The 117,811-nt window shown below is 38.4% G+C and overlaps 2 protein-coding genes and 1 pseudogene across 14 annotated transcripts; 1 reads left to right on the top strand and 2 right to left on the bottom strand.

The window, feature by feature from the left end:
• The first annotated feature begins 7,721 nt into the window (after window positions 1-7,721).
• LOC135697020 (thioester-containing protein 1 allele S3-like) lies at window positions 7,722-79,301 on the top strand. Of its 13 annotated transcripts, none has more exons than XM_065216571.1 (13): window positions 7,722-8,080; window positions 18,559-18,745; window positions 18,822-19,181; window positions 19,248-19,975; window positions 20,041-20,302; window positions 20,371-20,622; window positions 30,316-30,358; window positions 75,814-76,066; window positions 76,594-76,901; window positions 76,964-77,263; window positions 77,325-78,634; window positions 78,697-78,850; window positions 78,912-79,301. In XM_065216571.1, exons 1-13 carry the CDS (start codon window positions 7,995-7,997, stop codon window positions 79,133-79,135), a joined length of 4,467 nt encoding a protein of 1,488 aa, XP_065072643.1. In that variant the 5' UTR covers window positions 7,722-7,994; the 3' UTR covers window positions 79,136-79,301. The 13 variants fall into 13 exon arrangements, with proteins under 13 accessions (XP_065072643.1, XP_065072649.1, XP_065072651.1 ...); XM_065216577.1 differs by lacking the exon at window positions 75,814-76,066 and adding an exon at window positions 62,458-62,644; XM_065216579.1 differs by lacking the exon at window positions 75,814-76,066 and adding an exon at window positions 57,406-57,583.
• On the bottom strand, window positions 31,743-36,538 carry LOC135696964 (uncharacterized; annotated as a pseudogene).
• An 11,764-nt stretch (window positions 79,302-91,065) lies between the features above and the next one.
• On the bottom strand, window positions 91,066-102,928 carry LOC135696965 (acyl-lipid (8-3)-desaturase B-like). The gene is made up of 2 exons (XM_065216507.1): window positions 102,479-102,928; window positions 91,066-91,719 (listed from the first exon to the last, which is right to left on the bottom strand). The coding sequence occupies exons 1-2, from the start codon at window positions 102,779-102,781 to the stop codon at window positions 91,534-91,536; spliced, it is 489 nt and encodes a 162-aa protein (XP_065072579.1). The 5' UTR covers window positions 102,782-102,928; the 3' UTR covers window positions 91,066-91,533.
• Between the last annotated feature and the right edge of the window lie 14,883 nt (window positions 102,929-117,811).

The raw sequence follows: 117,811 nt of genomic DNA, 5'->3' as shown, positions 1-117,811 counted from the left end.
AACCTCAAAATTCAAATAACACAAAAAAAAAAAACGTATATTTGATTGTTTTTATATTTTTTTTATAAAAACTTGAATAGAAAGCAAAAGTTTTGAAAACAACTCTAGGATGGACAAGCTTTCAATAAAAAAGTTTTTCTGAGAGCAACTTTTGAGGCATTTTTGAAAATTTCATTATTTACGGCAAAATGTTCAGTTTGATGTCAGTATATGATTATAAAAAGCATTTCAAACGATAGTGTTCATATCAATAAACTTCCTAAATATAACCGTTTTCGAGATATTTCAAATTTACTTTCATAAAAATCATTTTTTTTGTAGAAAATATGCCATTTTCATAAGTTAATCGTGATTCTCCATCAGCCTTGATAAGTTTAGCAAGATACACATATATTTACCTTCAATTTGTCTTTTGACGATTGAACAATCAGACAACCCGTTTAGAATTTACAGGGGAAATGAAAACACTATTATTTTAAATATAGAAACCAACACAAGTTAAGTTGCACTTATTTTCATTATCAGGCGTAGTTTCATCCTATTTAAGTTGTTAATATTGATGCACCTATCCATCTCATTATTTTAGGGACATTATAATGTCTTCCATGGTATTTTTCATGAAAAAAAAGAGCTTCTCTGTTAGAGTAGCTTCAATACCAAAACAATATTTATACCTTAATATCCAAATGGTACCTACGTTTGTATTTAAGCATGACCATCCTTTTGAAAACAGACATCACTAAAAAATCTTTTTGAGTGAACAAGTATAATTTGAATATGGAATTCAAGAAGGTCGAGTGTTGCAAGCCGTTTTCTTATAAACGGTGTTCGTAAATTATCCGAAAATTTGATTGAAAAACATAAGTTCCTAGAGTGGAAATTTAATTTGGATTCATCTCTATCAATCTGTGATACGTGTCGCTTGAATTTAAATAGAATCGAACCATGTGCTTAAAATCTGCAACTAGAAGTGCAACCGTCAGTCATGGACATCGCGGAGCCACAGCCATCTACATCTCGACATGGCCTCGAAGAAATACCATCAACTACGTCAATAACAACAGCATCATCTCAGGATAGTGGAGAGCAACAATTTTCCAGGACGCATAATATTGAGCTATTCAACAAGGGCATAGCTGGTATCAACGTATCGCCAATATCGACAAAAAATTCCAGAATGTTAACTATCCCGGAGAAAGTATATGGACATTACCAATGGCATTAAGAAACGCATCTTCGGTTTTCAAGCGGAAGAAGATGACCTGGAGCAACTAAAATTGAAAGCTGCGGAACACAATGAGATGATCGGACAACTGAAGGAGAGATTTGCTGATCCAGGTTCATCGAGAGACGATCAAATAAGGATTCTGACGATTTTGCCGAAATCTTGGTCAACGCAAACGGTAATGGACGAGTTTGAAACAAATAAATACATTGTATTGCAAGCTCGATGCTTGGCAAACGGGAAAGGAGTATTGGCCACCCCCGACGAAAGGTTAGGACACGGGTTGGATCCCGAAATTAAAAACGAGGTATTGCAGTTCTTCGAAAGCGACCAGATAAGCAGAGCCACGCCAGGACTAAACGATTACGTTTCAGTGAAGAAGGAAGGTAAGAAGATTCATATTCAAAAGCGACTTTTAGTTTGTACATTGCGAGAAACTTTTATTAAATTTCAAGAAGCTAGTAAAAAATAGCATTGGATTTAGTTCATTTGCAGCACTAAGACCAAAGCATTGCCAATTACTTGGTAGTTCAGGTTCTCACAATATTTGTGTTTGTACCATCCATGAAAATATTAATTTAATGCTTCATTGTCTTAGAAAATATTCATTCGAAAAAGATTTCAACCATTATTTTGAATGGAACAGAACTAAACATTGTTATCTCCGCGAATGCGAACGTTGTCCAGGTCTCTCAGATTTTGAAAGAAGTTTTTCAGAAAAATTCGAGGAACAGGGTATGTCTGAAATATGTTTTGAACAATGGGTTTCAACTGATCGATGTAGTTTAGAGAAACTTGTAAAACCAGTAGATGGATTTGTTCCTTATTTTTGCGAAAAGTTGGAAAAACTGGTAACCCATGATTATATTAAAACTCAGCAGTCTAGTTTCTTGAGAAATACAAAAAATACTCTTAAAAATGGAGAAGTTGTCATAATTTGTGATTTTTCCTAAAATTATTCATTTGTTCTTCAAGATGCTGCCCAAAGTAGTTACTGGAATAATCAACAAGCTACCATTCATCCTTTTTGCATTTATTATTCAGAATCAGGTATAATTAAAAATTTAAGTTTGATCGTTATCTCTGAAGTTTTAAAACACGATATAATTGCGGTGCAAGTATTTATTTCAAAATTACTGACCTTTTTGCAAACAAAAATACAAGTAAAAAAAAGAGATCTTTATGTCTGATGGAGCTGCATCCCAAAATTGCTAAAATTTTACAAGTCTTTGTAAATTTAAAACGAAGTACAATATTGATGTTGAATGGCACTTTGCATGGCAAGGGACCATGTGACGCGATTAAAACGAATGGCAAGGAACGCAAGTGTGGCTGTAGAACACGAACATCCAATCACAAGTGCAGCAGAGTTATATGCATGGGCTAACCAGAAGAGTAATGATTATTTAACAAAAATGTCATTTTGTTTTGTGTCACAAAAGGAATACGAACAAGGGGCTGCAGAATGGAAAAGCATTTTTGAAAAAGCCAAAACGATCCCAGGTACAAGAAAATATCACTGTATTGTTCCGATTTCCGAAAATAAAATATCAGCGAAACTATTTTCGAATGACGAAGAACGCAACATTCATAACATATAAAAACATGCCAATCAAAAGTTCATCAAATAAAAATAAATCCAACGAAAAGGTTTATCTACAAATTATTATTATTAAAGACGATCGAAAGTAATAAATGTAAGATGCAAATAAAAACGCATGGGTATTTCATTTATTTATCTTATTTATCTTATAAGCTTAAAACCAATTTTCCAATAGTCTATTGGTGCAAGGGTAAGTTGAAGGTAAGTACATGCATATCTTGCAAAACTTATCATATTTGATGGACAATCACGTATAACTTACCAAAAGGGCATGTTTTCAACAAAAAAATTGATTATGATGAAAGTAAATTTGAAATATCTCGAAAACGGCTACATTTAGGAAGTTTATCAATATGAGCACTATCGTTTGAAATGATTTTTATAATCATATACTGACATCAAACTGAACATTTTGCCGTAAATAATGAAAGTTTCAAAAATGCCTCAAAAGTTACTCTTAGAAAAACTTTTTTTTTAAAGTTTGTCCCTCCTGAAGTTGTTTTCACAACTTCTGCTTTCTATTCATGTTTTTATTAAAAAAAAATTAAAAAAAAAAATCAAAAATACGTTTTTTTTTGTTATTTGAATTTTGAGGTTTATTTTTAATTTTTTATGTATTAAAACGAAAAAAAAATTTCGTGTATATTTTTTTATAAAGCCTTATTAGTTTCCTACAACTCCTTCTTAGTAAATTTTTTTCTACAACCAACTGTTTTCGAATTACATTTTTTTAAGTTTGTGTGCAAAAACACATAGGCTATTTTCAAAAATTACCTTTGAGTCAAAAGGGTCTCCTCTCCTGCGGAAAATGCTTGGTCTATCATACAGAAAATATGGGCCAAGTATCATCCAGATCGAAGATAGTCAAGTTTGGTGACTGACCGATTTGGCGTGGAATTGGTCAGCTGCTGTTATCAAAAATTGAATTTTTAACCATATATTTTTTCCCTTGATTTGTTTTCTGCCGATCTTGTTTTCCGTACTACCGACGCCAGGGTGGCAACTCCCACACATGGATCGTACCTATTGACCCATCATCTCATGGACCGGGTACCAACGCCTTTACTTCCCTTTCGAAAGAAGGCGTGATCAGAGATTGTATACCTCAGAAAATCCCGACGGCGCCGACTGGGATTGAACCCAGGCTCTTTGGAATGACAGGCTGTCACGCTTACCGCTATATGAGAAGCTGGATCCACCGGTTTTATGCCATTCTAATCAAGTATGTAATGATAAATATTAAGTTAATGATTCTCAACATGCGTCTTGAAAAAGAACTTCGACGCTGTGGGTCAGTCACAAACATGGCTTAAGTGTGATGGAAGCGGTATTTCAACCGATTCAGTCGCCTTGCACCAATCAGCTATGAAAATGTCTATGTGTCCGGTTCGGATCTTCCGAAGATTGTCTTTATTATTTAGTTCCCTTGGCGTGATCAGAAATTGTATGCCTCAGAAAAACCCGACGGCGCCGACTGGGATTGAGCTCAAGCCCTTTGGGGTGAGAGGAAATCACGCTTACCTCTCACATGCATGTGCATGCGTGTTCGTGGTTTCAAGAAACGATTTCCAAATATATATAGACCAAATATAATGGATGTATTTAATGGACGATGCAAATTATGGAAAAATTTACTTTGGACAATTTCCGGTGAAAAATGTTACCTGTTGCCAAAGTGAGGGGAGGGGGGGGGATAAAGTTCAAATTTGCCTTTTTAGATAAATTCTTTCGCAAGTTGATGATTTGGCAAGGCATCTGAAGTTGTGGAGAGAAAACAAAGGTTTTAATCACTGGAGCGGCTATAAATGGACAACTTTAATGTGGAATTTACTGAAAAAAGTATAAACCCACTAAATTGCTCAAATTTTCTATCTATGGAACAATTTTTTGATTATCATGCGTAAATTGAAGAAATGTGGCAAAACAATCAAAACGCCATCTGATTTGGAGAAGTGACGGGAAAAGATGGCAAATAAGGTTGACAGTACTACTATAGAGATAACTCTAAGACCAGAAGGTCCCGAAGAAACGTGCTCAACTTTTTAGCTCAGCTCAGGTACTATCTTCGGTCCCAAGCCAATCGATGCACCCCTCGAAACATAGGAAAATCCACGAACCACGAACATAGAGTAGTACTAGAATTTCAACTAGAATGGGGTACGCTTATAGGCGTACTTGGGACCAATAGGCTAGTCAAGTAGTGAGCCAATTTTAAATCGTTAGTTTCCACCGGTTGGTACTACCAACAATCAATACGAAACTAACGATTTTAAATTGGCTCACCACTTTAGTAGCCTATTGGTCCCAAGAAAACGATTAACGTACCCTATTCTAGTTGAAATTCTATTACTACACTATGTTTGTTTTGATTCGCTATGAAAGTTTGACAGATAACATCAGGGGTGTGTGGATTTATGCAGAACATGCAGGGGTGAGTGAAATAGCTTGGGACTGCTTGGGACCGTTGTTCTGGTACTGAGTGAGCCAAAAATAATAATGATTTTCTTCGGGACCCAGTGGTCTTAGAGTTACCTCTATGGTACTACTGTGCAAATCATGTCTTAGTATTGGGAGGTATTCAGCGAAAAATTCTAAAAGAAAAAAAATATTCTTGTATTTTCCATTAGAGATTAATAAAAAATCTACAAAATAATACTCTTGCCGTTTTTGTATGTATTTCCCTCTTGAAGAAATGACCCATTTTGGGCAACCAAATTCTAAATGGAAAAGACTTTAGAAAAAGTTGCTGATTACTGTTGTATCATCGCCAACGTATCGATTGTTAACCCATGAGTGCTCTCGCTCACTCTATTACTACAATACCCCAGGTCCCTGGTCTACAGCCACGGATACCAGACGGGGTGTGCTGTCCACCAGCCTCTTTTGCGGCGACTTGCTCGAGCTTGAGAGAAGCAGCTCTCAAAGTCGGCTCCGGACAAATAGGGGACACTGATCCGCAAGTTCAAACACGGTCACCTACTCTTTCACCAGTTAACTTTTATTTACCAAAACCTACTTACAATTTCTGGGTGTTTGTGTGTGTAAGGGCTGGCCAGCACGGGGATCTCTGCTGAGGGAAATCACGGTACCTGGTTCCCTACCAAGGCTGAACTTCAACTCATTGGCACGATCGAGCACTACCTGGCCCGGTGCGATCTCGGGCTGATTTACACATGGCTTCGAGGTAAAACTTAATGGGTCCTGCGGGCACGTGGGACATCGGAAAAGGGTCTATGGAAGGTTGTGCTACCGGAGTACGTTTTATATTTTCCTACCTGAATCTACGGTTCATACGCCCTTGTAAATTCCGTAAAAAACTTTTTTGTTTGCCCCAACCAGAGATATTAATATTTGAAAAGGGCATATTTTTAGTAGAAAAACTTCAATAACTCTTAATCGGCGAAAGATATCGACAAGTTTTATGCAGCAAAAAATTGCGGCTTAAAAAGATCTAAAAGTTATTTCAAGACATCTTTGCTGAGAAATTTGAAATAAGAAAACTGTTTTTTTTTAAAGGCACCCTAACTCAATATAAGAAAATACCACTAAATCGGTCAATTTAAGTGATATAAAAAAGTTGCTTGAAATTAGGTCAGCTATAACTTTGCCGAAGAATGTATAGCTTAATTTCTTCAAACAAAAAAGTTAGATTTTTTGTTCCAATGATAATAAGAACCACCCTAGAATTAATTGTCTTAAAAATGAGGGCCTAACTATAAGGAACAACTTTGTAGAAGCGACTTTTAGTCTAAAGTTTCAATTTCCGGCTCAAAACATATCCTTCCAGCTAAATTTGCATTCTGGACCACTATGCATTGTAGTAATAGATTCTATTGTTTTTGTATGGTAAATTATTATTCGGGCAGTGATTGTTTTGTTTGCGTATTTTTCCTTCAGTACTGGGAGACATTCTTCCGAGAATTGTTGCCTTTATCTTCTTGGGGTTTCCTAGCAAGGTTTGACTTAATTAACCATTCGGGGATTTTTTTTCTTCGGGGTAACCACTCATACAACCGGTGGCCTAGGGTTAGAGCACTAATTTAGTTCCTACCACTTAAATCCATTGGGATAGTACGAAATTATGCGGTCGATTCGGTATTTTTATGGGAAGAAAATCAAACAGACTTTGCTTCAATCTAGTGTTTTAGCCATGGGATCTATCGTGGGTACATGTTGAGAATTGGTGTTACTTTCATATTGGACATCAATCATCTGTTCGTGTTGGAATTGGTGTTTGACGTAGTATTTTATTACTTTTGCAGTGAGTTGAGCAGGCAGCGATCGATTACAAAGACTGTCTATGTTGTAAGAAAATCAACAAAGCATATAATTGGATGGCTTTTGATTGAATGATTTTCGCATTGATTGATAGATTATGCATCCAACTGTTCACTACAGAACAGTACCCTAGGATCATTTCTAAGAAAGATGTTCTTTAACCGACCGGTTATCATCACCGGCAAGCTCTTCTTCTTAAATGAAGATTGTTTATGATTCAAACATCGTTTGTTTTCGGTTCCTCCCATAATCGGAAAAGCCGGTTCTTTGCGGGTGTTTGTCAGATATGCTTCGTGTATGGAATAGTGTTGCTCAAGAAACATTTTGAACGTTAGAAATACAAGCTCACGTTGGGAACAGTCAAAATTAGGTGTGGTGAACAGTTGAATGTATCGTGTTTGGGTTATTATTCCTTTTTTCAGTGAAGGGATTCAAGAAAATATGAATGATTAGAACAAGTTTATAAAAAACTCATTCATCAAGTCCGGGACTGGTTCAAGCTTATCTCGTCGGCTGTACCAATACCAACAACGTGTCGATCGGATTTCGAACCGAAGCTGGAGCCTCACTACAGCCTGGATAGAGGTGTAATAAAACAACACGATCGGTTCGGGCAGTGATCAGTTCGTATTGTACAGCCGCGACCGGCGGATTAGTTGAGCTTTAGGAGTAGGATCGCGCGTGATTGGTTGTCCGTGTACAGCTCAAGTGAATTTGTGATCTGAATAGCAAGTGGTGTGCTAATAACAATAATAAACGGCCATAGGTGACCGGTTGGAAGTGGCAGCGGGTCGTCCAAGTTATTATTATTGGTGGGATTTCCAAGTCTCTGAGAAAAAATAAACAGTGAAATTGTGACGATAGGTGGTTCAAGTGAACAAGATTAGAATGGGGCACATCCAGATGTCCCATCTGTGGGCATTATCACTAACGGTGATACTTTCGGTGCTAGTGCTAGGCTGCAGTAGTGAAGGGTTAGTATTTTAGCCAAAAAAAAAATTGATCATCTAAAATTAAAAACCCATTTCGCTCTCGAGCGTAACGTAACGAGTTAATAGTGGAATAATCACGTATGAAGTGTCCGGGTGGTAGTAAACATTGATCATTCGGACAGTTGGGAAAATCGGTGACCTGTTGTGGATGTCCACTGCCGCTGCGCACGTACTGTGCGAGCGATGACGAAACCTCGGCGTTGCGTTCATACTTGACAAAGTTGATCTGCCAGTTATGGGCATAGCGTGTTTCCTTATGAGACCCACATCCACCGCGCGCTGTCTAAAGGAAATACAAACAAAACAGTGCAGAGAGTCACACACGGCCAATGATCGGGCATTGATGGATTCCTACGACGACGACGACGACGACGACGAATCAGACTTTTGTGAATATGAGATCACTTGGAACACAGAGGTGCGAGAAAGATGCGTCGGCGGAGCTGAAAATACCTAAGCGATTACCGAGGTTGTAGTAGCACTGGACGCAGAGGTGTTTGATCGCAACGGAGTATTAAAATTACCTTCCTCGGTTCACCCACCCACATGGGAAACGCAGTGCTCGAGTAGAGCTTTAGTCATTCGCCTGTAACACGACGATGACGATGACGGCTAGTTGTAGAACAATCACATAAAAATCCGAGAAGTACATTCTTCCGTTTGACGAGGCGCACCTTTTATGGCGCTACTGATGCTGGTTGACCTTGGCGAAGAAATTGAAGATCGTGAGGCTGCTGTTATGCGCTAGTGCATACTATACCTTGGCATTGGGAAGGCTTCGCATGCGACTGTACGGTTGATGTTTGTTGGGATTGCGTTATGCAACGATCCTGTTATTTTTTATTTGGAGAAATGGATACTTAAGAGTGAGAGAGGATAGAAATTGATCGCGTTACGTTCACCTTCTGCTGTCTGATGCAGTTTTAAGTAGCAGTATGCTCAGCTGGATTAAATGATAAATTATGCAAATTGGTGCGGCGTAAGGAGCGCGAAATGAGATCATTGCAAAACTTGATTCTGTTTACCCGGATGACAATGCCGCAAATTGAAAAATAGTCTTTCGTTTGTGGAGGATTGCATTCTTATATGCAATAATCAAACTGATGGGTGTTTGTTGTGCTGCTTAACTCAACTGGCGTTTAGATCGTTAATAATATCTGTTCTTCAAATTTGATTAAATGGCGGCTCAAGTTTCGGTAATTAAAGTTTATTCAAATAAAAAAATATCAATTAATGGCTTCAGATTGACCATTAGACTGAGGCAAAATATTAAATTTTCGCTCTAATATGCTGAAATGGTTCCAAGTTGGGTCCTGATTAGTAGACTGATGCAAAATTTGAAATTTTCTCTCCACAGTGTTCAAACGGTATCAAATCGGGTTCTGATTAGCCTCCGAAAGTTTGATAAGAAACTGACTTGGCACAAACCATTTGAAGTTTATATGGAGATTACTATGGAAAAACAAAACTTTTTGTTCATTGTCGTTTAGCATTTTACATATTGTACTGTTAACAACTTCTATTGCTATTCTTATGGGAATTTTTATCAGCTTCAACTTTGCAGAAAATCGGTTTTCAGCCAAACGTCAAATTAAATAGTTATTAATTGTTTAAGAGATTGATAATTTTATGGTAAGATTAAGCGACTGTATTGTGGGCAACACTGCATTCTGCAGTGTGACATAGTATTTGAAGTGTTTATAGGAAATAACTTTAACAAAATCAAATGTTGTCAATCTAAAAATTCACCATATCACACTGCTTTAAAAATGATAGCTATGTAGAATGTCACTTCTTGATCAAATGTATGGAACAAAAGTTATTAATAATCCAAGTCACTGATGGCAACTGTTCAGCAGGCAACACTGGTGTTAGAATAGAGTACAAAAATCATGGCTACTACACGGTAACCTCAAAATACCCAAAAATGACTACAAAGTAAGCATTTTCGAGGAAAACTGGGACTAGGGTTAAATACCCCATTTCCGGCCTATTAAGCATAACACGCACTTAGTCTTTCTTAATCTAGATCAGTTTTGCACCAAACGGAATGTTATTATTACTGATGGCTTCCAAATTTATTAACCTTTCCGTACGTACCGTAAGATTTGATAAAGAGAAACTAATCGTTGAGATATTGTCAAAAGTCTAACACTGCTTCTTGACGCAAACTCGGCCTACGAATTCTAAACTCGGCCTTACGCATTGCAACGCCATTGAAACGCCAATGAATTCACTTCGGCCTATCGTATGAAGATAAAAATTGATTCGGTCGGAGCGCTTCTTTTGTTTTTGGGAATAATGGGTGCAAACTTTCATACCACGCGTTCTCATTGACTTCGTTCGGTAGCTTATTAACTAAAGTATCGTACCAAACGCATAATTGACTTGTTAACTCTGAAATCATGGATTTATTTGAAGATTTCTGCTCGATAGGCCCAAAATGGGCGATTAGGCCGAAGTAGTGCTCTACCCTACCTATTAAATGAGTAAAATTTTACTATTACAAAAATATTAAGAAAGTATTCATGTGTTGGTAACAAACAATCATAAATGGGTAACTTTTTAACTGGGTACTGCGGACTCACTCAATGTGCTTGTCACTTGGGAGCCAGTCAGAACTGTCAAACGAGAGCCAAACATTCAGAAGCAACAAATGAAGTTATGTTCTTACCTATCGTCAAGCATTGCAATCTCATAAAAATATTTCATACTTTTTCATAACACATTCTTAATTGTAAGCTCAAAGACAAAAACCAGCAGGCCCAGTGAAGATAGTATAAAAACCAGCATAGCTTTTACGACTCAGCTGAGTTTTCAATTGCAGTAAAACATACTTTGGCGAAACATGTATGTAAACAAACTTTGATAGGGTTATGGGAGCTCGAGCACTCCTGGCTCAGAGCTTTGGCGGGAATCAACTGAGAATGAACAAAACAATTTTAAAACAAATTTTCAAGCAGTTTTCCATTGGCTTGCATAATAAAATCGATTGACTTGTAGTCAATATCGAGTCTGTTATAGTCATTATTGGGTATTTTGCGGTAGCTGTGTATGTCACAGTGCAGAATACAGTGTTGCCATTAAAACAGCGGCTTGATCATGCCATAAGATTATCAATCTATTAAAAATTAATAGCTATTTAATTTGACGTTTGGTGGATCTGGTTGAACGATCTTCCACAAATTTGTAGCTGAGAAAATTTCCCAATATGTAAAATGCTAGAATACAATGAACAAAAGGGGTGGTTTCCCACAATAATTTCCACATAAACTCCAAATAGCTTGTGCTTATTTAGTTTCTTATCAAATGAGTTTAAATTTTTGGAGCCTAATCGGGACCCGATTTGGAACCGTTTGAGCACGGTGGAGCGAAAAATTTAAATGTTACACGGTGGAGCGTAAATGATCCATATTGTGGTCACTTTAACACATTTGTGTCATTCGTGACTTGTCCGTTGATGAGATTTGAAGTAGTGACTTTGGCGTGAGAGGTTTGGATGTTAACCACTATGCCGGAGGCGTCACCGGTCAATCATTTAGATCATGCTAGAAATGGTTGAGGATTCTTATCGGGCCAGTTTACAAACTCCGTTCGAATTTCAGAATTTCCATGCACAAATTGCAAAGCTTGGCACACCAGACTCACCTTAAGCCCAAAGAATCGACCTTCCTATTTGCTTTTGCTTCATGTCAAGCGGATGATAATTCTTTACCTCTAAATTCATGTTTACCAATAATCTGTTTTTCTACCATTTCATTCGATGGTAATGGAAGTCGTCAGTAAACAAGTGGGATGTTGATGATAGTACCTGTGTTCCCGGGAAACGAATACGATTCCAGTTTAATCCACTAATGAACCAAGGTCGTAAAGTGTGTGAGTGCTTGCCTGACAAGTATTTTTTCCCCCGTTGGATTTGTATTGTTAGAAGATGGCTATCTGTCTACAGCTTGTTGACTGCAACTCGCTGCCTGCTGCTTGTGCAGTGAGTTGAAAACCTGCGGGAATCTCAATCTCAAGTGCAAACACAGCATAAGAAAAACAAAGAAGGTAGAACCGGCTTTTTGAAGTTGAAAACCAATCCAGTCGAGAGAATGATGAGAATGCAAAAGATGGATTGAGTAGTTTTTTTTTTACGGTTTTGGTTTTTGTTTTCGGGTTGACTGGAACATTAACGGTGGGAATGATTGATCGGAATTCATCTTAACGTTATCCCAGGGGATTTTTTGGGATTAGAAAGAGGCAACTCAGGTGAACAAAAAAACAAAAAAATCGTCATTATCTTGGTTGCCACAATATTTCAGAACCTGTTTGGAGATCGGACTATGTTGATTTTCAGATTGATCAATTTACGCAACAGTCGTCGCACGGGTTGTCTTTCTTGCAGTTTATAATTTTTGGGCTACGACCAATTCGTTATGTCAATCAATATAAAATAAAATCCGAAATTTTGGATTAGTAAATTTTGGCTTGGCAATTGACATTATGAATGTAAATGTTACGGTCATTGACATGTCCACTAGACTTATGCAAATTTTGTAAGTGGATCCAAATTGCGCTTTGATTTTCTCCCAAAATTTGAGCTGGTTTAGTTACTTTACACAAATTATTTGAAGATTAAATGGAAGTTAATACAGATGAATCCATCTTCTTGCTTACGTCCATCTATTTTTGCCCGGCAATGAACATTTTCACAAAAAAATATGTTCTTACTTGAAACTATAGGATGAAAATTTAAAGGTAGTATTTTTATCCATTTTTGAGTTATGATTGAAAAACTAACGGGTGGCCACACGCCACTCTGAGAAAACTACACAAAACATTCATGCAAATTTAGGTACTCTGAGACTTGCATAAGAGTGTTTTAAGGCCAAATGACAAAAACATAAAAATTTGATTTCACGCTCGACCTTCTCGGAATTGCATGATTGTTTTTTATGGTCAATTATTCACATTTGAGCAAAAATTCGGCCTTTTTGTATTTTGCAAAAAAAACAACAAATCATAACTCTAAAACATCACTTCTTATTGAAATAATGTCTGAGACAAAGTTATAGGGAAAACATTCCTTTTCATGACAAAAAATAAAAAAAATTGAAAAAATTTTGGAAGTAAAAAAAAAAAATTTTTGAAAACATATATAACAAAACTACCCTAGATCATATTTTTTAATATTGCTTTTTAAGCTCACACAATATGCTATCTTCTGTTAAATTTTAAAGTTCTTCTTCTTCTTCGCATTTCATGCTAATTGCTTATCGCATATTAGCTTATTGCGTGCTCTCCATTTAATGTTCTAGATGCACTTCCCCGGTTATTAATTGAGAGCTTTCGATGCCTGCACCATTTCTGCATAAGTATAATCATAGAGGTAACTCTAAGACTAGAAGGTCCCGAAATAACGTGCTCAACTTTTTGGCTCAGCTCTGGTACTCTCTTTGGTCCCAAGCTAATCGATTCACCCCTCGAAACAGAGGAAAAACCAATAACCTCTCATTTTATCTGTCAAACTTTCATAGCGAATCAAAACAAACATTGCGTAGTACTAGAATTTCGACTAGAATGGGGTACGTTAATTGTTTGCTTGGGACCAATAGGCTAGTCAAGTAGTGAGCCAATTAAAAATCGTTAGTTTCGTATTGATTGTTGGTATAATTGTGTGGTAAGTACAATCATACGCTATGCCCAGGGAATTCGAGAAATTTTCCAACCCGAATAATTCGTCGACCGGCCAGGAATTGAACACAGCCACCTCCCGCATGGTCTTGCTTTGTAGCTGCGCCTTTACCGACTGAGCTAAAGGAGGTCAAAATTATCAAGTTGAACTCTTTAAATTGACGAAAATTTTAAACAATGATTCGTCGTTGGCGTGGAACTGCTAATTTAACTTAAAAAATTGAGTCATACCGTACTTTTCGTCGAGAATCGATCTTTTTAGTCTCGGAGCACTTAATTTTACATTAAATGTTTGCTTTTTTTTCGTGATCTATGTTGAAGACAGATTCCGGTATGTGTAAAATTGGATATTTCTAAGTGTGATGCTGTTCAATTTTTCAATATCGGCAGCTCCATGCACCGAAAACATCCGCAATATTTCGAATGATTATTGCATTGCTCGAGCCCTTTAACAATATGCTTTCGAATTTCGGATAATTGTCTTTTGGTTGAATCCGCCATCAGATGATGAGTATCCATATGACTGTCATCGAAATAAAGCATGAATTTCATTTGAAAATTGGCTGTAAAACATACAGCGGTCAGAGGACAACAATGCAATACTAGTATGACTTGCAAAAACTTTAAGCTAGATATATAATTCAATCGTTTACATTTCCATGCTGAATAGCCATGATCAGCCATTCCATTATGGATTCAAAAATTCATCGTTGGTAAAGGAAACTTTCTCCACCACGAAATAGACAAACTTTGGTTTCCACCCCTTTACCCGTAGTTCGTAGTCATGGATACAAAATGCTAAGTGGAATTAAGTTTAGAGCTGGAAAAATTATCGCATAAGAAGTGAAGAAGAATACTAAAAGTCTCAGCACACAAATAGCATTCTTATTTTCAAAATTGTTGTTGTGAAAAGCTCATTTAATAAAGAATATTCACTATGGCAAGTATTGAAAATAGAAGCTTCGATGATACGGGCATCGATTCTTCTAGCGGGATAAACAATAAAACGCGCAATTTTCTCCCCCCCAACGCTGTAAGGCTATCAAATTTATTAAGCTCTAGGTCAAATCATTATGATTTAAATCAACTCATAGCTTCGGTGATTATTGATAGCGAATAAGTAACGCAATTATTTAGTTACTTATTCACTACGCCCGTACTTTTGCTTCTAATTCTCATATCACTTCTCTTGTTTCAGTATCTTTAGGTTGTAATCAAAGCACGCTATCTCCCTAACTATAAACAAAGTGCTCTCACTATAGTGCACTCAAACTCATGTTCTTGGTGAGCCGATGCGTTTTCAGCAACAGCGAAGCTTCTACTCACTTGCTATAAAAAAAATGATTTTCAGAATTATGAAATCATGAGTGATAATTAGTACTTGTAAGTTACAAGATGAGGACGTGAAGTATGTGTTTGACACATAAAATCTGTCAATATTGCTTTCAGCGCGTCACAATCAGCGATTTTACGACTCGTGAGTGCTCACTCTGAGTGAACGCTCATGAATCATAAGATCGCTTATTGTGACGCTCTGAAAGCGAAATTGACAGGTTTTATGAGTCAAACACATACTTTACACCCTCTTCTCGTTACTTACAAGTACAGCATATCATTATATCATCTAATGATTGCATAATTCCGAAAAATATGTTTTTATAGCAAGTGAGTGGAAGCAACCCTGCTATCAATTGTTAAAAAATAAGGGCCAGAATTCAACATTTCATGGAAAAGTATAAAATTAAAAATTCTCCAAGCAATCAGCATTATCGCACCGCTAGATCAACATTAATAAATTATCAAAATCAGCTATAGGGTCATTTTAAATGTAATTTTAATCTTTTATTAAATACAGTGCAAACTAAAACCAATGATTTTTTATGGCTTGGACAGCGCTTTAGTTCTTCTTTCAGATGTAATTAGTGTGCGTTGTCCAATTCTGTCCGACTTAAAGATGTAGGTCTTGGGAAAAGTGCTATTTTTGGGTCAAAACAATTAATAACTTATAAAATATAAAAGGATAGAAACTTACGTCCAAGACAAAATGGCTCTTAAAGATTACAAACAAGTTTGTACGACAGACGAAGGGTAATGGATTCAAGAAAAGTTATTGACAAAACAACTACATACTAAAACGTTACATATCTCAAAAATTGTAAGAGTTAGAGATTGGTGTGTCTACAAAAAAAGCTTGATTTAATAGAATCTAAAACTTTGCCGGTGACACCATTCTGCTATCTCGACTTAAAACAAAATTCCACCTCTTTGCAAGGTAGATTAATCATGCTAAAGTTAAGTTAAAAATAATGAGCTAATCAAGTAAACAAACTTCTCCAAACGGATTATTTTTTCGTGTAAATCATATATCGCACGTTTTAGCGCTTTTAAACCACTGTGCTTAGGAAGAAATTCTTTCATGCTAGGGGCTGAAATTGCGGTTGAGAAAATATAACATGTTACTTTAAGTTATTGATATTTTTTCACCAAATTTATGACGGTATATTGGATTCAGCACAAAATAATTCCCTTCTATGATTACGAGAAAAAGATAGACCGGGGCAAGTTGAAACGGATAGCGTATCTATAAGCGGAAGTGAATATTCACTGTGATTATTTGCGAGTGGCATTGTGCACCAGCAGATTAAAACTAATAACAGGGATTATTCATTTCCGCTAAGAGGAACACCTGCCGTTTCAACTTCCCCGCATGTTTAAACTTGCGGTACCTTATATTATGTTGCTTCATCAGCAACCTAAATGCTCTAAATATCTCACGCAAAAGGGTGAAAAGAGTGCATGGAACAAAAAAGATTGAAAACCACTGATAGGGATGATTTTCATTTCATTATTCAGCTGTCAAACCTTGATAACTGGGCATCAGAACTTGTTATAAATGTGGTAAAAACCCATACTAGGGGTTGTCTATCAACAATTTTGCTACTGTAGTCTAATTATTTAAAATCAAATATAGTTTAAAATGTGTGGACGTTGAAGATAATGTATGTCAATTTGATCTCTTTGGTTACGAATTCGGGAGCTCACGAATATCATTACCGGTAAATTCGATAATTGGGTCGATAATGGAGTCCGGGAGCTCCCGAATTCGAAGCATTTAAACAGCAATGCATTTCGTGAATCTACAGGGGTGGAAAGATGCGTGGACATACCGTACCAAACGCTCCGAGTTATGTAAGAGTTTTATTTAACAATCATATGTAGTGTAATTAATGCTTCATATAATTGTTTATATAGTATAATTAGCGAAGCCTCAAATGTTCCCAAAATTCCTGATTTATAGATAAAAATGGAATGATGTCACCAAAACTGGTCTGCTTGAATGTGATCATCAAATTTTCCGGATTTCTCTATTCCACGATTTTCTTCAGTATCCGTTTAGCTGCTGTCTGTTGGTCTCCGCCAGACGCATCGTCTTCATCGCAACAAACGCCGTACACGGATCTTAGTTCTCTTATGTTTTCTTCTTACCGCGTTTGCCAATCAGAACTAACTGTAGTTCAACCACCTCTACTCATTTGAATAAAAAAAAAATCACTTCGCGGCTTGCAAAACGAGTCGAAGGATAAAGTTATTTGTCATCGTAACGGCCAATCACTTTTCACACTGGCCAAAAGGAAAATGTTCGTTTGAAGTTAATGCAAAAGATTGACAGCGCAAGAAATCTGAACCGTCCACTAGCAGAGCCTACTTCGATCTCTCTTATACCAACTACATAACACTGCCGCAAAACAATCGTTGAACATTTTTTTTCAGATTGCGCATGCTTGAATGACTTGAAATCTCCCATAGTGACCGAAAATTATCAAATAGCTATATTTCCAAATGGGGCAAGTTGGGCAGGCTTGTTAGAATACACTCAAAACTTGATCCAGAGCTTAACCTGAGAATGTGCGAGAATCAAAAGTTTGTTAACAACAGTGTCAAAATTTTGTGTTTTGTGGAACATTGATTAGCTTTTTTTGTTAAGGATAGGCAGTGTGTTGCCATTCCATTGTCGAAGGTTGGAGGAAGGGGAGGGGGTGATGGAAGATTTTGTAGTAACAGCTTTCCATGGCATCCAACGCATGAGTTTAAACCACAATGGCCACAATGTATATGATGTCTCAATGTCCAGAGAATATTTTCGTTCCGAAAGGTATTCTAAACCGGGACCGGGAATCGAACCCGCTATCTTTGACTTGATAATACCATGCCTTGACTGACTAGCCTATCTGTGCCCCCAACATTGGAAAAACATGCATCCGTATTTCTTTATTACCTTAACAATGGATCAAATTACCGTGAGATTATAAAGCGCAACTATTAAAACATTTCACACTGTAAAAGTGGAGCGTAATGATCGTTAAGTACTCCATACCCTCTACATGCGTAACGGTATGTTTCGTAGATTACAGGACAACGACGAAGCTTCTCGCATCCGGGAGCGTGGAGAACTCAACAACCTTGCATTATTACATTTTTAACCAAATAAATGACTTTGAAAGAATTCAGCTAAATTGAGATGATGAAAATGATTATGATTACATATTATACAGTGGCATTCACCGACATATATTTGCATGTACATTTCACATTATCGACACCACAGATCTTTTACACGTTCAATCGGAATAACCAGCCGGCTAATTATACGGAACAGGAAATTTTCTGAGCACAATTTATAATTCATTAATGATTGTGTTCACTCGAATCCGTTGACATGGCTGTTATTATTGACTGGAAATACAATAACTATTTGAGTAATAGCAATAAATTGTCTCTTCCAGGTATTACTCCGTTATCGGCTCTAAATTGCTGCGACCAAACTCAGAATATCACGTGTCCGTCAGTAATCTGGACGTTCGTGAGCCGGTGCGGTTCAGAATCACGTTGAACAACACCCAAACGGGGGTACCACTCGCCAGCGAAGATGTTTCTCTGGGTCAAGGGGAATCCCGGTTGATTCCGTTTAGCGTAAGTCACTCGTAGCTTCTCGCCAGATGGAGAATAGAATTATGTATTCTTTTGGTTTCGCTTACTTTCCACACAGATTGGCGACATATCAGACAGTGAGTACAGCCTGATCGCCGAGGGGTTATCGGGGTTCACTTTCAAGAACGAATCCACCTTGACGTTCCAATCGAAAAGCTTCTCGGTGTTTGTGCAGACAGATAAAGCAATTTACAAGCCGGGCGATACCGTTCGATTCCGGGTATTGGTACTGGATCCCAACACGAAGCCCCTGCAAAAGGTGGACACTGTGAAGGTGCACATCACGGACGGCAAGAACAATCGCATCAAGCAGTGGAACGATGCCAAGCTGGTCAAGGGTGTCTTCGAGTCGGAGCTTGCTCTATCCAGTGCACCAGTGCTGGGCAACTGGATGATCCATATTGACGCCTTGGGAACGGTAAGGACTGATGAAGTCTTTTTTGTCTAAATTTAGCGATGCTAATTTTCAATCACTTATTTCCAGAAACAAACACAAGCATTTGAAGTGGACGAGTATGTGCTGCCCAAGTTTGAAGTGAGTGTTGAGTCACCTGGTATAACTACGCTGAAGGACGGAAAGGTCAAGGCGATCGTACGGGCGAAATACACCTACGGAAAGCCGGTGAAGGGCGAAGCTACCGTTTCGGCATACCCGGACTTCCGTTTCCATTATGTGCAACCGTTCGAGCGTGATGTGATCACGAGAAAGACTGTCCCCATCGATGGCAAAGGATCGGTGGAATTTGATCTTCGCGACGAGATCAAACTACAAGGAGACTACACTAGAAGCATTGTGATCGAAGCGGTTGTGGAGGAAGAGTTAACCGGCCGTAAGCAGAATGCATCCTCGAAGGTTAAGATTTACGATAGAGCATACAATATGGAGTTGGTTAAGAGTTCGGAGAAGTTCAAACCTGGACTGCCGTACACGGCATGGCTCAAGGCTACCTACCAGGATGGGGCGCCTGTTCAAGATGATACTAACCAGGTGAAGGTGGTCCAGGAATTCGGTTGGCCAAATCGTAACACCTCGGAACACACTTACAAGTTAGATAAGAATGGCATGGCCAAGCTGATTATCGACACTGAAACTTCGTCGGACTCTATCAGTTTTCGTGCTGAATATCTAGGAGCTACATTTTACCTGGGTTCGATCTCGCAGGGCTGGGTCAAGTACAAGGCTTACGTTCGGGCTAAGGTTTTAACAGAGATGTAAGTATCGCTGGATAGAGTAACAGAACTGGTATTTAGACAATTTTTCTTTGATACTTTCGCAGTCCAACCATCAACAAGGACGTTACGGTTGACGTCTCCTCTACGGTTCCAATGAAGTATATCAATTATCAGGTTCTTGGTCGCGGGGATGTCATTGTTGGCGGAACTATTCCGGTTCCTGATCGTATGAGTCATACGTTCCGTTTCCCAGCCAGTTTCGCAATGGTACCGAGAGCTCGCTTGATTATCTATTTCATCCACACCGATGGGCAGATGATTAGTGATTACGTTGAAATCGAATTTGCCAGCGAGTTGCAAAACTTCGTGAGTGCTGCTTCACTGATCTGGATGTAGTTTGGAGATTTGCCTAACAATCGATTGTTTATCCACAGCTGAAAGTGTCGCTGTCAAAGACGGAATCCAAACCCGGGCAGGATGTGGATATTACAATCAGCACAAATCCGGACTCGTATGTTGGTTTGCTTGGCGTAGATCAGAGCGTGCTGTTGCTGAAGAGTGGAAACGACCTTACAACCGGTAAGGTGTTTGATGATCTGAAAACATACGAGGAGGCCAGCTACGGGGCATACCGCAAGAAGCGCTTTGCCCCATGGAGGCGTCAAAGCTACTACGACGATTTCAATGTGAGTATTGCGGGGTGACTTCAATTAAAAAAAAAAAAAAACCGTTCGAATTCGCAGTTGTTCAGTAGATTGCAACGTGACTTCGCTATTGCTAAGTTAAACAAAATATGTACTGCGAAAAATTGCGTAAAACTCGCATTACTATTTTGAGGAACTTCGTTATTTATACACACTTTAAAGTTTTGCCAACGGTTCGTACAACCAAGAATTGCGGAAAATCAGTATATTTCTGGAATCCTGTTAAAAAAAACTACCAACATTCAGCTAACAATGTCTTCATATTTTAAGCTTCTTCCTGAATATGTCGAATATGAATAATGTAACCAAAATCGGATATTTCAGAATAAAACTTGATCCTCTTGAATATTCACAGGACTTCACTGAAATCTTTGATTAGCTGGAGATCTTTTGAATACTTCCTGATCAACGTGCAGTTTTGGTAGAATATCTGAATATCTTCACAGTAATACTTGATCAACCTGAAGCTTTGAAAAATATCCAGAAGACTTTAATGAAATTTTCGATCAGCTGGAGATTTTTTAAGTACTTCCTGACCGAGAGAGCCAATTGAATGTTTAAAATCTTCGGATTTCTTGATCAACATGAATCCACTTATATCTGATCAACAAGTAAGCTTGAGAGACTATCTGGAGAAGTCATTTGAATTTTATTATCAGTTGAATATCTTAAGAATAAAAATTGATCAACCTAAAGGCTTGCAAAACATCCAGAGGTCTTTGAATCTCCAACCACCTGTATATCCTTTAAATATTCTCTAATAAAACATCCGTCTTCGAAGGATGTCTGAAAAAAGGCATTTGAATGTTTGAACAGTTGCAGATCTTCAGAACATTACATGATTAACTTGAAAAGTCTTGAATAATATCCAAAGAACTTTATTGATATTTCATCGAAAAACCATGAATATCAACAAAGCTATCTAACATTTCACGACGCTACCTGATTTTATACGAAGATTCCTGTACTTTCAAGAAGTTTCTTGAGCTTTAACTCAGTTCCATGTATCCAAAGTCTTTATGAAGTTCCCTGAATAAGTGAAATGCTTGCGAGCTCGTGGGATTTTCCGTCAACTTCTACGAAGTTCTCAGTACTTCAAAGATTTTTCCATAGTTTAAAACTTTTAAAGGGTGATACGGTCAAAATTTGGTCAAGGGAAAACGCGTGTAAATCGGTGAAATCGTTTATTTAAAAAATCAAATTAAATTTATTTTTCAAGTTCAATTAGTATAAAATTCAGGAAAAATATTCAGTTAGGCCTCCGCTTTTCCAAATCCGAATTGCCGGGCCTTACGCTTGACCCCTGCCATCAGATTTTGTACAGCCACCTTGTCCACCTTCTTCGCCGCAGAAAGCCAGTTTGCCTTGAACTGCTGCTCGCCCTTAGCAGTTTTTTGGTCTTCTTTAGGTTCCGCTTGACAATAGCCCAGTATTTCTCAATTGGGCGGAGCTCTGGCGTGTTGGGAGGGTTCTTGTCCTTGGGAACCACCTGCACGTTGTTGGCGGCGTACCACTCCATGGCCTTTTTACCGTAATGGCAAGATGCCAAATCCGGCCAAAACAGTACGGAACAACCGTGTTTCTTCAGGAAAGGCAGCAGACGTTTATTCAAACACTCTTTCACGTAAATTTCTTGGTTGACAGTCCCGGAAGCTATGAAAATGCTGCTTTTCAAGCCACAGGTACAGATGGCTTGCCAAACCAGATATTTCTTTGCGAACTTTGACAGTTTAATGTGCTTGAAAACATCTGCTACCTTTCCCCTTCCTTTTGCCGTATAAAACTCCTGTCCCGGAAGCTGCTTGTAGTCGGCTTTGACGTAGGTTTCGTCGTCCATTACCACGCAGTCAAACTTCGTCAGCATCGTCGTTACAGCTTCCGGGATCGCGCTTTGGCCGTCGTATTTTGTTTATCATCGCGATTTGGAGTCACTACCTTCTTGTAAGTCGATAGTCCGGCTCGTTTTTTGGCTCGATGCACGGTTGTAGACGATACACCCAGCTTATTTGCGGCATCTCGGAGAGAGAGGTTAGGGTTTCGCTTGAAACTACGGGCAACTCTCTTTGTCGTCTCAGCGGCTTCCGGTTTTCGATTTCTCCCCGATCCAGACTTCCTGGCTGTCGACAAACGTTCCCCAAACACTTTAATTACATTTGTAACGGTTGATTTGGCAACTTTTAGCGATTTTGCCAACTTTGCGTGCGAGTAGCTCGGATTTTCGCGATGCGCGAGCAAAACTTTGATACGCTGCTCTTCTTGCTTGGACGGCATTTTGACAACTGAAGAGTGAATTCCAAAATCAAAATAGGAGGAACATTCTACACACACACACCTTCAAAATGAGGGGTGTTCAGGTTTTTTAAATGCAAAATTGAAAGAAATACGTCAAGTTGATATTGACCAAATTTTGACCGTATCACCCTTTAATTACTGCTGAACTTGTACGAATTTCAAATAATTCATTCAATGTTCTGTAATCATCTACGAAGTTCCCTTTACTTGTAATAATATTTCTGAGCTTCTACAAAGTTCTCTGAACTTATTAAAATTCATAATTTTTTTTTTTTCGATCTCATAACATCCAACAACTTCTCCCGACTTCCGAAAAGAACCTTAACATTTTCTAGGAATTTTCCAACACGAAACAAAGCTCCCAAAGTTTAACAGGTTCCTAAATTGATACAAAATTTCCTGAGCTTCTACGAAATTTTTTAAACATCTACAAATTTTATCAAACTTTCACAAATTTTGCTGAATTTCTAGAAAGTTTGCCGAAATTTTTGAAGTTTCCTGATTTTTACAAAAAAAAATCCCTGTAATAAACTTCTACAAAATTCCCTGCATGTAAAATTTCTTCAACTTTAGGGTTTTCGATGATTTTATGCGAAGTTTCGTGAAGTTCTGCAAAGTTTTCTGAACTTCTACGGCATTTCATAAACTAACAAACACCATTAACGAAGTGCCCTGATGTTAAGAGTAGGTTCAGGAACACTTTTATGAAGTTTATTAAAATAAAACAAGGTTCTCCAAACTTCAACAAAGTTCCCAAAACAGTAGTTCCCACTTCTATGAAGTTTTTTTTCCGAAATTTTAGCAAAGCTCTCTAAATTTATACGAAATTCTTTGAAGCTTTGTGAATTTCTCCAATTTTATCTTAAATTTCCTGAATTGCTACGCTGTCCCCTATACATCGACAAAGTTGCTGAAATTTTACGAAGTTCGATGAAATTAAAGTTAACTGAACTCCTAAAGTTAACTGAACTCCTATTTGCTGCACTTCTAAAAAAATTCCGTAATTTCAACGTAGTTCCCTAAACTTCCATGCAAGGTTACTGATTATCATACTGAAGCGATGGTCGGACTATTTTCCCATCGCGGTAGAAGAACAGCAGCAATGCATGTGCAGTTCATTCTTCGAGTGCGATCGCTTATATTGACGAAGCAATTCATGTTATTTTGTTTCTCCCAACTTCCCTTCATTCGCTGAGTGAACACATGCACCCATTGCTGAGCGAGTAACAGAGGTGACACAGTCGGAAGAAGTGTTAGTTTGTTTACTAAAATGAACCATGCCGATTTTGTTATGGCATATTTGCTATAAGAAATGCTCCTCGTGATTATTAGCGAAATTCACATCAAAGATTGATTAATTGCGTAGGAAATCAGTTTGGCACGGCATTTGTGACCAGCATACACCTTCCGGTCGTATGAAACAGGTCAAAAACTGTCCAAATCCGTAGATAAAAATTTTTGTTTTGAATTTCTGTATGGCAAAATAGTGAACTTTTCGTGAACATTAACGGCAAAGAACTCACCCACACTGGGAGACCGTGAGTTCCTGCCCACCTGTCATTTACCATCTCGCATCTCGGAGAGTCGTTTTCAGCTAGATGTTTTTATGACATATGGGCGGGAACTCACGGTCTCGCAGTGTTGGTGAGTTCTTTGCCGTTAATGTTCACGAAAAGTTCACTATTTTGCCATACAGAAATTCAAAACAAAATTTTTTTTGGTGAATTTGGACGGTTTTTAACCTGTTTTATATGACCGGAAGGTGTACGCTGGTCACAAATGCCGTTCCAAACTGATTTCCTACGCAATTAAACAACATTTGATGTGAATTTCGCTAATAAACACGAGGAGCATTTCTTATAGCAAAACTTGCCATAACATAATGGGCATAGTTCATTTTAGTAAACAAACTAACACTTCTTCCTACTGTGTCACCTTTGTATTAGGCGCCTAGCGTTATCAGCGCCAATATGCTTCGTGCGATATCATTAGAGCATATTAAATATGACGGAACGGATAGCATTCAAAAACTATGTAACTATGCAACTGTCCGCACCGAGGTCCTCGCGGTTTTATTTTAAACGAATTTCTATGCGTGCATTTTTCAACTATCACGATTTGTTTTTACGCGTTTAATTTTCCTGGCTGTTGCACAACTTTTATGAGATTACTTTCCGTACACTTCCCAGTAATAGTCTGAAAATTTATCCTGCATATACTTCGTGAGGATCAAAGCATGAGCATCGCGTTGATGCGAAAAACCATTCGCATCGTCATGTAGACTAAAGCATACGAAGAACGCTCTCCACCGCTCGCGATGCGGACGACGAAGAGAAGAAGAGCACGCAGCACGAATATTTGAGTGGTGCATCGGTACTCACACTCCTCTCTCACCGAGCATTCTCTACGATTTGCTTTTATGTGGGCATCCACATCATTCAAGCGTTTTGCTGAGATACCGATGCCTCGGGTACCGTCGCACACGATAAACGAATATGAGAGAAATGATGCGAATATCGGTAACCTTGCTTCCATGAAGTTGTCAAAAATTCTACGAAGTATCCTGAAGGTCTATAACAGTCCCTGGACTTTTACGAAGTTTCACGAATTTCCATGAAGTTCTCTGAAATCTAATGAATGGCTCTTGACTTCTAAGAAGTTCCCTGATGTGACGTGATGTTATGTTTGTCAGCCAAATTTCGCAATAGTCCATACGGATCAAGATGATTGTGGTGGATGGTTTCTGATGTGTTTGTAAAAGCCGTGCTTTAGGATTACATAGATTACATACTAACGGGTAAAGGTAATGCATACCTGTGAACGCAAGAAATTGTTAGAAAATAACAGCAAGGAGAGCTATGGATGCCAAGATAGAAGTCGGCGACATATAGAAGTTCCTCTGGATGGAGTAAGCATTTCACAAGATTCCGCTAGCTAATCTAAGGAAGGACTCTAAAAACTGCAAATACTGAGTCTTTTCATCAGTTGAGACTAGTTTCATAACGTACTTCCAACCGTCTTAACAATGCATTTAAATGGTTCGTGAATGATGGCCATCTCACAACGCACGACCTGATTTTCGTATATGTACCATCTAGATAAGCGAATATAAAATGCTAGATTTTTTTTTTCACGAATGCTACTTGTACAACGATCATATAAAAAAAGTATAAGGGTCTGTGTCCAGGGTCACGTACGGAAGCTTGACGTAGGACCGCTAGTGGACGTAACAAATGCGAAGAGCATTTAGCTCTTTTAATTGATCGATCCTATCTTCCGTTTTTGAATTGTAGGCGTACCAATTTAGTAGTATTTTTTTTTTCAAAGAGAAAGTTGATGAAGAGCATCGATCAAAATCACTTGCACCCCTGCCTCTAAGTTTGGTTACAAGATTACAACTATGGAGAGCATTTTTTGTGGTCGTTGGGGGCGTGTGGTTCTGAATATGGACAAACAAAAAAGGATAAATTCTATTACAACTCTTTACTGTAATAAGCTTGTTGACACTGAAAGGGCCGTTTTGCTGCCAAAGTTGGTGATGATCTCCGAAACCGTACAGAGTGCGTTTCTGTCGCTTCAAAGCGTAGATGACATCCATGGCCGCTTATGCTTGGCGTGTTCAGTGTAGGTGACAGCATCACAGATCTCATTTCCCAGGAACATCTTCAGCATACCTCGTAGATCAGACCGGAGATACGGTTGACACCGCCACGGAAAACCGGACGGTGAACCTTGGGATGTCGCTTGGCGCCTTCTTTACCAAGACCTTTCCCTCCTTTGCCATGGTTGCTTGTTAGGTTGAAGAGTGGACTACCGAACCTGCCACCACCTTCCTACTGCTGCTATTGCTGCTTATGCTGCCTGCTCAAAACCATCTGAAGCTCTTTTATATCTTTTCAGGTTAAAGCAGAATGCTGTGAAACCAAGTGGTACTCGATCACTAGCGTGCACAGGAATCTTGTGAAGGAGGGGCAATTGTTTTTTCTATGGTGCATTGAATCTGGGAATAGGGAGTACCGCAAAGTGCGTGGTGGATGATGCTGTTCACTCACCACTGTTTCCTTACTGTTCAATTTAGCTAATTTTATTTATTTTTTACTCCGGTGGAGGTTCATCTTCTTCAATGGAAACTGCTTTCAGACAGCCAATGGAATTGGCAATTTAATCCCATCGACAATGTCGATGATGATCAGTTCGTCAAATGGTTGCAATAGTAGGGCTTTAACCGAAATGATACATTTGCTGCAATGTGCCTTGGTGGTTATTTTTAACTATTTCAAGGTATTGTAAGCCCTTATACCCCGAACAGACTATGGTTTATATCATGTAATATAGGCTGTCTTGCAATGAGCACTCATACATATAGTTTTCACTGGAAATCTTATGTATGAGTGCTCATTGGAAGACAGTCTATATTACATGATGTAAGCCATAGTCTGTACGGGGTATTATATGCTGTTGTAGTTACACTTTACTATTACCGTTGCGAGTACGTTCAACTTGGTCATTTTCAGTTCTAATTTTTTTTCAAATTTTGACCAAACTGTCAAGGCTAATAGGTTCAACAAGTTTAAAAATATGTAACGATTGGAACAAAAGCGCACAAAACTATTTTGACAACTCAGTACAGGATTGTTAACGGAATGACGAATTGTGCGAAGGATTGAACTATTATCTTGGAACTATCTGCAGGATGCACTAGAAATTATCCGTAGAATTTTCTTTGAATTCTCTTCAGAAATATTATGGAACTGTCCTATGAATTCAATATCCTTGAGGTTCTGCTCTGAATATTTTAGTTTTTTTTTTCTAAGAACACCTTGGTACTGAAATTCCCCTAAACTTTTAGAAGAATTTCCTCTGTATTCTCCAGAAATTCTTCCCAGAATGAGCTTAAAAAAAATCCCTTGTAATTTTCCTCAACACCCCTTTGGAATTTCATTAAAAATTTGATTCTCGATTCTCTCGGTATTCTTTTCGAAATTATGTTGGAACTATCTGCAGGATTCGCTAGAAATTATTCGCAGAATTTTCATGAAATCATCCCCAGAAATCTTTTCTTTTGGAACTGTCCTTAATTGTCCGTTAATTCACCAAAACGTCGTAGTTTTTCTACCAGAAATGTTCAATAAAGCTTTCCCCTCCATTCACCAGAACTGTGCAATTTTTATATCAGTAATTTTCAATTCAGCTTGCTCCTCCATGCAGAAGAATGTTGCAAATCTTACACCAGAAATTTTCGATACAAACTTACCACCAGAAAATTTTACACCAGAAAATTTCAATTGACCAGAACGATGCAAATTTTCCACCGTTAATGTTCAATAAAAATTGCTTCTCCAATCTTCTGATTGGTGCAGATTTCCTTTTTCCACTTTCCACAAAACATTTTCAATATTGGCTTCTCCTATCATCAGAATGTTGCAGGTTTTCCACCAAATAAAGTTTGCCCCTATTTTCGGATTTTTTTATCTTAAATTTTCAGTAAAGCAGCTTCCCTCCAATTACCAGAATGGTGCATATTTTACACCAGAAATCGATATTAAATTTGTTTCTCTATTCAGCAGAAGGATGCGATGGATGCAAATTTTCAATTTAGCTTAATTTTAAATAAAGCTTGTGCCTTCATTTACCAGACTAGTGCAAGTTTTCCACCAGAAATTTTCTGTTCATTTCATTAACCAAAGCGATGCAAATTTTGCACCAGAAATTTTCAATAGAGCATACTCCTCCAGTCACCAGAACGGTGCACCAAATATTGTCAGTGAAGTTTGTTTCACCATGCACCTTCATACCCCGTACAGACTATGGCTTATATCATGTAATATAGGCTGTCTTGCAATGAGCACTCATACATCTAGTTTTCACTGGAAATCCTATGTATGAGTGCTCATTGCAAGCCAGCCTATATTACATGATATAAGCCATAGTCTGTCCGGGGTATCAGGCTTTGCCTCTTCATGCACCAGAATGGTGCAAATTTTCCACCATACCTTTTCAATGAAGCTTGCATTCATCAGAACGATGCAAATTATGCACCAGAAAAATTAATAAATCTTGCTTTTACTGCTTTACTGTGGTGAATCAGTGTTCCGAACTTTCCACCAGAAATTTTCAGTTAAATATGCACCTCCAAATTTTTAGCGTAATTCAATTTTAGAACCAGAATTATTCATTTTGATTAGTCCCTCCATGCACCACCTTGATGATATTTTTACACTAGAAACATTCAATAAAAAGCTTTTTCTTCGATTTACCATCACGAAGGTGAATTTTTTTAACCTTAAATTTACCCTTTTCTTTTAACCCTCCATGAACAACCTTGAAAAAAAAAATTACACCAGAAATGTGGTGCAATTTTTTGACCAAAAACTTTCATTGAAGTTTATCACTTCATGCAGCTTTGTGGTGCAATTTTCAGGCACCATCTCAATGGAATTGACGCAATAAAACGCAATTTTATCTTCAAATCAAGTTATGAAGAAATCAACATATGTTATATCATAACTTTGTAAATATGGAAATAAAAATTTTATTTATAAAAGGTGGGGCAATTGCCCCACCTTGCCCCACCCTGTGCACGCCAATGTAACTCGATTATGACGACTGGGTTTGGGAAGAACAATTATTTCATGAAAACAGTGATAAAATTATCACTTTTTATTTGTACATTGGACAATGCTTGACATTACCACTTTTTCAATAGTTTCTTGTTGAAAATCATCAGTCGCATTGCCATTGATGCGTAAACCACAGACGTAGTCCTACGTCAAAATGATGTTTGTGTGCAATGCTTTCGAATCAAAGTAAATGGCAAGCGATGGGAACAGATACATTTCATAAGATGTGAAAGTTCCGGATTCAAATCCTGCTGCAGATATTCGAAAAAAAAAAACAAATTAGAGGAGTAAAAGAGTCTCAAATTAAAAATTCTGGAGTTCCGAGAAATGTCAAAATCCCGGTACATCCCAGGATGGAAGTATGAGAATCTTGGAAAAGTAAACACGTGTTTTCCGCTTTGCCTAGAGCTATTGGTTTCCTACAATGCATTCTGTCTTTCTGATGCTTCTGCTGCAAAGTTTGTCACAGAATCTGTGAATTCATCGAGATAAACACCGCACTCGAGACTTCTTGATAAATTTAGTATTAGGCTTATCGGTATCCTTTATATCCATTCAATCCGAAGGCAGCAGATCAATATCGCTTTTTCTTATTCAAATGCTAAGCGACAGACACTAACCGGTCAAAGGCAAAAAAAGGCGCAACTATATTTGTGCATTGGATGCTGTAGGTGTTCTTGATATGCTGTCTTCAACGAGATAGCTAAGCCTTGTGATGAGCTCGATCATATTTCAAAGTATTGTATTTTTTTGTATTTTTCAGGACGCTGGAGCAATTATCATGACCAATGCCAATGAACAGCCACGTAAGTAAAGAAAACACTGCACATCCTTTTTCTATTTAATCTTATATGTTCAGTAGAATCCTCCCTTGCTCTCGTGTGAGTAAGTACAAATATCAACGTTCGTCCATAAAAGTGGTTCCCCATGAGAAAGGAAGATCGTCCATCAAGGTGTTTCCTTGTAGAGTCCATTCTCTTATCATAATTCGCAAATTCAAAGTCAAATCTCAAGATTTACGACGTTTATAAATCAGTAAATTTTGCTAATACTACAAGAACGTAGTAGTTTCAGCCAAGTGCATTCACAAAAACCCTAATATTTTGACTTGCAAAATTGCGAAGTGTAATGCGATGAAAGACGTTGCAAGGAATCACCTCAATGAGTGCACAATGATCACGTTCTATGTTTGCATTGCACATCTATGAAACATCTTCCAGAATTTGAGTATCAAATTGCTTACCTTGAGCAGGGAATCGTGTCAACTCCACTGATCACAAGTACGACCCCTGCCATTTACACTTCGACGAATGTGATGAGACCATCTGCTAGTAAAACCACTACTCCCCCCGTTAGGAAACAGTTTCCCGAATCATGGATATGGCAAAACTTTTCGGAGTATGTTCAAAACCTCAATCTCCCTTCCCACTCTGATGTGTCAATTAACCCACATTTCCGCCTTTGCGACATGTAGTGCTAACCAATCAACTGGTTTCTTCGGTTCTCGGTAGGTTAGAAAAGCCTACCCTTTCTTGTCTACTTCTAGCTCTAACCGCCTTTCTTCTAGCTGGAATGATTTTCCGCATGGCTACCAAGGCTACTGTGAGTTCGAACGTGTTTATGCTTCCATTAACATTAAGTAAAACATTGACAATGGAAGGTCATGAGTCTCCAATGGATGCAGCTACTTTTTCAAAATCGATCGTTCAGCCAATCGCAATTAGGAAAACTTTCCCCGACGCTTGGCTGTGGGAAGGGTTAAACGAGGAAAGGTGAGATTGCCTTACGGTTTCTGTTGAATGAAAAGTCAGAGCACACGGTCCACTTGGTTGGTGGTTTTTGACTAATTTACCTGTTTTGAAACGTTGCCCTCCTGGGAAAGGATCACTGTTAGGTATACAGCACAATGGTGAATTTGTAGAATGATTTCCAACCACATGTAGTTGAATGTTTTCTTACCTTAGCTCTAATGTATTTTATTCCACAAGAATACGGATATTTTTTGGCGGATTTGGGTGCTCCGATGTATGCGATGGCAATGCCTCAAGCGGTTCCAGTTGCAGCAATGGCTTCTCTATCCGGATCGATTGATCGGATATCCGGTGCAGCTGCTCCTGTGAATGAGGTTGTCGTTAGGAAAACTTTCCCCGAATCGTGGATTTGGGATGATTATTCAAACGACAGGTTAGTGTTAGGAAAGGCTGCTGCTGTTCTACTTCCCTTATTGTACGTCGTCTGGTGAGATGTTTAGCCGGTTGAGTTTTGTTTGTTCGCTGTCGATTTTCCTACTATTTTCTCGTGAATGCATAGGGTGGTGGTGGAAACGTTAAAATTTACGAGTCGAGTTTTACGACAGAACTAAATGAGAACCGTGTGGTGGCTTTGCAGGAACTCCGTTTGTTATTCATATTTATTGTACATAGATCAATGAATGATGTATTTCTTAAACTTAATGCATACTGATCTAGTTTAATATAATTTTCAACTTAGTTCTGTCAAGAAAACGTCAAGGTTGAATGTTTTATTCTAAAACTAATAATTGTATTACAGTATGTGTTCATCATTCAGTGTAAAATTGGTACGTAATTTAGGATGACTTCAATCTATTGGTGTAGTCAAGTACAACCTTAGATATTTTTAAAATCAAGTCGATCATTGCATGACAACCAAATAATGGTACAGAAACGTAACATGTAAGGACTGTTCAGTTTACACGCATGACACTAACTGTTCCTCTTTTGATTCAATACTTTTCAATGGTGTGGCAACAGGGCTACTTCCACTAGCTTGCTATAAAAAAAAGGTTTTTTAGAATTATGAAATCATGAGATGGTATAGTGATAATTAGTACTTGTAAACAGGCATGGAAAATCATTTGCATTCATTTCGTGCAGTCATTTGAATTCATCTGCCCCTAACTTTTTTCATCAACAGAATTCCGCAAAATGATGTATGAAACTTTTGTAGGTTTTGTTATTAACTACAAATCCGTATCTCTTATGTATGACGAACCAGAGCGAACAGAATCCGCTACTGTTTTTCAGTGAATGTAATTTACATTCACTGAAAAACAGCAACAAGTTCTGCCTGTTCTAATTCGTGATGCATAAGAGATACAGATTTGAGTTATGGGCAGAAGTTGTAGCTAATAACAAAACCTAATAAAGCTCTATACACCATTTTGCGGATTGCTGTTGATGAAAAAAGTTAGAGGCAAATGAATGTAAATGATTGCATGAAATGAATGTAAATGATTTTCCAAGCCTGCTTGTAAGTTACAATATGAAGACGTGAAGTATGTGTTTGACATACAAATTCTATCAATATTGCTTTCAGTGCGTCACAATCAGCAATGTTACGACTAGTGAGTGCTCACTCTGAGTGAACGCTCACGAATCATAAGATCGCTTATTGTGACGCTCTGAAAGCAAAATTGACAGGTTTTATGAGTCAAACACATACTTTAAACCTTCTTCTTGTTACTTACAAGTACAACATATCATTATATCATCTAATGATTGCATAATCCCGAAAAATATGTTTTTATAGCAAGTGAGTGGAAGCAACCCTGGTAGAAAGTAAGAAGTATACCATCGTACATTTTGTCGAGTTCAAGTGCTGAAAACTGTTTCGAAAAGAAAATGGACGCCAGCAACATTTATTTTCCTGTTAATTTATATTGGTACCGTAATACGGGGGCTAATTGATCACTCCACAACACTAAGGCAGAATGGTACTGGAATTGAGTGGAATTCTCATTTAAGACAGCAAAATCAAATGGATGAAGAACTCGAAAATATTGAATTCGGTTTAAAGATGCATTTTTAATGAAGAATATGGTTGAAAATTTAGAAACCCATTATTATACCATGATATGGGCTTAGCAACAACATATTCTTGTTTCTAATTTCCATAGCTTAATTTACCCGACTTTTCTGCACCAACTGGTTCGACACTCCTTAGTTTAATGTTTGCATTTGTCAACAAGCTGAGACAGAAATTGGTTGCATATTTTATTTTAATATTACAGTAATGACCCGATTTTGTCAGCCCCTCAGACATTCATCTCTCAATTATTTCACATATTCGAAATTTCAAATCTCTCTCATTCACATTCAAGATGGATGTTTAAGGTATACTTTGGTGCAATAAAATCACTGAAAAATCCCATGCGTAGAATATTAGAACAGATTTTCAAAAAGAGAGGCTGACAAAATCGGGTCCTTGCTGTATTTTATTTCTAAACATCTTCATTTAACCAGGAATGGAAAAGATAAAATTATGAGTGCGAAGAATTCAAATTATTGCACCACTAGTAACGCAGCTGACGTTTTTTTATTTGGTCGACCGTTTTATCTTCCATCTTCTGCAAATTCACGTGTTCAGTTTATCTCAACAATGCCTCTTGACGTGTTCGTTCCTTGATAGCTGCTTTCAACTTTTCAGCTTCAAATTTAGCCTTCGCCCGTCGTTGGGCTTTTGATTTCTTCTCAAGAAAAGCATTTTGCTTTTCAGAGTCAATTCGTTGAAGTTCATCCAGTCATCCAGATAAAACTGACGTTTGAAATTTCTATGTGTCTTTGCTCGTTTCGGAGTAGTAGGCCATTTAAAAAAAAACTACAAGGGACAGCCCTGGTTGTACGCAATTGTGACGTAGAACTACGTGGTCTTATATAATAAATCTTATTTGTTAACTGCAGCAGGAGCTTGAGTTTGGTGTTGAAATAGGAATTTGAGCGGGGCTCTCTCTGTTTATGCTCTTTAGTATGACGTGCTTGACATAGATGGCCCACAGCGACTTACGAAGTGCTACTGATTCAGATCAATAGCAATGTGGCTTCTTCCTTCTTCTATGGATGCTCATGTGGGCTGCAGTTCGCTGCTTCCGGGGAGCCTTTCGTTGTGTACTGAAGAACACCACCACTCACCACGCGGTGATTGAATAAACACCGTTTGGTGAGACCGGATCGAATTCAACTTTGAAATCTGTGCTAGGGAAATCGTTTTTAATTTTAATTATCATAGCAACAGTTGCACATTCGTGCAATTTGCAATAGTGACATTTTGAAAAATGAAAAAAAGTTAATTTTAACACATTCGTACAAACAATCCCTATCGATTGGCGTATTAAGAATTAAAATCCATCATCTCTGGATCAAGCCGCGACCGACTTTGGTTTATGAAATTGCACCCCCAATGATGCCTTTAAGTACATGGTATGTTAGATTTAAACATATCTAGATAGAGCTGAAATTAGGCGTAATAGCTTTTGTAAACAATGACTTCTCTCGATGATTTTTAGGAATTTAAGACACGCCCACGCAAACAGGGAAGTCTTACCCTACCTGATGGTGATGTTGATTTGCGTGGGAGAGCCTTGACTATCAAGACATTATCGAAAGAAGTAATTGTTTACAAAAACTGTTACGCCTTAATTCCAGCTCTATCTTGAAATGGGAACTGACATCTGATTGATGATCTTGACAAATGTCCAAAAAATACTCTTTTACAGATTTATGGTGGTTCTGAAAAAAAAACCCGTTTTGTCGTGATGGTTGAGTAATGCTGAGCTATTAGGGGGTTCAACACAGATGAGGCTGGTGAGCTGTATGTTGTTTGGAATGAGGGTGACGCGCATGGCATAGATGGCCCACAGCGACTCACGAAAAGCTACTGATTCCGATCAATAGCGGTGTGGCTTCTTCCTCCTTCTATGGATGCTCATGTGGGCTACAGCTCGCTTCTTGGAGGCAGCGTTTCGTTGTGTACTGGAGAACAATGTTTAACGTCGCGCCGAAAGCACTGCTGTTGCTACTGATGCCGACGACCGGACACCACCACACACGGTGATTGGACTGGAATCCAATCAGCGTTTTAGGGCAGCCTTGATAGCTAGATGCTGGTGGGGAGCCTTTCATTGTGCACTGAAGAACACTACCACTCACTACGCGGTGATTGAATAAACACCGTTTGGTGAGGCCGGATGGAATTCAACTTTGAAATCTGTGTTAGGGAAATCGCTTTTCGCAGGCAATTGGTGATAATTTTAATTATTGTTGCTATGATATATATGAGCTGATCATTTTCAATAGTGACATTTCGAAAAATGATTAAGTCTGATAAATTTAGCAGATGCGTAGAAATATTTGTGATCGATTGGTAATAAAATTATTGAAATTAGTTTAGGGGATACTGAGTTATTAATGTTCAAAATCTTTCATAATTTTGTTACATGTTCCATTTCTGGTTTTCACAAAGTGTACCCCCATATAGAATTCACAGACGTAGTTCATCGTCAAAAAGATGATACACTCGTATTTCTCTTTGGTATCAATCTTTGGTCTTCAGCCTGATCAAGAGAAAGATGAATAGGCTGGGCCTGCTCAACCAGTGAGTTGTCGATTGTCTCATTCAACTTAGGGTGAGGGTTGTAGAAGTATTACCATACATATCAGGTGAATCAGGTAAAATTGTCAATCCCACAGGTATATCTTGGGCCATCGGTGGTGCATCTGAAAAATTATTATCATCATGGAAATAAGCTCGTATATTTCTAAATATATAAGGTACCTACTCAACTCAATACGCTCAGTTCCTCTTTGTTGGTCACTGTCAGGGCTAGGGATTTCTACCGTGTGAGGAATCTGGTAATGAAATTGCTTGAGGAGATCCATCGTTGACATTATTCGATGAATACGGGCAGTTCCTATACACTTAAAACCTTCGTTAATGGTCGTCCATGGAATCAAGACTGATCCTTTCACATAGAGAGGTGAAAGCAGCATGACTGGAGCATCTTCAATGATCTCAATCGAATTATTCGGTGGTAGGAATATGGTGTCTTGAACTGGAGACGATTTTATCGGAACAGCTTCAATCTGTGTAGCTATGTAGCTTACTGATGGCACCAATGAGGCCGTCTTGGCTATGCATTTTCTAAAATCCACAGTTCTGTTTACTTCAAGGCATTTTGGGAAGTTTCGAAAACATCAGGAATAATTTGAGAACTTAAGGAGCGTTCAGTTAACATCAGAAAAAAAAATCAGGAACTTTAGAAATTTGTCAAGAACAAAGCCAAGAAAACTTGAACTAAGTTGGAAGTTCGATAAACGTCAGGAAAAATGCAAAAATTCGAATGAATTTCCGAGATCTTCTGAAAACCATAACATCAGAAGAAATGCGGGAATCTTAAATAATGAGCATTTATTGGAATTCCTAAGAATTTAAAGGAAGTTTCGAAAACTTGAGGGGGTCTTCCGAAAAATTCAAGAACGTCGAACTACGGGCAAGTTTTCTGACATATAAGTTATGGAAATTTAGTGAAGGTCAAAGTGCTTCAGGGCAGTCTCATTAACTTTAGGAAAATTTCAGAATCGGAACAGATCTTGTCAAAACTTGAGTTGAGTTTAAAGATCTTAAGGGAAGCTAAGTACCTTCAAGGAGTTTTGAGAACTTAGGTCATGATTTTCAGGAAAATTGCAGGAATTTTCGGGTAATTCCCAAAAAAAATATAAGAGAACTTTACAACAGTTACATTTGTAACCGTTCACGAATTTTCGTTGAGGTTTTCGTAAAACTCAGTGGCTTAAGCGCCACTCTCGGTTAGGAGAGACCACTGGTCGTGTTTGAAATTTGCCCGATTTATGAGACCTTATCTCAGAGAACCTCTTGAACGGTTTCCGATTACTAATGGCACAACTAGCTTTATCAAAGGTAAAACGCCAAGTCCTGTAGAACCGCAGATATTATCGGAACGAAAGAATTACTCTGACTTACCCAGAACATGGACGAAACGGAAAGAGAAAGAAGGAATTCTTACTCAACTGAGCGGTAATCGAAGGAAAAACTGAACTTAAGATAGCGAGTGTCTTTTATTCCAGGGAAAAACATTTTAAAACGTAAAAACTAATCTTCGATCTTCATTCGAAACTATTATTGAGTTCATTTATTCGGGTTGGACTTCTGGATGAGTGTACGGAAAAAAGAGCAAATCATGGCCATGAATAAAAACATGCTCTAACATACCTGCGCAGGTTTTTCGATGCGAAGAACGACGGCTCGATGATGGCTGACGGTGGGGACTCGACGACTCGATGATGGCGACGGAAGAAGATCTTCCAGTTAGCGTGGCGATGGCGGCGAGGCGTGATGGCGCAGCACCTGAGCTGCAGTATGGCGAGCAGCGATGAAGGTGACCCGTGCGCAGTATGGCCGAACTAGAGTTGCGGAGAGAGTGGCGGCTGGACGGAAGGCTTCCGATTTAATACGTCGAGAGCTGAGCATCGACCGTAGTCGTGCTTTCCCGGGAGATTCGCCCCTCAGAGAAAAGAGGGCCAACTTACCACCGCACGGCTTCGCGTACTAAGCTTCCGCTATGACCGCCCGGGATGAAATGAAACCCACCCTTCTCCTTGGATTGAATCCGGACCGTGGTACGCTCTTGGCTACGCACTCAAACGGTCCGTGCTCTCGGAAAGAATGGTCCACAAGAGGTTGTAGCGGAAAAGGGACCTCGTCGACGGTTGATTGGCGACCGTCGGAAAAATTTCACTCCGAGGAATAGCAAACTTCACTCTTCTCCGTTTAGCTACCTTTGAACAGGCGGGCCTTCGCTTGGCGCACGAGTCTGATGGTCCGTTTCACACGGACGACGGAATAGATGCCACTTAGCAGAACCCCTTGTCCGGCCTTGCGATAGCCGAACCGAAGATTAAAATCCAGCCCGTACAAAAAAAGCGCAAAGCGCTGGAAATCCAACGCGAACTCACATTAATTAAATAATTACAATATAAAACTAAATTCAATTATTACTTTTTTTGTACAAAATTCACTAAACAAAACGAACAGACTACGCGGTATTCAAAAAAAACTACCTTAGCTACACTGTACAAAGAAAGAAAACGTCTTAATAAAACTTCTGAAAATAAAACTCACTCACTAAGTTTAACTACCTTTTAAGGCAAGGCTAAAGGCACAAACAATTTTTAACGAGAACTTTATTCGCGCACTTCTGTTCACCAGCCGATTCGAAAGCGAAATGGACGAGTCAGAGTACCTTTCGCGGGGAAGAAAGTTCCTAATGACATTCTTCTTTAGAAATTAAGGTTGTCTTTTAAAAGCGATTCTTTTATTCAAAAATTGCGAAAAACTAATCGAATGGCGAAGTATTCCATGACGCCTTCCGCAAGCCTGTGCAATAAAAGCTACTATCTATGAAGATGAGCTTTTTATAGCAAAAGTTTTATCCAGGACACCTAACCATAAATAACGCGTAACTTCGATATATAACTTTATGAAACGCACGAAATATTTCACTACTGAATGAAATCCAAATTGAAATTTAAATAATGAAATGAATTTTATTTTAAATTTAGTTGAACTTAATCGATAAAATATTTACAGAAAAAAAAAACCGCACAGCGTTACACATTGAACTTGGAAATTGAGAAACTAGAAGTTTCAATGGTTTCAGAGAACATCAGGAAAGTTTAGAGAATTTAAGGCAAATTTCGGAATCTTCACTAAAGATTCAGAAAACTTCGGGCTGTTTAGAGATCTTTAAGTCGTTCGCAATGCTGAGCTTCAAAATTGTTTCAAACTTCTCGATAGTTCTAAAATTTTAAATGATCAAAAATGAAACTGCAACACGATTAGCGCAACTCGCCGCTTAAAACGGTGTTTGGTATTCATCCCTACATATGTGTCCGTGTGCACATTTTGTTTGCTTCGTTGATTCGTAATCCAGCATCAGGTAACGAGTTCGAGCCGCAAGAAGAGGTCCCGGACGATTCTGCTGACGAAACATGTAAATGAGGTATGATTATTTATGGAGATCACTGATCACCTGATGGTCCTTGGCACAATTTCTGAGCAACCTGGTATCGTGGGTGAATATATGAGAGACGTAATTTAAATTTTTGTGCAGTTTAAGGTCTTCAGAATTATACTTAATCAACCTGAAGACATGAGAACATCCTGAGAAGTTTTTGGAGATCTCTGTTCAGCTGAAGCTCTTTAGAATATTTTCTGAATCATCTGGTATTATGAGAGAATATCTGGGAGATGTGATTCGAATTGTTGTATTGTTTTAAATCTTCATCAGTACTATTCTGTTCAACTTGATGTATTGAAAAAGTATCCTAAAATACATGGAATACTTTCTGAGCCAGGCAGTATCATATGAGAGAATATCTGAGAGATGTGATTTAGATTGTTACAATCAGCTGTCAAAACAAAACTAAAGAAAGTATCGCACTGAAATTTGGCATGTCTGCCTAAATATCAACGAACTACAAGCGCATTTTGGCGGTGATACCTGTTCAACCTGAAGTCTTGAAAAAATATCTAAAGGACTTAATGGAGATGTGAGAACACCTGAAGATCATTGGAATTATTTCTGAGCAGCCTGGTATCATATGAGAGAATATCTTCTTAATGTAAAAGACGCAAGCGCTTTCATGAACTTCTGTGAAGATCCATGGATTTCCATGAAGTTCAATAATATACTATGAAATTTCCAGAACTACTATGGTGTTCCCTTATCTTTTATGAAATACCTATCACTTCTTTGAAATTATCTGAACTTCAATGATCAAGTACAAATTCCTCACAGTGTACTGTCCTCTATGAAGTTCTCCGATTCTTTTGTGAAGCTCTTCGTTATTTAAATGAAATTCTCCTCAATATCCTCAAACATATCAGATGTTCCCAAAAACTCCTGTAAAATTCCCAAATTTCTATTGCATCCCCTCAACTATTATGAAGTTCTCTGAAAATTTACGAGAAACATCAATAAATTCATCCAAAAACATTTTGAAACAGACTTCCATTCGTGTTTTAAAACCGCTCAGAAATAAAACCGAATAGTCGAGCAGCTGCAAATCTGGTGCAAAATAGTGCTCGAATAATGAAACTGCAACTCAGCATTGTGAGGGTTGAGTTTCTGTTCTAGTTTAAAATTGAAACAGACCATATAAATTACAATCGCATTGCGAACGGCCTAAGGGCAGTTTTACTAACTTCAGAGCAATTTCAGGAACATCATCAGAAGAGCAGCAAGAACTTCAGGAAATATTAGAGATTTTCAAAGGGTTCGCCAAAATCGTAGGAAGAAGCAGGGCGTCACAATATCAGCTTCAATCGACCAAATCGATGCGACGAAGAGACTGCTGGCTTTCTTTTTCTGTTAAAGGCGAACAGCTTCGCAGCATTCTAGAACCTCAATCGGCGTGCACAAACAAATGTTCAATCGCTTGTCTCTCTTTCTCCCGTCGCTCCATTGGTCTTCCTTTCAAGCTCCGTGGAAACGGATGAGCGAAAGAGCGCTCGACTTTGATAGTTTTCTCTTTCATGAAACCCATCAACAGAGGTTTCATGACGTATATGACGGAAAATGAAATTACATATTTAAAGCATTTCTCACGTGAAAACACTTGAAGATTACACGTAATATGTTTAATTTATCTTCCATCCACATATTTATCTAAAAAAATATTAACGAAAACGCGACATAACCCATTTTAAACAAATTGAAAGAGCGGTGATAGAGTGTTCGTGAAAGGGGATTGAAATCCATAATGAGGTTTCGTTTAACTAGAAAATCAACGTTACTTACATTGAAAGCGATGAGCAAAGCAACGACGAGAAGATCCACAGCCAGCGTTTCCTTCTAAGCGTGCTTCTTTTTCATTATCATTTCTTGCTGATAGTCTAGCAAGCCGTTATAGAAATGAAGCATTGAACACGTTTGTATGAGAGAAACAAAACTCGAGTTCAGTTTAGAGCTTCGAAAATGCAGAGGCCTGGGAAGAAGTTCCGATGTGCGGGATACTTCTGTGAAATGTTGGACATGTCAGCTTCAACTTCAAGGCGGATCCATCAGCTTCAAGGAAACTGCAGTAGCTTTTTAGGAGTTCTTGTTCTATGACTTCAGAGATGTCCAGAAAAATTCAGAGATGTCATCTGAGTAGTCTGCAGAACTTTATTCGAATTGTGGAAACTTTTAAAAAAACTAGATATCCAGGGAAACTCAGAGATCTTAAGGGCAGTCTCAAAAAATTCAGGAAGGAAAATCTCCTAAATAAATACAACCAACCAACCAACTTCAGGAAAGAACAGACTTTTGGGGAAGTTTAAAGATCTGTAGTTTTTGGGAGAGGATACTGCATTTTACTAAGATCTGTAAATATTAAATTTAGTACAGTACCATGAGCTACTGGAATTTTTTGAAAAACTATAGGAAGTTCCGGAAATGTCAGTGATGTCCAGGGAACTGCAGTTTAATTTTTCAATGATTTTTCGAGTATGTCGAGGATTTTTTGGATATTCCGAGAATTTCAGAAAAGATCCAAACATTTCTGGAAAACTATGACATTTCATGCGATTATTTCAGAAGAGACTCTGTCACTAACATTTGTTGAAAACCCGGTTACAGAGATTTTCCATTAAGAACTCACTGATTAATTCCTCATTCTTGTTGTTCTTCGGGATTCGAGGTGATAATCCTGAAGCTATAATCACTCTGGTTAACATCCACTCCTTGCAAGACAATAATTCAAGTAGACTGGCAACTCTCTCGATTTCGCATACGAACGTTATGACACAGGCACAATTGTGTCATCTGCCGCTCAAAGGTAAAAACTCCGAACCAATTATCAAAAAGCAAAGCTTAAAACCTCTGAAGAAAGGTTTGTGAATTTGTGCACTTTTCTATGCATTGATTCTTCCTTTGCTCAGGCGCAGCGCCACTGTATCTGTCACTTGTATTCTCGCAATGTTGCCAGTTTTCACGCCAAAGTCAAGAGTTCAAATCGCATCCCCGGAGAAGTCACGAATGATCCGAATAAAAATAACCACTTTAGCGATTACATACTTTTGCTGGTTGAATCTGCTGGAAATTCTCCTGTCAAATTATGAATTGAAAATCTAAAAAGTAAGCTAGTGATATTCAAACCCGCAGATTTCAAGGGTTTCAAAACATTATCCATCCCGTTTTCAAAGGCTCACGGTACGTATTTCACATGGCTTTTGCTATGGACGATTCGATGGACATGGTTATGGAAAATTCCGCATTGCAACTATTGTCAATGCATTCAGCAAACCATCAGGCAGGAGGCTTTTACATCGGACAAGAAGTAACGACGCGGAAGACTTTCCCCGAGGCTTGGATTTGGCATGACTACTCTAATGAAAGGTTTGTTCAGTTAGTTGCGTTATGTTCGTATCTTGTTGCGTGGCGTTCACTTGTGTGTTGTGGATGCATGATGGTTTTCGCAAGTTTTCATTGACGGGATGCTATTTTGACAAATTCAGTCGTACATGTCAAATATCTACGCGATCTCGTAAATCAAATCATGATGCCATCTTATGCAAGCGTTATACATCACATTTATGAATCAGTTGAAAGTAACGACACATTCAATTCAGTTTCGGAACACTTAATTTTACAAGACATGTTTCCATACGTTCCGTTATTTACGTCAAAAATGATTTGCGTCACGTGTGATAATAGTTATTTATAAGTGAGTGAAAAGCGAACGATACTCTTTGCCCAAGGAAGTTGAGAAATTGTTCAACTAGAATAAAAATCTAGACCGGACTGCAAATCAAACTCCAACCCGAAATACTATACCATGCCTTAACTGACTAGGCAATCTGAAGACCCTTAATATTTGATATACCTTCACGGCCAATGAGATCAACCTAAATTCGAGTTCAGTTTAGTCATAAGAGCTAAAAGTGCAGGAACTCAGCGATGAGTAAATTTGCCTCATGCTTTCCTGTGGAAAACCTCAAAAATCAAGCGGAATGTTTTCTCAGTATAGGAGTACTACCAGTAGAATACCAAATATTCTGGAATTTTTTTGCTTCAAAACCCGGAAAACCTGGAAAAACATGAGGGAAATTTACTCATCGCTGAGTTTCTGCACTTTTTGCCATAAATCGCAACTGAACTTAAATTTAAGTCGATCTCATTGGGCGTATAAGAATATTGAAATTAACCATGCTTATCATAATGCATCGTTGAATATGGGAGCTTTGGTTTCTATTGTGAACTTCATCAACTCACCTCAGATGAACCAGATCAAGAGAAAATATATATATTTTTTTTAAATGCACTAGCTATATCTTAGAGAATTTATTTAACATCACTTCTAATGAATTGATAGTCCTACACGTAAGTTGGTAAAGTGAGGCCACGGTTCGACGGATCTCAAAACAATTATCCCTCCCCTCCCGTTTTCAAAGGCCCGGGATACGATTACCACATGGCTTTTGATGTGGACCCAGATATGGACATAGTCTTGGAGGACACACTGATTGAACAATTGCCAGCAATGTCATATGCACCGGTCAGCCTCCCTGCAGCTGGCTTTTCCATCGGGCAAGAAGTAGCGATCCGGAAAACTTTCCCCGAGGCTTGGATTTGGCATGACTACTCTAACGAAAGGTTGGTTCAGTGAGATGCGTTATACTCTTATCTTGTTTTGTGGTGTTAACTTGTGTGTCGTGGGGTGGTATGCATGAGGGTTCGCACAAGTTTTCATTGATGGGATGAATTTCTGACAAATCCGGTCGTCCATACCAACTATCTGTCGCGATTCTCTGCATTTTTTTATGACTGTTATATGAAGAAATAAATCTTATCTACTTAATAAGGTTCCCCCGTGTATGACAATTACGCTTCTCCGGGCATAATGAGTGGCATTCAATCTTATCAACCACCTGTCGAAAACGTTATGGTGAAGACCGGTCCCAAAGGAGTTGAGACAATTCGTAAAACCTTCCCCGAGGCTTGGATATGGCATGACTATTCCAAAGAAAGGTTCGTCTTTATTTACTCGAAAAATGTCAGACTCTCTTTGCATGGTAAAAGCATTCCAATGCATGGATTTTGAAGGATCACTTTTCTGCAGCTAGCGATTGTTGAATTAAGCATGTTTGTTATGCCACTATTATGTTTTTGGATGCCTCCACTTTCAAAAGGACTCCTATATGAGGGGTTCTTTTATAACTGCGATTATAACACTTATCTAAATGGATCTTTGTAAAGAGTGAGTTGCAATATGAACTGAATTTAAGTTCACTAGATTATTTTAAAGTGTTATCAATGCAATATCAAGGTAGTTTTGACACAATTTTTCAACGAATAGCTGCTTTTAAATTGGATTGATACCCAACTACCCGAGCAAAGTCGGTTAACAAAATGAAAGCAAATCTATATTAAAGTTAGCAGTTCCCATCATAAGGAAAACTCATTTTGATTTCAATTGTCACGACATTAGTCTGATACAATATTGTGCTTTGATTATGCAGTCAAGACTTTATAAATGAAAGCAACTTAACTTGAAGTTCTGCTGTTAACGTCTTGTTTAAACTTCTGTCGTTGAACTAAAGCTTTTAGTTCTAACACATTTTAAACCATTCGTTATTTGCCCGGGGTGAGATTTGAGCTCAAGTCTTTTAGCGATTTACCCCAGGCCCATATTCAGTTAAATATTATGAATGCAAAATCAGAAATCAAATTGATTTCATTGAAAGCACGATTAGTTTTCCGTTTGATTCAACAGTGTAAAAGTATGCTCTCATTTTTGCTGTGTTAACCGTTAAGTCAACCAAAATTAGATCAACCGAAGAATTCAAAATAAGTTACATCATAACAGCAAATTTTGATCCAGCTTTGCTCGGGTATAAAGCACCTCAAAGAGTAAAAGATATATATGTTTGTACTGTGTTGATCGTGCCTGACGCAATCTTGATGTGACTTCAGACTGGGCCTGGCTATACGAGGATCGGATCTTTGGTGGTTCAGATTTAGACATCCGGATGGAAGATAATGGAGCATTTTTTCTCGCCGCTGCTGTGGCTGCGAATCCTATAAATGATGTAATCATAAGGAAAACCTTCCCCGAATCTTGGATTTGGCAAGCATATTCGAATGAAAGGTTGGTTCCTTTATGGTTAAGATCACGCTCAGTGTTAGGTTCAATGTCGTGACTAACCTACCGAAATGTGACTTGTTTTATGTTTTATCGTCGTTCGTGATTCTTAGCATTGGTGATCCTATTGATCATAGCAGTAAGGTGAACATTCACATGTTATGAGCGATTAACCCTTGGTCTCTATTGTATGTTTGGTATTGATTGTTTCGATCATTTCGTTATATTTTTGAAGCATCTCCGGCGTTGGAATATGACAGCATTTTAGGCATCAGGATATCTGAAGATGAAGGTAATGTTCCAGTGCTTGTACCTGCAGTGGTGGTTCCCAAAGTTGGTGTGACCGCAGATGTAATAATCAGGAAATTATTTCCCGAGACTTGGCTCTGGAAGGCATATTTGGCTGAAAGGTGGGTTTGCTGATTGGTTATCAATAATGTATCTTTCTTCTTCTGATGCGGTAGACACTGCCTTATCGTTGCGATTCAAAGAGCTTTGCGAGAATGGGTATTTAGAAGCTTGGAATGTTTTCGCCAATGGTGGTATAAGTTGTTAACACTACATTTACTTCCCTTTGTTTCATAGGAGAAATAATCTTTAAACATTTCAGCCGAAATAATTGCGTATTAGCAGTATTCTAATAAAATTAAATTTTTGGAAAATTAGAGGAAGCAGTGTGGAAAATCACTAATGGTTGTTGATTTGGTTTCTTAGAAAAAATATGGTTCTATTTGAATTGTTAATAGTTTGATGATTTTGGATCAACGGTATTAACCAATTTAATATTGATTGTTCACGAAATCCTTCCCATCAACAAATCCGGAATAAATGGTTTTAAACCATTCCTTGATCAATGCTCGCACCGTCGTATACTGAATCTCGATTGTCTCCTTCTCCTTACTGACAAATGATCCACCAGGGTTGGCAAAATCAGAAATCAATTGATATTTTGCCGCTCTCATGCGCTCGTAATATCACGCGTGACATTAGAACAAAATATCATGCTTGATATTAATTTTACAAGCTCCTTTGATATTGCGAGACTATTCACAATGTGCAAAAATCAAGCTGAGAGTTGACTCAACGCAAAAATGATTCCATTGCACATCGTTTTTTTTAGAAAAAGAAAGTATAGTTTGCTATCTCTTTTTAATCTTCATCGATGGCAGACGCAAAGGGACTGCTGCAAGCCGTTATGGAAGTTTCGATTGCATTCGGGTGTAAAGCAAAAATCATTAAACTCAATCTCACCACAGTTTGGTGAGATTTACAGTTGCTGAGTTTTGTTAGCTTGATATTCTGAGCTGCGATATCACAGCTTGCAAAATTAACCGCAGTAGTTTGCTTGTTGATTTTTGTCTACGAAAATCAAGCGTGATCTTGGGCGATGGTGAGATTTGATTTTTTGATATTTTCCCAACACTGTGATCCATTATCAAGTAATCAAAAATATCTCCAAATGACAAAATGAGAAGCGATCAACGAATCGAATGATAACGCTATGTCAGAAGTGGAAAGCAATAATGATATAATCTTCTTCCTTTTTTTCATGACAAGCAGCCCGTGCGACACAGCTCACTCGGGGCGGTAGAAGGAAACGAGCAAATTGTTGGAAAGCTGCTTCACGAAGTTAAGCCGAAGATGATACACGTGTGTTAATGGGATTTTTTTTGTTATGTCTTTTCTCGATCCAGATCAAGCTATGTCCTCATCCGTGTATATTGCAACAAAGCAGGCAAGCAATATATCATTATCCTTCTACAACTTCGATCACACTATGTTACAGAGTGAGCTTGTCATGGTAGTCGTAGTAACCGTTTTGTCTGTATCGTTGGTTGCTTTATGTGTTTGGATTCGCTGTCCACTACTCATGTTTGTCAATCTCACTGTGACTTTGACTTATTAAGCATCTTTGCCTACTTGTTTTGCGGTATAAAAATAAGGACAACTTTTTGAAAAGCAAGGAACGCCTTTGAAATTGAGTTATTAACGAAAGAGATAGTAGATAAAGAGAATCGATCAAAGCAGATAGGACCTTTTGAAATGTTCATCGAGATTTGTTTACATTTTATGTGTGATGAAGAATTGACGTTTTCTAGTGAAGTCAAATGTTTTCCATCACAATTCGAAGGTTGTATTGGAAGGATGTTTTGCAGGTTTGGTGAAGATTATGTTTAATGTTCATTTTCATAAATTTCCTATGCAACCTGTCAACATTATCATCATCATGCAGTGGTGACATCTATGATGAATTTCTCACCCATGAAAATTGACTGTTGTCGCGTCACTTTTCAAATAGACCAATGTAACATATCCACCATTTTGAGAAAATCGAACTTGAAGTTCGACAGATTATTATTTTAACTGTTTAGAAACAATACATTTTGTAATACTATTTTTTAATGTAGTCAGTGAATAATAACGTTGAAAATTCAGTAGAAACTGTAAAATCACAATTTTGATTTGAATTTCATGCTACAATATAGCAAAAACCACATAGGACGTTTTGACAAGTCGAGTTGTGCATCGGACATGTTACATTGGACGATTTTTCTCAATGACATAATCAATGAGTGTTACATTGGACGTTTTGTCTACATGATACTAGATTCCCTTTCACCGATTTCAGAGTATAGTACCTAACTTTAGATTGGCCCCGCCTTTGGAAAATGGGCACCTATCATATAAGGCAGTCCGAATGACCGAAGTAACAATCATATACCCATCTTTTCAAACTGTACATTGGACTATTTTTGATCAATGATTGTTTTAAATAAATGAAAGTAAATTTGGATGGATGTTTTTGTATCACATACAATGATAGAAGAGCAATAGTTTGTATCGCTTAGCTCGATTTGTTTATATTTGTTACATTGGTCTATTTGAAAAGTGACGCGAGTGGTCTCCGGGCTTGTTTTGGTTCGTTTCTCTTCCGCTGCGCCATAGATAGAAACTAAAGGCCCAAGCGAAATGACAGTGGAAGCGGAACGGCAGCAGCAGTGGAAAAGCCCGATCTGGATAAGCCTACTTATCGGATTGAAAACTAGTTAGAACCAAATCGACATCGGTTAGGCTTCTTGATGTCATTTGTGACAACTGCCAAACTTTCCGTTTCCGTTCCGCTTCCGTCCACATTGCGTTTGGGCCTTAAAGTCCTTTAAGTATAAGTATGAACGTCTGTCAAAAGTAGTTCCAATCGATCCGTCAAAATGCACTGGTTTGCTCCAGAGACGATGTTTAATAAGAGACGTGCGAAGACTGACACCAAAAGTTCCAATCGAACCGTCAAACGCGGTTTCAATCGAGCAATGTAAATATATAAACACGAGCGCTTCACGAGAAAAGCGTGAGGAGTATTGAGATGGCGGTTGAAATTTTATTTTTATGATTTAAATAATTATAATTAAGTTTGCGTATGAAAAGTGCTATATTGGATACTATTGGACTTTTGGAATACAAATAAAACACAATTAAAATCTTTTGAGATTCATTGTTTATATACACATCAATGACAAAAAGCAAATATTTTTAAAAAATATACAAAGCCGCTGATCGACTGTTAAGTTTTTTAATAACTGGAATGAAAACAAAGTCAAAACATGTTGAACCTATCATCTAGTTTTAAGTGAACATCGTGACAGTCTTCAAAAATAGTGATTTGCAACAGCATCATCAAGGTAGCTAACTGGGCTGGAATATTATTGTTATTCACCCGCTTTATTATCGGTATCTAGATGAACATTTCAAAAGCTCCAATCTGCATTGATCGATTCTCTTCATCGGCTTTCTCTTGCTTTAATAACTCTGGGCGCTAGATAAGAACCACCTTTATCAAACTATGTGGTGAAAATAGCGCGAAATCTATTTTCATAGCCGTGGTCATCAAAAGAAAAAAGTCGATAAAGAGAATCGATCGATAGAACCTTTTGAAATGTTCATCTAGTTATGTTCTCACGAAATCACGCATAGCATCAGGTCCTAAGTAACATTGATCGATTCTCTTCGTTGACATTCTGTTTCGTTAATAATTTGAGAACAAAACCGTTTCTTGTTGTGTTTGTCATATTAGATGCTAGATAAAAGCCGAGGGGGCGACTCTATCTAAGATGCAGGAAATTTATTGATTTGCTACTGTGAGATGCACTCGCGTTTAATAGATAGAAACACGATTGATTGTGATTTTAAAGATTTCCTGCAATGATGTGTAGAGCGATGCGAGTAGATGGATTTAGATGCGAAAGATGAAAAAAGATTTTTCGTAGATTGATTCGCTAGTGTGCGATTTTTCGACCATTTAAAATCGAGATTTAGATGTGTCGCACCCCTCGATAAAAGCTTTTTTTATCGATATGTGTGCTGAAAATACCTGGGATTATCTTTACATGGCCGTGGAGATAAAAAGAGAAAGTAGACGAAGAGATTCTGTCAATGTTACTTAGGGCCAGGTATGAAAAATCATTTGCATTCATTTCATACATTAATTTCCATTCATTTGCCTCTAACTTTTTCCATCAACAGCATTCCGCAAAATGATTACAGAGCTTTAGTAGGTTTCATTATTAGCTACAAGTTTTGCTCGTGACTCAAATCTGTATCTCTTATGCATCACGAACTAGAGCGGGCAGAAATTGTTACTGTTTTTCAGTGAATGTTTTACATTCACTGAAAAACAGTAGTGGTTGCTGTTCGCTCTGCTTCGTCATGCATAAGAGATACGGATTTGAATAAAAGTTGTAGCTAATAACAAAATCTATAATAGCTCGATAGATCATTTTGCGAAATAATGTTGAAGGAAAAAGTTAGAGGCAAATGAATGTAAATGAATGCACGAAATGAATGCAAATGATTTTCAATGCCTGCTTAGGGCCTAATGCAATATTCAGCTTGAAATGTGTGCTCCAGTTGCAACGAAAAACATATGCACAGGCCTTGTAACGTTGAACAAGGCGCTTCCGATGTAATCTTTCAAGATAGTGAATCTGGTGAAAGACTTCAAAAAAGGGATTTCTCGATTTTTTTTAAATGAACGTATCTGTTGTTGTAAACAATGCATTTGATTGTCGGTATGGCGTAACTGGTAGCTCACCCACACATACTAACACCACTATCAGGTTGTGATGGTAGCGTTTGCATGTGTAGGTGAGCCACCAGTTAATCCAAATTGACAAGCAAATGCATTATTTACAAAAGCAGATACGTCGTTCGAAAAAGTAATCGAGATTTCATTCATACAGCATGAATCGCAGATTGCATAATTTTGCGCAACGCTCTGCACGGCGAATGTGAACGACTCAAATTTAAGTTTAGTTCACTCATAATCGCCAAAAGTGCAGGAACTCAGCGATGAGTTAATTTGTCTCATGTTTTCCCAGGTTTTTCCAGGATTTTTCAGGGAAAAATTCCCGAATTTGAGAATAGTAAAGATTGGATTCACTCAGTTTATTGGTACTACTCCGAGACTGAATAAAATTTTCAATTTCAATTTCCTCATTTTCCGGCAGATTTTTTAGGTTTTCCACAGGAAACCATGAGACAAATTTTACTCATCGCTGAGTTCCTGCACTTTTGGCGATTATGAGTGAACTAAATTCAAATTTGAGTCGTTCTCATTCGCCGTGTTTAAAATATCCCCTCCGATGTCGTATAGACGAGTGCACGGATGGATTTGAGTTCACTCACTCGACCAAAAGTGACACAACAGCGAGGCCCTGTTTACTAAAAATGAACACATGAATAATACTCACGTAACATTTGAAACCGGCCTATCAACTTTCGTACACAAAACTTGTTAAGCCTTTTTCGCGCGATCCGAATACGCCCAGGCAAACTAACAACACCATCGGGTAGGGGAAATTATCCCCTTCCCGATAGTGCTCTTGGTTTGCGTGGGCGTACTTCGGTTCTCGTGGAAAGGACCTAGCAAATTATTTACAAAAGTTGATAGGCCCTTTTCAAATGTTACGCGAGCATTATTCATGTGTTCATTTTTAGTAAACAGAGCCCCGCTGTTGTGTCAATTTTTTTCAGTAGATGAACAAAAGTTCACCCGTGCACTCGTCTATATTTGGTTTCACTCAGTGTTGTCGAAAATTGATTATTCAAATACTTCGTTTGAATACTACCGAAACGATCAAAAAAGTATTCGCTCAAATTAAAAGTCACTTGAAGTATACACAAAATGGCGGGTTGCCAAACCATGCAGACAAAATAGCTAAGTAGGCCGTGCAACCAGATTTACTTCTATTCTCTCCGCGCGTCTCTTATCAAACATCGTCTCTGGTTTTCTCGATTGGAACAACTTTTTTTCAGTTTTGTGGTGACAGTCGACCATACTTTTACTAGAGCGCTCTAATAGAGACGAGTAAGTCTGGCAGCCACCATATCTGAGAATGAATTGTTTGTTATTTAATATACAATTTTGAACATCGCGACTAACATTTGAAAATGGTCTGAAATGTTGAAAATTTATGTATTTTTTTTTAATTCGGATTAACTAGAGAATGGCAGATGTTAAGAAAAAAAAATATGTGTGCACATTAATCAAAAATTATGCGTGAATTCTAAATTTGATATTTTACCAAACACTATTGTGGTTTTCACGAATATTTAGACTACATCGACGAAATTGTGAAGGCTCGTACATGATACAAATGTCAAAAACAAACACCTTTCCTCGAGGGGGAAGACGGCTTTCATTTGAGTACCTCTTTTACTAAGAGTTGCTCACAGCTACTCTGGTTTGCTCTGGGATCCGATCTAATTTGCGATGAAACAGAATTAGTAGGGCATATAGTGTTGGAATTTGACCATGCAAATGTCAGTTCGATAATGAAACGAAAACAAGGAATGAAGAAAATAAATGGATGCAATATTTAAATAAGGAAATAATCTCGTTTTCTACAGGTTCATTGAAGTTTTGGCTATTTTCTTAAAACAGTCTGATGATGGCTTTCTGCAGGACACTTTTCTCTTTGCAATGGTAATGAAATTGACTAGGATCTTGCTACCGTAGTACTGGGCATCCAGATGCTTAGAGCAAGCGAATGGATATTCCCTACCGACTACCAGCATGTACTTGAGGATGAATCCTGTGAGGATCTCGGTTGCTAGAACAGGAAAATACAAACGTACAAACTATTCCACCAAACTCCCACAGACGCCCCCTAGCCTCATTTATTAGATAGCAGGTTCTCCGATGAATTAAGTGTATTTTACGGCATAGATCACCGGCTAAAAAAACTAACGTTCCTCTACACCTAAAGCATTGATTGCTTGGGCTGTGCTGTCAAAATAATCGAGATAATAAAATCGTTCATCAGAGAGCAAAAGAGTTCCTCAGAGCTACTCTAGATTGCTATTAATTTTTCACTGTTTTCCCCCTCGCCTTTCCTTATTTCCGTTATGTATTTTGAGCTACAATATTTCGTTCATATAAATAAGAAACGTCATTTTACATCGATCATGAACTATTTTTGAATTTTCAAAAGCATAAAAAACACTTGCAAAATTACTATTGCGTAAAATGGCATTTATTATTTCTGTTGTGAAAGATCAGAGAGCGTCAGTGAATACCATAAATCATGTTCAATATGGATATTACTTCCTTGGATGGTCCAAACCTGTATTTCCAAAATCCTACACTTTACTAACATGAATCTAAAAAGTGGTTCCAGCGGGAGTTTAAGACGACAATCTCTATTTCATCCATTTGGCGCACCATACACAACCTGGGAATGTTTGGAACGACGATGTGATGTAATCCATTTTTTCAACGAACTTCCGTGCATTCAGTGGGACTACCACAACCTCGCCTTTTTAGACGAGGTTAGTTTTGACAACATATCCATGTTACGCTCCAGAGTATACGGAGTTCAAGGCCACCGCTTAGCGTTTCGAGGAGAATTTGTGCGGAAGCCTAGGGAATCATTGCTCTGTTTCATTGGACAAAACGAAATGATTGAAGCCTTTTCAACCAACGGCCTAAACTTTTTTGGATCCTGTCAGCGATTTGCTGTAGCGTTTTTTTATAATGCGTTTATTTTTCCAGTCTTATTTGCTATAGCATTGCGGAGCCGATATTCATTGTTTATATCATAAAATTACTTAAAACTAACGTTAGTAAAGCGGGGGCCGATTACTCGCGGCTTATGGTTAACAAATTGTAACAAGTGGATGTCAGGGTAGGGATTGAGAACACACGGTTTGGAGAGCAATGTGCTCTCGATCTCGAACTAAGTGACATACTGATGAAAAAGACAAACATGGGGGTACACCGATAGGCAGCTAACAACCAAGGTTGCAAAGACTCATTACAGCTAAAATAATGTTTTTCGGAATAATAAAACCAAAAGATGGTATGATGGCATGTTTTACTTGTAACTTACAAGAAGAGATTACAAAGTATGCGTTGGAAACATCAAACCTGTAAATTTTGCTTTCTATGAGTCGCAATCAGTGATTTGCTGATCGCTGAGTGAGTGAGTGAGTGTGTGAAAAATCGCTGATTGTGACTCTCATGAAGTGAAATAAACAGGTTTAATATGTCAAACACATTCTTTGCAACCTCTTCTTGTATCCTACCAATTCAAAATTTGATCATGGCATCTAATTATTTCATAATTTAGAAAAACATTGTTTTAGCTGAAATGAGTCTTTGCAACCTTGCTAACAACTTGGAAGAACACAAGATGACACTAACTACTAAATCCTCAGATCTATCAGATCTCGGCTCGCCAAGACAAAATTTAATAATGGTTAGAAGGTAGTTAGGCATTCCGCAAGATCAATTTGTTGAATACGCCCTTTTCAAAGGTTACTTGTTAGGAAAAACCAATATTTAAATGAAAATTGTAACCAATGGTAGCAGCGAACATGTGAGCAATGTATCATTCAAATCGGAAGGGATCGAGACAACACTGATTTTTTTTAGCGTTTTAGGCTGGAATGCTCTACAATCGCAATACTGTCCAAGATTAACTCCCTAGAATCTGATTTGTGGACGCTGGATCGTATCATCTTAAAAAGAAAATTTTCTTACTTGGTGTTGTGTGTTGTCCGTTGTCAAGTGTTAAATGGTTGTGTTCATCAAATTTTAATCGTTAAGATTTATCCATCAAGAGGACCGAGTAATATAAAGGAAATTAATCATATTGCCAAGCGGTTTTGGAATGACCTTCTAACAGCGATTAAACAAATTCCAAAAAATAATTCCAAATTTTTGTAGGATAACATAAGTAACAACTTATTTTATAGTGATTTTGGATGAAAATAAGATTGGAATTTTGTTCGATGGCAAATTTAGAGTGGTAGGAAACTAGATTTTAAACTGATCTAATAATGTGGTCCGATGTTTTTTTTTCAAATTAATCTTCAAAAGTAACCGCAGGATTTAGCAGTATTGTTAAGGTTCTGATATAGTCGGCAATGGGAATTTTAAATGTTGCACATAAAAATATGTACATATGTTGTTCATCTATCGGGACTTAAAGAGGTGCATGCATCTAGAAAGTAAACGTTCGTTCGTATCGATAAGGGGAAGTATTTGTAGATCCATAGAATCCCGATCATGGGGTGGTAAAGTCGGTTAATAATTAAATAAATTTTCAAAATTCATTCGTTTTTGAATGACTTAGAAACCTACACCATTTGTGTGTGTAATAGTATGTCTAATTTATTACAAGTAAATATGTCCTAACATAAATATTTTTATATTTCCAAGGATTACAGTTGATATAAATATAATAAAAAAAAAAGTATTGAGCTATTATGTTTTTTAAGGAAGTCATGATTTTAATTAATGGAAACCATTGTTTCTTAAGTTATTAAGTTAAGATTTGTTCTTACTGCAAACTTTAACTCTTTGAGCACCACACTGAAAATTAAGTCGACGCTTTTTTCAAACAGATGTATGTCGGATTTCTTCCATCCATTTTCTGATGTTTTTCTATCTTTAGAAAGGTTACTTCCACTTATTTCTATTAATCTTCTTTTTTTCTTAATTCACGCTACCATTTTTTCCCAGAGTCCAGTAGGATGGAACATTTTATTCGATATTTTATAAGCTTTCTGGTAAAAAAACAGTTGCTATAACTTGCTAAAACAGCTTGTATATCGATTCAACAAAAAATGAAAACCCAAAATGGATACATCACTCGAGGAACTAAGAAACAATATAAAAGGGGAACTAACATCCTTTTCAACAAGGTTATTAGATATTACATAAACTGTGAAAAATGTTTGTTCGAATAATTAAAAGTAGATTTGTGTTCTAGAGAATTTAAACTGTAAGTCAGCCATCATGATGTGCCATTTGTGGGTTCTATCCAGTTCATGTCATCAAAGGTTTATGATAAGTCGTCGTTTCTTTTCAGAGCTAGAAGTAGATTACGAATATGGGTTGCCCTTTCCCGAAGATGAACGTGTACCGGAGATGCTGCAGGAATCTGAATCGGAAACGGAGGTGGCTGTAGCGCCGGATAAAGTTGATTTGCCCGTTCTACTACGACGTGAATTTCCGGAGTCTTGGATTTGGTTGGCCTTTTCGGATGCGCAGTGGTGTGTTTTAAGAAAAAAAAAAAAGGATCTTGGAATTGGTTCTTCCCAGGGCTCTCATACGACTCGAGTAGTTAGCTCCTAATTTACACTTTCTCAAAATAGGGTGTTTGTTGGTCTCCGTCTTTGTCATTTTCCATTTCTTTGTCTTCTTTGTTAGTACTAGATTCTCGCAAATTTTCCATCCTTATCTGTTAGCTTTCTTCATTAATGTAATGAAAACATTGAATATGATAAGAATCAGCAAGTTTATCAACACAAATGCAGATGACTTCGAGCACATTATCCAAGCATATTTATGACGCTTAATCCCATCACTAGGCTCCCATCCCGGCTTTTATGCCGTGGCAGATTACCCGCAAGTTGGGCCAGAAGGAATAGCTATACGTAGTTTTTCGATCAGACTCCCAGGAGCACCGTTTTCAAAATTGGCCATGTCTTCTGCACCACCGGTCGTGGTAAGGAAAACCTTCCCGGAGGCGTGGCTTTGGAATGAGATCGATGCTAGGTTTGTTCGCACAGATATTCTTATGGGTCTAAAATGAAGCATTGCATGGCCTGCTATGTATGCCTGTATGTCAATAATCGAATAGGGAGTTGTACCAACAGTTGTACTGTCGAGATTATTCGAGATCTTGAAATACGTCTTATCTGTTCGAGACTTATCGAATTAATTTGGGAGCAACAAGTCGTGTCATGTTTCAGGCGCTTATGCATACTAATTCTATTTTTTAAATCTTTACTTTAAAAACTACTAAACCATAGATAATTTTCAGTATAGCGTACCTATGTTTTGTTCGATTCAGCAAATTGGTATTAAATTGAGATTGATCCTTATTTTAGCGGACCACTAGTTTTCAGGTTTAAAGCAACCATGAGGCACATTTTGAGACCTTCCTGTTGATGCAATTTTGAAGCAACCTGTTATTTTTTTTTCCATTGAATAAGAATATGCCTTTTGGTAGGTACGTCAAATCCCATATGTACCAGAACGTAAAAACCGAAGAAAAGTTGAATTCAAACTGAACGTAGGAAATTTGACAGCCGTACAATTCCCCTGCTCTGAACAAAAAATGGCACTAGAAAACTTGGTTCTTTTATATTTCGAAGAAATACCACACATTGCGGTACTAGAGCTAATTACAGTAATATTTAACGGTGATTCCTTTCAACCTCATAGTATGGTGATTGAAGTTCTGTTTAAAATCAGCGTTGGTCGCACAACTAATTCAGTCATGTTACTGAGCTTTGAAGTGCGTTTTGCTTGAACTTCTCCCCGGAACAGTTACTGTTCATTGTGTTTGCTCTAAATCATGCAAATCGCACTTTATACTAACGAATCATTTCAATCTTCATCAATAAAGATCGTGAAATATTGTACAAAAAGCACAGCAGGCCAATTCCGATAGCTTCACCTACAGCCGATATCGATGTCGTAGATAGTCCTCTCGTTTATGCTAGCAAAGTCACAACATCCTCGGCGCCGCCAACCATTCGTAAATCGTTTCCCGAGACTTGGATTTGGGATCATACCGACGATGGGTTCGTGTAGTTTCTTTGTGTTTTCTGTAGTTTAACAATAATTAACCGTTTGAATAAGGCTCTTTCCGTTTATGTAGGGGAAATGGATGTAATGTCGGCCTAAATGCCCCCAATTTGGGCCCATACAAAAATTCAGCAATCGACTAAATTTTCAATAGCGACGAAAAATATTCATTAGTACCGTCCCAATGACGTGTTCATCTAGATAAAATTGATAAATAGGCCAACATTAGAGCCATTTCCCCTTTATGCTTGTGTACCGTTGACTAACATTGTTGGAAATATGTAAGAATGTAACTGGGCAGTTGTGTCAATGATTCGGGTGATTCAATAATACATACATTGAGGTAGATCAAGATGCCTAACTTCGAATAGAGTTCTCTACCACCGTTAGCATTAGTGAGCAGCTTCACTAATACATGCGTTTTACTGGTTGAAAAAAAAAACCGCTGTCAAGCCGAACACTTTGACAGCTGATTTCGGGGTTGAAAATAATAATTCAATTGTAGTACCATAGAGGTAACTCTAAGACTAGTAGATCCCAAAGAAACGTACTCAACTTTTTGGCTCAGCTCAGGTACTATCTTCGGTCCCAAGCTAATCGATGCACCCCTCGAAACATAGGAAAATCCACGAACTCCTCATTTTATCTGTCAAACTTTCATAGCGAATCAAAACAAATATAGTGTAGTACTAGAATTTTGACTAGAATGGGGTACGTTAATCGCTTTGCTTGGTACCAATAGGCTAGTCAAGTAGTGAGCCAATTTAAAATCGTTAGTTTCCACCGGTTGGTAGTACTGAATTTTGAAGAAGGTTCTGATGCAGCTGTAGTGGTTGTAGTTAGCTGCACATTGTCAATAAATCTCTGAATAATCATAGCAGAAAACTTCTACAGAACTAACTACAGAATCGATCATTTTCATCGATATTCCATTAACATTCAAGGTGGTACAGCTTATGTTTAACCTTTATTTGTTTTTTTTTCGATAAGAGTAAGAGATTGTATCCAAGACATGACCGTAATTTTGATGTAGAATTACGTGCTCGGTATCAACATTCGGCGACTGTGTTAGGGAAACCAATTTTTCCCATCATGGAAACGCTTCGTTTTCTGACGACAAAACTTAGCATTTTTGTGAACAAAACGCACGGAATTTTTGGTTTATTCAATTGATAATACAGAAAGCGAAAATTGATTGGAGGAATTTCTTGCTAAAATTTTCCAATTGCGAGATATTCGCGATCAATCATAAAAAATCGTGTTTTTTTTTATTATTGCTAGCGTCCTGGAGAAAACCTTAACTTAATTCGAAGTCTTTCTGGTAAAGTAACAAGGTCATGTTGTATTCGGTCATTGCTAGAATTTTTATGTACCACTTCGATACTGACGCATTTGACCACAAACGTTTGGTTGCTGGGTAGGTACATTTTTGAATATCTTTGGGGGTGATGTAGCTGGCTGCAAGGCGAGTGAACGTTAAATTTTTTTTTTTTTTTTTTTTTATTAATTTATTTGGTAAGGCTCAACCGAATTAACTTTACAGAGCCGAGGATTCTTGGTCACTATACAATACATCTTAAAAATATAGTCAAAAGGTACAACACAATAAACACTTTATCTTCCGCTATCCAAAAAGCCTCCTCCATCAGAACTGGAGCCGCTTCCAGTAGTTTCATTGTATGGCAAACTGTTGTACGCCAACGAGGGTCAGAGCGCGTCCATTGCAGCAATGGACGCAAAACGTGGTCAGCACTCACACACTCATCACGAAACGGTTGCTTTCCAAAGTCGACGACGCATCGACCGAAAGAACTGCTGATGAAGAACAATGAGGAGGACCACACAATGGTTGCTGCCGAGAAAACAGACGATCGCGTAGCACACATCGAGAGTGGTCTGCTTTTGTCGACAGCCGAGTGAACACTCGAGTGAACGTTAAATGAAAACAACAATAATTTAGAGTGGTCGTGAAAAGAACCGTTTTGTCGTAATGCTGAGCTATTATGGTGTTCAACACGGATGAGGCTGGCGAGCTGTAAGTTGTTTGGAACAAGGGTGACACGCTAGGTGTCACGACGAGCTACTGAATCCGATCAGTAGCGGTGCGGCTTCTTCCTCCTTCTTCGGTAAATCGAGGGCTCTTGAGGGCAGCCTTGATAGCTAGCTGCTTGCTCCCCCTTTCGTTGTGTACTGGAGAAAAATGTACAACGCCACGTGCCGCAAGCCCTGCTGCTGCTGATGATGCTGATGACCGGACACCACCACTCACCACACGCGGTGATTGGATAAACACCGTTCGGCGAGACCGTATGGAATTCGATTTTGAAATCTGTGTTAGGGAAAGCGCTTTTTGTAGGCAATCGGTGATAATTTTGATACCATTGCAACAGTTGGACATTTGTTTAATTCTCAATGGTGACCGATATAAAATTAATAAATCGTTCATTTTAACAGATTCTTAGAAACATTTCCAATCGATTGGCTTGTTTAGAATTAAAATCTATCAACTATTGACAGAGTTATATGTGGTCAAAACCTGACCACTTTTCGATGTGGTTAATTTTGGTTTTTTGAAATTTCACTCCCAATATGTTGCTGAAAGACGTAATCCTACGTAAAAAAGACTTCGTATGGACGTTTTTGCAAATTTTCTCCATAGATGTTTACCATAACTCTTCTGGGATAGTTTTTATATATTTTACTTAAAACTACTTCTAAAATTGTTTCTCGGGAAATTAAAACAAATGCTCGGGAATCGGAAATCTGGGGATGTCCCGGGTAAAAAATACTACTCGGGAACATCAGGATTCTTTCCTGGAACGTCTCGAGTTTAAATGTATGTAATTCAAGTCAGGAAGGTTTCGATTCTTCGCCTGGAATGTCTGCAATCCCCGTTTAAAATGTTTGGAATTTTCATAAAATCCACACCATTTTGGGAACATCTGGATAGTCTTGTGGAACGAATCGAATCTCAATTGGGCACGTCTGTAATGCAAGTCAGAAAGATCTGGAACCATTTTCGGTACGGTCTGGAAGATCCGTCTAGAACGTCTCGAATCTAATTCGGGAACGTTTAGAAGACAAGTCGGGAACGTCTGCAATCTCTGGCGGGTGCGTTGGGAATTCCGGTCGAAAACGATTGGAATCTCCGTCTCTAACGTCTGGAATCATCGTCGGGAACGTCTGTAATCTCCGTCTCGAACGTCTCGAATCTACAGTAGTTCGGGCACGTCTGGAATCCAAGTAGGCAAAATTTCGAATCTCCATGGAAAACGTCTGGAATCTCCGCCTGGAACGTCTCGCAACTGTGGTGGGCACATCTGGGAATCCATGTCGGGAAGATTTCAATCATCCATGATGGTTTCTTTCCATTTCAAATCGTGTTTCCAGAATTTATTTGAGTTATTTTTTTAATTCTTTTAAAGGGATTTTATGTATCCTGGATTGATCCCTGAATTTCTGAATAGTTTTGGGAGAACCTCCTAAATTTCAACCGTTAGAAAATGGTTTGTTTTTCAACAAGAAATAAAGCAGTTTTACATACAATATTTAATATATTGCATGCAAATACCCATCTGGCATATAATTGTTAAGCAAGGTTCGTTACAAGGGCTTAGTTTAGAAACCTACAAGCCCAGTTTTTTGCATCAGTTAGTTTCTTATTTCTTGTCGTAAAAGCTCGATGATAAGCTCCATCTTAAAAAAAATCTTTCTTAGTAGGTTTCTATCCATACTTATCCTCATCCTACACTACCGGGATTCGACGTATGGGTATGCTTGCTGATAGGAGTTCTATTGTGGCTGTGAATGCCATGCCAGGACAACTGCGGTTCAAAGGGGCTTTTGTGTCTCTGTCTGCACCAGTAGTGGCAGTGAGGAAAACCTTTCCGGAAACGTGGCTTTGGGAGATGGATGGCAGGTTTGTTGAAGGTCTACCCCGCATGGGTTGGGTATGTTCAGTAACTTAACCTCCCGTTGCATGACTTGCCACAGAGCAAGAGGTAAATGTTTGTTAGTTGTTGAATGTGGGAAACATTGTTTTGATCGCGTCAGGATATTTCGTTTTCTCTCTCCACTTTACCTGACTGTCGCGGGACTGGAGTTATTATCAGTGTCACTTGAGTCGCTTTTCTGCCACGGTGGCCACAAGGAAGTGACGGTCATAATAGACCCGTGAACACTCCTTTTGTGTTTTGATCGTGTACGTGTAAGGATATTTCAGAAGTGCTTTCTATTTTACTACACTCTGCAAATGTTTGGATTTTCATCTTTCAGCACAGTTCGCTACTATAGTTCGTAGTTAATTTAATTTTAAAGTGATTGCAATGAATTAGCAGTCTGCTCAAAGTATGACTGCTTTCTAGATTTACAGATTCTTGCTTGCATATTGCTTTCTCTCCACTATTAGTTTTCATCGAAAGAGAATAAGCATGCTCTATCTCTCACGGTCACGTCAGGCAACAGCGGTGAAAGCAGAAAAGACAGCAGAATTGCAAATAAATCGGGTGTTTGCGGTCAACATTTAATCAATTTTAACTTTAATTGAAAACTCATAGCGTGAATGACATCAACAATGTATCAATTTCAAACATGACGAACTATTTTTGACTATTGGTATAATTCAATGAAATGAAATTCAACGTGTCTAAATCGTTTAGTTTAGCTGGTAATGAATTGTTCTTACTGAGTGACTGTTGTGTCTCCAATAGAGTCAGTGGCAGAATGTTCGTTTCTTTGTACACATTTGCATTCTTCCTGCCCAGTGAAGTATTCTACAAGTCTACATGGTCTACAGAATCCTTATAAAACCAAAATCGTTACTTGGTTTCAAAGCTATTGATCAATTTTTAATAAAATCTTTTATCACTAGGTTTTTATCCATCATACATATCCTATCGTAGCGGGTTTGAACCTATTGCTCCTCGAAGATCTTTTGAAAAAAAGCCCAGTATCAAAACACCACTTCGTATGAAAGAGGCTTTGGTTGCTCGACCTTCACCAGTAGTGGTAGTGAGGAAAACCTTTCCGGAAACGTGGCTTTGGGAGATGGATGGCAGGTTTGTTGAAGGTCTACCACCGTAGGCTTACCAAGTTAAAATAGTCCTATATTGAACAAACACTAAACCTCTCGTTGCATGACTTGCTGCAGAGTACCGCCTAAAGACAGTCGTTGAGTGTGTGAAATATTGTGTTTTGTTCGTGTCTTTGTGTCTTCCGGTAGTCTCTGCTATATGATTTTCATTGTTATTAGTTTGTGACACATCAAATCTGAATAGTATCCACCTTTTGCCAATTAATTGTGGTTTGAGAACTATACTTTCCGCTTTGTTCAAGAGGATGGCCTAAAATTGACCTTCTCAAATCTGGACAGAGAAGAAGCAGTATGTACCAATTTGGTTTTATCAAATAGAAAATCCCCAAAGATTTTGTTTTTGCTGACTGAATTTGCAGATCTCGTTTTCATTCGTTTTCCGAGATTTAGATGTGGAATCATTTTGATGGATTTGTGAGATTTATTGATGCTTGTTTGTCATTCATATGTAAACTACTGTGGCTCGATTAATACAGTTGTTATGCACCACAAGTTGAAGTTGTATTTATTTTATTTAAGTTGATGATTTCAATTTTAACAAACTAAGTTGGTTTTTACACAGCCACAGAATTCTACTCAAATTGAGTTTCGTTCATCCAAATTTGCTGAAGCCACAGTTGTTCATAGACTCATGTTCGAGGAAATTGCTACATGGAACTCAAATAACAGATGAATACTGTGGCCGTGTACTGTCCAGAATATGGAAAAATTACGTTCATTCACTGCCAGTTTTATGACAAAAAACTATCCTTCGGTTCTGATAATATTCTCACGAATATTGATATTTATCAATGCTTGAATTGCTCAGAATTGTCATTTTTTTGGTATTGCACATTAATTGCACAGTTTCGTAACCAAAGACTTAGGGTTAAGGATGTCTTTAGCGAACGTCCTTTCTTATTGCGATGGCGACACTAAAGTTCAATTTTCTTTTGGAGCTTCCAGAGATTTCTGCTATTAGTCACAGCGCTCGAGAAGATCATATGCTCCTGAAGGAACTAAGTGTCATCATGTCAACGCCAACGGTCAATGATGCGCAAAGGAAATCACAGGAATTTGTAGAATTTGGTTTTTCTGCTTCTGAAAATGTTGAACCCATCAGAGTGCGAAGGAACTTTCCTCGCTGCTGGATCTTTATTCTTCCGAATCACCTAGGCTGGGGTGAGTTTGATCAAAGAGGGATCACAATAGTTGTTTCATTGTATGATCATTGGCGTAGCTAATGGGGGTGCCAGGCCCGTCTCCAGAATGATCTAGGTCCCCTCCAGAATTATCTAGGCCCCCTCCAGATAAATTGTCTAGCTACGCCAATGTGTATGATGTGAATCTGTAGGCTCGGTGAATCGGTTCATTTGCGTTGATTTTACCGTTGCACTGTTTAAGCGAGTGGAATTGATCTTGAAAAGCACTTTTAGTTTGTTTTGAGTTGTTTTTTTTTTTGCTTAAAAGTGAAACGATTATAGTTTGTTTTTTAACTGTCTCCGTAAAATTCAGTACTGTGTTTTTTTTTCGGTGGTAAGCTATAGTATATTTGTTCGTGTGAAAAACAAAGCGTGTCAATGGGCAGATGTACATGAAAGAGTGCTTTGAATCCAATCGACTTTGTTCATTTGTCAACTTGTCACTTGTACCCATTTTGGGGTAGGTTCAGTTTTGACCGATCTGGATGGATTCTATCCAAATTTGGGTAGTTTTGAAATAGCGTGTGGGATGGACTTGCTATGAGTGGCAGTACCAGTTCTCCGGAATTGGCTTGAAGTTTTTGTTTACGTATGTCTCGTCATCGATGACGACGGTGTATATTGCACCCGACAGTATCTGGCACGATTCACAACATCTTTCCGATGACACGATGTGAAAGAACAGATTTGTGTAACTTCTCTAAATGATCACAATACATCACACGCTGCAACAATTTTACCCAAATTTTAAAAGATTTGAACTCAAATAATAAACGTATAGAGCTATCTCCGGGAGGTGATGCACTTTTATCGTGGACGCCCTTTAATCGAAGACATCATATCAAGAAGACTGGCAACTTTGCTAGAATCCAAGCGAAAGATACAGTAGCGCTGCGCTTGAGTGAAGGTAGAAGCAACTCACAGAAAAATGAGCAAATACACAAATTAAAATCAACGTGTCCAAAGATCAATAAGTTTGGCCGGTAGTGAACTTTTCGCAAACTGTGAAAACAAGCGGTCGCTCCTTGGGCAATTGAATGGCTTTGTTCGCACTCTACAGAGTAACCAACAAGCCTGCTTATCACCCTCATTACAATGTAAAGCTGATTTAAGGCTGATAAAAAGTTTGAAAGTCTTATGTTAACCTTATATCACAAAAAGGGTGATTAGCGTGCTACTAGCGGGCGTGGTGGTTACTTGAGCCTTTTGCCTTGTAATTTAATATGGAATTGGGTAATATTTTGGCTCGTTCTCTGGTGTTGAGTACTATCAGAAGCAGCATGAACACCTAATTGGAACGTTTGTATAGAGAAACGAATAGGACGGTGCGGTGTGGTTGCATACAGCCTGAACTTCCAGAAAGAAAAAAATCAGTCGCAAATAACGTGTAGAGCTTTGTGAGTTTAGTATAGCTCCCAGAGACAGAATCTTAGAGAGTCTTGAATCCTGATGAATGTGGGCGTCTAAGTGGAATACCTGTATAATGAGAGAGAGAAGGATCCTTCTCTCTCTCATTATACTTAGAGAGTCTTGTTTGCTACCATACATACATGTCTTGCCTGGATATCAACAAACATCGTTTCAAACTGTGCGCTGTCCTAAATGTCGTTCCGCAAATCCCATTCATGGATCATTGCAATCAGGGATACTGAATGTCCTGTTTCTGAACACCTACTGTCATTTCAAGAACATTAAAATTAAATTTTTCCACGTGACATTCATTGCTCCCATTTTTGATCAGCTCAGTGTAACTCTCAATCATCCACCCATACATTTTCACACAGGACGTGAAGTGCCACAATCAATGATGGCTTCGGTAAATGCAGGAGCTAATGTACGTTGGAAACATAATCCTCATCAAACTAGTAATCATCATAAGAATTCACAACTGCCAAATCAGGAACCGCTGATCCGAAAACATTTTACACACGTGTGGTTCTATTATGCTGACGATCGGTAAAAGTATATATTTTGATTCTTTTGGTATCACCACTGGCACTGAATTTCCTTTTTGCTGCTCATTGCACCACCGGAAACGGTTGATTTGGATTTCACTTCATTTTAATGTGAGGCTGGGTCAGTTTTTCCTTGTGACTTTCTTTTAAACGCTGAACCCTATGTATCCAACGGAAAGATGCATCCGTGCAGACGTCTTCTTAAAATTAACCAACAATGACAGTTCCAGAGTATGCGATGGCTTTCGGAGCTGCAGGTGGCGGTGGATTTTTTGAAGGTGTTCAGCTGCGCACGGCTTTTCCCGAGACGTGGATCTGGGCGAGTTTCAGTGGGAATGATGGGTTTGTACTTTGATTTTAAGTTCACCGTAGGATAGTCTGAATATCGATGAAAACTACGATGGAATTCAATGTGGTGTGGTGATGGTGATGGTGTTGGTGGTTGTTTTATTTTTGTTTATGGGTCTTTTCATTAACTACGTAGACAGTTTACGGGGTTGGCAATCATCCACGGCCCAAACAAATTTTATAAAAAAAAAAAAATGTGTGTGGACAATTGTCTACACAGAGGAAGGGGGGGGGGGTGCAAGAATCCCAAAAAATGATCTACGTAGTTAAATAATAGCCCTTTCTACCTGATTAAGTTGTATTGCATGCTTGTTTCAAATTCTAAAACACCGGCTGATTATTGTTTGTTAAATCTTCGTATTGTAAAAAAGTCTGTTTTCAGAAAGTTTTCAAACCCATGAAGTACTTAGTTTGAACACTTTAAACTGATCACTGGTAATTTTATTGTTAGGCAGGACGATATCGTTGGGGAAAATCTCTTGAGATGAGTTCAACGATGCATTCTAAACAAAGCGAGGGAATAGTTGCAATTGTTCGCAAACTATTTTTGGAAACGTGGCCTTGGCTTCAATTTGAGAGGTTTGTGAAGGTTTAACCATAATAAATGTGCTTTTGAATATTTGCTATTCTAATGATACATCAAATTAAATATAATGCGCTTTTGGTCGATTAAAGTTTAGATCCACACAGTGCAATGGGTTTTAAATTAGATCACCTTTTCGAAAATGGAGGGCTGACCTAGGAGGTAGAAGTTCATATGGAAATTGGGTTCCTTGATTTTGAAAAAAAAAATGTGAATGTTATGCCTTATCTAGGGGTTGAAACGGTTGATTTTTTTTTGTATTTGTACTCTCATGCTCTACCGTCGTCTCTCTTACACAACACAAACGGTAGAACAACATTCGAGCAAAACAGAAAATTATCATGATACTTATGTGACATTTGTGATTTCATTCTAATTCCTCAATTTGGTGTAAATTCATCCATTTCTGATCAGAAAAGTTATAACTAGGACATCGTTGCTTTCTATTTTCAGAATTCATACAAGCACAACATCAGCAGCTCTTATTATGAGAAAAACTAAAATACATACTTTCGCGACAGTGTCGTATGACAGAGCCTGTCATATGACATTTTAGTTTGGTACTGTAAATTGATAGCTTGTTTTGCAAGTATTGGAAGCAAAGGCATTAGATTAACACAGAAAATGTGTCGACTACGGTGACCGCTTAGACTGGCCCTATCTTACGATTCCAAACGTTACAATGTTGGGAAAATAAATAAAAAATCTAATCTCACCAATGCCCAAGATAAAAAATCTAATCTCACCAATGCCCAAGATCACGCTTGATTGTCGTAGACAAACATCAACAAGCAAGCAACTGCGGATGATATTAAGGGCCCGTTGAAATATAATGTAACGCACTGTTCTTATACCTAATGCATGGTGGTTAACACATTTCTAGACTACCCCCACCCCCTCTTGCGTTACATAATATTTGAATGGACCCTTACAAGCTGTGATATCGTAGTTGCGGATATCATGCTGACGAAACTCACCAGCTACAATTCTAGCCAAACTGTGGTGAATTTGGAGTTTCATGAGTTTTGCTTTACATCGGAATGCGAACCGAAACTTCCATCACTGCTGGCAGCAATCGATGATTTTGCCAACACTGCTACCAAATGATCATGCTCACTTTCCCTAGATTTTTTATGTACTTTTCGTTCGATGGTGGTTCACAACAGCAAGGTTGGGAAACGACGCCTTAATCTGAAAGGGGCTCATTTTTCAGATCACAATGATATTTTATTCACACTCATAGACCCCCAAATAGATTTCGGTTGTTTCAATCCATCGCTGTTATATTATTTCACAGAAGCTAAATACGAATCCTTGATTTGCAGCTCAGAAATATGAGAAAAACAACACCGGTAGACACAGATTTTACTGCCAATAGATCGAAAAAACCGAACCCCTTGCAAATACTCATTTCAGCTAAAATAATGTTTTTCGGAATAATAAAACCAAAAGATGGGATGATGGCATGTTTTACTTGTAACTTAAAAGAAGAGGTTACAAAGTATGCGTTTGAAACATCAAACCTGTAAATTTTGCTTTCTATGAGTCGCAATCAGTGATTTGCTGATCGCTGAGTGAGTGAGTGGGTGAGTGTGTGAAAAATCGCTGATTGTGACTCTCATGAAGTGAAATAAACAGGTTTAATATGTCAAACACATTCTTTGCCACCTCTTCTTGTATCCTACCAATTCAAAATATGATCATGGCCTCTTATTATTTCATAATTAAAAAAAAAAAAAAACATTGTTTTAGCTGAAATGAGTATTTGCAACCTTGCCCGTATCTGCTCAATACTTGCGAACTCGTGTGACGGACTGAACTCGGGCGTAAATACAAACTGCGTGTCATATTTGCTAATTCTCAACGTGGAGTATAATACAAGCTGTATAAACTGTTCACAGATAAACAGACATAACTCACGCAAGTTGTTCATCGAACAAGCATTTAACGGCCAATTTAAAAGTATCGTAGTTGGTAGTACCACCACCTGTGGCGCGCATAGTCAATTCCCTTGCGTTTGACGTTTACCCACTACCGCCATCAGTTCAGCGTACTACCCACCACAGTGTACTCAACAGATGGCGGTAATGTTTTAGCGACGATGTTTTACAGTGAGAAATATTAAATGAGATATGTCTGCTTGTCTGTGAACTGTTCTTCACTATCACACTTCCGAAATGGATCTCACATCGGCAGTTAAATGTCAAATCTTAGAGGCTGTTCGTTTTTCCCAAAGATCATCCCTTCATCGGTCTCATAATCCTCCAATCGATAAGAAAGCGTCCCTCTTGAGCTAGAGCTTGGAGCTCTGAATCGGGACTACTCCCTGACTGCAGATGAAGCGTAATTTAAGGCATAATTCCATCGATGTTTTTTTGTAATACTTAATCCTGTGGTAAATTCCAAAAAAATTAAAAGAATACATAGAAGAATTTTGAAGTAGTTATTCTATAATTATTTGAAGTTTTAAGTGACTTGCTAGAATATTTTGTAGAAATTGTGTGAGTATTCCCATAGAAAGTAGGAGTCCTATGATTAATTTCTTGGATTTTTTTTTTCTTTATTTAACGTCGGTCTCTGTTCCGCAATCTAGTGCCAATCACCGATGGACATCGATTGCCATCCATTGACGGCAACCGAATGTGCAGGAAGGCAGCTTCCACACCTGCGTAGGATATCGCACCCATTCACAACATACATGGGTCGGGACCAACGGCTTTACTTCCCTTCCGAAGGAAGACGTGACCAAAGATTTTTATGCCTCAGAAAAATCCTACCGACCTCGGCTGGGATTGAACCCAGACCCATTGGGGTGTTATAAAGCAGTCACGCTTACCACTTCACCACTGGCGCCGGCTAATTTCTTGGATTTGTTTAACGAAATTCTTAGACAAATCATAAATAAATCCTGTGAAAGGTTATGAGATGAACTGGCTAAAAATCTCTTTAATAAAGTTAAATAAAACCAATGAAAGGTTTCAAGATAAATCCAACTTGGAAAAAAATTAGATTCTGGGACTGCAGATAAGTAAGGGAAATTGATGTAATGTCGGCCTAAATGCCCCTAATATGGGCCCATACATAAATTCAGCTAAATTTTCAATATCGACCAAAAATATCCATGAGTACCGTCCCAATGATGAGTTCATCTAGTTGAAATTGATAAATAGCAGATTTTTAGCGATAAGCCCAATCTTAGATCCATAGACCAACATTAGAGCCAGTCCTCATATATAGTTAAATTATTTGAGATCTTATATGAATATTTGAAAGATGTATGATTGACTGAAATATTCAAAATGCTGGACTTTTTAACATCGCTAAATTAAAATAAATCAAATGTCTAAGACTTCTTAGCATTTTAGGGTTCTTGCATTTGTAAAATTTTGAAGACGCTGAACTGTCTGTCTGTCTGAGTGTCTGAGACTATGAAAGGTTTTTTCGTTGCAGATTTCTCTTCCTTTTGAAATATGATCACTTCATTCAAAATTTTTCGCCCTCTGCTTTGAAACCTGGTTCCTTGCTCATAATAACCATTTTTAGGAGGTGATTAAAATCGAGATTAAAATATGGAGCCAAAAGCTACTTAAACCTCCAAGTGTCTTCATATCAGAGGCGTCGCGTGCCTCATTTGTTTACCTGTGCACCTAGCTTTGTTCGCTATAGTTTAACACCACCATGAATTCGAGGGTGATATTCTCAATTACTATATTAATCACTACCTAACGTAACATGTGAAGGGCCTATCATATTGTGTAAACAAAACTTGTATGGCCCTTTTCGCTCTAACCGAAGCAGGAGGAATTAGAAAACCTAACTAATTCTCGTTTTTATCACAAGGCTAACTCTTTCGACTGAAGTGTAATGAAGAATATCCGTCAAACACTTCCGAAAACATTGTTTGATACAAAACAATGTCAAAATCTAGAGAAAATTGATGCAGTTCCCTGGGTAGCAAACTTGAATTAACCAACTCTTTAGTCATCAAAACAACACTATCAGAATGAGCCAGGGGAAGCTCATAAGTTTTGACAGGCGCACCGGCGCAACCATCGGTAATTGAGAGATTTACAACTGTAAATAGAGTGAAAGCGAGCTTTTGCGCTCTCTCCATTACTCTCTTTGCCTGCAATCAGATATCCAAGTGCACTGCGAGAATTGCACACTTTAGGCACCCATAAATCATAAATGTTCTTCTAATTTAAAGTCACACATTCAAACCGGTCTATACTTGCATGATACACGTCCAAAGCGTACCAGACTACTGTTTCCGTGTTGCTCCCGTTTGACGCGTGACTGCTGAAAATGTCAATTACAACTAGTGGTGCAAACCGCCATGTATCCTGGAAAATTTGTGGTATGTTTCAAGAGGTGATAGAAGGTCTGCTTGGCTTACATCAGGCGTTTGACCACTCACAAACTTGCCACCCGCCACCCAAAAAAGATCGCTTTTAGGTGCACTTTTGGACGAGTTTTGTCATGGTAGTAATATCGACATGCTTAGAAATCAGTGCATTAGGGATTAGGCAGACCATCCGAACTGAATTTAATCATTTTTGAAGCAATCCATGGTCGAAAATTTAATTGAACCCCACTATAAAATAGTGTATTCATGGTCACATGTGGTCTGGAGTAAAGAAGTACATACAGCTATAATGTGACCATCAAATCTATAAAAATCTGAACACATTTTTTAAAATTAATTACACCTGTGTCGTGCACATGTTGCACATGTGGACGCGACGTCACTGCTTCATATGTCTTCAAAAATCTTCACAAAACATGAAATGTCTTCAAAATGTCTGCGAAAAATAAGAGTCGTCACGGGATATAAAATGTCTTCAAAATGAAAACATGGCATCTCTGGCCTCAAATGTCAAAAATCAAAACAAAAGTATCCTTTGAAAGAACTCCCGTTTACTTTTTAAACGGGACGTATCTGCTTTTGTAAACTATTAGCACTCCTTCACAAACAATCAACACCATATTGTTGAGGAAACGTTACTCTTTCTGATGGTGTTTTTAGTTTGCGTGACTGTTAATAGCTTCGAAAAATTGACGTTTGAATCTTTGTTTACAAAGTAAAATATTTCCCTTTGAAACAGTTATCGGGAACTGCTTATTTTTTAAAGGAATCAAAAACTTCGGCCTAATGACCCAATCAGCTTAACGCACTTTACCCTAATGACCCAGTTGGTTTTAGCAGTTCCACGCCAAATGGTGAATCGCTCTGATCCGACCTTCTCCGAATGGCACGATGCCTTGCAGAATTATTTGTTATGGTCAATGTTGCATATGAGCGAAAATTCGCAAATAAGTTCAAAATGGCGTATTCGATCCCAAGTAGCATTTTTGGTTTTATGAGGGTTCTGTAGACCACGATTTAGACTTGTAGATTGCTTTAAAACCTCGATAAAGCTTGCTTGGGATATTTGTTAACAAAGCATCCCATCGAAATGACGTTTGAAACAAAGTTTTAGGAAAAGATTAATCCTTTTCAATAATTTTAAGTAAACAATTGAAAGAAGTTTTTTAAACGAAAATAGCAAAAAAAAAATACCATCTTCAATATTGTTTGAGTATTATTATTACTATGTATCATTAAAAAAAAACTTATGAAAATACTATCTTTTGTGAAACTTCAATGTTGGATACTTAAAATTAACAAGAATCATAGAACACATTTTTTTAGACAAATTTAAGATCATCTAGTGTAGGAATTTTGCATAGAAAAACACTTTTACGACTTGAAAAATCGTTTTCTGTGCAAAAATTTGCAATATAATTTATAATCAATATGTTAAAAAGTTTCACTAAAAGTTTTTGTTTCAAAATTTTTGTTAATTTCTATATGATGAACATTTCACAAGGTTTTTTTTCCTCATCGTTGCCCACTGGTCACCATACACGGTCGAACTCCAGACGAATCTAGAACCGCATTACCGTTCATACTGGCAACAACGCTCTGTTGAGACAACCAAACCCCACCTCCAAGCTCCTCCCCTGATCCTATCCTTCGACTATGTACACGACACTTTTCTTTGGTTTTTTACTCAAAATGGCTAGAAATTTTTTAAGAGTGTATTTTTGCTGAGAATATTTTTTTTTCCTATAATTTTGTGTCAGACGTCATGTCGATTGGATGTGACATTTTCGAGGTATGATTTGTTGAAAAATATCAAATTCGCCATTTTTGATTTGCTTGATTCAAAATCACTGAATTTTACCAAATATATATGAATAACCATAACAAACAATTATGCAAAGTTTCAGGCAAATCTGAGAAGGTTTCATATTCTTTTTTTTTTTTGCTATTTCGTCTGGAGCTGTGGCCTACCGTACTTCGTCCCAGGCATGGTAAATCATTTACATTATTTTCGTATATTCATTTACATTTATTTACCTCTAACTTTACATCAACAGAATTCCTTAAAAAGATGTATGAAGTTTTTTTAGGCTTTAATATTAGCCACAACTTCTGTGAATACTTCAAATTTGAATCTCTTATATATGACGAATTAGAGCGGAAAGAATTTGTTATTGTTTTTCAATAAATGTAATTTACTTTCACTGAGAAAAAGTGGTGGGCTCTATTTGCATTAGTTCATCATGTATAAGAGGTACATAAATGAGTTATTCACAAAAGTTGTAGCTAATATTACACCTACATACACATAATTTTACGGAATTCTGTTGAAGAAAGAAGCGAAATTAATGCCAATGATTTTCCATGTCTACTTTGGCCTATTCTAGTTTGGCCTACCGTATTTTGGCCTATCGTATTTTGGCCTATCGTCCTTCGACCTATCGTCCTTCGGGGCGATGGGGCGAACCCTCCCAGCCCCAACTATGGCAACCCCAGGATTGCTCTAAGCATTAACGATCATATGTGTTCGGTTTGTTGCACTAATGCTTATAGCCTGAGTACTGCGAACTAACTCAAAATGCTTGTCATCCTGGAGCCGAGTCAAACTGTCAAACGGGAGCCAAACCTTCAAAAGAGCTCAGAAGTCACGTAGGTAGTTACTGTTTGAGCCACAAGTAAAGGTGTAGCCACCTACTGAAAACAAATTAAGAATTATAATTATGAAACTGTCGAAACATCAACCTTAGTAGGCGGATAATGTAAATCATTGAGCGTGATGCTCGAAAAAGTGTTTTTATTTGATATTAATAATGCCAAAACTGGGTTACTGAAACCAGAATGTAATCAAACTTTATAAGAGTCATGTGAGCTTTGTGGGCAGGTGCAATCCCATCACCATGTATACGTTATATCTGGAGCAGAGGAGGAGGAGCTAAGAGTTCATTTGACAGCATATACAATTTCGTGAGCTGTTTCAGAAAAACAATTTGAAAAAAAAATCGGCTGAGTTCGCAGTACTCAGCTTGTAGCATCCTCTTTTGTGTTGAAATAACACTTGTGAATTAGAAAAGTCTCGCACAACTTTTCAAATAGACCAATTTATCAAATCTCTTCATCTCATCACCTCTTTGGATCGCCATGGCCGTGTACAGACATTTGCTGAAATGCTCGACGCACAGTTCAGTGATAGAAATTATGATCCAGCATCCAATACAAAAAATACATCAGGAAACGAGTATGTAACCGAGTTATTAACGAAAGAGAAAGTCGATGAAGAGAATTGATAAAATTGGTCTATTTTAAAAGTTGAGCGAGAAGTCTATTCGTGTCAATCTCGGTTCTCCAAACTTGGTTTTTTTTTTCTTCAATCTGCTGGAATAACGGGCTAAATGTTAAATCTCGTATTCGGTCCTCGAAATTCTACCGATGCTTCTACCCAAGTAACCACCAAGCCCGTTAATAGCCCCATAAGGGCCGTTTTTGCAATATAAGGCTGATATACGGCTATACATTTTTAAATTAACCTTATATCCGCTTTATATTGCACTTTTCGTAATAGTGGGCTTGATGGTTGCTTGGGTACGCTGGACTACAGTCCAACCAACTTCACCGCGAGCATACACATCCACAATTTAGCAGTATTCACAGACCAGTCTGTCCGTTTCTGATTGAAATCGATGGAAAATCTATTTTTATTATTTGTTTCGATAAAGTTTTCAAATTCCCATCACCAACTAAAGGAACACAAAATCAACGTGAAATAATGATCTCTGAATGACCAAGTGTTAGTGCGTATCTTCCACTTATATCTTGAATCATTTTGTTTGCACTATCACGTGGGAATTCAGAGAGCTCTGATCTCTATGGCGGCCACCGACAACTACGCCTTTTTTTAAATCAATATCTAGTATTAGATGCAGCAGCAACATTGATTCGGAACGATTTTTTTTCCAAAATAATCAATGCGTTTGGACTTATTCGAATTATGTTTTATGCCTAATATCTTCTCCAACATTGATAATGGTAGGATCTGCAATAAAAAAATCTAAATATTCAATATGACCTTAACTACAGTGTTAGCGCTTCCTGAGTCTGTGGCCTTTGCTGCTCCGGGAGGTTTCAGCGGTTTGGCCGGCTCTGCTGGTGGCGTAAACCTGAGGAAGGATTTCCCCGAGTCGTGGATCTGGGACAGTCTAAATGAGGATCAAGGGTTGGTACTTTGTCTGAATTGATATCAGTATTCGGCTTTTGCAAATTTCTAAATTAGCGTTGCATTATATTTAGTTGAAATGAAATCTAATATGGTGGATGGTAAGACGATTAATTCTTCAGTTTATAATAGTTTTGTTTTGACATACGTAACATACGTGAACTTTTGACATAAGTAATCCTTTCTTTTAAGCATGAACTAGGGCCTGCGTTTTATTCGAAATGTAGCGTAGGATCACACATGTGATTAATTTCATTTAGCAACTCTATCTCCGCAATTTATGGAGAAGTACGGCCAACGATGTTGAGCTATGGCTGACATTTTCTTTAAAATAGAAAATTCTTTAAACAAAACTCTATTTATCACAAATGACGTCACACTTTGCTCCCTTTTTAATCCCCGTGTCAGCGGAGGCACGGTAAGCCTCGGCTGCGCACTCCCCATTATATCGCAAACTGTAATTACCAAAGTCATCACCAAATTCTTTCCAGCAAATGATACCGCCAGCCGGCTGCCTCCGATCACGTACAAGGTACAGCGGGCTCCGGACGGAACTCCGCTGTACACGGTGATTGAGAAGAATCCCCGCTTCCTGCCGGTGCACGAGTTCAAAACCAACACTCGACCACCGCTGGCCGGGCCGTTCGCGTTCAGTCGCATCCCGCGGCCCCATCGGGACATTCCACGGGTGTTCCTTTCCCGCGAAATTGCCGACACCTGGTTGTTTGAGAATGCCTACTCGGGGTAAATATCACGTTGGCAGAGGCGAGGACGCATTCGCAAAACTAATTGGCGTGTTAATCCAAATTTGTTTTTTACCCGTAACCAACATTAATTGAATGCGCTGCTGTTGCTGCTGCTGCCGCTAATATTGATCACACCGCACAGGAAGGGATGATCGTTTAGATCGATCCTTTCCGTTCCCCACAGAGAATTCTAGGACGATGGTTTAGTAACCACTGCCACTAAATCAATGAAATCGCATAACAATATGCCGCTGATAGATAATGAAGGTTTTACTTCGAATTGTTTCAAACTGGGATGGGTGTGGGACTTTGTTGCACTGGTGGTTTGTAAGCTTATTGCATTGTTGTTACTACGTAGCATAGAAATTTCCGTACTAACGTAATCTAGCATGAATGGTGATGTTGTGTCTTTGGGTTCCTGTAATGTAATGACCTAACGTGCATGCTACAGTTTTAGTTTTGTGTGACATGATCTTCCGGATTGGATTCAAGTACTAATTCAAATTTTCCTACCATGCAACACAGTTTCTCGGGTGAAAAGACCATCACCAAAAAAGTTCCCGATACCATCACCTCCTGGATAATAACTGGCTTTTCGGTGAGCCCAGTTTACGGACTTGGTTTGACCCGACAGCCGAGGAAGCTAAACGTCTTCCTGCCGTTCTTCGTATCCACCAATCTACCGTACTCGGTCAAACGAGGCGAGGTCGTGTCGATTCCGATCGTGATCTTCAACTACATGGAATCGGATCAAACGGCCGATGTGACCTTCCACAACACCGAGCAGGAGTTTGAGTTTACCGACGTGGAGAATGAGGTTCATGAAAATGCTAGTAAGTGACCTTGTTGGTAGTTAACTTGACTCACTTCATCAGTGGGGTTTATTTGTTCACAGAGCTAGAACTGTTCCGCAAAAAGAGCATCCACATTCCATCCAACAGCGGTAAAACGATTCCGTTCATGATCAAACCAACTAAGCTGGGTCACATTACAATCAAGGTTACGGCCACTACCCCGCTGGCAGGAGATGGCGTTGAGCGTCAGCTGCTCGTAGAACCAGAAGGACTTCCGCAGTACGTTAACAAGGCGTCATTTGTCGATCTGCGTGCTACACCGGAGGTGAACAACAATTTCACGGTGGAGATACCGAAGAATGCCGTTCCGGACTCAACGCGTGTTGAAATTGCCGTTATCGGTAAGTTTTTTTTCCAACTTCCCATATCAACTCCTCGATCAACCATTTATCCCAATTGCAGGTGATGTCCTGGGGTCAACCATCCAAAATCTGGACTCACTCATCCGCATGCCATACGGATGCGGAGAACAGAACATGCTGAACTTCGTACCGAACATTGTCGTTCTGGATTATCTGAAGAACACCAACCAGCTTACGGCAAACATCGAAGGAAAGGCGAAAAAGTTCATGGAAGCTGGCTATCAACGGGAGCTCACCTACAAACATGACGACGGATCGTTCAGTGCTTTCGGAAAATCTGATCCCAAGGGTAGTACCTGGTTGACTGCGTTCGTTGCTCGTTCGTTCAAGCAAGCTGCCGAACACATTAGCGTAGACGAGAAAATTATCGACAAGTCTCTGGAGTGGCTCAGTGATCAGCAGTCTCCCAACGGAAGCTTCCCGGAGGTCGGTAAAGTTTCACACACGGATATGCAAGGTGGATCCGGTCAGGGAATCGCTTTGACTGCCTACACGCTGATTGCGTTCCTGGAGAACAAAAATCTTATCACCAAATACCAAAACGTCATCAACAAAGCTCTGGACTACATCGTTCGGAATACGGAAGGGTTGGACGATAACTACGCTCTGGCAATTGCGGCGTACGCCTTGCAGCTGGCTGATCATAGCAACAAAGACTACACTCTATCTCTACTGGACACGAAGGCCACAACCGATGATGATCAAAAATGGTGGAACAAGCCAATTCCGGAAGCCGATAAGAAGAATCCTTGGTATGGCAAGCCGAATTCCGTCAATGTTGAAATGTCCGCTTATGGAATGCTGGCTTTCCTCGAAGCAGGACTGGACAGTGATGCCCTGCCGATCATGAAGTGGTTGATCGGGCAACGTAACGACAAGGGTGGATTCCAGTCCACCCAGGATACCGTCGTAGGTCTACAGGCACTGGCCAAGTTGGCCGCGAAGATTACTTCCAAAAACAACGACGTCACCATCGTTGTCACATACAACGACAACCAACAGAAGGAAATGAAGGTCAACACGGAGAACAACATGATCTTGCAGAAGTTTGAACTACCACCGTCGGCGAAGGACATTGACATCAAGGCAACTGGAAAGGGATTCGCCATTGTTTCGTTGGGCTACAAGTACAACATGAATGTCACCGGAGAGTGGCCGAGGTTCGTACTGGATCCTCAGGTAAACAAGAACTCCAACCAGGACTATTTGCATCTCACTGTGTGCACGAACTTCGTTCCAACGACCGGACAGAACAAATCCAACATGGCCGTCATGGAAGTGGGCTTCCCCAGCGGTTTCACCGCCGATTCGGACACACTTCCCTCGCTGGAGAATATGGAATACATTAAGGTAAATTCGTAATGATTTTGGTGGAGTCTCGCTGTTCATTAGCAACAATTATTCAATTGCAGAAAGTGGAGTTGAAGGACGGCGACACGATCGTTGTGATGTACTTCGATAGCTTAGACCGTAACGAACTGTGCCCAACGGTTTCCGCTTTCCGAACGCATAAGGTCGCCAAGCAGAAGCCTGCCCCGGTTGTTATCTACGACTATTATGATAACTGTGAGTTCTGATGCCCCGCCTGTTTTCGCAAGCCACATTTTGACCCTTTCTATGTTTCCAGCTCGTATCGCCCGGCAGTTCTACAATGGACCCGTCGCCGGACTTTGTGACATCTGCGAGGATGAGGATTGTGGTAATTCCTGTGCGATCCGTTCACAGAAGCAACGATCGCCAAAGGAAGCGGCGAAAGAGGAAGGATCGATTGGAGCGGCTGGTACCTTTGGGGCCGCTACTTTAGGTCTGCAACTGATGGTGGCTGCACTGTTGATGAAGCTGTTCAACTAAAGGTTTAGCTGGGCAACGAAATGGGCCGCTGTGAGTGGATGTAACTTGCAATAATCTTGCTAGAGTGGAGTAATAGCTGTGTGTACCTAGTGGAAGATTATTGTGATTTGATCTTTATTTTTAGGAATTTGCTCCAAAATTTTAGCAGTAAAATAAACTATGAAAACGATTTATGTTAGATGAGTTTTTTGATCCGAACTATTACGGAGAAGATGAGGTTTTCAACGGTGGGTGGTTTGCCGTCAGTATGGGTTTCAATTACTCACTTGCTTCAAGCAATCCATGTGATAGGCCATTCAATAATAGCTTAAGCATTTTGGGGAGGGGAAAGGCTCGAGGAAAAGGATGTTTGAAATTTGTACTATCTGCAAAAATGGGTCTAAAACTACTCAAAATTCAATATCTCAAAAGGACGCTGGATTTCTGTCATGAACAATAACTTTTCCGAAGGGCTTTAGAAATTTATATTTTGGACCTTTTCATCCTATTTTCGAGAACATATGTTTTAACTGCTTTAGTTTTCGTAAATCATTAGTGTTTTCTACATATTTTTTTTTGAATAATATGCCTTTATACAATAGTTCATAAAGTAGAGCGAATTGTAGGCCACAATAAATAGGGAATTAGAGGTTAAAGTGGATCCACGGTTCCTATTTTTTAAATGAAGAAAGGTGAAATTTTTTGGGTGACCCAATAAATTGTTCGCAGAAAAGTCAAAACTATTTTAGGAATTATAAGGTATTTTGGGGAAAACCTACTAATGTAAAGGTGAACTCGTTTCTATGAGCCCATTACTTTATACATTAGGTTTTGTTCGGGAAGCTGCCCATTATCTATCTTTACGTACGTTTCATCGTCCATGAGGATGCATCCTTCGTACTTTGTAAAAACCTAATTGTACAACCTCCGGGCACATCTTTTGGCCACTAGATTCTGCTTCAGTGTCCTGTTTGGTTGCTTACTGGCCCGATAAAATCGAAACAATTCTCACTGACGAATACTTCTGACGGTGTTTTGGCTGGCAATGAATTTCTTGACAATATCATAATCCGACAGTTCTGGGTTTGCCCTAACCGTTCTCAACACCTTCAAATACAACTTCCCATCCTTAGTTTCACCAACAATCTATACGAAACTAACGATTTTAAATTGGCTCACTACTTGACTAGCCTATTGGTCCCAAGCAAATCGACTAACGTACCCCATTCTAGTATAAATTCCAGTACTACACTATGTTTGTTTTGATTTGCTATGAAAGTTCGACAGATAAAATTAGGGGTTAGTGGATTTTCCTATTTTTCGAGGGATGAATCGATTAGCTTGGGACCGAAGATAGTACCAGAGCTGAGCCAAAAAGTAGAGCTCGTTTCTTCGGGACCTTCGGGTCTTAGAGTTACCTCTATGGTTCCACTACGACGCTTGCTATGATCCTGCCGGTTGATAGTATGCCGCTCACAGAAACGCTTGATAACACTGCACAAATAGTCGATTTTTGAACCAGACCACGTAGGATTTTCCGAGTGGGTGTCCAAAATTAATTTTCGCGGCTTCCATCAAGAATAACTTCTTTAAATAAAAAAAAAAAACAAATCTTTACGAACTTTTCAGCACTGAAAGAGGAAACATTTCAAAACAAACTGTAACCAAGTAACCAAAAGTTCTGATACATGGCTATTTGTAGCTTAAGCAGCTTGGTTGAAGGTGGTCTATAGAATTCTAAGCAGCCTCATTTTTAAGTCGTTATCAGAACTTGAAAGTTCCGGTACCATAATTGAAAAGCATTCTTAGCAGCTTCTGGCGAAACTTGAACGGAACTGTTAGAAAATGAATTAAAAGAAAAGGTTTTTGTCCTTTACACCAATTCTATATTTAGTTCGCACTGTTATGAAAGTTATTTCTAAAGGCAGGTATGAACGTGTATTGATTTATCAGCATTAGTAGTAGGATTGGAGCGCTTTAAAAAATTAAACCCAGTCCTTCTGCGTGAGAGCCCCAGCACGAACCGCTACGTCAGCTGAGATATATTAAAGTGAACTGTTGTCCTGCCTACTGTTGGAGTTTTCAGTGCCAGCTGACTGACTTAAATACGGAACACAACACCTTGATGAATTTTAAATTGGTGTTTGCCCGCATGGTATTCCAACACATTTTTGGCGCAGTGGTTAGCGTTCGTAGATCGCATGTCGAATTATTCGAATCCAGGAAATTACTTTTTAATTATTATTTTTTTATGTTTGGAAATATTTAAGAGTTATGATCCATTGATTATTTCATATTTACGTACATTCAATTTTGTTACTAATAAAGACTTGTGCGGATTGCTTCATGTGACTTGAAAGTCCTGTCGGAACTTCATTTGAACTTTATGGATTTTGAAAGTTCTGTCGGAACTTTATTTGAACTTTATGGAGCTTGGAAGTGATTTTAATCGTTGAATGCGGAACTTTTGGTTACTTGGGTCAAGCTGTATAGTTTGTGACTCAAAGAGTCAACTGGATATATTGACATTTGAATAGCGTAATATCAGAAATAAGGAATATGGTATGCAATTCGACTAAAAACCAAATTAAAAGTTCTGTGTTGTGACAAAATTTATGAAAATGGATAAGACATATGAACACGATTGCAGTGTTTTACAGGTATTTATTGACAAAAAATACCGAGTATACTAAGGTATTATAGGTCAGAGTAACAACAAGCGATTCAATATCCTTTCAATCTGCCAAGAGCTTAAACAAAATTGTAATTTGGTTTGATTAGATGAATTTGAAAAAATGGAATAAAAATATTTAAAATGATAGTATTACCACAAACGAAGTGACAGACGGAGCGGCTCGAAATTTGATTTGACGCACTTACATTTAAAATTTTCGAGTGTACCTCACGGCAACACTATCTACTCATATGTACTAGATTAAAGTACGGGGTACCACCTGTTATCTCTTTTTCTCTAACGAAAATTGAAAGGGAGAGCCTGTTGTCAAACAGCATGTCATTATGTCGTCTGCACTTCTTTTGTATAATAAAAGACCATAGGCCAAAATGATTAGGGGTAAACACATAGGGTTAACATTTGCTTACAAGTACACGATGTTGAGCAGTCAATGACTCGCGCTTGTTGCACCCAAGCTGCCTGTTGCATTATCAGTTTTGTCTGCTTCAGCTTCTTCTTTTTTTCTGCAGAACCAGACAGTGCGAGTACTGGTAGTTTTATCATGCCAAACCCTCGGCCAAACCAACCGGTGGAATACTAATCCGAGAGACGATTTCTTAGGCACGTTGCATTTGTCGCAGTAGATCGTCACTTGCCGGTGCATTTTCATGGTTATAATCACCGTGACAGTAGTGTCGTACAGATCGACCACTGGATCGATATCAACCCGATAGGTAAGGCCGGTATGCTTCGCGTAGTGGCGCTCCCTCATGTCGCGGGGAATCCTTTCCAAACAGGCGGCGCATTGAAACCATTGAAACGAATATGCGAATCGATCGGCTTCCAATTACTGCTGTGTGCGGCGTTTTCGTTTGGCATCTCGAACCGGTTCCGGAGAGGTAAAACATTTTCCGGTACGGGTGCGGGTAGTGGAGCTAACATTCGTATCGGAGTGGATGTCCCTGTCAAATTGGTTAATTGGACGAGATCATCGTCATCGACAAGTACCAGTTATCAAACTATCCAGTCATCATGCAGATGAAGTTTTCAACGGAGTAATCTTTTCCACCTATGCAGCACAAGCTCGGTTAACAAGCTAAGGTTCAAATCGTGCCGTATGACTCAAAAATTCTAATTTGAAGAGTTTTCCTAGACTCGGATCTTAATTATTTTGTAAGCATGAAATCTTAACAGCTGTTCGAAGTCTCAGAATTTTGAAAGCTATTTCTTCTTCTTCGCATTTCAAGCTTATTGCTTATGGCATATTAGCTTATTGCGTGCTCTCAACTTAGTGTTCTAGATGCACTTCCACAGTTATTAATTGAGAGCTTTCGATGCCTGCTACCATTTTTGCATTTGTATAATTGTGTGGCAAGTACAATCATACTCTATGCACAGGGAGTCGAGAAATATTCCAACCCGAAAAATTCCTAGACCGGACCGGGAATCGAACCCAGTCACCTCCAGCATGGTCTTGCTTTGTAGCTGCGCCTTTACCGACTGAAAGCCGAGAAAACTATTTGCTCAATCCTGCGTCCTAATCCTACGTAAGCGTAAGGGATTTTTAAAAGACCTGAAGACCTGGCCGGTAGCTTAAGTATCTATCCAAACATCGAAAAATTATGTAGTAGAGCCTTTTTTTTTTCAAAAGTTCTATTCCTAGTCCATCAAATTGTATTTCCGGAATCAAGAAATTTCCAAGCCCAGATTTTAGAGAAATTCTATGTCAAAATCATGAAATCTTTTATATATTTTAGAAACATTTAAATTTTTCTAGGACTGTGAAATTACATTCTTACATATTGTAAATTATTCTAGGTTTTCTTAATTTGTTTGTAATAATAATAGTGTTTGTAATGTCCAATATCTCTAAAATGTATACCAGAATCATGCTTGGCATACGCAGTTTTGGCTCATTTGCTAACAACTTTGCACACAGTTGACGAGACATAGTTCTTTTTGAAGCAGTCGATAGAATTGAGTTTAAGCTAGTTATAGATACGTAAAAAAAAAGTAGATTTTAATTCTAGTAATACACTGTATTTGTTTTTGCGTTGTAAAACTGAAGTGAGAAATTCTCACTGCACATCTCGGACTTTAAGTGTAAAAATTCATTGGTGTTGATTCAAATGTTAAGCTTTACCTACTCCTTGCATATCTATAGTTAACGATGATCCTAATCTATCAATTACTTTAAAAAAAAACTAATTTCAACAACTGAGTGAAAAGTTGTTAACAAATGAGCAGTTGGTGTGTACAACTGTGCATGCCAAAGCATGACCAGAATCTTACAACTATTTTCAAGATCAAGATTTTAAAACATAAACACATGTAATATTGTCTTTCTAAGTGAGACAATTTGTCTCGTTCCAGAATAATGATATTTTTTCTTGTACTACGATATAGAACAGTTATCTAGGTTCCAGAGATATGAACATTTGTCTATGTTCGAAGTTTTACAGAAGTTTCTATATTCGAGATCTTTAAAATGGCTTGTCTTAAAATTGACAAATTTGTCCTAGACTTTGAGCTTTTCTCTCTGCACCTCAATTTTTCTCAATTTCAAGATTTCCTAATTAATGTCTATGTTCAATCGTTCACATCCCGAGATTCATTCATAACCAATTCGCGTTCGGAATCTAAATTCAACTTAAATGGTTGGTTTCCCAAAAATAGAGACAGGAAAATGAGTACTGAGTGAGGAAATGGAGGTTAGAAATTAACCTATTGAAAAATGCTGGCTTGTGAGTTTATAATATTTCCTAGGGGGGTGACTCTATCTAAGATGCAGAAAATTTTTGCTTTGCTGTTGTGAGATGCACTCGCGCCTAATAGATAGAAACACGATTGATCATGATTTTGAAGATTGCAAAAAGGTCGAGAGCGATGCGAGTCGATCAGTTTAGATGCAAGAGATGAAAAAAAGATTTTTCGTAGGTTGATTCGCTAGTGTGAAATTTTTCGACCATTTAAAATCGAGATTTAGATATGTCGCACCCCTCGAATATTTCTCAAAGTGGGTCGCATTCAACGACAGATCGGAACCACAAAGTAGACGTATTGTAAAGCAATTCTGCTGACAACATAATATCATTATCTTTAAAGGGTTAATTTTTAACGCCTTTTTTGTTTAAAGCAATTTTTTTTGTGTTGGTTGCTTTCGCTTTGTGAGTAAAGGGCTTTGTAACGGTTTGTTTACAAATGCTGATGGGTCCTTTTCTATTGTTGATCCAGAATTAAGATTTATGAAGCTTCACACATAGGAAAGTTCAGTTCAATTCCATATTGGTTCTATGTGTGATCATAGATTCTTTATGCTGTTGGACTTAAATGTATTAGATGTAACGTACGTATCCGAGTGTTTATTACAATAGAATTTAATCTATGAGACACATGATAATCATATTTTATGTTTATTACGTTATATAAGAAGTATTTTATTATTTAAAGATGAATTGCAGGTACACATTTTCGTTTTTTTTTTCTCTTCAATAAAGCGAGGATTATCCTTCTTGGTCCATATTGATAATGTCGATTACTATCTTGCCGATCTATTAGAACTCCCACAAACACTTAACATCCTGCATCATATCCGTAAGTTCAGAAATTGAATCACCATCGGAAATGCGTTTCTCGATTGCTGCTCGATTTTCATACATAAGCCTTATGGCAATATTTTCCAACAGGGACACACTTAATGATCCATCGAGCATGGCTGTATATGATTGCTTCGAATCTTCTACACAGTTGACGATCATCCAAACTTTCGGCAGGACCTCCTTCGCCAGATAACTGCAGTTGAGTGACGTCAAAATCGTAAAAAATTTACATTTTTCCTAGTCTACAGTAAACTACCTTGGTCCTTGTCTGGATTACAGTTCCATGTTTCTAAAAATGAACATGAAATGAAATTCCTAAATTAACAAACTAATGCAACATTTACCTGCTTCACTGCAAATGCTCGAAAACTTGTTCTAATGGGCCGGTTATCTGTTTTCCCAGTTCAAGTATGACAACGTTCCACTCGTCCGCAGAAAAAACAGCATATTAGGAATATAAATAGGTATAAGCCATTTGTGTTCGTACAACTGATTTTTTTTTTTCGAAAATCTTCCTCGAAATCTTCAATTTATCGTGCAATTGTCAACGCTTGATAGAGCGCAACCGTAATTCAACAAACCACACAGAGTTTTTCCGAGTGCATCTGGTTCCGGTGGTTTCTACCGGTAGGCAAATCTTCAAGGAAAAAAAAACCTATCATGATCACCACAAATAACACGAGAAAAGCAAATCTTACCACAATCAAGTGCAAGTGTTCTGCTAAGCATCTCCCAACTTCCAGACCAGTTTCACATGAGCCAGATATCGGCAGTCGAAATTCCTCCTCATTCTTTGGGTGCCTGACGTAGCCCGGCTAAATGTTTGTGCATCCGTATGTACGTTCAACGGGTCGTAGTCAACGTTTATTTTTTATCTCACAAAGTTGTGATTGAAACTGAATTATAGTTTAATTTCAACTAAAGCATACACTACTTCACAATATTGCAACCTGAATGAACAGAACAAAATGTAAGGACAATGTGATTGGTAAGGCAGAAGGAAACAAGTCAGCTCTTTTATTATCACGACGTTCTTATGCATAATCTAGTGTGACGTAAAGTTGGATCATGCGTAAGAACACCGTGAGAACGAAAGAGTTGTCTACATTCCTTCTGCCGCACCTAAGTAACGCACACGGTTCCCACGCTGACTGTTTCTTACTTTCTCACTCTAATCAAAATTTCCTTTGATAAGTGAGAAAACAGCACCTCGTCAACGCGAGCGAGAACGCGGGTTGCCAGATCATTGCACAAAAAACCAACTTGAATTAATTCAAAGCAAAAATACTAGCGAACCTGGCGGTGAGGGGCGAAAGGTGGACTAAAATTCTATTACAGAGAACCACATTATTTTAATTAATTTCTTCGGAAAAAGTCGTCTGTCACTTCGTTTGTGGTATTACCAACCGGTGGAAACTAACCATTTTAAATTGGCTCACTACTTGAATAGCCTATTGGTCCCAAGTAAATCTATAAGCGTACCCTATTCTAGTCAAAATTCTAGTACTACACTTTGTTTTGATTATACCCCGTACAGACTATGGCTTATATCATGTAATATACGCTGTCTTGCAATGAGCACTCATACTTCTAGTTTTCACTGGAAATCTTATATATGAGTGCTCATTGCAAGACAGCCTACATTACATGATATAAGCCATAGTCTGAACGTACTATTAGCTATGAAAGTTTGATATATAAAATGAGGGGTTCGTGGATTTTCCTATGTTTCGAGGGGTGCATCGATTAGCTTGGGACCGAAGATAATTGAGCACGTTTCTTCGGGACCTTCTGGTCTTACCATAGAATTAACTCTAAGACCAGAAGGTTTCGAAGAAACGTGCTCAATTTTTTCGCTCAGCTCTGGTACTATCTTCGGTCCCAAGCTAATCGATGCACCCCTCGAAAAATAGGAAAATCCACGAACCCCTCTTTTTATCTGTCAAACGTTCATGGCGAATCAAAACAAACATAGTGTAGTACTAGAATTTCGACTAGAATGGGGTACGTTAATCGATTTGCTTGGGACCAATAGGCTAGTCAAGTATTGAGCCAATTTTTAATCGTTAGTTTCCACCGGTTGGTATTACGGAGTTGAAAAAGAAAATCAAATAACCAGATGAAGACTTTCGTAATCTTGCACATAAAAAAATCAAATTCTTGGAAAATGTGATTACATGCTTTATTAAAGTTTATGAAACTTATGACTTCAACAAAGAAATAAAAAAAGTACACAGGAATTCTATCTGTGCTCATGTAAAGGCGTTGACCCCACTGGAGGTGCTTAGGCTAGTAGAGTGAGTGAAAAGAATGAAAGGTTAGAGATACTAGAATATACAAAGAGACGCTTTGTGGGAATTAAAATTTAACTGTCAGTGCCATTCCAATCGAGCACAAGACCTGTCAAAACAAAATATTTGTTACTCTTATTGGGGTTGATTGGAGAGGTCTGCTTCATCAAGTTTTTCAGGTGTTTACAGGTATACTCTCTTAAACCAAGTGCAATGAAAAAATGATTTCGATTGATTTAAATTGATGACCAACTCTAAATCGAATCACCGAAAAAGAAAACAACACTGAATAAGTTTTCTCGAATAACAACAAACGTGAACAAAACAAAAGTCAAGTGAGGGTTTGAGCAATGCCAGTGTTGCGCGTATCGGCTAACATGACTGCTAGACAGGCTTTCAGTGCGCGCGCTACCGTATGCGAGTCGCAATACGAATAGTCTCATAGTCATAGCAGTCTGATAGTTTCTCTTTATTCAGTTTTGTTGTGTTTTCTGGATGTATGCGTTTCATGAGAACGAGTATCATGCGACGTCGCGTGAGGCGAAGCTCATGCGCTTTTCTCAATGAGACGTCGCTAAGCGACGTCTCAATGCGACATCGAAATAACAAACTCAACTGGAAGACCAACTCGTGTTCTTGATGTGGGAAAAGTGTTGTTTTGTTTTGAAAACGATGGAAAGCGACCTAGCTACTACACTCTTACCGAACATGGAGAAGAGGCGTCAGATGGCTATGACCAATAAAGTTTTCCTAGCGACAATTTTCGTTGATTAAAGGATTAACTTGAAAAATAGCCCATTCATAACGAACGAAGGAAGAGATGTGGCTTTGGTAAGCGAAATGTACAATCAAGTTGTGGTTTATTTGCTCGTTGATATGATTTTTTTTTAATGTCACCGAGGGTCCCCGGGGCTTCCCTTAGCTCAGTCGGTAAAGGCGCAGCTACAAAGCAAGACCATGCTGGAAGCGGCTGGGTTCGATTCCCGGTCCGATCTAGGAATTTTTCGGGTTGGAAAATTTCTCGACTTCCCTGAGCATAGAAGTATGATTGGACTTGCCACACAATCATATCAATGCAAAAATGGTACAGGCATCGAAAGCTCTCAATTAATAACTGTGGAAGTGCATCTAGAACACTAAGTTGAGAGCACGCAATAAGCTAATATGCGATATGCAATAAGCTTAAAATGTGAAGAAGAAGAAGAAGAAGAAGAAGAAGAAGAAGAAGAAGAAGAAGAAGAAGAACAAGAAAGAGGGTCCCCGGTACTAACATTAGGACTTTTTGGAAATCTGTTGTCGCAAATTGATTGTTGCAATTCAGCATCATGGTGGCTGGTATGAACTATCCTATGAGCACTAACACATCTGAAGAATTCAGATGCTGCCGTAGCAAGTTTTGTTGATTGACAGATGACAGATATTCAATACAATTCCTGAAGCAAGAAGCTTAGCAACAATCCGCAATACAGATATGACACAACTTTTTCCTAAATTTATTACATCAACCTTAATCCAGCATTTTGTGGTGAAAAGTTGATCGGACAAAGGTCGTTTTCAAACTAGCCAAGTTTAACATATTGTACATATATATTGTCAATTGAGCTGAAATCTTGACGCAAAACTACAAATATGATGAATTTCCCGTGTAAGAAATACCACATTTTTTGTCAATAAAAATAAAATTTGTGCATAGCTGATCGGACAAACGTCAATGGAAAAGCAAGTTTTGAGTCAAAATTTCAGCTCAATGGATCATAACAGAACAAATTTACAACATGCTAAACTTGGCTAATTTTTAAGTGTAGACTTGTGTATATGTAATGAGAAGTCACCACCAACGTTTTTGCAGCAAAGTACACTTCTGCGTTGAAAATAATCCCTTCAAATATTGTTCACTCAAGCCAGACAGAATACAAATATTAATCTTCAGAGTTCTATCATTACTAGCGTGTTGATATGATCGGTCAAGTCAGACCGAACTAAGTGACATTTTTTTTTGATTTCGAGAAAAACGAATTTAAAGTTGGCTGTTCAATATTGTTTCTTATGCAATGGGACAAATCAATTGACCGTTTTCTCTTACTACTCTAATTTATCAAATCTGGCTGAAAAAGTGAAATGTAGCAGAGGGAATTCTTGATCTTATGATATCATTAGCTCATTTTTTGTTTTTATTTTGATACTTAGTCCCTTCTGACTTAACGCCGACCATACGATCTTGTATAGTAAAATGTAGTACTGGTTTACATTCAAAATCGTCCATTTATATTTTTACTGGTCTGAGTAAAAGTATTCTGAGGGATTCTGAGTCCAATTTGGTGCAAATGCGCAACAACTTGTTTATTTTTTCACCAAATGGGCTGAAAGCTTCAGAGGCTTCTAAAAAATGTATTTTAGAAGATTTCCGCATAAGGACTGGACACATAGTTCCAGACATATTCCGGTATTATTTGGGGTGCTAACATGCTAACGGTATCCCAACTATCGTAAGGCTGCCATCCACCGCTCACGTAGTCTTCCTTTACCTTCCTTTAGCATCCTTTCGACAAGCAATTGTGTCTTCCTAGGAGCATGAGTGGTGATCTTACGGTGATTCCAATAAATCTCTGGAACCATGTGTTGAGTCTGCTTAAATCTATACTAGAAGATATTTCTGGAACCATCTAAAAACTTCACCCCATTTCAAAAGCCACATGTGAAAAGGGCACACAAGTCTTCTGTGAACAAACCCTTGCAGTTCCTTCTCTCGTCACCCGACAACATCACATATGATGGGACCGCGAGAGTCAAGGCATGCGAAACAGCACTCGGCGATGGCGCCCTGAGAGAGCGCATTGAGATGTTTCAATGAAACAGTCGCATGTGATTGAATACATGCGTCGCATTGAGAGAGCAATGCGATGAGACAAAAAAAATTGAAACGCTCGAATTTGTTGAGAGCGTGTAGCTTGTCGCGTGCATCGTTCTGGTCTCTCTTTTGTACAATTAATGTAGCACACCATGGATTTGAGAGTCATGCGACGCTCCGTCTCACAGCTCGCTGTCGCATTTGTGTACGCGTGAGATTTCCGGAAGCCTGCTGCTAGATTAAAGCCCTCTAAGCAGGGCTGAAAAAATCACTAAAATTCATCAAAGTTCACTATGGATGAAAAATTCATTTCATAGTGAATGCTGGTGATTTTTTCATGATTTTTTCAACCCTGCCTCTAAGTACAAGTATGGACGTCTGTCAAAAATTGTTCCAAACAAACCGTCAAAATGCACTGCTTTGTTCGACTTTTTTTTTTTCAGATCTGTGGTGACAATCGTTCATACTTTTACTAGAATGCTTAATGCTAAATTATTTTTTTTCACAGAGATCAGATGGCGTCCTATGTATGTTCTAGTCTCTTAAGGAAAGGTCATCATAATTAATAATTCCCGATTATTTCTTCCAATAAGTAGTCTTACATTAAACTATAAATACGCTGAACCGCACAATGATAATTGAATGATACGACTGTGATGCTTTCGATACATCTCTTGTCAGTATGAATGTTTGTATATGTGTGTGTCTGTTAATTGCTTAAATGTGTATGCATGTGTGTTCTCAATTCGCATTCAAATACTGTCGCACGGAGCGTACTCGGACTCATGTCTCTGCAATACGGCAATCTTCCGTAGGATTAAAGCTTTGCTACCAAAACGAAAACTGTTTCCTGAATAGTAGCTCTTGGAACTAATTCAAAACTGTTTTACAGTAAAAATAAATGATTAAACAAAAGTGAGCCAAAACGGTTCAGATAACCAAACGAATCTTCAAGTCAGTCTCAACGTCCAACGAGGATATTGCTTCCCCAGGGTTCGTCCAAATTTCTAATCCGGCAGAACAAATGCTTTGAGCATTCCCTGGCAGCGGTACATGCATTCATGCAGTGGCAGTTCTCCGATTTCGTACATTTTGAGTGATGCAAATGCGGCCTTCGAGTGACCCGCTCCGGTGAAGGCAATCGTTGCGTCCCGTCCGGCGTGCTCCAGCAGTACATCATGACCTCCAGGGTGCTGTAGAGGAGAAAAAGTGATAGTAAGTTTACAAGAATGTTAACCGAGTGGCGTGTGCCAATGAGGATTGATTTGAAATGTGGGGAATCCTTGTCTCTAAAAGCTTTATCAGATGGAAATATGGGTGCGGCTTTGTACATGTATTTAATTTTATTGCATAATGATAAGGATTATTGTTTTCCTGGCTTATTGCGCGCATTATGCCAAATATAGACGAATGCACCTTCTTATCTAACGACCAAAAATGTGGTTTTTGAGAATGTGCAATTTATTGCATGAAAAGTATTGCTCGTGCTGTTAGCGATAATGGAGATATTACTTGTTTGTTATTTACTTAAATGAAACAAATATTTAATCCCAAAATGAAACTACCGTGACAGGTTGCCAACCACAGTTCCTACCATCTGTTCAGCTTAGTTTCAAAAAATAAAATAAAAACAATTTATACGAAGTTCAATGAAAATCCTGCGGAAATTCTAGCAGAAACTTCGAAGATAATCCGAGAAATATTTGCAGGGGTTGAAAAGCCGTGCTTAATCATCCGTAGCGGCCACATGACCCCTGGTGCAGCGGTCGCGGGAGTGGTCCAATAGGAACGAAATAAATCTCCGTCATACTACAGTCATGAATAAATAATCCTACGCATTTCCTTTGTTCATTTAGCCCCGAAAAAATCGTAAAGTAAGGCTTTATCTCGGGCCGCCAGAGTGTAATACCCCCTAAACGAGAATTTCATTGTATTAATAGTACATTTACATAACTGACTTTTATCAAATATCCCAGTGATATTTTGTGGGAATGTAGAGAATTTCTCGGCTTCCAAACAAAGCGTGTATCATGACAAACCACCATTCGGACGTGGCAGGCGCTGATATTGCCGATTGTATAGTATGAGATCATCAGTTTTTACATAAAGGGTGTTGCGATCAGAATTTGGTCGACCTTAGCTTGACGCATTTCGAGCATTTAAAAACCTGAATACACCTCATTTTGTGGGTGTGTGCATGCAGAACGATGCCTGTATTTTGATTTTGACATTTGTTCTTCAGTTATTAAAATGGCGAGGAACGTATCAAATTTAGCGAAGCTAGTGAAATCGTTGAAAGTGTTATTAACCAGAACAACCGCAGTTTGGATCTTTGTTTTGTAAGCGCCCAGGACATGGCTCCTTTCTTATGCGAGGCGCCCACTCCTCTGGTGAGACTGGATCGTCACCACCCGCCGCTTCTGGTGACGTTAAGTACTAAGCTGATGCATGATTTTAATATTTCACCTGTCACCGTTTCCTACGATTTTTGCAACGCCGGCTATGGCAGTATCGCCGAGTTACTCTCCAATTTAGATTGGGATGACTTATTGGACACCGTTAACATTGAGTCCGCCGGTCAAATTATTTCCAATGTCTTGGCATACATCATTGACAGACACGTTCCGAAAAAGATTCATCATCATACGACCCATCCACCAATGGCATACGAGCGAATTTCGTCGACTGAAATCCAGACAGAGAGCCGCTCTTAGGAAGTTCACCAAGCACCGCACACTATCCCTTCACCGTCACTATATCAGGATCAATCACGCATACAAACGAGTTGAGAAACGGTGCTTTCTTCAGTATCGACGTGGATTGCAGAGAAAGCTTAAGTCACGTCCCAAGCAGTTTTGGAAGTTTGTCAACGAACAACGTCATGAAGCTGGTCTGATGTCGTCTATGACACATAATGGTAACGTGGCCGCATCTACGCAAGATATCTGTCAGCTGTTCTCTGAAAAATTTGCTAGTGTCTTCACTGACGAGAGACTGAGTGACGACCATGCCCGACTGGCTGCCAGTTACGTACCACTCTCTGGTCAAACCATGAGCAGAATTGACATAAATCCCTAGATGTTTTTCAGGGCTTCCTCGAAACTCAAGTCATCGTACAATCCGGGTCCTGACGGAATTCCATCGACGTTCCTCAAAACGCACTTGGACAGTTTGTTGTCTCCACTGCTGCACGTTTTTTAACGGTCTGTGGACGTCGGTGTTTTCCCATCCTGTTGGAAGCTAGCGCTCATGTTTCCAGTACATAAAAAGGCAACAAACAGGACGTTGGCAACTACCGTGGCATTACTTCGCTTAACGCTATTGCTTAATTGTTCGAACTCATTGTTATGGAAGTAGTATCGACCAGCATGGTTTCATGGCTGGTCGCTCCACTGCCACTAACTTGCTGTGCCTTACTTCCTACATCTCTAACAGTATGTCGGATCGTGCTCAGACGGGTGTCATTTATACTGACTTATCTGCTGCCTTCGATAAATTGAATCACCGCATATCAATCGCTTAACTGGACAGGCTTGGTAGGCTTGGTCGTACCTCACCGATCGCCATTTTACTGTTGTCATTGGTGATCACCAGTCCCGTACGTTCACTGCCATATCTGGCATACCCCAGGGTAGTCACCTGGGACCTCTGATTTTCCTGATTTATTTCAACGAAGTGAATCTGGTAATTGAGGGACCACGATTATCTTACGCAGATGACCTTAAAGTCTACCTCCGAAATCACTCAATTGAAGACTGTTGCTTCCTTCAACGTCAGCTGAATGCTTTTGCTGATTGGTGTATTCTGAATTGTATGGAGGTTAACCCGCCCAAATGCTCGGTTATCTCTTTTTCGCGCAAGAAAGAGACTATTATGTTCAAGTATGTTTTGTTAGGCACTGAAATTGAGCGCGTCAGCCAAATTAAGGACCTAGGCGTGATTATGGATACAAAACTCTCTTTCAAGCAGCACATCTCGCGCGCCGTCGACAAAGCTTCCAGAATTCTAGGGTTTATCTTCAGGATTGCCAAAGACTTCATGGATATCTACTGCCTTAAATCGTTGTACTGCTCCTTGTCTTGACTTCTCACTACAACAACGGTGTCGGAAGAGTTGAGTCTGTTCAGCGACGGTTCCTGAGATATGCGCTACGTAAACTGCCATGGACGGATCCCTTCCGATTGCCTAGCTACGAAAGTCGTTTGCAACTTATCCATCTGGAGCGCCTGTTGGTCCGAAGAGCTACAGCAAGGGCATTTCTAATTGCGGATATTTTGCAATGACGCACCGATTGCCCTGTCCTCCTTGAGCAAGTTGACATCAATGTTCAACCCCGAGCCGTACGGAATAATTCAATGCTGCGCCTGCCCATACAGCGAACTAATTATAGCATGTTCGGTGCAATCGGTGGTTTACAGAGACTCTTCAATAGGGTCTCCGCCAGTCTTGTAAGCGGTCACGGTAGTCGACACATTTTCTGTGATAATCGACTGCCTTTGCCTCCGACACTTGCAAAACAAGCTATCATAGTACAGTACCAAACTAAAATGTCATATGACAGGCTCTGTCATACGACACTGTCGCCGAAGACCGTCACGAATGTATGTATTTTGGTTTTTCTTATAATAAGAGCTGCAGTTGTTGTGCTTGTGTGAATTCATAAAATAGCAAGCAATGATGTATTAGTTAAAACATTTCTAATCACCAAATTGAGGAATTACATCGAAATCACACATGTCATATGATAGTTATTTGATAAATTTCTTTTAGCTCGAATGTTATTCTACCGTTCGTGTTGTGTGAGAAAAACGACAGTAGAGCATGAGTGTACGAATACAAACGGACTGTCGCGCACGACAACGAAGCGAGTGTCGTAAAAAAACGTCAACCGTTTCAACCCCTGGTCTCCGCACTGTTTGATTTTGACCTGACTCGCCAGCTGCTTCGCCGGAGGTTTAGTTCGTTTTTTCCTAGATCAGTTTAGTTTGTTTAGTAATGTTCCTTTTTTTTACGAGATGACTATCTATGTACTTATTGATGTTTTGTTTTAGTTGTTTTTGTTTGTTTAGTTTAAGTTACATCATTGGGGCAAATTACGCCTGTTGATGTTCAGTCATATAAATAAATAAATAAATAAAATCAACTGTCACCAACATTATAAAAATATTCGGAGAACGTTTCGAAACCCGGAAGCCGCAGCGACAACAAAAAGAGTGGCAAATGGTTTCAAGCGGCACCCTAACCTCTCCGTCCGAGATCTCGCAAACAAGCTGGGAGTATCGTCTACAACCGTGCATCGAGCTACAATACGAGCCGGACTGTTGCCCTATAAGAAGGTAGTGACTCCAAATCGCGACGACAAACAAAACAAGACGGCCAAAACACGATTCCGGAAGCTGTACACGGCGAGGCTAACGGAGTTAGAATGCGTGGTAATGGACGACGAATCCTACGTGAAGGTAGGCTTCATAGGAATCATATGAAACTGTCAAAGTTCGCTAAGAAATATCTGGTTTGGCAGGCTATCTGTACTTGTGGCGCGAAAAGTGACATTTGAATTGCAACCCTGACCGTCAACCAGGAAATTTACGTGAACATTGTGTCTGGAAAAACGTCTGCTGCCTTTCCTGAAGCAACACGATTGTTCCGTGCTGTGCTGGCCGGATTTGGCATCCCATCATTGCGGAAAAAAGGCCATGGAGTGGTATGCCGACAACAACGTGCAGGTGCTGCCCAAGTACAAGAATCCTCCCAACACTCCATAGCTCCAGCCAATTGAAAAAAAAAATATTGGGTCATTGTCAAGCGGAACCTGAAGATGACCCGAAAAACTTTTGATAGCTAGAAGCAGTTTAAGGCAAACTGGCGTTCTGCGACAAACAGAGTGGACGAGGTGGCTGTTCAGAATCTGATGGCAGGAGTTAATCGAAAGGCCCAGAAATTCGGATTTGGTCAACTGGAAGCTTAGCTGAATTTTTTTTTTCTGTATTTTATACTATTTGAATTTAAAAAGAAATAATATATAGTTGAAGATGCTAACTTCAAATAACAGACTGTAGTGGTAATTTTTATACGATAGATGGAGTAGATGAAAGCATATAGTTGATAGTTCCGTTAGAGAACGACAGTGTGAAGATTGCATATAGATATTAGAATAGCGAGCTAGAACAACTTTTAAGGAAGGTACAAATCGGTTTTTTCATCTCTCTTTACCAAACTCCTCCTTTGGAGAGGGATGGTGAGGGGTGTCCCCCCCGCCACCACTGGCAAAAAGAGATGAAAACCGACCCGCTCAAGTACCAACTGTGTGTTTGAAACAGTTCTACCGATTTTTACCGCACTTCAGTTGTTATTTGAAGGAAGGCATCCAGTCGTAGGTTTGGAAATTGCAATTATTGTTTACCCCTACCACGATATGTGCTCCTGTCATCGTCGACTTGACGATCTCGAGGGGACACGTGTGGGGTAGGTGCTGCTACTGTACCTTTCGACCATTGACAGTAATTGATGGTATTGGATAATATATAATAATAATATATACAATCAAACTCATGCTCTTTTAGATTTCCAGCCAAGCAAAATATGAAAGATTCCGGGATTTGAAAAAAAAATGCAAGATTCTGGGCAATAAAATCGTAATTTTTCAGATTTACGAAACAAAATTGTAGTGGTTGCGGTACAAGCACATATCGTCGATAATAGACGATTGTTGTGTATTAGAGAACGGTTGCGCAAAAAGACAAAAGTGGGAAACGGATTCGAAACTCTAATGTCATTAGCCAATGCACCCGTGTACTGAATGGGAATTGTGGGTTCGAATCCCAGAGGTACCCTTAGATTTTTTCGCAAATTTTCTAACACACACGTCTCTTACCGATGATATGTGCTTACCTCTCAGTATGTTCAAACTTTCTCATAAACAATTAAATTGAATGCAAAGTCGCTAAACCGTAAATCAAAACAAAATTGGATGTTTATCCTAGAATCTTTCTTCTTTTTCTTCTTTTTCGCATATCAAGCTTATTGCTTAGCGCATATTAGCTTATTGCGTGCTCTCAACTTAGTGTTCTAAATGCACCTCCACAGTTATTAATTGAGAGCTTTCGATGCCAATACCAATGCATGAATTTGTATATTGCGTGGCAAGCACAATGATACTCTATGCCCAGGGAAGTCGAGAAAATTTCCAACCCGAAAGATTCCCTCGACCGGACCAGGAATCGAACCCGCCGCCTCCGGCTTGGTAATGCCGTGCCTTTACTGACTAGGCTATGAGGCTCCCAGAATCACTGTCTTTGAAAGAGTTGACGCGATTTTGACACAATTATTTTTGACATCGTCACTAGAAAAATTGACGATCTTTGCCCCCTATTTCAATTATCATTAATTTCATCGTTTACCCTTCATACAATGAAGGGAATTTAGGTATACCGCTTGGATATCCAACATTAGATCCGAGGTCCGGAGGGTCAAATATCATATACCATTCGACTCAGCTCAAAGATATCGGAAAATGTATGCATGTATGTGTGTGTGTGTGTGTTACAAAATTTTGATAGTCGTGTTTCTTGGCAACCATTAAACTGAATAAGGTATAATAACCGCCAAATGAACCATGGTCTCATGGATCGGTATTGAAAAGTTTTGGAATCGGTCAACTGATTCCGGAGATATGTTTTGGTGTATAAGGGTCAAACGTGCCAAACACATCATGTGACATATCAAAACACTTGATAATTAAATGTTGGTCATATTGAGTTTCCAGGACCACATTGGCCTCCACAACAATCAAATCAGCCAAACATGTTCCGTTTACAACCGGGAAAGTGCACCGTGTGAAACATTTATGTAATTTTTTGCGATACATAAGCGACACAGAAATAAATTCTGGAAATTCTGTAACTTAAAATCTTCTTTCGTATAATTTTGAGCTATAGTTGGCATAAACATCGAAATTGCTTACAAGTTTGTATGCAATATTCAAGATTTATGCGATATTGCGCTTAAATTTAAATCCAGCGTTAATAACGTGCGCCGTATATATTGCAGAAAATAATATGAAATTTTCCTACGATGTGTTTATTTCCATTTCGTCAAGCCAGTGTAGACTGCATACAATGATTATTACAATGTTAACTTACATACTATGCATTAATTCTATTCTGTTTTAGCTTAGTTTTTATTTGCTGCTTGGACATAGTGATGTCAATAGTTCCGCAATGCAAATTATATAGGCGCATCATTCGATTGATTGGGCTATTTTTTGCATTGTTTGTTCTGTACGATTTTTCTGAAAATAAATTCCGTGTTCTAAGATATCGACAAGGTGTGTAAAAGTTTAATTGTGCGAGAATTTTGCCGAATCTATGCGCATTGAAATAATGTCGTTGATGAAGAAAAGCATTACAAATTGGCGGCGCTCCTTAAGTGTTTGTATATTGATGAGCATTCAGCGCGCTTCATAAGATGGTAATGGAAATGCAGTCCTATTCAATTTACGTAAAGCATATAAAAGGAATTGTTTTTGGACAGATTCTATGCGTTTTTCGTGTATGGAAATGTATGGATTCCATACTAGGTGGCAGTATTCCAGAATTGGCCTTGCATATGTGGTATATAATAGCTTAATAGTGTATGGCCCAAGTAACAATTTTGGTTTTATGAGGGTTGTGTAGACCATGATTTAGACTTGTAGCATGCTTTAAAACCTCGATAAAACTTGCAATGTTACTTGGGGGGTCTTCGGAATTATGACTGAACCTTTTGATGAAGCCTAGCATTCTGTTTGCTTTACTAATGATAGTATTATAATGTTCTATAAAAGTTAGTTTGGAGTCTAGGATTACATCTAGATCACTTACAATTTTGCTTTTTTCTACTATTTGGTTGCCTAATGATATTTCAATATGCGGTGTTTCAATTTTTCTGCTAAATGCTATAGCAGTACATTTTTTTACGTTCAGTTGAAGTAGACTTTTACTACACCAGGCGTGGAATATATTGATTTCATTCTGGAATTCTTCTGCATCGCTAGAATTACTTATTTCCATAAAGAGTTTCATGTCGTCTGCATATACAAGCAATTTTATTTTTTAAGTATGTAGGAAATGTCGTTTATGTACAAAATAAAAAGAAGTGGGCCTAAGTGAGAACCCTGGGGTACCCCAGAGGTGACTGAAATTGGTTCTGAAAGTTTATTTTGAAAGCGGACTATTTGTTTGCGATGTGTTAGGTATGATTGAAGCCAATTCAAAAGTCCAGGCTCCATTTCTATTTTCTGAAATTTGAGGATTAATAATGGTATGTCGAAGCGGTCAAATGCTTTACTGAAGTCGGTGTATAGCGCTTCAACGTGCTTGCCACTGTCCAACGCTTTAATAATGAAAGATACATATTTTAGAAGATTAGAGGTAGTTGAGCGACCTTCAAAAAAGCCGTGCTGTTTACTTGTAATTAGATTTTTCACCTGCTGAAAAATATTGCCGTTTGCGATTGATTCAAAAAGTTTTGGAATGCAAGAAATAATAGCATTTCCACGATAATTTCGAATGTCTGGTTTTGCACCTGATTCGAAAATAGGTACCAAATAAGATGATTTCCAAATTTCAGGGAATTTTCCATTTTTCAGAGACATGTTGAAAAGACGCTCTAGAGGAAATGCGAGTTCTTCAGAAAGGTTTTTCAAAAATATGGGTGCGATGCCGTCAGGTCCAGACCCTTTCGACGCGACGCGAATTCATGTTGAGAAAGTTGGTTGACAGAGATGTTTTTAGAAATTTCAGGAATGAATGCAAAGAAATCGCGATCACGATCTTCTTCGGAAAATGTGGTGTATACTTCTTGGAAGAAATTTGCAAAGAGATTGCAAATGTCAGAAGAATTCTCACCTACATTTGCATCCAAATTCATTCGCGAAGGAAAATTGCTGCTTTTTAATTTCATGTTTACATAATTAAAAAAGTTCTTAGGACATGATTTGACTTCATTTTCGACTTTGCGGTTATAGTCCTCATATGCAGAGTTGATGGCTGTATTTAATTGGTTGCATAGTTTCGCAAATTGGTTTCAGTTTTTTCTTTTTTGTATGAGCTTTCTGTTTTTTATTCTTCAAATTTTTCAGTTGTGGATTGAACCATGCGGGTACTTTATTGTTTTGTGTTCGTCTTCTTTTTTTTGATAGTGATAGTACAGTTACTAAAATTAGGCTTTGAAGAATTGAGTGAAATTTTTCTACTTCAGTATCGACATTTCCTTCAATACTTATTAAATTTTGCCAATTTATTGTACATACACATTAAAAAAATCTGAATTTTACTGGTGATGTAAACATCCATGCATACAAACATTCATGCATGTAAACTTCCTTTTCACGTAAACTAGCAGCTTGCAAGAAATGTTGCAAACAAAGGTGTAAAGTTGCATACAATATATGGAATATTGCATGACATGTCTCATAAATTTACACGATTTATAATGTAAATTTGTATGATTTATGACGCTCCATTTATGTGCATCATAGTAACGGAAATTTACACTACTTTTTTTTAGCTGTGTAGTCTACGTTTGGCTTCTTCGTAATTTGATTTATGGTATTCCGGCACTTCCTCGTACTTCGTACCTACGGTGTACGGTAGATTTGGCGTATAACATAAACGAGTCGTGTTGTATGCAAAGTTTGTAAAACATGCGAGCTTGAGCGTAAATTTAAACGAGTGGAAAAATCCAGATTTTTTTTTCTGTGTGGTCAGAATCTGACGTTAACTAAAATAACATCCCAGAACGTCAAAATAATTGCTAACAGTAACATACTGCAGTTATGATTTCGGTCCTATTCTGTTTAATCCATGGGAGGGATGTTGCTATTAAATATGAACAATAGTTGCCAAACTTGCATACATTTGCATCCAAACAACAACGATCCATAAGCAGCCAATAAAATCAGTTTGAATCTTCAAAAACGGTTTTTTATCTACACACCAAAAAATTATGAATTTTAATGTAAATATCCATGCATGCTAAAATTGAAGCATGTAAACATCCTTTTCACGTAAACTAGCAACTTGCAAGAAATATTGCTTACAAATATGGATGGTTGCATACAATATTTCATTACATGACTCATAAATTAACACGATCTGAAATGTGAATTTGTATGATATGCGACGCTCCATTTCAGTTCATCAAAGTGACAGAAATTTACACTACTTTTTCGAACTGTGTAGTGTTAGTCTTTGTTATTTAATTGTTTGTTGAATCTTGTACTTAACTGACTAAAAGGAACTTCATGATTAATATTATACATCACAGCTTTTTTCATCTGTTCTTTGACTACCCCGCATCTCATCTTGCATGTGGTCAAAATGTGTCTATGTCGAGATGTAAATTTTATTATAAAACAAAAGTCCCTTTCAGTAGGCGAATGTTTAATTTAGTTTACTGTTTGTATTTATTTTTGTTAAACTGTTGAATTGTTATAGTCTTTGAGTAGCTAAATAAAACTCTGTTTCGGCTGTCTCTTCAAGCCGAAGCAGGAATCTGATGTTCAAACAGCGATGTTTTCCAAACAAATGCGCGATAATCTCTCCTGTTCAGAATGAACTGGATTCCGCAGCGCAATTCTAAACTGAGATTCACGTTACCCAGAACTGGTTCGTTGTCAAACAACTATCCCAAATATTATCAATTCGTTCTCTCCACTTACTCGAAAATGATGCAAAATTCAATTCTTTTTACACTATCCACCACTCGCATGCACAGCACATACGCTGCACTTTGTAAATATTTTCCCAACTGTTTGTTCGCCTGTCTGGCATCCACCGTAAACGTGAGATCAACGTCAGCACATCTACTATCCATTGGCCTTGTTCGTTGGTGGTTCACAAATTTCTTCCGCATAATGCACACGTTCTGCACTCAAAAATAGATCACTAGGTGCGTACGCCGCTCACTTACCAGCTCCAAAAAGTTGGTAATGTCGTATACCCTATCGTAGAGGACAATCCAGCAGTCGTTCATGGTGTCATGATAAGCCACCTCGTCGAGCGTAATTTGTTTTCTCAAGCGGAGATTATTGTTGTTCCGATCGTTGCTGGGGATCGTCGTCGTTGTCGCCGCCGTGAGACGCAATGCAGTCATAGCCAACTGGAAGAAGTTGGCGCTTTGCTGGCCGTTCACTAGCGATGCCGTCTTGACTTCATCGGTCTTGTGAACGTCCACGACAACACCGTTCAGGACTTGGGTATCCGCTGAAGACATCTGCTTTTGTGCACTAACGATGACGGTTGCTTCCAATGTATTTTAAAATCCGATTAGTTTAACTTCAAAGGAACTGTGTTGAATAAGCTCAAGCAAAAGGTATATCAATGAGTGATGTTTGCACGTCCGACGACCGAATAACACTAACAGATTTCCTGCGGCTTCCGAATGCTTTATAATATTACATTTTTCGTTATTTGATATGGATTCGAATGTTTTCGGCCTTTTGCCTCTGCTCTCTTTGCCTTTGATAGGTGGAGTGCCCGGCCCGTGGTGTGAACATACGAACGGGCAGACATGATTCGAACGAATGTATGTTACTAGTTAAACCGATTACATGCAACCGTTGAAGCGTGGTGGTTCGTGGTCGAAAAAGACTATCAGCTAACATAATGAGCCTCAAATTACCGGTCAGCATTTTAATCATTCGCTACTTATACTACTACTACTAAAAGTACCGGGACTACTAGGCAAATTGGTCCCTCCTGGGCACATAGCTTTGAGTCATGAGAATGGCATGAATTGCAAACTGTTGAAAGATAATGCAGTATTTTGTTTGACTGTTGCATAAGATGCATAATTATCAGTAGCCGTTTTGTTTGAAATTTGCTTTGAAATGAGTATCTACATTCAGATTTTTTTCCCCAACGATAGCTATTTCGAGGAATTTGAACGAAGCTGTACATCCTGGAAGCTTCTCAATTGCACGTTTCATTCGCTAAAAATGCGCTTTAAACCATTCAAAACACTCAATTAGTTGATCGTGGTATCTGAGGGCGTTCTTTTTTTTCTCTTCTGTTCGGGACCTAACACCGCTGCGACCAGTAATTTGATCTATTGCAGTATATCCCGTGTCCTTAGTTTAGTGCATGTCGTATTACTCCATCATTTTGAGAAATGACGAAGTATTCGGTTTTGATACAGTTGTCATTCTTGCCTTCATCGCTAGGAATCGATTCTAATTGAAAGGTCCCGATAATTATACTCTAGTGTTGGAACACCCTCCAAAGGCGCGCCCCTTTGTCAGTCAAAATTGGATTCCAAGCAACAACATTAAGAAATGACAGCGATAATCCTGTTTCTTGTTTTGAAGTTGTCAAAACTAGGAATCGGTGGTAGATCTTACATCCCGTAACGTAAATCGGTTTTCTTTGAACATCTTTTCATGCGTTAATTTCTCGTTAAAACATTGTTCTGATTACATTTAGAACTTTTGATGACGCATATTTTTGCTCAAGCAACTAGGTTACTAGCTTTTTTGATTAGAAAGTTAAAGGCTATTATCTTCGAAAAAATAGCTCTTTTCAATTGTCAATATCTCAAAATGAAACAAACCGATTTTCAAACATTTAACTTCATTAGAAAAATAGTTTTTTCTTAATTTTTGGTAAAAAAAACTGCAAGAGCCTTTTCTGATTTAAGCATTTAATTTAATTAAAAAAAAGTTATATTTTTCAACAAAACTAGTCATACATTTTCAAATAAAAGAGATAACAAGTTAGCAAAAATATGCGTCATAAAAAGTTCTTAAAGCGTCTAGTATAAAAATTTCACGAGAAATGAACTATACGTTAAAGATATAGATATTTAAAGAATGCCGATTGTCTAGGGGCCACCCTAACCTGCTTGTTTAAAAAAAAAATCATAACTCATGAACCATAAGAGATAGATATATGGTGCGTGTGTGTATGTGTGTGTGTGTTGGTGTGCTTTGAAAAAGGTATATTTTTGCTATTTTTTTTTATTACTGTCACTAAAAACAGTGCAAACACTCTTTTACCATCCATTTAACGTGAAATAAGCCGAGGAACATTTTTTCTCAAGCAACCAAGTTGATAAACACAATAGTTTTTGCTATATTTGAGCAAAACAGTAACAAGTAAAAAAATATGATATCGCTACACTATAAAAACCATAAAAAATGAATAATGAACAGAACTGCACAAATCGTTCAATTTAAGATACTCTTAACATGTAAAAATGATAAAAAAAATATTGACAAAAAAATATTAACTTTAATTTTTGAGGTTTTGGCCAGCCAGAAACCACTGTGCAATGGTCTTACAATAAGCATAATACCTACTTATATATACTTAATACTACATTGAACATTGAAAAACAAAATGCATTTTTAAGCTCCAACAAGATTTTCGTATCCGGATTTTTTCGTGTTCAACCTTTATTCATTTAATAGCACATTTTTGCACGAGTCCCCCTTTTAATCCTTTAATAAAAAAGTTTCCACCAATTTTTTCCAAATATATAATCATATAATATAATTTTGTTGATATCTTCAGTTAGGGAAAGAAAGCAATAAAGGTCATGTTTTAATGTAGGAGAAATGAAAGTGTAATCGTGCAAAATACCTACATAGGGGAAAGTAGGGCAATTACTCCAATGGGACAATGTGGCCACCTGCTTAAAAATCAACTTATTGAAAATAAATTTCAAAAAATCTGTTGCAGGCTTAATGTTATAAAGCCTACTTGAACTATCCATTTGAAATTAAGTCTAAAAAAAAATTCCTAGTGCCGAATGTTCGAAAAGACTAGCTCTAAATGTCCAAAATGTTTTAAGATTTATTTCATAAGATTCAACAGTTATCTTTTAATGTTCAATATGAAACAAAAAGTACATGGGGCTTCAAACTATCAGTTTGATTAAATATCATTCGAATTTTTCACTGAATTTGGTATCATCAATGATTATCCATACTCTCCATACTGTCTCACTTTCTCCTATATTTATGTTAATGTCAATAAACATCGTTTTTTGACGAAAACTTGTTAAATCTGTTAAACAAGATATAGGTAGCAGTGACACTTTCTTCAGCAAAAAGCAAATAGATCTGCACGGCAAGAGAGCACGATTCTGATTGCCTTGTCAATCTTAATTTTTATATCTTTATTAATGAGACTTTCAGCCTTGGGCTGGTTCGTCTACGTTGTCAATCTTATTGAATTCTCAGTGTAACGGTCATTTGGAAATTTTACCGACTTGTTCTGCTGTTCAAACACGCAGTTAAACTCTACCGACCTCGATGATCTGAATTAAGTGTGCAGGAAAAGATGTAGTGAAAAAAAATATACACGAGGGTTTAAAGTAGATAGTTTGTGGATGTTTTACAAAATTTACTTTAACTCGACATTAATTTGCTCTGACCGTTTCGATAACTTCAGTAACTTTTTTCAACGTAAAGGGTGATACGGTCAAAATTTGGTCAAGGGAAAACGCGTGTATATCGGTGAAATCGTTTATTTAAAAAATCAAATTAAATTTCTTTTTCAAGTTCAATTAGTATAAAATTCAGGAAAAATATTCAGTTAGGCTTCCGCTTTTCCAAATCCGAATTGCCGGGCCTTACGCTTGACCCCTGCCATCAGATTTTGTACAGCCACCTTGTCCACCTTCTTCGGCGCAGAAAGCCAGTTTGCCTTGAACTGCTGCTCGCCCTTAGCAGTTTTTTTGGTCTTCTTTAGGTTCCGCTTGACAATAGCCCAGTATTTCTCAATTGGGCGGAGCTCTGGCGTGTTGGGAGGGTTCTTGTCCTTGGGAACCACCTGCACGTTGTTGGCGGCGTACCAATCCATGGCCTTTTTACCGTAATGGCAAGATGCCAAATCCGGCCAAAACAGTACGGAACAACCGTGTTTCTTCAGGAAAGGCAGCAGACGTTTATTCAAACACTCTTTCACGTAAATTTCTTGGTTGACAGTCCCGGAAGCTATGAAAATGCTGCTTTTCAAGCCACAGGTACAGATGGCTTGCCAAACCAGATATTTCTTTGCGAACTTTGATAGTTTCATGTGCTTGAAAACATCTGCTACCTTTCCCCTTCCTTTTGCCGTATAAAACTCCTGTCCCGGAAGCTGCTTGTAGTCGGCTTTGACGTAGGTTTCGTCGTCCATTACCACGCAGTCAAACTTCGTCAGCATCGTCGTGTACAGCCTCCGGGATCGCGCTTTGGCCGTCGTATTTTGTTTATCATCGCGATTTGGAGTCACTACCTTCTTGTAAGTCGATAGTCCGGCTCGTTTTTTGGCTCGATGCATGGTTGTAGACGATACACCCAGCTTATTTGCGGCATCTCGGAGAGAGAGGTTAGGGTTTCGCTTGAAACTACCGGCAACTCTCTTTGTCGTCTCAGCGGCTTCCGGTTTTCGATTTCCCCCCGATCCAGACTTCCTGGCTGTCGACAAACGTTCCCCAAACACTTTAATTACATTTGTAACGGTTGATTTGGCAACTTTTAGCGATTTTGCCAACTTTTCGTGCGAGTAGCTCGGATTTTCGCGATGCGTGAGCAAAATTTTGATACGCTGCTCTTCTTGCTTGGACGGCATGTTGACAACTGAAGAGTGAATTCCAAAATCAAAATAGGAGCAACATTCTACACACACACACACCTTCAAAATGAGGGGTGTTCAGGTTTTTTAAATGCAAAATTGAAAGAAATACGTCAAGTTGATATTGACCAAATTTTGACCGTATCACCCTTTAATATCAAGACCAACTTATGCAAAGAAACCAAAAATATACATTGCAGAATTGGTTGGACATAGATCTACCAATCTGAAAAAGTTGATCAACTTTGTCGAAACCATCAATTTTCTACGACATTACCCCGAGTAGTTATTTATTTTGTTAAGCTTTATTGCATTTCTGGCCCACTGTGGAATCTGAACATCACAAAAAGAAGAGAATTTTTAAATGGTAAGCAAGCGTCACTTTTCGCGTCATTCAGCTTTTTTCATATGATTTTCGATCTAATTTCTTTCCTACTAAGCACAACCTCCGCTTTACCTTTACGCAAATGGAATATTTCTGTCCAAGATGGCTTCTAAATTTATTCACCTTTCCATACGTATCATTGGATTTGATAAAAAATCACAAATTGTTGAGATATTGTTTAAAACTAATAGGGTTTTTGATCTAATTTACGTCCTACTAAGCACAAGCCGCGCTTTACCTCTCTTTTCTGAACGAGTTTAAACAAAAAATGGAATATTTTTGTCAAAGTTGATTCCTAAATTTATTCACCTTTCCATACGTACCGTTGGATTTGATAAAGAGTCACTAATTGTTGAGATATTGTTTAAAATCTAATACTGCTTCTTGATTCTAAATTCGTTCTAAGAGTTTTAATTCCGTCCTAACGCATTGAAACGCCATAAGATTTATTTGGTCCTACGGATAAACGTAGAAAAAGGCGATTCGCTAGAAGCGCTTCTTTTGTTTTGAGAACAATGAGCGTAACTATTCATACAATGCGCTCTAATATGATTTATGTTGCAGCTAATGAACTAGCGCATCGGAACAAACCCATGATTGATTTGTGCACGGTGAAATCATTGATATTATTGATCTTTTCTGATCGATAGAACGGAAATGGGCGTTTACGACGAAGTAGCGCTCTACCCTACTGCTTCTTGATTCTAAATTGGTCCTACGAGTTTAAATTCCGTCCTAACGCATTGAAACGTCATAAGATTTCTTTCGTCCTACGGATAAACGTAGAAAAAGGGGATTCGCTAGGAGCGAAAAAATTTAATGCAGAACTGATGAAATTGATGTTTCTTCTGACAGATTCAAGCAAATACTCAATCCAAAGTAATTGCTTTTGTAATCAACGACTTCAAACGTCAATTTAGACTACAATGTGCAGACTTCTTTAGTGTCTTGTACTAATACTGGACTACTAATACAGTCGAGTATTAGTACAAGACACTGAAGAAGTCTGCACATTGCAGACGAAATACGCGTATCTGTCAAGGATAAGCAAATAAAGTAATGGAATTAAATGGAAATTACTAATCCTTCTCTCTCTCATTATACAGGTACACTCAGGACTTTTTTCACACGGGGGATACGTACCGTGTAAAAAAAAAAACCGTGTAAAAAAACCTACGAGATTTCGATTTTTCACATGCTTAAATGTTTTAAAAAAATCGGATTTTGATGCCATCTGCAATTATAGCATGCTATGGTTCATATAGACATATTTTAAAAATTTCTGTATTTACACAAAAAAAAATGTGATTTTTTCTGTCACTCGATTACCTATAGCTTGAAACGGATAATGTGATTAGAATCAATTCGATACGTTGTATCGTTGTCGAGAAATCTTTAAAAACGTACCGTGTAAATCGCGAAAAACCGTGTAAAAATAACCGTGTGAAAAAAAAACCGTGAAAAAAAACCGTGTAAAACAAGACTTCAGTGTATTCCACTTAGACGCCCAAATTCATCTGTATTTTTCAGCAAATTAGAGCAATAAAGTATTAAACCTTAATATGAAACGCTTATTGTTTTACTCAAATTTCTTAGCTCCTTCATCACTGACTCACTAGACTGATGCAAAAATTTGAAATTTTCGCTCCATAGTGCTTAAACGGTTTCAAATTGGGTCCTGCTTAGCTTTTAAAAATGATAGCAGTTATTGTAGAAAATTTTCTCAGCTCCAACTTTGTTGAAAACCACATGTAAAATTCTGATGTAAGGAACAAAAGTTATTAATGTTATATAGAACACAAATGTAAGGAACAAAAGTTATTAATGATTTAAGTCACTGATGTCTTATGATTATGCTCATTCAACTGTTCAGCAGGCAATATTGGTGTTTCTGGGGCAAAGAATAGAGCACAAATATCATGGCTACTATGTCACACTACAGAATACAGTGTTGCCCACAGAACAACTGCTTGATCATGCCATTAGATTATCAATCTGTGAAACAATTAATAGCAATTTAATTTGTCATTTGGCTGAAAACGATATTGGACAAAGTTGTAGCTTAGCAAATTTCCCGTAAGAATAGTTATAGAAATTTTCGTAAAAGCAATATGGAAAATGAACAAAAAGTTTAGTTTCGAATAGTTTGTGCCAAGTCAGTTTCTTACCAAATGAGTTTAAATTTTGGGAGGCTAATCAGGACCTGATTTGAAGCCGTTTGAGCACTGTGGAGCGACAATTTAAAATTTTGGATCAGTCTACTGACTCACCCAGCCTACGTTGAAACCTTGAACTTCACAGTGACGGAACATTCATTGCACTACTAAACAACTGTTGGACCGCGTCGTCTGTCTAATGTACACACATGTAATCTCCTGCAGTGTGAACGTTCCTCGCATTCTGCTTACCAAGCGTGAGACCATTAAGCTGATAACTACAATAGCAAACGCAGCGCATTAATCTAATCCGAAAAAGGTTTTACTCTATTTGCATTCCCAGTCCTAGCCAGAGCAAGTGGTACGAGAAGAGAACCTTGTGTGACCTACCTCAAGTTCTTTTTCATTTTTCACCGGGTGATACCGGGAATATCCGGGCTGAACCCGTGGTTAATTAGAAGTAATCTGTGATTGATTTTGGCAAATACGGGCCATAGGGTATCTATGTTCTTCTTCTGTGGCTTTATTACGTCCCTACTGGAACTTTACGCCGGTACACAATGTTGAGTTCTTTGAGCACTTCCACTGTTGTTAATTGAGAGCTTTCTAAGCCAGTACCATTTTTGCGTTAGTATTATGTGGCAAGTACAATCATACATTGGAACTATTCTTAGATTACAAAAAAGGAGTAAAATTTTCGTCAAATTTTCTTATTTTCCGGCAGATTTTTGAGATTTTCCACAGAAAAACATGAGGCAAATCTACTCATCGCTGAGTTCCTGCCCTTTTAGCGGTTATCAGTAAACTAATCTCAAATTTGAGGCGTTCTCATTCGCTCAATCTCAGCCGCCCCAGCATTGCTTGGAGCTAAGGGAGGCCCCAGGGGTGTCTGTGTTGCATAACTGAATCGTCTGCATAGAATTAGAGGTCATTGGTACTTGAGGGATTTCCTCCCTTATAGCTAAGCTGCAACACGTTGCGAGGGAAAGTGCGTGCATACAAAACCAACAGCTGAAATTCAAGGATAACGTTGACACTGGGTTGACGTCTTCTTCGGAAGTAGGAATCGAAGCAGTCCTGTTGCGTTAGTTAGTATAATCAACAAATCTAATTTGAGTGAGCCGGACTATGGAGTTGCTTTCAAGGTTTCTGGCTGCAGACGACGACGACGACGACGACGACAACTTCCACGCACTGGTTGTTTGTTTGTTTGTTTGTATGGATTCCAAAGCTGCAGTCATCTGATACTTGGCAAGCAAGATCGATGTCAACGCACCGAATTATGTAGGTAGGTACCTACGGTTAACTTATTTCCCCCGTCTGAGACGACACCGAACAAAAAGGCAGACAGTGGGCTTGTCTGTCTGACGTTATCTTTGTTTTGCTTGAATGACGAACGGTGTGAAAGTAACGCGTAGCAATTATAATGCATTCGTTGAGTAGTGTATGTGTATATACAGTTCTAGAACAATCATTGCGCGAAACTGCACGGCCACAAGACAGATTGTATGACGTGAAGTGACTGTTAGGGGAATAGATCAGGGCGACTTAGCTTTATAATGCTTTGAAATGCTAGTCGAACATTTGTATTCCCACATCCGCTCGTTGCTTCCGTTCTTTGAAACAGGCGATTGGAAAGACAAGGCAGAAACATGTGTTTGGTAAATACGGTTGATAATTGCCCAAAAAGAACCAAAAGGCTCGTCACTAATTTGATAAGAGTTTGCGACTCACTTCAAACAACATCCGCCAGTATTAAATCGATTTGTTTCTATTTGAGCAAATTAGCAAATGATTTGTTATAAATTGAATTATCCATGGAAAGGTTACGTGGAATGAAGAATTGTTTCAAAATTGTAGAGGGTAAAACAGATAAGCGCTTGCAATCTTAGGACATTAAATTTGTATATATTTGTATATACAGCAATTCCATAGAAAAAAGTTTTAGTGAGTATCAGAATTTCATGAAAATTGGTATAGTTGTTTATCAAAAAAATATTAGACTCGTATTCTTTTATTCCGCCATTAGGGTGACCATTTCCGTGTTAAAGGGGGTCTGAAAAACCTATTTTTTTGCCTTTTTTCAAAAATTCATAACTTTTGTACTTCTTGACCGATTTTTATGATTGACTCTTCAAATGAAAGATGTTTTAATGTAGTTTTGAGAAAAGTTATGAAACACTCAGAGATATTTGATTTTGTAGGAAAAAATACGTTACAAATGATTTTTTTTTCACTGCGAGGGTCTTCAACAACTTTTTATTTTAGTATTTTTAATTGAAAGATCATTTAATTTTACATTAGCGATTTTAGCGATGTCGGAGAAGTAGTTTTGAAGATACATTTTTTTTTAAATAAAAGGTCATTGTTCCGTTGTTCCGCAATATATACACCACACGTGCATGGAAACGATGAAGACGCAAGGTACACACTTAGATTTTTTTGCCGAGATGGGCACCACCGAGCAGCTCGGCATTTTATTTTGCTGGAAATTCAGCAAAAATATGTTATATTAGCTGAGATCTCGGCAAAATTCCCGTTTGTTAGTTGAATCTCGGCAAGTTTTTCACTGAGATCCAGCAAAATAAAACGCCGAGCTGCTCGGTGGTGCCCATCTCGGCGAAAAAATCTAAGTGTGTAGTTCACAATGCGTCTCCATCGAGTCACAGCAGCTGTGACTAACGAAATCTATGAGTAACTTACAAGCTGGGTGCAACATTCAGTTCAGCCTGGGGGCTGTCCATAAGCCACATAGACCAATTTTTAAATATTGCAGATCCTACCTTCCCCCTCGTATACTTTACTAAAATTTAAAAATATTTTTTACCGAGCGTATACTTTGACTGGACTCCCCTCCCCCATTGAAGTCTTCGTGGCTTTAAAACAGGCCCCAGTTTGACATTATTAATTTTTACATCAAAATTCTGACGAGGTCGAAGATAAATAAGTAAAACAAGAAGAATTTATTTTCTTTAATTACAATTTCACACATTTTTCTTCCGTTGAAAATGAATACCGTTTGACAATAATATACTTTTCGTGTTGAGGCTTAAAACTGTGGAATGACTGTGTCCTGAAATTTGGTTCACACGTATATAACGGTTTTTCAATTTTCTTTCCATTTTATTGTAATCGGATTCCGAAAAAACTGATAGTGTATTTTTGAATCTGGCTTAAAAATAGCCCATGAATAAAGTTCTTGGGCCGTTGTTATATGGTGGCCTTGCAAACTCGCTTTCGCAGCGTTTCGTTTCAATACTCCTCCCAAAGCATCACAAGGGTCCTTTCCATGACAAGTTGCCAAAAAATTCCACTTGCGTTCCTGAACAATTTTCGCAACACTGCAGCCAGCATTGTTCACTTGGAGTTTGACAAATTATTTTTGTAAACAAATCGTGATAGGAATCAACACCATCTGGGAGTGATTGTCTGCTTTGTACACTAATAAAATTCCATACATTTTTATTGACGAATTTCCATGTGAAATTGCACATGATTTTCATGTGACCACACATAAACAGAATCCACCATAATATGTCCATAAATATGTGTCCGAAACATAGATATCATTTGTTGATCACATTGCAAAAATTCATGTGTGGGACGCATAAAAACAATCTTTGAAATTTTATCAGTGTAGTGTTTTAAAAATAGGTCTAACGTTCTGATGATATATGCAAACGCATACGGTATGCTTGCCACTTGTCCCTGCCAAAATGCAGTGTTTCGGACGGTTACTGGCGAACATTGAAAATCCTATTTTAATATCAGGATATTTATTCTTAAAGATGGAGTACGACTCCTGCAAGTTACACAAAACTTATCTTCTTTGTACGTAGATTCCACCTTCAACATTTTTAGATATTAAATAATCTCTTTTTTCCGGAAAAACACGACTCACCGTATGCGTGATAATGTTTGCACCATCGTACAAATTAGGTTCCCGTTTCACCTGTGCAAACCTGTGCCTTGGTTTTCTTTGCATGCACGTAACCTATCCAGCATTTTACGAGCGCTTATGGCCGTTACAAACTGGCTGAGTTTTTGGTAGGGAACATATGATTTGACGTTTGGGTTGTGTCGTTTGACGTGTTAACGTTCAAATTTGATCGTTTACACGTCAAACGACACAACCCAAACTTCAAATCTTATGCTCCCCACCAGAAACTCAGCCAGATTGTGGCGGCCATAAACGGTCGTAAAATACTGCATAGCTCATACCGTAGTAGGCTGTGTATAAAAGAAAATGATTTTACTTAGTTTGTCAGTTGCACCATGACGAAGTGGCAGCGTATTCGGAATTTGTCCCACGCGCAAAAGTCGCAAAAAGACATTTCAATCACCGTGGGAGTGTCCCGGTGGACCGTCAAAAGGGTGTTAGACCGAGAAAACAAAAGAACAACTATCCGCGAAGGTGGCCACAGGTCGTCCGGGGTCAGCTCGGGTTCCAAGGGTTATCGCTGCTATCAAAAGGAAGATTCGGGTGAATTTAGTGCGTTCAATAAGGAAAATGGCAAAGGAACACGGGATCAGTGATTTTACGGCACGGAAGATCGTAAAGGAAGATTGCGGGGCGAAGTCGAGCACAAGAACATGTATCTAACTAAGCATTCTGCTAGCGTAATGGTGTTTGGATTGGTGGCTTCCGATGGCAAAAAAAGGACTCGGTGTTCATTCCAGAAGGCGACAAGGTCAACACGGAGGTCTACATCGGGATTTTAAGTAAGTATGTTCTTCCGTGGATCAAAGAACAGTATGGTCTGAAGCCAAATGTTGTATCTCAACAAGATGGGGTTCCGTGCCACACCTCGAACCTCACTTAGAAGTGGTTGCAAGAACATCTTCCGTTCTGGGCGAAGGATATGTGGCCGCCATCCAGCCCCGATCTTAATCCGCTGGATTACTCAATATGGCGTGTCATGAAGGCCAAGGCCTGTTCTAAACGCCACTCGAGTACAGCAAGCCTCAGACAAACATTGACCCGTACCTGGAGAGAAATGGATCCAGACTACGTTATTAGAACCTGCCGTGCATTCCGGAAGCGTGTGGAGGCCGTAATTGCAGCAAGTGGAAACTCGGTCGATGATTAACATAGTTTAAGACCCTGAGAAACATCCCTCCTTAAATAAATAAAAAAAAACTCGAAAACGAAATTTTTGAGGTTTTTATTTTTAATTTTGACATTGTTTAATGGTGTAAACATTATCACGCATGCGATATATCATCACTATTGTAAAAATCACGAAAAAGCATTATCGTTTGTTCCTCTAATGAAGCTCTGCTTAACCTCTTTACAGGCACCGACATTATTCCTTTCTCTTGCTGCAGTGCTTTTGCTTGGTTGGCCATATGTTGGGAAACATTGAACACCTTCATAATTCTATATGTAGACCAACTTTTGGGAAGTGTGGTTAAAATCCTGTATCGTTCATTGCTGTTTCTTGTTTCTTTATATTTATCCTTAAGTTGTATAAGGAATTCATTTTCGTCCGACAAAGGCGCGTTGTAGGTGGAAACGATTCAGAACTGGTTGCTTCCACTGACTCTGAAAATAAATATAAAAAATGATTGATTACACTAGTTTACAGCATTTTTGAACTCGGTAAGGTGATGATCCTTTCTAATGCAAAATCCTACGCTGAATTCAATGCCGTGGTCAGAAAAAATTAAAGTAGAGCCATTTTTGAGATATACAAAATTTTTGATTTTTTGAATTATGGACAAAAGTACGATTACTAAAATGTCAATATCTTTGGAACTAGTGCACTAATTTTAAATCTTTTTTTTATAAAAATGAAGCTTAATAAATTTGCTATCGTTCACTAGAATATTATGTCTTAATTAAAAATTTAATTTTGAAGTCATTTAAAAATTTACATTTTTAATGGGATAAAAAGATTAAAAAAAATCATTCCATATTTTATTCTTAAAGTCCATTTAAAACCGGAGAAAATGAGCCTTTAATGGATGAAATCAGTTGGAAATTGTCGAAGTTATGAGCATTTTTGTAAAACATTTAAAAATGTTGCTGAAATACAACAGCTTTAGAGTTCTTTTTCTAGGTGTCGTTGTAAGCATCCAAATCGCATGTGAAGTTTTCATGGGAGATTCTTTTCTCTGCATATCAATTTGATTAAGGCATATCAGGATTTAAAACCGAGTTGATACAAAAGAAATTTATTAAGGTTTTATTAAAAACTGATTGAGAATCGAATGACTTTGTCTTCGATGTTTTGAACTTGTTTCTCGAATCAGAAACCAACAATAGTCACCCATCATTGCTTCATCCCAAAACCCTTGGTAACGACGTTTCATCATCTTCATTTGTTGGTGAAAACGTTCGCCGTGCTCATCACTCTCGTCACCAAGATTTTCCGGGAAAAAATCCATGTGAGAATGTAGGAAATGTATCTTCAAAGACATATTCACACCTGTGTTCAGTGAAATAAAAGGATTTGAAATTAATTATATGCAACAAACACAATATTTTTGATTTACACCTATTTTCTCATAATTTTTGAGCAATTCATCGACGGCTTCCTCATAATCTGGACTTCTGAAATTTCCTAAAAAGGTTGTGACAACACGCTGGAACGATTTCCACGCTTCTTCCTCATCTGGTGTCAAAACTGTATTGAATGCGGAATCATTGAGCAGTTTTTTGATCTGTGGGCCAACAAATACACCTTCCTTTATCTTTGCGTCAGATAAATTTGGAAATACTGATTTCAAGTACTGGAATGCCGGCCCTTCTTTTTGCAACGCTTTGACGAAATTTTTGAATAGCCCAAGTTTTATATGTAGTGGTGGAAGTATTATGCGTTCTTTTACCACAAGAGGATCATTTTTAACGTTGGCTTTACCAATTGTGAAGTTATCCCGTTTTGGCCAATCTTTTCGGACGTAGTGTTCCTTACGAGCTCGACTGTCCCATTTACACAAAAACACATATATTTTGTGTATCCCTGTTGCAATCCAGTCAACATGGCAACCACTTTAAGATCGGAACAAATTTTCCAATTGTGTTGATTGCAATTTATCAAATTGAGCAATAGAGCCATTGATTCATACGTTTCCTTCATATTAACGGCATGAGCTAATGGAATAGAAGGTTTCTCATTCCCTTGATGCAGTAAAACGGCTTTCAAGCTCAACTTGCTGCTATCGATGAATAAACGCCATTCAGCTGGATCATATGGCTCACCAAACTCTTCAAACAAGCCGTTTACGTCATGGCAAAAACATGCCTTGTCCTTTGTAGAATAATATTTGTCAAATTTCTTGTGACGATTCCTGTGACAAGAAATTTTGACCTCCTTGCTCAGCATGTTGTGTTCTTTCAAGCGTGATGCCAGCAATTCGGATTTCTCCTTCGATAAGTCGAGGTCTCGCACCAAATCATTAAATTCGGATTGTGTAAACAGTTTTGGGTTTCTTTCCAATTCCACCTCGAAGTCTTCCTCGCATTCCTCCTTGAATTCCTCCTCACTTTTTGTAACGGTCGATTCAACAGAGGGCACTCGTTTCCGCTTTGGATAAACAGGATACGGGACCGAACTTGAATGTGGAACAGGTTTTGTCATAGAAGCCACTTGTGGATACTCAACTGTTTTGTGACGTCCTTGTTGCTTAACTTTTGTCAAGCAGAAATAACAATCCGTTACATGACAAAACGGTCGACGCCATATGGTGGGCATGTCAAAAGACAAATAGCGACTGACAGATAACAAATAAGTGAGTTAGTAAGTAAGACATTAACACTTATCAAAAATAGATGAAGTAAGATAATGTCGATCAGGAAAGAACAAAGCACTACCATGCTGTACATAAATTGTTTATATGAAAGTTATTCAAAAAATCAATTTACCTTGCGCCTGACATCCACCTAGCCAAGCACGTTTTGCACGAACTACGTAATACTTTTGGAATCCACGGTTTGTCAAAGTCTCCAGGATCAATTTTAAAATAAAGCCTGTATGCAGTTTGCAACGAAGCAGTGAAATTGACCGATTTTGTAAATATATAGTTGCCACACGCGTAACAAAACTTTTGAGGATCATTTCAGTGCTAACATTTGAAAACGGCACAAAAGCCATTTGTAAACAAATGGTTTGTGGGCCCTTTACTCACTACTTGAAGTACA

The sequence above is a fragment of the Ochlerotatus camptorhynchus genome, unplaced genomic scaffold (assembly GCF_037179485.1).
Source record: "Ochlerotatus camptorhynchus isolate MF236.1 unplaced genomic scaffold, CSIRO-AGI_Acam_v1.1 ptg000064l, whole genome shotgun sequence".
Lineage (NCBI taxonomy): Eukaryota > Metazoa > Arthropoda > Insecta > Diptera > Culicidae > Ochlerotatus > Ochlerotatus camptorhynchus.
The sequence above is the reverse complement of the archived record's forward strand: the minus strand, read 5'-3'. Positions and strand labels throughout refer to the sequence as shown.

Excerpts from the sequence above, each read along its gene's own strand:
- LOC135697020 (XM_065216571.1), top strand. The coding sequence starts at position 7,995 with ATGGGGCACATCCAGATGTCCCATCTGTGGGCATTATCACTAACGGTG. Across the intron at positions 30,359-75,813 it reads CAATGCCAATGAACAGCCAC|CAAATGATACCGCCAGCCGG; the intron begins GTAAGTAAAGAA and ends AATTCTTTCCAG. Across the intron at positions 77,264-77,324 it reads TGTTGAAATTGCCGTTATCG|GTGATGTCCTGGGGTCAACC; the intron begins GTAAGTTTTTTT and ends TCCCAATTGCAG.
- LOC135696965 (XM_065216507.1), bottom strand. The coding sequence starts at position 102,781 with ATGTCTTCAGCGGATACCCAAGTCCTGAACGGTGTTGTCGTGGACGTT. Across the intron at positions 91,720-102,478 it reads TTACCAACTTTTTGGAGCTG|CACCCTGGAGGTCATGATGT; the intron begins GTAAGTGAGCGG and ends TCTCCTCTACAG.